The sequence below is a fragment of the Gracilinanus agilis genome, chromosome 1 (assembly GCF_016433145.1).
Source record: "Gracilinanus agilis isolate LMUSP501 chromosome 1, AgileGrace, whole genome shotgun sequence".
NCBI classification, from domain to species: Eukaryota; Metazoa; Chordata; class Mammalia; order Didelphimorphia; family Didelphidae; genus Gracilinanus; species Gracilinanus agilis.
In genome coordinates, this window is record NC_058130.1 from 192372911 (window position 1) to 192517089 (window position 144179).

Below are 144179 nucleotides of genomic sequence, written 5' to 3' on the forward strand. Positions count from 1 at the left end.
GGAGAAGGCAATGGCAAATCATTCTAATATCCTTGCCAAGAAAAACCCCAAGAGGAGTCATGAAGAGTTGGACACAAATGGAAATGACTGAACAACACCAAATATTCCTACAGCCCCTCAAACATTTGGGGGGGTCCTCTTTGCCAACTTTTAGGCCCACTCTAAGTAGTTTTAATTCACATTTCTATTATGAAAAATACCTTGGAGGCTGCCTTCATACTGTCAGAGATAGTCTTCAACTCTTAACCTGAAAATTATTGAACGGGACTTTCAAAGAAAGACCAGATTTCTTTGCCTTTGCCCTGCTATCTTGATTCACAGTTACTGGCCCAGCCTGTCAGATCATGCTATTGCATTGCCTGAGGTGCTTAGTAACCAACTCCCAAGACTATGGAAAGACAGACACACTGATGTCCTTTGGTAAAGCTATTTCAAGTGGCAGTCATTCAACTCTTCTTAAATGAGATTTGGAATTATGATAAGAAGGCACGTAAAATATATCCCTACCCTTTGACCCACATATTCCTCTTCTATGCATATATAACAAAGAAGTCAAAAAAGACAAAGGCAGGCCTAATATACAAAAAAAATTTACTTTTTGTAGCAATAATAATAAATGTTCATAGATTAAGGAATACTATGCCAGAAAAATGATAAATATGAAACATTTGGAGGAGAATTGGAAAGATAAATAAACTGTGCAAAGTGAAATGATCAAAACACAGAAAACAATATATACACAATAACTACAACAATGTAAATGGAAAGAATGTCAAAAATACAAAAATGAATACTGTGTAACTAAAATGAATATGTGTGGACCTTAAGGAGAAATGAGAAAAAGCACCACGCTTCCATCTTTGCAGAGGTGGTGAAACTAACATTTTCCTGCTTGATAAATTGGTTATTTTTGCTGACCTGCTTTTTTTTTCTCTTATTTTCTTAGTCTTTGTTACAAGGGATGACTTGATGAGTAAAAGAGGGAGTAAAGCATAGATATAAAAATAAGGGTGACCAAAAAGCAAAAACTATAAAAAAATGTGTATATTTTAAACATTCCTTCAAGCCCCAATGTTGGCATTGTGGCATTTAGAAGCTATAGAGTAGAAGACAACTCACTAAATTCACATGATAGCTTGGTGAGGCAGTGAACCTAGACAGACACAGCTGAGTTGCATCACTTGCCATTATTGGTCCTGGTATGTAGTTGAGAGCTTTAAGGAGAAGTGGTGGTGGTTGATGTTGATGGGTAATTAAATTGATGGAAACTATTGATCTTTTTTGGTGAATTTGATTGTGAAGAGAGAGAAAGATCTAGGCAACTGTCTAGATCAAGGGAAGGGCACAATTTCACTATTTGAAACCCTTTAGAAATTTCTTTAATGGTTCTCTTTTGCTTTCTGGATGTCTCTTGTCCTGGTGTCCTGGCCTGTGGGATTGAGAGAGGGAGTTTGAATGTTTTGTCTGTACTTCCCTTCTCCTGACCTCTTGTGTGACTTGCCCATACTTAGAACATTTCTCACTGTCTTGGGGGTAACCTTCCTAGATGAGTCAAATATGAGATAATACCATTCTGAAACACCTGGGCTGTATCTCCAATAAGGCAATTGTCTCCATCACCCTCAGGGCATATTGGCAGCACCAGATTAAGATTGTAAAATTTGTAAATACCATTGCACTGTTCTAATTGCATTATTTCCCTAAAAATAGATGTGTAAACTCCAGGTTTAGCTGAAAAGGAAAAAAAAGTAATTTGTCTAAATAATTAATTGTAATAATAATATTTTTACAGCCGATTCTAAGTGATCCTTGCTCTGGTGCCTTTACATAAATATGGTAGTAGTTTAATTGACACTTTCAAAGGTCCCAAATTAGAACAAAATAAAATAAAAACAAATTTGTTTTCTACTAAATGCAAAATAATAATAATAATAATGTCATCTCTTCATTCCTCTCATACATATGCAGAAATTTGCTTTCTCCCAATATTCACTCAGTGATCTTATAACTAGAAATCTAGGGTACCTGAGAAAGCAACTTTGAAATTGCTAGTATACATGCTGCCACTCTGAATCCATTATTTTTCCTCAGAGTAACTTGTGCTGAGTACATACTTTTCAGCATACAGTGGACACTTACTTTGACTTTCAGTATAACTAAATCCTCGTGAAAGCTGGATCATAGCAGGATTTTTAACTACATGGTCTTTTCCCAAAAATATATTTATGTTTCAATATATTTTTCTTTACTTTTCTAGACCAACTAAGTTAGATATACTTTTAGAATGACTACATCTTTATGATAAAGCTGAGTTACATCAGAGTTTTAAACTCTTAAAGTTATTTCCAAGGAATGCATCTACATCTCTGCATATTTTTCTGTAGTTTTCTAGACCACCTAAGTTAGATATACTTTTAGAATAACTAAGTCTTTGTGATAAAGCTGTGTTATAACAGAGTTTTAAACACTAAAGTAATTTCCTAGGAATACATTTACATTTCTGCATATTTTTCTTTAGTTTTCTAAATTAGGAACAGTGGAATAAATGTCAACAGAGACAAGATAGTACATTAAATATCTAAAATACATGTGGTTCAATTGTTTTGAAATGTAAAACAGAATAAAGATCTATTATTAACAAATGTCTCATTACCCAAGAAGAGACAAACTTGTATACAATTGGTAAAACAACCCAGTGCTTCAAGATGTTCATTGTAAATCAGTGTTTGTTTATAATAGCAAACAAGTTATTCTAACACTTGGACTTATTACTTAGTGCATTCACTTTTTCTGAGTGTTAGCCCTGTAGAAGTTATCCATAGTATATGGTACCTTGCTTATAATTCTTACTCAATAAATGTTTGTTAATTAGTTGCCACATCGTGTGCATATGGGATAATGAAACATTTCATGGCCAAAGAATACAGAGTAAAATTGACATCATTCTGGGAAACTGGTTTAGACTGGAGTGGGTAGTGGGGCTGAAATGAGAAATCCTTTTCTAACCAGGGTCTATTCTGGGTAACTAGGCAATTCCTAAGGGAACTTGCTTGGAGATTACCTAACTAGTCCACGGTGTTCAAAGAGGTGACATAAGATTCCTTAGAATTGTAAGAAATGAAATTTTTCTCAAACAAAAATTTAAATTTTGGATTTTTATAAAAATACAATCCCCCCTGAAGAGGGTGTTGACCAAAGCCCAGATCAGCTCGGGATACATGGTTGAGTTATGGGGGTGTATGAGTCAATTATCAAAAGAAGAACAAAAACATACTTCCTGTGTCCACCTCCAGTACTACGTGGACAAATGGCAGCTTCAACCTTGTTTTGGAATGCCCAGGGGGCAGTCGCTTGTTTTTGATTTGTCACTAGCGCATGTGGGTCATAGACCTCCCCTCTCCCCACTTAATTCTAAGTTGGGTGGGGTGACATATTCCTGGTGGCTAAAGTCTAAAGAATGACTAAAGGTGAGCTAATTCCATTTTCACAGTCCCCCCTGATGATCATTGGGGGACTAGTCTCCCCCAGTGATCACTTTACATAATCAACTTGTACCCACAAAAGTCTTCTAACTACAATAGTTAGAGAGAAGAGGGAAATGAGAATGCATCACTATAAATTTGCCTAAGTCAACTCTACAATGAGTATTTTCTACAATCTTATCTGTTTCTGATCCATAGCACTGTGGCAGACCTGGGACTTCCAAAAGCTTCCCTGGAATTCAAGGTCACAGGATGACATTATGATATAGCTCTGCTTACAACTAAGTGGTCATTAGCCTGTTACCACTTTGAACCATATTTCAGGAAGATGTCTCCTGGGAGACTCCAAATTGTCTGAGCATGCATCCATTATAGTAAATTATCACAAGAACTAAAAATTAGGTAACACAACTCCCTAAATTCCAAACTTATTAACCAAATAGTGATGCTAACACTACAGAGATGCTGACTCTCAGTGGATTAGTAACTGAAAAGTCATTCTTTTCCTTTTGATTTTCCCCAGAGTTACATCTGCCTTCTTCTAAGGGGTTTTCTTTCTCCTCTTCTCTTTAATGTTATTCTTTAGGGACTGTAAATAAATTCTAAGCTCATAGAAACTTTAATTTCCTCATTTGTTATCCATTTTGCATTACCATGATCACAGATGCCTGATCCTTCAGGCCTAATCACAGATTCCCTAAGCTGTAACTTTGTCTTGTAACTTAGCTAATTTTTTCTGCCAAAAGTTTTATAGATCAAAAGTCCTCTTCATTGTTTTCCAAGGAAAACCCTTACTTCCTCTCTTCTCCCATTATTATCTTATCTCCTTGATTTACCAATACCTTTACTCCCTTCTTTCTCTATTTCCTTTGGTCCCCATATCAGTAGAATATTTTCAGAGTTTTTGTTTGTTTTATTTTGGTTTTTTTGTTTTTCACTGTGGCTATTCTACATGGATCTATCATTAAAACTTTTTTGACATTAATTTCAAAACAATTTCAAAGGTTTTATTAATTGCCCAATTTATATTCCTTTTGAAATGCTTGATTCAAATCATAAACAAATCCAAATGGGAGATAGTTGCTCATTACTGTGTAGACTTCATATCTTCAGTGAGAAGGATTTGCTAACCATCAGCCTCTCTGAGGTATTAATTGGCTCACTAGCCATTGTCTTAGAAGCCTTATTGATGCCAAAATAACTCAGTCCTTTATATCTTCCATTTTTAGAACCTGGGTATCAGATCAATTTTGTTCTCAAAATCTTTAGAGTAGTGAAACTGATTCTCCTTACTTCTGGCGACTCCAGTTCTATTGTCATAGTGTTCAGCATGACAAATATACTTTTGGCTACCTAATCAATTAATTTAATTCTACTTGGTTTGTCCATTTGCATATGTTCTCTTTAATGTATTCTCTTTAACACTCCCTTGGATGTTATCTCTTTGATAAAGATATCCATAACTGTCTATCCTTTGTGACCATAGACCATGTCCTCCCATAAATCTACCATCAGCAATCTTATCAACCCCTGCTTACCTGCCTCTAGATCTCTTGACATTGTATAGATATCAATGAAACATGCATGTTATCTATCTAATGTTACACTGAAAGTATATCAGCAACCATATTAAATATGTTCTATCAAGTCCTAATGAGTTTTCTCTTTACAAAACGCCACACTATTTTAAAATTCAATATGAACTGTTTTTCAGATTGTTTTTGAAGCTATTCGGGGTGTGTCAATAAGAAGTGATATTGCTATTGATGATATTAAATTTCAGGCAGGACCCTGTACAGGTAAAAAAACTTGTTTATTTTTCCTAATTACACAAGCTTGCTTAAAATGTATTTTACTAATTGATCTTAGACTGGGTTGTTAGGTGTTTCTCTTTTTAAATAGAAGAAATAATTATCATTCACTTTCGCTTTTCTTTCATAGAAATAGAAGATATGACTCAGCAGTCATCAGGATTTTCTGAAGATTTGAATGAAATTGAATATTAAGAAGCATTTTCTAAATTGGATGACATGCCATAGTAACTAAATAACTGAAAAACTGCACAACCTCTCTCCCATCTTGAAAAAAAAAAGCAACTGAATGCTGAACAGTTTAAAATATTTCACTGGTGTGTAGAAAGAATTTGGAGCACCTTCCCTCCTCACTTTTGCAAGTTTACTGACTCAGGGCTTATAGACCTTTCTTATTTTTTGTCCCTTTGGCATATGACAACTGTTACTATATGTACAGGCTTTTCTATTTTGCACAGATCTTGTATTTTAATATTTTTATTGATTGTAAGTCATTTTTAAAGTATACAGATCAAGATAAGAAAAGAGGTACAACAGGACTATATGTAAGAATTCCAAGCTGATGGACCCTCAGAAATAGTAATAGGTATACTAAAATATGCCAGTTGGCAAGGCAGTGGGGACTTCCAGGTAGTATCAGGGTATTCCCAAATGGGACCAGGTCCCCAGATAAACCAGTGTGAATATGGCCTTGGAGTATAATCCAAGACAACCTACAATCACTTAAATCTGCATTCAATGAATGTTTGTATTGTGTGGAACATTGGTCTTATGGGGTTTTGATTTGGTTTTACTTTCAAGAATAATAAATGTTTAAAGTAAATAGTATTGGATATTGATAATATTTTACAGATTGAATGCAGTTTTTTATGGTAACAAGTTTGTTTGGAAAAAAGCCTTTTACACATTATTCATTGTATTCCATAAAAATGAAAATTGTTACCTCAGAAATTACTATAATGAATCTATTTGTCATTCTTGTGTATGATAAATGGGCCTCCATAAATGTTCAAGCACCAATCAGTTAATGCTACATTATGATGAAATGCTGTCTTCCCCTTTTCCCCTTAAAATAGTACTTTAGAAAAGTCACCAGTCTTCAGTGAGCATGTGGATAGAAATTACAAATTTTTATAATGCAGGTCTGAAACTATTTATGCACACACTTACCACTTTTTATAAATCTATTAAATAATTTTTTGAGATCAGATTTTTTGATATTTTAGTTTTGCGAAAGCTGGATTCAAGCAATTAAATAGAACTACTGGCTATTATTGAACTTTTAAGATAGTCTATACATATGTACGCTATCATGTTGTTTTGAATGACAAAAATATCTAATAAATGAAATTTTAAATAATTTCCTTTTTTGTTTCCTTCTGTAAAATAAATTTGCTTATTAGCACACAAAGCATTGTGTGGAAAAGAATAGACTTGGGTGTTTTATTTTGTTTTGTTTTGTTTTTAAAGCTAAAGATTCTAAGAGGTATAAGTGAAGAGAGGTTATATTTAAAGAATAGAGGTGAGCCTACAAAAAAAGAAAGAGGAGATGGATTGTCATGGAAGAACAACTAGTAGTCATGTTAGACTGCCATGGAGACTGTGGCAGGGTAAGATGAAATAAGTCTAAAAAAAATAGGTGAGAATTAAATTGTGCCTACCTGAGAATTTTGTATTTGATCATATAAACAATAAGGAACTAATAAATAATTTTGAGCAGGGAAGTGACCTCATCATATTTAGGAAGATTATTTTGGCAGTTGTCGATTAAAGAGGGGGGAAACTGCAAACAAAGAGACCAATTAGAGGACTACTGCATTTAAAATCATGAAAAGTATTGCTCTAAATCAAAAATTAAGCATCATACACTAGGGGAATATACTAGAAGCTTTCTCACTAACTGCAGAAGTAAAGCAAGGATGATCACTTTCCTAACAATTATTTGATATAGTTCTAGAAATGATAGAAATAGAAACAAGATGAGAGAAAAAGGTTAAATGTATAAAGACAGGCAAACAGGAGATAATTGTTCCTATTTCCTGATCACATAATGGTCTACTTAGAAAATCCTAAGGAATCAGTAAAAATATTAACTGAAACCTTTTAATAGCTTCAGCAAAAATATCAGGCTACAAAGAAAACCCACAAAAATCAGAAACATTTCTAGATAATAATAACAAAGTCCAAGAGACAATAATAAAAAGGAAGTTCACTTTCAAAATAACTATAAAATTCATAAAATATTTGGGAATAAATCTATAAAAGCACATAAAATTTTGGGAGAGATTAAATTACAAAATATTACTTAATAAAATAAAGAACAACTTAAATAGATGAAATAATATTCAGTGCTAGTAGCTGTGTTACACCAATGTAATAAACATTAAAATACTGCAGAAATTAATTAATAGATTTTTTTAAACCCTTACCTTCTATCTTGGAATCAATATTGTGTATTGGTTCCAAAGCAGAAGAGTGGAAAGGGTTAGCCAATGGGGGTGACTTGCCCAAGGTTACAAGTCTCTGAAGCCAGATTTGAACCTAGGACCTCCTATCTTTAGGTCTGGCTTTCCTAGCTAGCTGCCCCCAATTTACAGTTTTAATTCTATACCAATCAAACTATCATATATCACACAGAACTTCATAAAATAATGGTGAATTTCATTTGGAAAAACAAAGATCTAGTATATCAAGATAAATATGAGGGAAGGGGAGAAAGAATAAAACTGAAGAGGAAAGCAAATCCTTCAGATCTTGAAATATACAGCAACACCAATCAAAACCATTTGGTGTTGGTTGAAAGATAGAGAAGTAGATCAATGATACAGACTAGGCAGGGGTGAATCAGATCCAGTGGACTATAATGCCCAGTGTTTGTTAAAGCAGAAAATATAAATTTCTTAGGAAAACTATATTTGATATAACTGCTGGCAAAATTGGAAATCTAAAGCAAACTTTGGTCAACATATTACATAATGTTCCATAATAAATTCAAAATGCATACATATCCTTTTATTAAAGATGATGCCTTTTTTAACAAATTAGAAGCAAAGCAAATCACATACCTTTCCCAACTCTGGGTAAGAAATGTATTTTTTAACCAAAGGATAGAAGCAGATATAAGAAATAAAAAGGGTAACTGATTACATGAAACTGAAAAACTTCTCCCAAAAAAGAAAGTTAATACATTTATGATAAGACTAGAAATGGGCTGATGGAAAAAAAATCTTTATATCAAATTTCTAAAATAAATGCTTGATATCCAAGATATATAGATGAGTAACATATGTATATATATACACACATACACATATCTATATGTACCTCTCTATATGGGTGCACATGTGGCTATGTGTACCTATATATGTATAAAACCAAAATATATTTCATAATAGATGTGCTCAAAGGATATAAATAAATAATTCTCAAAAGAGGATTTATAAAATATTGACAATAATATGAATATTCTTAATAAAGTAATAAATACATTATAATAATATAATAATAAAAATAATAAGAGGAATACTGATCAAAACAACCATTAAGTTTCACTTCATACTTAGAAAATTGGCAAAGATGAAGGAAAGATGGAAATAGTTCAAATTAAAAGGGTTTGGAGCAGATAGGAACAAAGTGCATTGTTGATGGAGAAACGAATCAGTACAACCATTTTAGAAAGCAATTTGGAATTATTCAAATAAAGTAACAAAAATGCCCATATCATTTGACCCAGATATTCTATTACTAGATTTATATCCCAGGGAAGTCATTGTTTGAGAAGTTCCCATATACACCAGAATATTTATAGAAGTGCTTTTTATGGTAAAAGACTGGAAGTAAAGTAAATGTCCATTGATTGAACAATACCTTAAAAAATTGCGGTACATGAATGTAATTGAATATTGCTATGATGTAAGAAATGAATATAACAAATAGAAAAGGTTTACATGATCTGGTGAAGAATAAAGTAATCAGAGCCAAAAATAATAATATACACAATGAATACAAGAATGTAAATGGAAAGAACAACAGCAAAACAAGTAAAAGTAAATTTTGCAAAAGTATAAGCATGGTCGCAGAGAGATATGAAAAGATATACCTACTCCAGTCCTTTGCAAAGGTGGGAGATAGGTGAGTATGGAACATTTTATATGTATCTATGAACATACATATACATATACATACACACATTATATATTCATACTTTTTAATGTCTTAATTGATTTTACTCCACACACACACACACTTTGTACTCTTTTTTTCTTAAAAATATAATTTGTTACGTGATGATTCTGGGAAGGAGTAAGAGAAAGGAAATTGAGAGAAATTCCGGTACTGTGAAAAAAGATGTCAATAAAATTTTATTTAATTGGAGATACTGAGATGTAAATAGAGAGAAGAGTGTAGATATGACAGAAGTTGTGAAGGTAAAATCAACAAGAAAATGATCAGATATGGAGATGAAAGAAGGGGGAGAGTAAATATGGTGTAGTGGAGAGGGCCCTGGATTGAGTCAGGAAGACTGGAGTTCAAATCCTGCCTCAGACAAATGGTGCATAGCAAATCATTTAACTTCTCTGTGCCTCAGTTTTTCAATATCTAAACTGGGAGGACAGAAGAGTTTGATCTCCAGGATCTCATTTCCTTCCAATTATTCATCTAGGAACCTCTGATTTCAAGGTTGTGAACCTGAGTGACTGGAAGAAGGGCAATGTTTTCAACTAAGAAATAGTTTTGAGGAGGGATACATTTAAAAATAATAAGATGATTTCCATTTTACATATGCTGAGTTTGAGACACCCAGGTAGAGATATCCAGAAGGCAGCTGGGGATATAGAACTAAAATTTAGGAGATAGATGTGGAAGTCATTTGGTCACAAGTTGTAATTGTATCCATAGAAGCTAAAGTTTACCAAGAAAGGGAATAGAGAAAGAAATTTTAAAAGGGCCCAGGACTTTTTAGGAAATATCCCTGATTAGATGAAATAATCAAGTAAAAATGAGTATTCATAAAGGTAGGAGGATCATAGAAGCATAGGGTTAGAATCAGAAAAAAAATTAGAGATCATCTAGTCTCATTCTCTCAATTTACAGATGATGAAACTAAGATCCAGGGATATGAAATGACTTGCCCAATGTTGTGGAAGAAATAATATTCAAGCCTAGGCTTTCTGACTCCAAATATGACATCCTTTCCACTACAGTAGTTTGCCTCCCAGGCAAGAGCCATATCATGGAATCCAAAGAAGGAGAGAGTATCCAGAAGAAATTGATTAACAGAGTCAAAAGTTACAGAGAAGTAAATTAGATCAAAGACTGAGGAAAAATAATTTGATTTAACAGTTGAACTCTTTGGTAACGCTGGATACCACGGCAGTTTCTGTTGAATAGTAAGCCTGGAAGTCATTTTATAAGACATTAAGATGTGAGTGGGTGGCAAAAATCATAACTTTTTTAGAGTTTGGCTGTGGAAGGAAAAAGAGATAAAGAATATGGGCAAGATCAAGTGAAGGCTTTTTTAAGAAAGAGAAGAACATATGTACATGTATGTATATATATCATATGTATATATATATATATGGAGAGAGAGAGAGAGAGAGAGAGAACAACATTGAAGGAGTTAGTAAATAACAAGAAATTAAATATGAGAGAAATAGCAGGAATGTTAGAAGAATAATGCTCCCAGAGAAGAATATTATGCACTCTATATTTTAGCCAGACTAGGCTTTTAGTTAGGTTCTACCATTGTGCCAGGCACTGTACTAAAGTCTAGAGATACAGAAAATTATCTCTTAATCTCCTCAAAAAATTAGTCCCTATTCTTAAGGAACTCACAGTCTAATGGGAGAGATTTCCCCAATCTTATGCTCTTTCTTTCCTCCATTCACTTACATACCCTTTCCCCCATCCTTAAAATGGATTCCTTTTATATCTTGACTTGCTGAACTCTCTTTCAGTGCCCATTTAGGGTATCATCATACCCCTGAAACCTTCCTGGATCATTCCCCCAAATAATTTAGAGCCACTCCAATCTATCATGCCCCTGTACTGGACCTCTCCCATGTACTTTTCTCATTCTAATTTTGTTATGTTTGTATGAACATGTTTATCCCTCTCTCTCTAAATAATAAGCTTCTCGACAGCAGAGATCCATTTTTCATCTTTGTATCCCAGTACCTACCACAGTGTTTTTGCACATAGTAGCTGCTTAATAAACATCTACAGAATTAAATTGAATCTTAGCAAATGAAAGAAAGAGACAAAGCAATTTGCAAAAATCTCTTAGTGTGAATCAAAAGCAGTATTAAGAATGGCATCTCTTATTTTCTTCTTTGCATTTTTAATTTGTATTGATATATTTTGTTGAGCCAAATTTCTCTGGGTGCTTCTAGATTCCAGCTTCAGGAAAGGAGTTTAGAAGAGGCCAGCCCCATTTCAGGTTGCTGAAGAAGATTCTGGGATGGCAAAAAGAATAGCTGGCAAACTTCATTAAGTCCTTCTCTCTTGCTCTCTTCTCTAGAGACTTTGGGGGCTTTCCCTGTTGTGATATCAAGGACTGTCTCCTGGTTATGCTGGAGTTACTTCACTCCCAATGAGAGAGTTCCCTTACTCTGTATTGCCTAGTGTAAGGATGGGATTTATGCAAGGGGGAAGGGCCTAAAGGAGCCAGAGAAGGCAGTTGCTGCTGGTCTTTGTATTGTTACACTAGTATATACCCTTTTATGTATATTTTCTTCAATTTCTGTTTTTCTACCTATATGGATATGTATTTGCAATTCACTACATGTGTTCATTGTGGGATTAGCTTTAAGTGGGGGAAAAGTCAAGCCTTGGTTATAGAGTTTGGAGTTCCCATTCCCCCACCCCCAAAATGACAAAGCAATCAGAAGTTGAACCACTATACATGTTAAACATTCAGAAAAAGAGTGACACTCTCCAAATCCCAACCATTCTTTTCAAATAGTCAAAACAGGACAATCAGAACAGAAGGTAGAAAGATTTTGACCAATACAAAGGCAGCAGAATTTTCCCTAGAATGCAAAAAGAGGGTAAAGAAGAAGAGGAAGAGCAAGCACATTACAATCTCTCCTCCTAGCTATCTTTGGGTCAGCATCCCATATAGGTCAATCATACCTCCCCCATTGGTTCTCTTTAAGTAGTCCTATATGGAAACCTGCTCCATTTCACTGCAAGTCTAAAATGATATCTCAGGTACTACCCACAAGGATGACATCCTCCTCATGATGGTTTCCTCTACTTTCTCCTCAAAAGCCTTTTAATGGGCCTTTAATGTAGACTCCAGAATTTGGTAGCCTATGTGAAGAGTCTATTTAGCTGTTAGTCTCTATCTATTGCCTCTTCATCCCCACAAACAACCCAGTCTCTTGATTTAGTGTCCCCAAGGGGCAGAACAAAAAGCAGGTTACATATATGAGTGTGGACAATTCACTTAAGCACCGTAGCCTTGGTTTCTTCATCTGTAAATGAGAATAACATTGCACGAAGTGGAGAAAAGTGCCTTGTCTGCCTTAAAATGCTAGATAGATGACAATAACTGTTTTCTAGATTTCTGGTGGAGGTTATTTCACTTTGAAAGCATCAAAAACGTCAGTATCACTTCATGCAAATCTCCATATGGCAGTTTTTTAAATCCCCAATCACATGAAATAAATACAAGTACACCATGCTTTATTGGGTGGGAGAACCAAATTGGCTATAAAATAAATTCTCCTTAAAGCAAATATTATTTGTTCCTCACAAAACACAAGATGTTATAATTATTGGGAAAGGTCATCAAATAGATTTGAGAGCTTTCAGTGGGGAAAAAAAAGTAAGATATTGGTTAATCTCATACCATAATGGAGATTGTAGCACTCCCAAAGTACTAATATATCTTCAGAAAACTAAGTCATGTTTGCCATAGACTATCTTCCCAGCTTAGCACTCCCTCTTATGGCAAAACCAGGGAAAAATTCAATCAGATACTTTTCAGTCCTTATTAGTTAGCAGAGCATAGAGTCATTCATTCCCTGTCATACAAGATAGTTTTAATCGTGACCTGAGAAACTTGGCCCATGTTCCAGCTTGTTCCCACAAACTGTGGAAAGTTGAGACAGAACCACGCATTAGCCCTAGAATCCCTGCTCATCTGGACACAAATGCACAGGACAAAATGTACAACCACTCATATAGGGACAAAGCAAGATAGAATCCCAAGAACATCACTTATACAGGAATTCCTTGATACCTGCAACACTATTCCAATATTCTGAACTACTGTACATTTATTATATCTAGATATTTATCTAGATATAACTATACAATCATATATCATAGTTTTTATATATTATATACCTCTATCATATAGCATGTCTATATGATATATATATAGCTTGTCATAGGATACATATATATCAGAGAGATATATAACTATATATATTTACTTATAAATATCTCTGATGTCTAGATAAGCCTACAAATCTATAGATATATCATAGTATATCTACATATGTAGTTACATCTAGATATAATTATATAATCTAGATTATAGCATATCTACATATAATATAGTTTTTAATATATGATATAACTAGAATATAAAACTAAATCGCCATATATTGCTACAGTTATATCAAGTTAGAACTACATAGGTCAATACATAGATATATTGTAGTTCAGAATATTAGGATCTGGTTGCAGATCTAGATAGATACATACAAGCACACACACTTATTTAGCTAGATATAACTATGTATATATACAAAACTATAAATATGTGTTGTTATATATAGGAATATATATATATAATTGTTCTGACTTTTTCAGAACTAATTTGACCAGTTAATCATCAGTTTCATTAATTTTGGCTCTGACAATACTTTAAATAGTCCTATTTCTAATGAATATGCTGGAGAGTAAAAAAATAAAACCCCAGTGGCTATCTGAAAGCCACCATGCATGCAGCCTGACAATTGCTTCTCATTGGCTCCTTTCTTCAATATCTTACATCAGATATTTCATTATAATCATCATAGGATTTAGAGCTGGAGGGGATTTTAAAGATTTTCTAATCCTGTCCTCATATTTTTCAAATGAAGAAATTCAGATCCATAGAGGTTAATTCGTTTGCTCAAGGTCACAAAGGTTACTACTTAAAACAGAGCTGAGACAATAATTCCGGTTCTTTGACTATAAACCTGGTATTCTTCCTATTACACTTTGCCAATGGTGATCTCGCCTAGGAAGACTTTCCTGACTACAAGCACTGACCACTTCCATTGGCTGCTTCCTATTAGACCATTGTCATCTCTCCAGTGCCTAGGGATCCCTACTTCATGTCATATGACAGTCATGGAACTCTTCTTTTGTTTTGCTTATATATGGTACATGTGGTGCTGTATGTACTGTTTGGTCCATTTAGATTCTATGTGTCCACATAGGTCTGTCCAAACTAGGCTCAAAGGAAGACAGGAATAGATATCTAGAGAGTCCCTTCATTCCACCCTTCTCCAAGAAGTTTGATCCTTGGCAGAAGGAGAAGTAGAAGGTTGCAGCCAAAGACTAGTCACTCTGTTTTCCCTGTAGAGGCTAGAACATTTAACTGTTCTCTTAATTATTGTTAGTGTAGGGGAAATAACATTTAGGTTCAAGCTATGTTCCTTGACTGCTATCCCTTAACAAGAAAGAACAGCTCCAAGATATATATACTGCTTAACCTCCTTCCCACCAAAGGCCAGTTTTACAAAGAATACGTGTAGGAAATAGACAATAAATTCATTCATCCAAATCAATAGCAAAACAGAAATCAGAGGAAGTATACATAGGAGAATATAGAGCAGACAGCAGACAGAGTAAATGAGCTCTCACATTGGGAGGAAATAATCAACTCAACCAAGAGAAAGAGAATATCAGATCTCCCCTCAAGGGGAAATTTCCCCAAGTCTCTAAAGTAGTCAGCTATGTAGAGGACTATGATTGAGGTGGACGTTCCTCTATCTATCATTTTTTCCCCAGACTCTTTCTCTCCCTTCAGGGTCCTAAGAAGAGTCAACTGTGTACCTTCTTTCTCAAAACTGGAAACCAGAAGATCAGTCTCCTTCTCTCAAACTCTCACCAATTTCCCCCCTTACAAGAGGCAAGAAACACTAAATAATCAATCTCCACCACTGACGACAGAATTATGCAATTGGTTTTTGAGTTTTCTGTTACATTCAGGCTGTAGCAGTGAGTCATAGAACTAAGTGATAATATCACAATGCCTCAAGGAAAACAGTATCAATCAATCAATTAACAAGCATTTAAGTGCCTACTATGCACCAAGCTAGGTGAGAAAAAAAAATGAAAGTCCTTACCTTCAAGAAGTTGGAATTCTATCATGCTACACTGCTTTAAAAACTCCTTAGGTTTGAGATGTCTTCTAATGCAAAATGAAAAGTTATTGTTTTATTATTGATATATTTGTTTTGGGCATGTTTGGTTGACTTGAAATGAGAGATATCTCTAAAGCAAGATATTTAATTGGGGTTTCAGTGTTGGTTCATTCATTTCTTCAGCCAATAAGCACTGACTGAGCTTCAAGTACATGCAAGGCATATGGACTAGGCACTGAGTGTATAAATACAAAATAATCTTAGTTCCTGCCTTCAAGGAACTTACATTCTTCAGGATATTTTGTATTTCATGTTTGAGCAGCATTCTTACATTGTTATAGATTTGGAAATGCAAAACCAACATATTATCTTAACATATTCATAAATCACTTTAAGATTTGCAGAATACTTTCTTCAGTCCAATCTGATCATTTTAAAAAATGAGAAAACTAAGGTGGAGGTGCTGTGCTTGTCTAAATTCACATACATAAGTTAAAGGAAGGGCCAGGACTAGAATGCCAGTCCCCTAGTATCCCAATGCAATGTCCTTTTTAGGATACTTTTTTACCTCACTTTTGAAGGATCACGTCCATCTCTAGTCTAAAATTCATTACATTAATATCACTTTCATTTTTAGCAAATAGCAATGAGGGCCTATGATCTTATCCAGTACCAAGAAGCAAGACTTTTAAAAGTAATTCAAGTTAATATGTCCCTGAAAATATAGAAAGCAGTCACTGAGGAATGGACATCTAAGGTTACACATCATTTTATAGAAAAGCAAGAGACTTCTAATTGACCTGAATGCAAATGTATCCATTTATTTTAATGCTAGCTAGGAAAATATCATGGATATCTTTTGCCTAGATTTTAGCAAAACACTTGAAAAAGGTTCTCTTGCCATTCTGATGGAAAAGCTGAAGAGATGTGGGCTAGGTAACAGTAAAATTAAATGGATTCTGACTCAATGATGGTTGAATTGACAGATCCAAAGAATAGTATTAATGCTTCCCTGTCCGTTCAGAAGGCAGTCTCCAATAGAAAGCCATCAGGAACTGAGCTTGGCTCTGTATTATTTAATGTTTTAAAAAATCAATTTGTCTGATAAATACAGAGATTGAATTCTTACCAAATTGAAAATGACACAAAATTGAAAAGAATAGTGATAATCACAGTAAAAAATAATTCTTGAAGGGGGCAGCTGGGTGGCTCAGTGGATTGAGAGTCAGGCCTAGAGACTGGAGGTCCTAGGTTCAAATCTGACCTCAGACACTTCCCAGTGGGGTGACCCTGGGCAAGTCACTTGACCCCCATTGCCCACCCTTACCACTCTTCCACCTAGGAGCCAATACACAGAAGTTAAGGGTTTAAAAAAAATAAAAATAAAAATAAATAATTCTTGATAGGTTAGATTATTGAGATGGCTCTAATAAAATTAAATTTAAGAGATAAATGTCTGTGACATAAAAATGATAGCTCACATCATGTAAGGTCATTTGAAGAGTTGCTAAAACATTGATAGGAGAAATAGTACCAGAAGGTAGTAACATAATTGAAATGATGGTTGGCAAATTGTATACAAAGTCACTTCAAAAGGTTGTGGTTGCAGGGGGCAGCTGGGTAGCTCAGTGGATTGAGAGTCAGGCCTAGAGACGGGAGGTCCTAGGTTCAAATCTGGCCTCAGACACTTCCCAGTTGTGTGACCCTGGGCAAGTCACTTGACTCCCATTGCCTACCCTTACCACTCTTCCACCTATGAACACAGAAGTAAAGGGTTTAAAAGAAAAAAAAAAAAAAAAAAAAAAAAAAAAAAAAAAAAAGGTTGTAGTTGCAGAAAATACAGTGTGAAGAAATGATCATTTGTTTAAATACTTTTTTTGATTAACTAATTGAGAAACTAAATCTTCCCATTTTGCATTGCAGATAATGTAGTAAAAGATACTCATTTAATTACACAATAAAAATATGCTGTTGCAAAATGTTTAGGAAAATTTGTGACTTTGCAAACCAATTACTATAATGCCATGTCAAGAGAAATTTCCAGGAAAACAGGTATATTATTAATAAAAATTATGTAAAAAGGAAAATATAATGACAACAACTTTTATATTGAAATTTAAGGGTTGCTTTTTAATCATTTGACATATATACAGAAGCAACTCTCATTTTATTCTACATGTCTGGCTAGGAGGCACAGTGGGTAGAGAGTTGGAGTCAGAAAAACTTGAGTTCAGATTCTGCCTAATGAACCCAAACAAGTCACTGAACCTCTTTCAGCCTCAGTTTCCTCAAACCCAACTTCACAAAGTATTTTTGCCTCCTTCTTTTAGAACGTAAGAGCCTTGAGGACAAGGTGTATCTCATTTTTTTTATCACCAAGACTTAGTATAGCATCTGGCACATTATAAGCATTTAATAGATTCATTTTAAAATTTATTCATTCATTCAAATGGGGTTTCTGCTCTAGCTGATAACAAGAAAAATTGCTGATCTTCACTGGTAGGTAAAAAAATAAGGAACATTCTCATTATTATTCTATATTTTTAGAAACTTCGCACCAACAAAAATAGTTCACTCATCACATTAATGTCATCATTGTTATTTTATTTTAGACATATGTTATCATATCTTACCAATTAGTGTATGTTAGTTAAGGCTTGTGTGGTTATAAAATTTTAATCAATTCTTAATTTATTTACATAAAAATGAGCTAAGAAAATTATATACATAAATAGTTTTATGAAAAGTATGGGGGACACAATTTTTTGTATGAAAAGGAGGGCATCATTACTAAAACAACCCTTAAAGCTCAATATAAATGTTGTGGTTATTATAATTTTCCTATATTACATAATTTTTATTAATAATACATGTTATGCTGGAAGTTTCCCTTGATGTGTCATTACAATTGGTTTGCAAAGTAACAAAATTTCCCCATCATTTTGCAGCAGCATATTTCTAATATGTAATCTAGTAATCAGGGACCAGATTAGATCTCTAAAGTTCCTTCTCACTCTAAATACTGATCAAAGAAGCAAATCAAACATATGTCTAGGTCAGTAATTCCCAAAGTGGGCGCCACCGCCCCCTGGTGGGTGCTGCAGCGATCCAGGGTAGCAGTGATGGCCACAGGTGCATTTATCTTTCCTATTAATTGCTATTAAAATGAAAAAAATTAATTTCCAGGGGCGCTAAGTAATATTTTTTTTCTGGAAGGGGACGGTAGTCCAAAAAAGTTTGGGAACCACTGGTCTAGGTAATGAAAGTTTGATTGCATATTTGACCTCTGATCGGTTTTATTGTCCAGTCACATGCTGGCTCCATTAATGACTAGAGAAGAATGAAAAAGTTGAAATTAAAGAAAAGAAAGAGAAAAGGTTTTGGTTAGAGTCAAGCTTATGGAGGGAGAAAGATGGGCTGATAAGGAAAAGAAGGGAAGGGGTGAATAGGACACAGCTATAAGCAATTCTGGAAGACAAGGATTAGAACTATGGGAGAAAACTGTTCCTATGGTATCAGTGATATCGCAGAGATATGCTGATATATCAGAACAGACTGGGTATTGATAACCTACCATGAGGATAAGGATTCTACTATAGCTTAGCCAAAATTCTTGTAAATCAAACTGTGCTCTAATTGGTGGTGTGTATTTTACTGCCTTTTCAGTATGTTGCATTATTTAAAAGTCTGAGGAGAAATTCCAAGCAAACTCCACTAATTCACAGGTTACTTGTTCATTCCTTCTCACAAGAATTTTTAGTTTATACTGCCATCTTAAGGTTAAAGTAGTAAAACATATCATTCATCATTTTAGATCTCGTTGCTACTAAATGTTTTAATAAAGTAGTGTTTAAATTGGAATAACTCTGCATGATTTTTTTCATGAATCACAATTCATTTAAAAATTATATTTGTGCTACAAAACATTCATTAGCTTTTCCTGTATTTATGGATGCTATCCTTTCACTAAGCATTCCTCTCATTTCCTAATATTCAATTCATCATTAGGCCAAATGATCTTGAGTCTCTGACTCAGTGAAAACTATGTATAATCAATCACCCAAATTCTGAAAAATAACAACAACAAAATTAATAGAAAGGAGAAATATGTGCCATTTTTGACAAAATTACTATCTGAATTTTTTTTTAACCTAAATTGCTTTGTCTTCGACCATCTTCTTATAACAGGGGTCAGCAACGTATGGCTCTCGAGCCATATCTGGTTCTTTTGAGGGCCAGATATGGCTCTTTCTGCAGGAGCCATAAAGTCAATTTTTTTTCAGGCACTGTTACAGAAGCGCACACTGTGAGCACTGTACGGCTCTCATGAAATTACATTTTTAAAAATGTGGTGTTTATGGCTCTCACGGCCAAAAAGGTTGCCAACCCCTGTCTTATAACAACCAATTTCAGCCTTAACAGTACTAGCTCGTTATCAGGCTTCTTGCCTTATTGATGTATCATAATATATAGTAAAACCTTTTTGATCTTCTTATTATACCATTCTGATATTTGGATTTCTTGTTTGCTCTGTCAGTCTCTTACCCCTACCTCCACCCCAGACAACATTCTAAGAATTTAAATTGCAGAGTTATAAATTAAGGATATCAGTCTGCATTGTGAGAGGAAGTTTCCTACACCAATAAAATCACAAGTCCAGTTCAAAAGGAAAAAAAAAGGCATTCCCTTCAAATCCTAAGGTTTTCCCACAGGGGGCTTAGAACTCTCATGGATCTGAATCCTTTCTATTTGTACAAATAAGGCTAAGGGATATGTTAAGCCATTATTATCATTGTTATTGTCATTGTCTCTGTTGACTGTAAGCGTAGCCCCTATTCTGAGATTCCTTTCTGAAGTAGAATACTTGTATCATGTTTACTTTTTTGTAATCCTTTTTGCTTACATGTTGAGCTCATAATTTCTTTGAAACATAGACACTTGTATTCTCATACATTTGCAATGGTTTTTGCTTTTTTTTTTACCTTCTGCAAAAGACTTTCTATCCTCTAGCTCTCCCTCTTTTCCTTCCAAGAAAAAGTAGCTTGTGTCTAGATCAGAGGTATCAAACATGGGGTTTCAGCAATAATGCAACAGACAATACTCCCAAGCATGACCTGAACCAAATTTAAATGTGATCAGAAAATATTTAATGAAATGAAAACAATAAAACATTATTATATTACATTTTTAAAAATTTAGCCAATATGGCTACTCTCAGTCATAATCCTAAAAGACTTATGATGGGGAAATGCTATCCACCTCCAGAGAAAAAACTGTTGGAGTCATCTTTCACATCAGTGTATCTTTGGTTTTATTTGGAGGATTTGGTTATGTATGAGTGTGCTCTTCCAACAATGACTAAAATGGAAGTGTGTTTTGCATGGCAATACAAAAATGAAAAAAAAATTAGCCAATATGTCACCTGAAATGATCCTTACATGTGGTTCAGTGGTCCCTTTTTCTTTTTGAGTGTCTACCACTAGTCTAGATTATTCTTGTGATATTTATTAATAATCAAAACTGAGCAGACTACTTATCTTGAGAAAACTGCTATTTCCCATTATCAATGAACATATACTATTCTAGGGGTAACAATGAAAATCAGTCCATCATGGGTTCCCCACCCCTCAACCCCAGACAATATGTTCCTTGATCTGAGGGGCAAAGAACAATCAAACATCGTCCATGTTCTAGACACAAGCTCTGGCCATTTAATACTCAGAAGAGATTGTCCATAAGCTCGGGGATATGACTTCTGGCCAAGTAGTGCTTCAAGAACAAATGAGGAATGTGGACTTTACTTAACAAGACTGATAAAAGAAATGGAGTTTTTCCAATATATAAGCAAGAACTAGAATGTTCAATGCCTCAAATCACTTTGCTGCCAAAGACTGACTCTTTGTACCTCATGCAGATACTGGCTCTTGTTTTACCATGGAGAAGGCAATCAGAGAAAGGATGCAAAGGTGGAGTTAAGATAACAGAGGAGAGGAAGAATTATATCCCAGTTCTCCCAACATTCCCCTTCAAAACTTTGAAATAACACTTCAGATCAAAATCTGGAAGCAACATAGCCAATAGAAAGTTAAGATGATATGGAATTAGGTCTTGATCAATGATACATGTAAAACCCAGTGGAATTGTGCATCAGCTAAGGAGGGTTAGGGGAGTTTGGGGAAGAGGGAAAGAACATGAAATATGTAATTATGGGAAAATATTCAAAATAAAAACTTAAAAATAAATAAAAATAAAAAATAAAAAATTTAAGGTGAGATATTTTTCCAGGTCAAGAAAACTTAGGTCAAAAGGAAAGGTCTATGACATGGAGTTTGAGTTTTGCTCTGAGCATGTAGGAGCAGAACACCAGCTATAAGAACTGAAGTTGGTAGCAGTGGTGGTAGTGGCAAGTGCTCATACCCTAGAGAGAAAATACAAAACCTTAATCAAAGAATGGTCTATAAAATGAACAAGGACCTGTGGAAGCCTAAAAGACAAACCAAAATTTAAAAAAAAATCTGACAACTGATCAGAAAGAGATTATAAGGGATCCTTTTGCCATCATCACTGGGTATAGGACCCAGCAAAATGTGGGAACTCCATTCCCAATTCTTAGTTCTAGGTTCCAATTTTAAGGTAGAGAAGAATGTCTGCAGTTGCAAAATATTAGGGGCTCTAGTCACAATTCTAGGGTGGAAAGGTATGCTATAGCTTGCAGCTTCAAGGGAGCAGTGCTCTTCCTGGGAAGGACCAGAAAAGCAGGGACCACACCTCTCCCTAGATCATACCACCTTGAAAATACTGAAAACTTCCAAACCCCCTGAACTAGCTCTGAAAATAATAGCATAAGAAAGACCTTCAAAGCTTAAAATAATTCTTCCTCTCCACATGAAATTCAAAGTCAAAAAATAAACCCAAAAAGTGAGCAAACAACAAAAAAAGAACCTGACCATAAAAATGTACTGTGGTGACAGGGAAGATCAATACACAAACTCAAAAGCAAACAACTACATAGAAAACAACTACAAGCAAAGTGTCATAGAAAATATGTAGTTGCACATAAGCCCCCCAAAAAAGAATTCCTAGAATACCTAAAGAAAGAGCAAAAAATTCTTTCAAAAATCAAATAAGAATGATAAAAGGAAATTGGGAAAAGAAATGAAAGCAACATAAACACTATTATGACAAGAGAATTAATAGTTTGGTAAAAGGTGGGGGGATAACAAAGAAAATACCTTTAAAAATTCAAATGGTAAAAAGATATAGGAAACCTCACTCAAAAAAAGAACTTAAAAAGTATAATTGACCAAATGTGAAAGAGGTACAAAACATTACTAATGAAAATAACTTCTTTTTTTTTAATTCTTTAATTGTCATGCAAAACATACTTTCATATTGGTCATTGTTGTAAGAGCAAAGTCACATATAACCAAAACCCCAAAATAAAACCAAAATACACTGATGTGAAAGACAACTCCAATAGTTCTTTCTCTGGAAGTGGATCTCATTCCCCATCTTTCAAGTCTCACAATTATCCCAGATCATTGCATTGCTGAGAATAGCCAGGTTTTCACAAATAATCATTATCCAGTATTGCTATTATTGTGTACAATGTTCTCCCAGTTCTTTTTATTTAGCTCTGCATCAATTTCCAAAGATAGTTTTTCTGAAATCATCTTGTTTATCATTTTTGTAGCACAATAGTATTCTATTACCAACATGTACCACAATTTGTTCAGCCATTCCCCTTTTTATAGACATCCCCTCAATTTCTAATTCTTCGCCACTACAAAAATAGATGCTGTAAATATTTTTGTTCAAGTAGGTATTACTAGATCAAAGGGTATGCACAGTTTTATAGCCCTTTGGGCATAGTCTCAAGCTCTCCAGAATTGTTGGATCACTTCACAATTCCACCAATAATGCATTAGTGTCCCAATTTTGCCACATTCCTTCAACATTTATCATTTTCCTTTACTGTTATATTGGCCAATCTGGTAGGTGTAAGGTGGTACCTCAGCATTCTTTTAATTTGCATTTCTCTAATCAAAAGTGATTTAGTACATTTTTTCACAGGATTATTGATGTCTTTGATTTCTTTATCTGTTTGCTTGTTCATATCTTTTGACCATTTGTCAACTGAGTAATAGGTGGTATTCTTATAAATTCAACTTAGTTTTCTATAAATTTGAGAAATTAGACCTTTATCAGAGACATGTGTTATAAGAAATTTTCCCAGTTGGTTGTTTCTCTTCTAATCTTAATTACATTAGTTTTGTTCGTACAAAAGCTTTTTAATGTAATCAAAATTATTTATTTTATATCTTATAATACTCTCTATCACTTGTTTAGTCACAAATTCTCCCATTCTCCAAAGATCTGCTAGGTAAACTATTCAGTGTTCCCCTAATTTAATTATGGTATCATTCTTTATATCTAGATCACATATCCATTTCAACGTTATTATGGTATAGGGTGTGAGATATTGGTCTACTCTATACCTAGCTTTTACCATACAATTTTCTGATTTTCCCAGCAGTTTTTGTTAAACAGAGAGTTCTTATTGCAAAAACTGTGATCTTTGAGTTTATCAAACACTAGGTTGCTATAGTTCTTTACCCCTTGTAAGCTTAAAAATTAATATACAATATATCCAAGTGTTATATTTAATAAGATTTATTAATAATTATAATCAAGTTATTAATAATAACTTGAAGTAAAAGAAAATAAAAAACTAGAGTAAAGAGGGAGTCTTTAACCCAGTCATGGTAGTGAGAGAAGAGAGTGAGAGGGAGGGGTAACAGCAATATGTAAGAATGCTACATGGATGAAGGGAAAAGGATTCTGGGAGATGAAGTCCAAGGGTTCAAGATTTTCTAATTACACACCCTGTATGTTGTATATCTAATCTACTCCATTTATCTACCATTCAATTCTTTAGCCAGTACCAGATTATTTTGATGATTGCTGCTTTAAAGTACAGTTTGAGATCTGTAATGCTAGGTCTCCTTCCTTCACATTTTTTTCATTAGTCCCTTGGTATTCTTGATCTTTTGTTCTTCCAGAAGAATTTTGTTATTATTTTTTCTAGTTGTATAAAATAATTATTTGGTGGTTCAATTGGTATGGCACTGAATAAATAAATTAATTTATGTAGAATTGTCATTTTTATTCTATTAGTTCAATGTACCCATGAGCAATTAATATTTTTCCAGTTTTTTAGATCTGACTTTATTTGGGTGAAAAGTGTTTTGTAATTGTGTTCATATAATTCCTGTGTTTGCCTTGGCAAGTAGATTCCCAGGTATTTTATGTAGTCTAGAGTAATTTTAAATGGAATTTCTCTTTTTCACATCTGCTGCTGGACTTTGTTGGTAATATTTATTTTGTATCTTGCAACTTTACTAAAGTTATTAATTATTTCAACTAGTTTTTTAGTTGATTCTCTAGGAATTTCTAAGTAGACCATCATATCATCTGCAAAGAGTGATAGTTTAGTTTTCTCATTGCCTACTTTAATTCCTTCAATTTCTTTGTGTTTCCTTATTGCTAAAATTGGCATTTCTAATGCAATATTAAATAATAGTGGCAATAATGGACATCCTTGCTTCATCCCTGATCTTATTGGGAAGGCTTCTAACTTATTCCTATTGCAGATACTTGCTGAAGATGTTAGGTATATACTACTTATATTTTAAGAAATGACCCATTTATTCCTATGCTTTCTACTGTTTTTAATGGGAAAGGGTATTGTATTTTGTCTAAGACTTTTTCTGTAACTATAATTTTCTTTCTCTGTTTTTGTTCTTTCTGGCATAGGTATCCATACCATATTAGTTTCATAAAAAGAATTAGTTAGGATTCCTTCTCTGCCTATTTTCCCAAATAGTTTTTGTAGTATTGGGACTAATTATTCTTTAAATGTTTGATAGAATTCACTTGTGAATCCATCTGGTTCTAGGGATATTTTCTTAAGGAGTTCATAGATGGCTTGTTCAATGTTTTTTTGTTGTTTTTTTTCCTTTCATGGGATTATTTAAGGATTCTATTTCTTCTTTTGCTAATCTGGGCAACTTGTATTTTTGTAAATATTCATCCATTTCACTTAGATTGTCAGATTTATTAGCATATAATTGGGCAAAATAGTTCCTAATGATTGCTTTAATTTCCTCTTCATTGGTGGTGAATTAATTATTTTTGTTTTTTATACTGATTATTTAATTTTCTTCTTTCTTTTTTTAATCAAATTAACCAGCACTGTCAATTTTATTTGTTTTTTCATAAAAACCAACACCTAGTCTTATTTATTAGTTCAATGGTTCTCTTACTTTCAATTTTATTAATTTCTCATTTAGTTTTTAGGAGTTCCAGTTTACTTTTTAAATGAGGATTTTTAATTTGTTTTTTCTAGTTTTTTTTAGTTGCATGCCACTTCATTGATCTTCATTTTCTCTATTTTATTGGTAAGCATTTAGAGATATAAAATTTTCCCTAAGTACTGCTTTGGATATATATATATATATATGTATATATATGCCAAAAGTTTTGATACGTTATCTCATTGTCATTCTCATTAATAAAATTATTAATTTTTTCTATAATTTGTTCTTTGACCCACTGGTTTTCTTTAGCATTTGATTATTTAGTCTCCAATTGATTTTTAATTTATCTTTCCATGGAGCTTTATTGATTATAATGTTTATTGTAGTATGATCTGAAAAGGATACATTTATTATTTCTGCTTTTCTGCATTTGGTTGTAAAGTATTTATGCTCTAATATCTGGTCAGTTTTTGTGTAGGAGTGATATACTGCTGAAAAGAAGGTATATTCCTTTCTATTGACATTCAATTCTCTCCAGAGATCTATTAATTCTAACTTTTCTAAGATTTCATTAATTTCCTTTATTGCTTTCTTATTTATTTTTTGGTTTGATTTGTCTAGATCTGAAATGGGGAAGTTGAGGTCCCCCACTACTATAGTTTTACAATCTATTTCTTCCTGAAGTTCATTTAATTCCTCCTTAAAAATTTAAAGGCTATACCATTTGGTGCATATATGTTTAATACTGATATTACTTTAGTGTTTATAGAACCTTTTAGAAAGATGTAATTTCCTTCTTTAGCTTTGTATGAGATCACAATTGCTGCTCCTGCTTTTTTTACTTTAGATAATGCACAATAAATTTTGCTCCAGCCCCTTACCTTTACTCTGTGTGTGTTGTCCTACTTCAAATGTGTTTCTTGTAAACAACATATAGAAGGATTCTGGCTTTTAAAAAACTGTACTATCTGCTTCTGTTTTATGGGTGAGTTCATCCCATTCACATTCATAGTTATGATTACCAACTGTGTATTCCCCTCCATCTTATTTTTTCCTTTTGATCCTGCTCTTTTTCCTTTCACTCTATTCCTCCTCACCAGTGTTTTGCTTATCACTCCCATATACACACACTTCTCTCCTATTACCTCCCTACTTTCTTTGTTTTATTTCCCTCTTATTTCTCTATAGCAATAATTCCCAAAGTGGGCACTACTGCCCCCTGGTGGGTGATGCAGCGATCCAGGAAGGCGGTGATGGCCACAGGCGCATTTATTTTTCCTATTAATTGCTATTAAAATTTTTAAAAAATTAATTTCCAGGGAGCTAAGTAATATTTTTTTTCTGGAAAGGGGGCAGTAGGCCAAAAAAGTTTGGGAACCACTGCTCTATAGGGTAAGATAGGATTCTTTACCCCAGTGAGAGTGGTTGTTATTCCCTCTCTAAGCCAGTTTATGATGAGAGTAAAGTTTAAACATTGCCGATCAACACCCTCATTTTCCCTCCCACTGTAATAGTTTTTCATGCCTCTTTAAGTAAGTGCAGTTAGAAGAAATATACTTAGACAGAGGGTAGGGGAGTAAGCTGATTAGGATCATATGATACACAAAGAAAATCAAAGGGTGAAAAAGAGGATTGCACTCAGAGAAAAGGGAAGGGAGAGGTAGAATGGGGTAAATTATCTCACCTAAAGAGGCATGAAAAATTATTAACTATTACAATTTTTAAAATTACAAGTATCATTTTTCCATGTAGGAATACATATAGTTTGACCTTATTGAGCTCCTTAAATTTTTTCTTTCTTATTTACCTTTTTATAATTTATTCGTTTATTTAGAATATTTTTCCATGGTTATATGATTCATGATTTTTCCCACCCTTCTTCCTTCCCCTCTCCTGGAGCTGACAAGCAGTTCCACTGGATTAAACATATATCTTTGTTCAAAACTTATTTATATTATATATTATTCATATTTGCAATAGAGTGATCTTTTAACATCAAAACCCCAATTACATCCCCATTGAACCACGTGATCAATCATATGTTTTTCTTATGCATTTCTACTCCCACAGTTCTTTCTCTAGATGTGAATAGCATTCTTTCTCATAAGTTCCTCTGGATTGTCCTAGATCATTGAATTGCTGCTAGTAGAAAAGTCTATGGCACTCAATTGTTCCACAATGTATCATTCTTTATGTACAATGCTCTCCTGGGTTCTGTTCATTTCACTCTGTATCAATTCCTGGAAGTCTTTCCAGTTCACATGGAATTCCTCCAGTTCATTTTTCCTTTCAACACAATAGTATTTCATCTCCATTAGATACCACAATTTGTTCAACCATTCCCCAATTAATGGACACTCCATCATTTTCCAATTTTTTGTCACCACAAAGAGCACAGCTTCAAATATTTTTGTACATGTGTTTTTCCCTATTATGTCTTTGGGGTACAAACCCAGCAGTAGTATGGCTGGATCAAAGGACAGGCATTCTTTTAAAGCCCTTTGTGCATAGTTCCAAATTGCCCTCCAGAATGGTAGGATTAATTCATAAATCCACCAGTAGTGCATTAGTGTCCCAATTTTGCCACATCTCCTCCAACATTTATCACTTTCCTTTGCTGCCATATTGGCCAATCTGCTAGATGTGAAGTGGTATCTCAGAGTGGTTTTTATTTGCATTTCTCTAAACAGGAGGGATTCAGAGCACTTTTTCATGTGATTATTCATAGTTTTGATTTCTTCATCTGAGAACTTCATATCCTTTCATCCATATCCCTTGATCATTTGTCAATTGGGGAATGGCTTGATTTTTTTGTAAATTTGACTTAATTCCTCATATATTTGGGAAATTAAACCTTTATCAGAGAATTTTGTCATAAAGATTTTTTCCTAGCTTGTTACTTTTCTTCTAATTTTAGTTACATTGGTTTTGTTTGTATAAAAATTTTTAATTTAATGTAAGCAAAATCATACATTTTACATTTTGTAATGTTCTCTATCTCTTACTTGGTCTTAAATTTCTTCCTTTCCCACAGATCTGCCAGGTATACTATTCTGTGTTTACCTAATTTATTCATGATTTCATTCCCTATATTTAAGTCATTTACCCATTTTAAATTTATCTTGGTATAGGGTGTGAAATGTTGATCTAGACCTGATTTTTCCCATACTGTTTTTTCAATTTTCCCAGCAATTTTTGTCAAATAATGAGTTCTTGTTCCAAAAGCTTGGTTCTTATTTACTTTTTTAGACTTCTCTTGGGTATTGTGTTTGGATTTCAATTTTTCCTCAGGAATACTTGGAAATTCTCTATTTTGTTAAGTGGTCATTTTTCCCCCTGAAAGAATATACTCAGTTTTGCTGGATAGGTAACTCTGGGTTGTAAACTTAGATCTTTTACCTTCAAGAATACCATGTTTGATGCTTTATAATCCTTTACTGTGGGAGATGATAAGTCCTGTGTGGTCCTGATGGAAGCTCCCTGGTATTTCCAGCTTCTTGCAGCATTTTTCCTTGACTTGGGAGCTTTTGAATTTAGCTATTATATCCCTGGAAGTTGTTTGAGGATTTCTTTCTAGGGTTATGCTGAGAATTACTTAAAATTTCTATTTTATTCTTTTTCAAGAATATCTGGGCTGTTTTCTTTGATAATTTCTTGTATTATGGTGTCCAAGCTTTTTTTTTTATCATGGCTTTCAGCTAGTCCAATAATTCTTAAATCATCTCTCCTGAATCCATTTGCCAGGTCAATTATTTTTTCAATGAGATATTTCATATTTTCTTCTTTATTTGTTCTTTTGATTTTTAAAATTATTTCTTGATGTCTTATGAAGTCATTAGCTTCTAGTTGCCAAATTCTAATTTTTAAAGAACTATTTTCTTCTATCAGCTTTTGAATCTCCTTTTTCATTTGGCCCATTTCTTCTTGCATTGCTTTCATTTCTCTTTCCCATTTTTCCTCTGCCTCTCTTAGTTGATTTTTAAAATCCTATTTTGAATTCTTCAAGAATCTGAGTCCAATTCTTCGGGACTTTGCATATAGTGTTTGTTTTGCTTTAACTGTTCCCTTGTGTGTCTGGGCCTTGCTCCTTGTCTAGATAAAAAGTTTCCATGATTAGATTTTTTAAAAAATGTTTGCTCATTTTCCAGTCTTTTTCTTGACGTTCACTATTATTTTAAAGGTAGGCTTAGTTCTCCTGGAGGATATGGAACCCTCTTAAACTTCAATTCTTCCTTGATGCTACCCTTAGCATTATTTCTGGGTTTCTGCATTTTTTCAGTTCTTTCAAGATGGTATGATGACCTGTGGGAGCCCTGAGAGACACCTCTCATTATTGGTTCAATTGCCCCTTCAGACTGCTGATGGCTCAAATTGCCCCTTCAGACTGCTGAGGCTCAGGCATAGGCTTTTGGCCTCATTCTGGGCTTGATCAGTTTAGGCACACAGCACACAGCACACAGCACACAGCCGACTGCCCTGCTCTGGGGCTCCACCTTGAGCTTTAGCAAGGATCATCCAGGCTCCCTCAAGCCAGCACCCCAGGGACTGCCCCTTCCAGGGGTTCCTAGGTCTACTGACTGCCCCAAACTGGGATCTAAACTCACCACAAGCCCAGGCTAGGACTCTTAGTCTCACTCTGGGCACATATAGATCAGGCTACTCAGCACAGACTTCCAGGGGCTGGAATTTCACACCTAATTATGGGTTTGCTGGGAACTTTTTTTTTCAAACCCTTACCTTCTTAGAATCAATACTGTGTATTGGTTCTAAGGCAGAAGAGTGGTAAGGCTATGGGGTTAAGGTGACTTGCCCAGGATTGCACAGCTAGGAAGTATCTCAGGCCAGATTTGAACCCAGGACCTCCAATTTCCAGTCCTCACTCTCAATTTACTGAGTCACCCAGCTGCCCCCTTGCTTGGAACTTTAAGGGATATGCATTGGTTTGCACTGCTACTGGCCCAGGCAGGGCCTCAGGGTGTGGATGATGGCTTGGTCCCAGGTTTAGTACCCTGAACAGTAGATGGGGGGAAGGGTTGCTGTTGGCTTGCTCTTTACTCCTTGCTATAACTTCTGCAGGCTGTGCTCCCCTCTCATTCCAATGCACCAAATGTTCTCTGTATATCTTTCAGTTTGTTCTCTTCATGAAAGTTGCTTCACTCTGTGTACTTGTTGGTTCTTATATTCCTGTATTCATTTTGAGGCATTATTTTAAGATTGGTTGGAGAAGATTCTCATGGTGGTTTCAAACTTCCCTGCTTCTACTCCACCATCTTGACTCCACTCCTAGACTCGAAAATAACTTCTTAAAAAGCAGAATTAGCCAAATGGAAAAAGATATTCAAAAGCTCACTAAAAAATGAATGCTTAAAACAATTAGAATTGAAAAGATGAAAAAATGAGACATCAAGAAATAAAGCAAAGTCAAGGGCAGCTGGGTAGCTCAGTAAATTGAGAGCCAGGCCTAGAGACAGGAGATGCTAGGTTCGAATTTGGGCTCAGACACTTCCTAGCTCTGTGGCCCTGGGCAAGTCACTTAACCCCCATTGCCTAGTCCCTACCACTCTTCTGCCTTAGAACCAATACATAGTATTGATTCTAAGGTGGAAGGTAAAGTTTAAAAAAAAAGAAAACAAAGAAAACAAAGTCAAAAGAATAAAAAAATAAAAGAAAATGTGAAATGTCACCGGAAAAAGATCTAACCTGAAAATTTTGATTGAGTTGAAAAAAATTAAGAATTATTGGACTACTTGAAAGCTATAATTTTTTTAAAGCATCTAGACATTGTATTTCAAAAATATATAAGTGAAACTTTCCCAGAGCTCATCAAACCATACCTCCCAAATTGAGGAAAAAATACTGAAAGCAGCTAAAAAAATCTTTCAAATATTATGGAGTCACAGTCAGGGTCATACAAGATTTAGCAGCTACCATGTTAAAAGAGCAGAGAGTTTGGAATATAATATTCTAGAAAGACAAGGCAAAAAATAATCTAAACAGAAAAACTGAATATAATCCTTTAGGGGGTGGGGATTAATAGTTAATAAAATAGATTTCAAGAATTCCTAATGAAAAGACCAGAGCTGAGGAGGGACAAAAAGTGGGGAGAGAGACAGAGCCAGAAGGATAAATAGAAGAAAATAGGATAAGAGGGAAATACACTGTCAGTAATCATTACTGTGAATGTAAATGGGATGAACTCACCATAAAACAGAAGCAGACAGAATGAATTAGATCTAAGAATCCAATACTATGTTGTTTATAAGGAACACACTTGAAACAGAAAGTCATACACAGAGTTAAAATAAGAGGTTGGAGCAGAATCTATTATTCTATAGCTAAAGTAAAAAAGGAGATGAATAGAATCTTAGGAAAATTAGATATAATAGACCTCCAGAGAAAAATGAATGGGAATAGAAGAGCATATCTTTTTGTCAGCTACACATGACAACTTCACAAAAACTGACATAAAAACCTCACATACAAATCCAGAAAAGTTGAAATATTAAATGCATCCCTTTTGGACTATAATGCAACAAAAATTACATTCAATAAAAGGTCTCAGATGCATAGATCAAAAAATAATCAGAAACTAAATAATCTAATCCCAAAGACTGAGTTGGTCCAAGAAAAAATTATATAAATAATCAATAATTTCACTAGGGATAATAACAACAATGAGACTACAATACTAAAATTTGTGGAAAGCAGCCAAAGCAGTACTTAGGGGAATTTTTAAATCTAATAAAAAAGAGAAAGAGTAGATCAATGAATTGGGCATGTAACAACAACCAAAAAAAAAAAAAAGCTAGAAAAAAAAAAGAAAAGAGAAAAATTAAAGATCTGAAGAGCATGTCCCTTAATGTGAAAGTGCCAAGAAAGGAGGTCTTAGAAGCATTCATGCATTCTGCACTCATTCATTCAAGAATACTAACCCATATCCTTCATATAAATAAATGGCACATTGGGTTTTCCTTTCAACTTTTAGTGGTATAAGAGTGAAGTTTACCACACAGCTATTCATTTAAAAAGCACGTGTTGCTAAATTCAGGGGAATAGATGGGAGAGCCTGGCTAACTAACCAAACCCTTAGAATGAACCCCATCAACCAAAGACACTCATACCCTAAAATTCTTTTGGGAAACTTTTGGGCCCAAGGGGAATCAAAACCTTTTTAAAATCTGTGTTAGTATATTAATAATAATATGGAAAAAGGTCTCAATCAATAATACCTGTAAAACCCAGTTGAATTGCGCTTTGGCTATAAGAGAGGGGAGGGAGGAGAAAAGGAAAAGAACATGAATCATGTAACCATGGAAAAATATTCTAAATTAATTAATTGATTTGTTAATTAGAAAATTTTAAAATTTGTATTAGTATATTTTGTTTTTAATATAACTTTTATATAACTTTCATTTCCAAATATACTACCTCTCTCCATCCCCAACCCTTCCCCCAGAAAGTTAGCTCTTAGAAGGAAAGTAGAAGTGGAGAGAGGAGAAACAGATAGAGAGAGCAGAATCAGAGACGGAGCCAGAGAAAGAGCTCAACAAAACTAATAAACATACTAATCAAGTGAAATAGTATTTGTAGGGCTCCCCTATCCATCTTCCAACAAAGTACCCAATTTCTTTGTATCTTTATTGAAAATGAAAGAGGAACAATATCTTTTGGCAAGGTTGAGGGTAACTTAACAATGCAAAGAAGGAAATAAGGTATTTTTTTTCTCATTTGAGGGGATGAGATTGGTCATTTTAATTATATGGTGTTCAATTTTGTGTTTCTGTTCTTCCCATGTAAATTCTTATGGTCATTGTATATATTATTTTCCCGTTTCTGCTTTCTTCATTCCGCTTCGACCAACAACCATTTATTAAAATCTATACAAGCAATGGGCTAAGATCTGGCCATACAAAGAAAGGTAAAAGCAGAATCTCAGCCTCAGGGAGTTTACATCCTAATGAGGGAGACTACACGTAAACTCATTCATATTAGGTACTGTGTGTAGCAAAGGGATCTTGTCACATAGCTCAAAAGGAAGTAGAAGAGACATCTTTTAGCCTCTTCTCCAACAGAAATTTTCAATCCTGCCAGAGAGGGAAGTCTCTTTTCTCCTCATATAGAGAGGGTACCAGGCTAAAATTATAGCCATTTGCTCCCTTAAGGATTATAAATCTAGGGGGTGTGATTTTTCAGGTTCAATCTAACTTCTGATTTGTCTTATTAATAGGGCATGTAGGACCCCCAAGTTTTTTAACCACAGTTGGACTCCTTTCCACAGAGTACTAGTTCCACAATGAATATACCTAACATTTAGACAAGAAACTCGTTTATCCAAATTGACAGCAAAATAGAAGTAAAGATAATATTCATAGGAGAATATATACTAGGTGTATGAATCTTAGAAGAAAATGTATGTTTTGTAATCTGTAATGTAAAGTTTAAATTCTTTTGAGAATAATTTCAGGATAAGGATCTTGCCATCTCCCCAGAATCCAGACGACGAACTTGTTTTGGTGGAGACACCATGAAGATGTCTGAAAAGCCTTCACTGTACCATGAAGACCAAACTTTGAACTTTGGGGTGCAGTTGATTGAACTATGGGGAGTTGAAATTGAGTTGTATGTATTGTTTTAATTGTACACTGTTATGCCAGTGGGGGACAGCCCCCAAATTGGTTTTTTGTCAATGCGTCTAATTTTAACCATTTGTTCATCTATTTCTTTATCCCCAATTCCTGAAAAATTTAGAAGTTGTTTATTTTTACAGGTCCAGCGAAGAAAAAAGGACTAACCTTTTTTTTTGCCGGACCTTACGGGGAATTGTAAAAGTGAAATTTGGGGAATGCCATTCTAAAAATATATATATTTCTATGGACAAGGGAAATGTATCAAAACTACATTTCCCGTGATCCAACATGGTCCAACTGATTTCCGTTTCCGATGTCTTGACACAGGGGAGAGCTTAAATCTCCTGGGTTAGGAGGGAGTGGCTCTTTGGCGAGTAGGCGCTTCTGGAGGCGGCGGCAGTTTTGAATGCTTACAAGCGCGTGGTCTAATGATTTTATCTATCAGCATGGCTTTAATTAAAATACTAATATATATTATTATACCAGCCTTTATTATTTTTAATACTTATATAGGCAACACAGAGTAAAGGCACTCTCTCACTGAGAGCAAGGCAACTCAGCTCATCCAAGAGAAAGAGTTCTAGGCAAGGGCAAGTCTCACAAAAGTTTCTAGTGTAGCCAGCTGAGATTAAAGATGATAAAGACTGCTCCTCATATCTTCCCAGGACCTTTTCCTTCAGCAAACTGAAGTGAGGTCAGCCTCATCCATCTTCTCTCTCAAAGGTGGAAGCCAAAGCAACTGTTTGGGAATTGACCTGACTTAAAGCTTGAAAAGAACTGAAGAAACTCTCTTCTCTCCCATTTTCACCAACTCTACCCTACCTCTCATCCAGGACAGGTTATTCATTTCCACTAATGATAAGAGTCCCATACTGATGGATTTGGGGAATGGGATTATATGTATAAATGTGAGGTAATCCTAGATAGAAGGCACTAGCTAGGAAGGAATGAGTAAGAACTCTTGCAGAAAGGATTTAAGTTAAGTCTTAAAAGAAACCAGGAAAGTTAAAGAAGCTAGGAAGAATTGAAGAAAGAGGCTATTTATTAGATCATGGAGTATATGAAGGGGAGTAAGGTCTGGGAACACTGGAGAGATAGGAAAGAGTCAGATAGCAAAGGGATTTAAAATGCATACAAAGAATTTAATAATTAATCCTAGAGATATAGGTAGTTACTTGAGCTTATAGAGGAGAAAGGAGTGGTCTGACAGCTAAGATGAAAACCAGGAGTGAATAGTGTCATAAAAATCTAGAGGAGAGAACATATAGGAGAAGAAAGTGACCAACAGAATTGTAAACTGCAGAGAGATCAAGAAAGGTGAAGACTGGGAAGACGTCTTTAGCTTTGGCAACTAGATCATTAGCACACCAGTTCATATATCTTCATAACCTTCCTTAAATTCTTTATTGTGTTTTATGAAACAATAATACTCCATTATGTTCATGTACCATCATTTGTTTGGTCATTCTCCAATCAATGGGCATCTACCTTGTTCTTTGCTACCACAAAAAGTACTGATATGATGAATGTTAGTGTCCTTTTTTTCTGTCTTTGACCTTCTTGCAGTACATTATTAGTAATGAGATCTTTTGGTGAAAGGGTATAGCCTTTTAAGTCACTTTTTTAAATCTTAGTTCCAGATCATTTTCTTTTTTTTTAAACCCTTACCTTCTGTTTTAGAATCAATACTAAGTATTGGCTCCAAGGCAGAACAGTAAGAGTTAGGCAATAACAGTAAGGGTTAGGCAAGTGGGGTTAAAGTGACTTGTCTAGGGACATACAGCTAGGAAGTTTCTGAGGCCATATTTGAACCTATGACCTATTATCTCCAAGATCTGGTTTTCTATCTATTGGATCATCAAGCTGCCCCCCAAATCATTTTCAAGAACAGTGTAACCAATTCAAATGGCATAGCAATGTTCCTATGGATGGGAAGTTCTTAAGAAATAAAATTTGATAACACAAACCAAAATTACTCTGATGATGAAGAAAAGGAGACCTATCTGACAAAATCCATTTGAATACACAGAATTCATTGGCCAACTTGGGTTTATAAAAGATAGAAGCAAGGACAAATACTGATTAAGAATACAGAATAGTCATTGAATCCTCTAAGAACAGTAATAGGAGCATTAATGCTCAGAATGAGCTAGGGCTAGATGGGACCTAGAGAGAGGGTGGAGGAAGTATATAGAGTTTCCCTCACTAAACTCCTACAAACAGATCTAAAAAATATATCAGATGGAATCCTGATAGGGAAATCCTAGATAAAATCAGTTGTTTTTCCAGCCTAGGTTGGCATAAGGAGAGACACAGAGAGGCATATGGACACTGGGGAATGAGGTCAGCCAGGAGAACTTCTCAAGGAGCATTCCAGCATGCAGGAAAAGGTGAGTGCACTGGATCAAGAGGTTCTAGACCTTTGCAGGGTACCTGCAGACCTCAGTGAGGACAAGTAACATCTAGCAGTTTTGTCACCCATATCCAGTTCCCAGTCTAAGAGATAAGGCAAGCAAAAAAAGGGCACTTGTTCCAATAGATTGGGATTTTTTAATGAGCTACAAACTAAATATGAAACAGAAAAATTATAACTAAAAATGTTATAGTGTTAGGCTGCATTAATCAAGGCAATGTTCAGGATTAGGGATACAACAGTGCTATTGTACTCTGTCACGGTCACATCTTATCTGGAACATTTTGTTAATTTTGTGATACATTTTTAAAGCAGCAATGCAATGACCCAGGACAATTCTGAGGGATTTATGGAAAAGAACACTACCCACATTCAGAGGAAGAACTACAGGAGTGGAAACCCAGAAGAAAAAAAACTGCTTGAACACATGGGTTGATGCAGACATGATTTGGGATGTAGACTCTAAACAACAACCCTAGTACAATTATTAATAATATGGAAATGGGTCTTGATAGATGACACATGAAGAAACCAGTGGAAAAGCGCGTCAGCTGGGGGGTGGGGTGTTGATGGGGGAGAGAGTAAGAACATGAATCATGGAACCATGGAAAAAATTTTTTTCTAAAAAATAAAATTAAATAGAACAACTAATTATTAAAAAAAAAAAGATATTGACAACCTAGAGAGAGTACAGATAAGGGAGGCCAGATTGGGGTGGGAACCAGAGATCGTGTCCTAAGGGAATTGTTTATAAGGATTTGAAATATTTAGCCTGAAAAAAAAAATAAAATGTAAGGGGAATATACAAGAGTATACTGGTAAACTTTAACAAATCATACAAAATGTATGTATGACCCACTAAATTTAGTCTATACTAACACTTCTATCACTTTCTTGAGTCAAGATAATCAGAACAATAAATCAAGTCATGATTGGTAACATTTGCCAATTTCTAAAATGTAAATGCTCACACAGAAAATTTAACAATTGGCATTCTCAAGCATGTAGGATGTGGCTCTGGCATCCTGACCCTGAGGGCCATCATAAAATCAGGGACCTATAATCTTTTGCCTCCTTACTTGTTAAGCTTCTGGACACCTCAAGATCTAACATCCAAGCAGACCTTATTCACATCAATCCCTATCTTCTAGCTAGGCTTCTTGACTCCTCAAAGTCTATTTATGCTTGCCCAGTTGGGTGAGACAGACCAACTCCTACTATCTGAAAAGAAATACATCAATTCTTGTTCATACCTGCCATGTAAGAGAGATTTCCACATGCCTTTTTGGACATATCAACACGGTAGGCTGGGCAGCTGAGAATTCTGCCAAAACCTCAAGAATCAACCTTGAACTTCTAGTCATCTTTCTTCATCTAGAGATAAAATCTAAGTATTACAGATACTTAGTCTGGATCCATTCCCAAATAGTTGGCATTCTCCTACTCCATTCCAATGATACTGAATCTCCAATCACCAAGGAACAAACTGCCCTGTCCAATCCTAACTATCCAGTCTCTCATTCCTGTCCACCTTAACATTATCCCACTAAAGATCGTATTCCAGATCTCCCAATTCTGCTCTAGAACTCCTGCTCTATAATTAATGAGCTTCCTTTCATTTTATGCCACTTCTTCTCTTGCTTCTTCCAGCCTCCTGCATTCACTGAGGCCTGGCTCCCTCCAGATGACACTGTATCTGTCCCTCACTGTCCTTTCTAGTACTGGTGATACTTTCACTCCTGTTCCCACTTTCTACTCATTGATCCTGGTAGGAAAGTTGAAATACTACTTATTCCCTCTTGCCACTTCAGACACTCCAGCCTCTACCTCTACTGCAATCACTCAGTAAATTCTCCTTTGAGATTCTTGCACTTCAAATTATCAATAGTCTTCCTCTCCATTTCAACTCCTGCCCTAATTCTAAGGGACTTCACTGTGCATGTTGATGACCTTCCAAATACCATAACCTCCTTGTTCTTCAAGTTTATAATCTCCACTCTACCTCAGCTACATATACAACTTCCACTAATAAGGACACATGGGCAACCATCCAGGAACTACTAGTTATACTGCCTTCCAATATGGGGCCCAAGCATATGGTCTTTTTAGGGGCTAGGGCACATATTTAGCCTAAATACTCAAATACATTTAGTATGTTTCTGCTTCTATATTCATATCAGATGTTCATATCAGAAACACAATGAAAACTGATAAGAAATTTTTAATCCTATAATTTATTCTAAAGAGAAAAAAGGAACAGTATAAAGTTATTTGTTTGTATTGAGAGGAAAAGATTACAACAGGGAAAGATTAATCCTAAAAGAGTAAGGGTCCACTGGAAGGGTAGAATGTTAAGCAAATGGCCTGTGGAGGATGAAGGAGTACTCATTTTCAGTGCCCACCAAAGTCTCTGTCCTTCCCCCCAAAGGGGAAGGGAGCACAAGCTTTTGGTACCCACCCTAACCCCAGCAGGACACCTGGCCCTATGCTTTATTCTCTAAGTCCTAGGAACATGGGGTTGCCCCAGTCTTGTGGGACAACTAAAAGGCGAGCAGACAAGGACTGAAAGCAAAGGAGCATGCCATCAGGGGAGAAGGTCAAGTGGCAACCACTATCTGAATAGCTACAAGTCTTAGTGCCCCCACACAGCTCCCTCTCCCCTCCACCCTATCTCACATCCTTCCAAAATCATTTCCCTACTATTTTCTTCTCCACTGCAGTCTAATGAAGAGGTAGAACTTTTCTATATGAAGATCAATTCTTTCCAGGCCCCCATGATATTATCCCTTTCCATGTTCTTTAGCAAATTTCCTCCACTTGCATTTCACTTTCAATCTATTATTGCTGTTCAGTTATGTCCAATGCTACATGACCCTATGGATTTTGTCCATTGAGTTTTCTTGGCAAATCTTCCAGGAGCAGTTTGCCATTTCCTTCTCTAGTGTATTCCCATTTTACAAATGAGGAATCGGGTAAATAGGAGTTAAGTGACTTGCCCAGCTACTAAGTGTCTGAGGCTGCATTAATTTCCCCCTAATTATTAGTTCCTTCTCTACTGCATGAAATCATTCCCATTTCCCCTCATTAAAAAACAATCCTTGGGGCAGCTGGGTAGCTCAGTGGATTGAGAGCCAGGCCTAGAGATGGGAGGTCCTAGGTTCAAATCCGGCCTCAGATACTTCCCAGCTGAGTGACCCTGGGCAAGTCACTTGACCCCCATTGCCTACCCTTACCATTCTTCCACCTATAAGTCAATACACAGAAGTTAAGGGTTTAAAATAAAAAAAATTTTAAAAAAAATCCTTACAAGTATCCTCAGTAGCTATCTTATATATTCTCCTTCCCTTTTCATGTAATCTTCTATCTTAGTACTTAGTATACTTAGTTTTCCTTTCTCTCTCTCCTAAACACTAGATACTCTAGCTTCTGACTTCATTATTTAACTAAAACTGCTCTTGACAAAGTCACCAATAATCTCTGAAAAATATTATGGGTTTTTTCAATCCTCATTCTTCTGGACCTCTCTGTAGCATTTAAATACTACTGACCATCTCCTCTTGGTGAATCTCTCTTTTTTTGAATAATTATGACTGTTCTCTCATGATTCTTCAACCTGTTTCTTCTCAGTCTCTTGATGGATCTTCATTCATACTTCTCCCACTAACTGCAGGTGTCCCCAAGGCTCTGTTCTAGATCTTCCTTTTTTTCTCAACATTTAAGCTAGGTGATTTTACCAGTTCTGAGGAGTTCAATTATCATTTCTATGCAGGTAATTTCCTAGATCAGTGATGGCAAACCTTTTAGAGACCACGTGCCACTCCCCCAAGTGCCATAGTCACCCTGCCACTCCCCTTTACCCTACACTAGGGAGGGAGAAAGTGCTCCCATTGGGCTGCTGGACAGAGGGGTGGATGAAGTGAGAAATGTCCTCAGTGAGTGTAGAGGGGAGTGGGGAGTGGACTAAGGGCTCTGCTCCCCTTCAGCTCTGCTGCCTGTGAAGTGCCCACCTTACCCCCTGTGCTATTGGGAGGCTATTGGGCTTCTGGACAGAGGGGCAGGGGATGTAAAAAAAACATCATCAGGCGGGGGGGGGGGGCACGGGGTGGAGTAACTACCACGTTCCTCTGCCTTTCTAGTAACCAACCTGGTTGGGGGGAGGTATGTGCCCACAAGAGCATTCTCTGTGCCATCTTTGGCATGCATTCCATAGGTTCACCACCACTATCCTAGCTTGATATATCTAGCCCTAGTCTCTCTCTTGAGGTCTAATTGCTCTAACTCTATGGCGTCACTGACTATTAAACATTTTGAACTGGATGTCCTGTAGGGTGCTCAAACTTAACATTTCCAGGACTCATTATCTTTCTCCATTAATTAATATTTCTTTGAAATCTTCCTATTATTGTTGAAGACACTATGTTCTTTTCAGTTACCAGATCTGCAACCTCAATATAAGCACTTTTAATGAATATTTGCTTTTATTTTATTAACTTAAGCTATTTTTAGAAATTGTGATGATTTTTTAACCTGATATGATTTCTGTAGAATAGGTAATTCCTAGTGAAGAAGCTTCTTCTTCTAAGTTAGATCTATACCAACTAAGCAATTTTTTGTGTCTAGGACTTAGTGGCACTGAAAGGTTCTGTGACTAGTTTGGGGTCCCAGTCAACCATTCTTGTGGATCTTAAACACAGTTTTGTGAATCTGAGGCCACCTGTTTAACTACTATACCACTGTATCCAGCTATTTCACTGACTTTTTTTTTACTAGTGTTAGCCTGTGGGGCTAAGTGGGGGCAGCGCATAAAGCACTGGGCGTAGAGTCAGGAATACTCAAGTTCAAATCCAAATTCATTTATTAAGCTGTGTGATCCTAGACAAGTCACAACCCTGTTTGCCTTAGTTTCCTCACCTGAAGATGATCTGGGGAAGGAAATGGCAAAACCACTCCAGAGTTTGCCAAGAAAATGCCAAACGGAGTCACAATCAGACACAACTGAACAATAATAGCAAAAATCTTGCTTAATTTCTTTAAATATGTCTCTTTATCTTGCATTGTTTCTTTTTCCATCTGTTGCTTCTGGTAATTTAGCTGTGATCATTGCCTCATAGAAAAAATGAAGTCTTTGATTTGCTCATTTTCCATTTTGCTTGATTCTTATTTCTATGTTGTTTAGCTGTTTCCCTTTTTCTGGGTATTTCTGAGAAGCCTCTGATGGCCCTGGCTCGACTTGAACCTGAGGTCCTGAGGTTAATACCTTACTTATTATTGTTGTTGTTAAGGAATGACACCTGTACATTTAGAACCAGTGAGAGGGGAATAAATTGAAGTTGTGTAAGACAAAGCAACTGACGAGGCTTTTTATTTCATAAAATTAAGATTCTGATTTAACTTCATCTTAACTCCTTCAAAAAACCTCTCCTTCAACCAGCCTAATACAAGAAAAGAGGCGGAAAGAAACATCTTAAAGCCCTCCTTTTTCCTTCACTCTCCCCAGGCAGGGCTTTCCTTTCTGCTTCCTCTTCTCGTTCTTTCCGTCCCCGTTTTTTTATTCGTCCGCTGAGTGTGACGTAAGGCGCCAAGCGAATCCATTTCCGTTGAAACTGAAAGTTATCCACCAGAAGGCGGGGTCAGTAGCCTGATGTGGGGTTCGAGGCGGCGGAGGGAGAAAAGGCTGGCGCTTCCGAGCTGCGCAGGCGCAGACGCAAGAGCCCTAAGCCTGGCGCGCGCTTTTTCTGCGCGGGAGTCGCGGCCGAAAGGTTTCTTCTTCCTCTTTTTTTCTTCTACTCCTCTTCCTCCTTCTTTTAGTCCTGGAGGGGACTGAAGCCGGGGCCGGGGCAGTGGAGCCGGCGGCGATGGCGACTACGGGCAAAAGAAAGGCGGACGCGGACGTGAGTCGCTCCAAGAAGACAGCTCTGGATCACGAAGAGGCTAGATGGGGAAGAAGGGGGAGCCTGCTGCCTCCGCCTTCGCGGGCGATGCTGTCGGGATTCGTGGAGGGCTCCATAGTCCGTATCACCATGGAGAACTTCCTGTAAGTGAGGCCGAGGCAGGAGCTCGGGTGTACCTTTAGGCCGCCTCTGGGGCCTGTTGCGCTGGGAGATCACAGCCCCAGCATCCCACCCCCCAACCTATCCCCCTTTCCCGCTCCTATTTTCCCATCTTCGCCTCCTTCCAAACCTCCCTTCCCCCAACCCATTCTCTCCCTCCCCATTCCTGCTCTTCCCAACCCATCCTCCACTATTCCGTCTTTCCTCTACACTATCCCCTTCCCGAGCCTGACCGATCAGTAAAAATTCCTTTATACGGGGCTTACTTTGTGCAACACCCGAAGATTGTTAGACTTGGGAGGGATTCCAGAGCTTATAGAGTGCAAGAGTTCTCTTACCCTTTTTTGTATCATGGACCATCCCTTTGACAATCTGGTTGAAGCTGATAGATCCCTTCCCAGAATAATATTTTTAAGTAATGGGAGGAAAATGCAAAAATTTTAGTTAGTGAAAATAAAGAGATATTTTTCCCCATGCTATTTTCACAGAATCTCTAAAGTATCTCCAAAGACTGTCCCTCCACACCCATTCAGGTTAAGAACCTTTAATTTAGTGCAATGCCTTCTTTTTACAGGGAAGAAATTTTTGAAAGCCCTGTGTAGTCAAGCCAGTTATTAAATTCCAGACTTTTTATTTTGAATCTAGTATTTTTTTTTCATGTATATACTTTTTGTAACTTGATTTTTAATTCTGAATATGTCCTTTTCCTTTCAGCTCCAAAGCTGAAAATTCCACTCTTTAAACTTACTGTTGCTTCCAGGCTTTCTCTGATTCTCCTTTTGAGAAAGACTTCATGAACTGCAGTCTAAGAGTTGCAATACCCATATTTATTTTGAATTGGAAAAGGTAATTATTTTTATTCGTTTGCCTCCTGCCTGATGCTGCAGAATTTAGAGGTTATTTTTGCCTTTGGTAGTCCTCTTTGATAGTTCCCTATGATACTGAATTTGTCTTGTGATGAGAGGGACAGGGTTCCACATTCTGGATTTGTCTCATATGCCTCCACATGGAACTGAGTTTTGTGAAAGAGATAAGTTGCCTATGTTTACACAACTGCTTTTAGCCTCTCTGGTTTTATAAAACCCAATTAGATGTTTCCTTTAAATTCAAAAGAAGTCACTTCACAATTTTACTGGTCTAGAAGGTTTCTATGTGTGATATAATTAGTACTAGTCTCTGACATTTATATAGAACTTTTGCAAAGTATATATTTCATATATATATATATCATTTGGTCCAAGGTTATTGTGATGATACACCTCCTAACAAAAAATACAGTAACAGAAATTTTTCCTCCTTGTTAAATGTGTATTTTTGCACATTGATTGGGTTAGGCCCTGCCCTTTGCTTTTGGACTGAGTTTGTGTGGTAGCAATGACTTTTCTTCTCTTTTTCATAGATCGTTTGTATTGAAAGGTGAAACTTGTTGTATGGATGAGAAAACTGATTGAGATTGAGAAAAGGTGACTTGTGTAGGATCACACAGGCTAAGGAGCTCAGGTTTTCTCATCCCAGTTCAATTAGATAGTTAATAAACATTTTTTGAGCACCAGCTGTATGCCAGGCACTGTGCTAAGTGCTAGAGATACAAAGAAAGGTAAAATACAGCCCCTGATTTTAAGCCCCCAGTCAGTCTAATGAGAGAAAGAGCATGCAAACAACTGTACAAACAAGCTATAATTAACTGGAAATATTTTAAAGGGATCAGGAAAGGCTTCCTGTAAAAGATGGAATTTTAACTGGGATTTGAAAATAGCCAGGAAGAAAAAATATGGAGAAAAAATATCCAGGTATTAGAAAACAGCCAAAGAAAATGCCTGGAATAAGCAAATTGCCATGTTCTAGGAATAGTAAAGAGACTAATGTGGCTAGATTTCAGAGAATGTGGGAGCTGAAAAAAGTATTAAGGTATAAGAAAACAGGAAAGGGAGGTGGGGCAGGTTTTGAAGGGCAGGTTTTTGAGGTTTTTATTTTTGATCGTGGGTGTGATACAGAGCCACTGAAGTTTACTGAATAGGGGGCGAAATGTACCAACCTGCACTGGAGGAAGATCATTTTGAAAGCTGAGTTGAGAATGGACTAGAGTGAAAAGAGGCTTGTGGAAATGCTTTTGCATTAATACAGATTGAAAGTAATGAAGGCCAGTGTTGTATAATGTAGCATTGTGTTAGAGGAAAGAAGGGAGTGTATAAATAGACAAGAGTAAAATCAACAGACATTGGCAACAGATTGGCTGTGAGAAGGTGAGAGAGTGAGGAGTCTAGGATGACACCTAGTTTTTGAGCAGTTGAATGGGTAGGAGGAAGGCCAGGAGAAAATCTTGTAATAAATCAAAAAAAGAGAATATGAAGAAAATGAAAGTGCAGTGCTGAGAAGTAAAATGAGAATTGAGAAAAGACTATTAGTTTTGTCAGTTAACAGATCATTAGTAACTTTGACTTTGGTTGAATGATGAAGTGGAGAGCCAAATTGTACATAGTTTAATGGAATGCAATGAGAAGCAGTAAATAATGGAAATTCAAAGATTTTTATGAACTGATACAAAGTGAAATAAGCAGAATAACCATTTTCATAATGACAACAATGTAGATTTTTAAAATTATGAAAAGGAAGCTGAATTCTGAGCAATTACACTGTTAGTTGTCCAGAAGACAGATAATGAAAGATACCTGTTTTCCATCTAGAAAACTGGGACACTAGAATTCTTATTATCTTTGCTTAATATATTTTTTCTTTTCTACAAGGGAGATTTCTAAAATACTGGTGTAAATAACACTCTTTAAAAAATAAAATGTTTCTCAGAGCAGGCATATTTTAAACAGTTATCTGATTAGGAATTAGTTTTCTGATAGATGAGAGATAAGTAAAGAACACTGAACAGCAGAGCCACAGAAAGGGTTTAAACACTTAACAGTTTTATGGTTTATGGAGAGCTGCATCTGACAGCTACTAAAAAGTTGGGTGCAAAGACTTATAGTTGGCCAGGATATGAGTAGATTTTTTTGCTTGCTTTCTTGTTTTAGAATGATGAAAAGGAGGGGGCAGCTAGGTAGCTGAGTGGATTGAGAGCCAGGCCAAGAGATGGGAGGTCCTAGATTCAAATCTGGCCTCAGACCACCTGTGTGACCCTGGGCAAGTCACTTGACCCCCATTGCCTACCCTTACCACTCTTCTACTTTGGAGCCAATACATAGTATTGACTCCAAGACAGAAGGCAAGGGTTCTTAAAAAAAAAAAAAAGAAGAAGAAGAATGATGAAAAGGAGATGCTGATGATCTATTTCTCTGATTCATCATATTGTTCAATTCAAGAACATTCATAATGTTGAAACATTATATTAGTTGATGATGGGATGTGGAGATAAATGTTATGATCCTTAACCTTAAGGAGCTTACAGTCATGGAAGGAACATAACAATACATATACACATAACTATAATACAAAGTAACATTTGAGAATGAATGAGAGTTACAAAAATATTTGTGAATTCCAAAGATTGAGGGATCATTTCTTCACAAAGAACCAGAGAAGATTGTATAGAGGAGATAGCATTTTTGAGGTAATCAAAAGCAGGATTTGAGAAGGTTTGATAGTATTTTAATTACTGGAATGGAGAAATCTAGCATTAGGATTGGTTCAGATAAAGGTATGGAAGGAAGAAAATGGGATATGTTGGGAAATATCAAATATTCGAGTTTAGCTGGAGTAAAAGATTTAAGAAAAGGTATATTTTAAGGGTAAATCAGGAAAGGTTGACCAGGGCCAAATGTAGGGTACCTTGAATGACCACTTAAGTAGGTCTGGATTTTATTCAGTTTGGAGTTTGTTCAGGGAAAAGGATCATATAAGATTTGTTTTTAAACAGGCGATTGGCATAGCCATTTGAGAAAACTAATTTGTTGGTGATATTCAGAATAAATTATAACAGATATCTAATGCCTAGGCAGGAATTGTTTCTACATCAATGGCAAATAGTCATCCAACCTGTGCTTGAAAATCTCTTGATTAGGAGCTATTTTACCCAATTCTCTACCAACTAAGCCAGCAATCAAAATGAAATAGATGATATTTACAAAGATATAAATTGTCCAGATTAACAGAAAAGTAATTCCAATATTTAGTAACTCTGTTTTAGAAAAGTACATTGAATAGGTCATGAGCGCTCTAAAAAAAATCTCCAGGACCAAATGCATATATAGCAAATTAAACCAAAAACTTAAAGAACAATTGCAATACTATATAAACTGTTTGAAAAAAATAGGTTGAGAGTTCTACCAAATTCCTTCTATGACTCAAATATGGTTTTGATACCTAAACCAGGGAAAGCAGAAATGGAAAAAACAACAGTTATGTAATAATTTCCCTTATGAATATTGATTTTAAAATTTCAAATAAAATACTAGCAAGGAGATTATAGCAATATGTCACAAGGATTATCCACTATCGCAGGAAAGCAGGAGTTGTTCAATATTGGGAAAATTATAAGCATAATTGAACATGCCAGTAACAAAAATTATATGGCTAGATCAATAGATGAAGAAAAAACTTTTGACTAAATACAATTCCCCTTCCGGTTAGAAAACTAGGAAACCCAAGAATACTTGGAACTTTTCTTAAAATGAAAGTAGTATCTTTCTAAAACCAAGAGCAAGCATTATTAGTATTAGGGATAAACTTTCTGATAAGAAGTGAAGCAAGGCTGTCCATTATCACCACCAATATTTAGTGTCATACTAGAATTGCTAGCTATAACAATAAGAGAAGAAAAAAATGAACAAATTAGAATAGTCAGTGAGGGAACAAAACTATTACTGTTGGCAGATGATATACTTAGATAAAGAGCTCTAGAGAATCACCTAAAAAATTATTTGAAATAATGAATAACTTTAGCAAAGTTGCAAGGTATAAAATATACCCAAATAAATTGTCAGCATTTCTAAATCTACCAATAAAACCCAGCAGGAAGAGATAAAAAAAGTTCTATTCAAATAACTGCAGATATAAAAATTATTTAGGTATCTACCTGCTAAGACACATAAGAACTATATGAACACGGTTACAAAGCATTTCACACAAATGTAGATTAAATAATTGAAGAAATATTAATTGTTCATGAGTTGACTAAGGCAATATAATAAAATGACAATACTACTTAAATTAATTGACTTATTCCATGCCATACTATTCAGACTACCAAAGAATGAACGTATAGAGCTAGAAAAAAATAATAAAATTCATTTGGGAGAACAAAAAAAGATCAAGAATATCAAGGAAATCAATAAAAAAATGTGAAGGAAAGGAATCTAGCAATACCAGATCTCAAACTGTGTTACAAAGTAGTAGCAATCATCAACACAATTTGGAATTGGAAAAGAAAGTGGTTGATCAATAGAAATAAATTAATACACAGAAGCAAATGAGCACAGTAACCTGGTGTTTGATAAGCTCACAGATCTCAATTTGGGGGCAAAAACTCACTTTTTGACAAACTGCTGTGAAAACTGAAAAGTAGTCTAGCAGAAACTAAGCATAGACCATTTTATACCATATGCCAAGACAGGCTGAAAATGAGTCCATGACTTACCCATAAAAGATATCCTAAGCATTTAAAGAAGCATGAAAAAAATGGCCTGTCAAATCTATGGGTAGAGGAAAGATTCTTAACCAGTTAAGAGAGGTTCACAAGAGGTAAAATGGATCATTTTAATTACATGAAATTTTAAATTTTTGCACAAACAAAACCAGTGCATCCAAAATTAGGAAAAAGCTGGAAATTTGGGGGAGAGGGTTTACATTAAATTTCTGTAATAAAGGTCTCATTTCTCATATATAAGATGCATTCTGTGGTTGTTAAATGAGCAAAGGATATAAATAGGCTGTTTTTGTTGGAAGAAACCAGCTATCAATCATGAAAAAAGTTCTAAATCACTAATAATTAAGAAACGTACAAATTAAAGCAGCACTTAAATACCACCTCATTCATCAGATTGGCTAAGATGAAAGAAAAGGAAAATGACATGCTGGAGGGGATGTAAAAAAATAAGTATACTAATGTATCTTTGCTAGAACTGCAAACTTATCCAACCCTTCCAGAGAGTAGTTTTGACATAATTTAGAACTGTATCTAAAGGGCTATAAAACTGCACATACCTTTGGAACTAGTGGTACCACTAATTTTCTGAATCTATCCCCTTCATTATTTTTTACAACACAGCTATATTCAGGCTACTATAAATATTTTTTGTCCATAAGGATCCTTTTCCTTTTTTCTTTGATCTCCTTGGGTTATAGACCTAGTAGCATTGCTGTTTCAAAAGGTATGTACTTGTTAATTTTTTTTTAAATTTAGAATATTTTTCCATGGTTACATGAGTCATGATTTTCCCCTCCCCCTCCTGAAGCTGAAAAGCTTTTCCACTGGGTTATACATGTGTCATTGTTCAAAGGCATAGGTACTTGTTGATGAATTAAAAGTGCAGATTGAAACACATTTTCCCTCTTCATTTTCCTGCCTTTTTTAAATTCCTCTGGAACATGAGTAACAAAGAAATATATTTTGCAAGGAAAGAGGCAAGAAATCTCCAATGCAAGGGGAAACACACTGCCTCCAGAAGAAATCCATTCCATTTTTGAACAACCCTTTTTAGGAAGTTTTTTCCCTACAATCAGCCATAATTTATCTATCTGTAACTTTACCTTTTACTTCTTAATTTGCCTTCTGAGGGCTAAGCACACCAAATCTTTATTCTGCATGACAGACTTTTGAGATATTTGAAGATAGCTGTCATGTTCCCTCTGCATCTTTGTGTTATATGGTCGTAGATCTGCTTACCATTGTGTTCACTGTTCTTTGGTTTGCCTAAGGTCATCATCCTTCCAGGGCTGAGCACAATGTTCTAATCTGACCACAATAAAGTAGAACAGGAGTATGAATTAATGAATGAATTTATTAAACTTTTTTTATGTGTGTGACAGGCATATGCAAAGAGCTGAGGTTGAAAATATTAAAAAAGCAAGAGAGTCCCTGCCTTCCAGATAGCTTGTATGTGTAAGTTAGTAACTATAGCCATGAAATTAAAAGCTTGCTCCTTGGAAGGAAAGCTATGGCAAATCTAGACAGCTAAAAAGCAGAGACATCACCTTGCTAAAAAAGGTCTGTATAGTCAAAGCTGTGATTTTTCCAGTGGTAACAATATGGCTGTGAGGGTTGAACTATAAGGAAAGCTGAGTGCCATAGAATCAACACTTTTGAATTGTGGTACTGGAGAAGACTTGAGAGTCCCTTGGACAACAAGGGGATCAAATCAATAAATATTTAAAGAAGTTAATTCAGGCTATTCATTGGCAAGACAAATATTGAAGCTGAAGCTTAAATATTTTAGCTACATAGTGAGAACACAAAACTCATTGGAAAAGACCATAATGTCGGGAAGTATTGGAGACAAAAGGAGAAGGGGCAGCAGAGAATGAGATGGATAGTGTCGTGGAAGCAACAAACATGAACTTGGACAGACTTTAGGAATAGGAGAGGATAGAAGGGCCTGTCACGTTGTAGTCCATGGGTTCTTGATAAGTCAGACAAGACTGAACAATAAAAATCCTGGAGACTGAGGATATAGATTCTGGAGATCTGGTACCAAGAGCAGCAGAGCAGGGAAGGCAGGCAAAGAACAAGATAATTTGGGTAAATGGCTGGGTTAGTTGTGATGGGGGAAGTATGGTCTAGAATAAGTTAGATATAGTATGAACTGTCCCTTAATGAAATTTAAATTGCCATTAATCATATTATTAACTTTTGTTGACTTTGTAATCCATTAAAGGTGCATCTTCCCTATCCCCATTTTTTCAAGTTAAATTTTTAAACATGCTACCTGCCGTGAACAGGCAAGATCTGTACAATGTTAATGGAAGGCAATCTCAGAAGGAAAAAACTAGCAGTAAAAGAGAACCAAGAAAGGCCTCTTATAGAAATGGGATTTATGGGACAGCTAGCTAGGTGGCTCAGTGGATAGAGTGCCAGGCCTAGAGTCAGGAGAGACTTGGGTTCAAGTATGGCCTGCCACAATTCCTGGCTGTATGACTCTGGAAACCTTGTTTGCCTAGCTCTTGCCCTTCTATTGCAGAGTTGTTATTAAGAAAAGATAAAAAGGAAATGGGATTTAAATTGGGGTTTGAAGGAAGCCAAGAAGCTGAGGTGATGAGGGAAAAGCATTTCAGGAATAAGGAAGAACCTGTGAAAGACACACAGTTGGGAAATGGGGTCTATAAGCTTGCACCAGCAAGTATACCACTGTCACTGATTGGAAAGTACTGAAAGCAGAAGTGGAGATGAGATTCATTGAGTGACTGGTAAGTCTGTATGAGTGAGAGTGGTGATGGTGGGAGTGGAATGGAAGAGATTATCTAGACACTAAAGTCAAAATAGTAGGATTTGTCAGCTTGTTGAATATGCATGTTAAAGAGAGATTGTAATTTGAATATTTGGGAGAACAATGTATTCAGTGAATGGCAGCATAGTGAAGAGGGAGTGACAGGACCAGGAATGGCCTCCTGCAGGTGTGCCACTTGAACTTAGCCTTAAAGGAAACCAGAAATTCCAAGAGGTGGAGGTGAGAAAGGGAATAGGCACTGGAGAGACACTGGAATGAAGGGAAAACTTTTGAGGGCTAATTAATCTCTTCTTGCAGGCTCTATAGTGCAACCCAGATGATGTCAACTTCTAAATGGGGAGGGGAGGTTGAACTAGATTAATGAACCCTTAGGTCCCTTTTAGTGCCTCTGTGCTCCTATTAATCTCCAAATATGAGCATCTTGAAATACCTCAACACCCTCAAAAAAATCCATCTTCAGCTTAGACTTATATGCCTAGGTTTCCTTCAAAATGAGAGATTTCTTTGGCATGCATAGCATTCTCTCTTTTATGCCTTGCCTGGTATTTATGATCATCAACAAGATTATCTCTGGGGTTGTATCTTTATCTTTTTAGGAATCTCGCATCATTTTGGTATTTGCTTGGGAGATACCTAATGGGAAGAGTCTTTAAAATGATATTTTTGCTCTATCAAACCATCTACTTTATAAAAAAATTAATCGACAAACATGTGGAATCTTGTATCCTCTACATCAGTAGTGTTAAATTCAAATAAAAGGGGATCTTTGCTGGCTACATATTGTATTAACTTAGAATACCACATATTAATGTTATGTTGTATTGTCGTTTCATATATTTTGTTGGACATTTCCTAATTACATATTAATCTTGTCCTAGGACACACTTGGGGTTTTGTAGCAGTGAGTTTGACACCTATTTTAATCAATAGTGGGATTTAAAAAAAACTGTAGTATACCATGGGAAATAGATATGAAAGCTATTCATTGCCTGCTAATAATCTCATCAAGAATTGCTGCAATGTGTAAGAGAAAAATTTTGTCTATTGTTTTGTTAAAATCTAAATAATTAAATTCCTGCTGTGTGTGTGTGTGTGTGTGTGTGTGTGTGTGTGTGTGTGTGTACACACACACGCACACCCACAGCATTCTCCTGATCTAGCAGTCTAGTAATTGTCAAAAAAAGATGAAATGTGGTTCATTTGACATGACTTGTTTCTGATGGAGCTATGATGACTCTTTGAAATCACTGCTTCTTTGGCTAAGTGTTTACTAATCATTTCTTTCTTTATTTTAAACATTCTTTTTTTTTTTAAACTTTGGAGTTCCAAATTTTTTTCCTCCCTTCAGTCCCTCCCCTACCCATTAAGGAGGCAAATTATAAAATATCTTCTTTAATTTGACTTTTAAAGATTAACATAAAATCTTCTTTTCCTCCCATTCTCTCTCCAGGTGAAAAAGATAAAAAGGCAAAACCTTTTTAACAAATATATATAACCAAGCCTGTCTCTTCCCTCCTTCCCCCAAAGCCCCTTTATGTAAATATATATATATATATATATCACAGTCTCAACCTTACTCCATCACTTCTCTGTCACTATCTCTTGAATGTCTGGAATTTTCCTAAGAATTGAAGTTAAATGTTTAGTTTGTTATTTACCACGTATGTTTTGAAAATCAAGACATTTGCCCTTTTCCAGTCATCTTTCTTACACTGACTTCATAATCACATAAGCCAATTTTTTTTCATTACTTTTAGTACGTAGTGTCCTTTTAGAATATTTTTTCTGTATCTGGGGGATTGAATTCAAGAGCAGCTAGATGTTGTTATCAGCTCCCTATTACTCATTTTTGTTCTATCCTTTCCAGTTCAAGGATAAATCTTTTTGGCATAGAAAACAAGAGCACAAAAAGCTTTTGAGTTATTTCTGTATTTGCTATCTTCACTTATCATCTCGTCCGCCCTGAGTAAGCTAGTCTTTCTTTACTTTGGTTTTCTTTTCCCCAATATATCCAAAGAAACCCTTTTTTCCTTAAGTTTAACTTTCTTTGCAAGCCTCATTTCCTTCTGTGCTTCAATACTCCTGACACTTCCTTGCAGAAGCATGGCATGCTTTTTTTGGTTTATCCTTCAATACTGAACTTATTAAATAAGATTAAATGACTTGCCCAGGGTCACAAAGCTAGGAAGTATCTGAGGCCAAATTTGAACCTAGGACCTCTCATCCCCAGGCCTGGCTCTCTATCCATTGAGCTACCTAGCTCCCTGCAGATACTATCTTAACCAACCTTTCACATTTCAAATCTGCTTTTGTCTTCTTAACCACTTGTCTTTAATCAGCAGAATTGATTTAAAAAAAAAAAACAAAAAACCATTGCTGCTGGTGCTCCTGAGGTTTCCAGTTGTTGGCTAAGGCTTGTAATCTAATAATGTTTTATCAGTTCCTTCCAGCAATATCATTTGTGACTGTGTCAATCAACAGTATTGGATACTAGTCATCAGTGTAGAATAGTTCACTTTGGGAAAGCCTCTTGAAAAGTTGGGTGATGGATAGAGGACCCTTTTCTTTGGGAAAGGGATGAGGGTGATAAATAGTACTGCTATCTTAAGATCATGTCACTGCCTTCCTCATCCACCTGTGGCGACTGGAACTAGGAGCAATCTTCTTTATTCAGAAAGGATTAAGATATCAGTGGAATTGGAAGAATTCCTTTTGTTTTTCTCTTGGAGTAAAAGGAATAGGCCAAGAAAAATTGAATTATGGCTTGGTTTAATGCATATATTAAGTTATTATCTCCTACTTTTTATCTATTTTTAAAATTTACCTGCATTTGCTTTCAGAACCTATGATACCTGTGAAGTAATTCCAGGACCCAACCTGAATATGATAGTTGGAGCTAATGGAACAGGGAAATCCAGCATAGTTTGTGCCATTTGTCTTGGATTGGCAGGTAAACCCTCTTTCATAGGCCGAGTAGATAAGGTAAGTAAAAATAACATTTCTTGTTCAAGGTTATCATTTTCTTATTGCTGAGTAAATTCTGAATTATTTGATAATGAGTGGGGAGGGTATGCACACAAAGAGATGTAGAGAAATTTTTTGCTTCCATAAGCCCATTTTATTTTATTATAATTGTCAGGAGACTTCTTTTTGGTAGCCCTGATTTAAAAACTTATTTAATCATCATACTTCATTTTTCTATAGGTGATTTAGGGGAAATTTTCAATTCCTGCTTATAAAATGACCATCAGTTCATAGTGGATTGAAATGTTTTGCATGTAATTATAAAAGACTAACATTTCTAAAATTATAATATCAACATTTTCAAAGCCATGTTACATGGCATTTGTTGAGATTTAGCATCTTGGAAGGATTTGTATGGTTTAAAAGCAGTGTCTGATGTGTCTGTGACATTTTTCATAATGCATGCTGTAAGTTTTTTTGTTTAGCCTCTGTCCCTGCTGCTACACTACAGGAAGCTTAGAAACTTGTTTGTTAAACTTTGTATTTGTTAAAAGCTAGAAAGGCTATCTAGGGATATATGTGTTAAAGTTATCTCTTAATTGCCAAATGTGATGACATTATCTTTCCACATTCCTTTTTTTCCTCAACCTTTCTTTTGCATTTAACATTATTAACCACTCTTCCCTCTTAGAAATTCCCTTTTTCTCTATTGGGTTTTCATGAGACTCTCCTCCCTTGGTTTTCTTTCTTGTCTTACTACTTGGTCTCTTTTGTGAATCATCATCCAGATCACACCTCCAAACTTTGAAAGTATACCACAGTTCTGTCCTAGGTCCTTTTTCCTTCTTGCTACACTTTCTCTAAGAGTTTATCAGATGCAATGAGTTTAATTATCTTTCTGAGGTTGGCTCTCGGATCAGCATATACTAGTCTTTTTTGTAAGTTCCAGTTTTGTCATCAACTGGCTGTTGGACACTTCCAACTTTATGCCTCAAAGCATCTCAAATTCAAAATCTCCAAAACAACTCATGATCTTTTCCCCCCAAACCCACCCACCTTCTGAGTATCCCTAGAGAATCTCTATCCTCAGACATTTACTAGCTGTGTGACCCTGGACAAGTCATTTAACCCTGTTTGCTTCAGTTTTCTTCATCAGTAAAATGAGCTGGAGAAGGAAATGATAAACCATTCCAAAATCTTTGCCAAGGAAATTACAAATGGGTTTGCAAAGTTGATCACAACTGAACAACAAACCAAAGTCTTTAAGCATGAATCTATATATGACATTCCTCTACTCAGTAAATGTTGGTGACTCCCTATTATCTTTGGAGAGAAATTTAAGTTCCTCTCTGTGGCATTTAAAGCCCTTCACAACCTGAACTTATACTTTATCTCCCTTCAGGCATTTTGTTTCTGATTCAACACTCATTTCCCATTCCCTTGCTTTTGTTTGACTGGGCCTTCTATGCCTAGGGATACATTCTCTCCTTGCTACTGTCACTTAAATCTGTAGTTCCTTCAAGATTCACCTGAGGTGCTATATTCTCCATGAACCTTTTCCTGATTCCCCTTAACTGTCAAGGCCTTCCTGTTAAAATTATTTTGTATTTGGGGGCAGCTGGGTAGCTCAGTGGATTGAGAGCCAGGCCTAGAGACGGGAGGTCCTAGGTTCAAATCCGGCCTCAGACACTTCCCAGCTGTGTGACCCTGGGCAAGTCACTTGACCCCCATTGCCTACTCTTACCACTCTTCTACCTTGGAGCCAATACACAGTATTGACTCTAAGACAGATGGTAAGGGTTTTTAAAAAAAATTACTTTGTATTTATTTTGTTAAGTATGCATAAATATACAGGTCTCTCCTGAGAAAATGTAAGTTCCTTGAAAATAGGAACTATTTAATTTTTATCTCTGTCTTAGCACAATGATAAGCACATAAGGACTCTTAATAAATGTTTGTTGACTGATTTGTTCATTGAATGTAGAGCCCTGATGGGATTATACAAGATTCAAAAGTATATTTGAGAGAAACAGTTTCACAGGATCAGAAATCACATGTGTATGTAGTGCATGAATTTTATATAAATTGTACCACTTATTCCATTTGAAAACCCATTTTGGTCGATATCAGCCCTACCCTTCAGGCACCTTGTGGCTCCCTTGGCTGCTAAAGAGGCTGGCTTTACTCCCACTGGACTCTCGGAGTTTAGAAGATGGGACTTTGATCCAGACTGAGGTTGTGTGTCCAACCAGTGAGACCCAGAAGTTGTGACATGAAGGGCTTTATGAGAAAGGAGACTGAGAAAGCGAGTTCTTTTTTGGTTGTTGGGCTCTTGGTATGCAGGGCCTGGAAATTCTTGCTGGCGTAGCCACTTTTGGCTGGCAAACGGAGACAGCATGGCAAACTCAGATTAATTAGACACAACCAAGTGATCATGTGATTTCCTTTTTTCTCTCCTCTAACATTTACTAATAAATAATTATAAATTAATATGTAGTCTCCAGAGAATTTTAATCATAACAAGATATAAATATGTATTCAAGTTTCTATATCTTATTATAGCTTCTGTTTACTAAGTGTTTTTCTGCTCAACATCTGTGAAAAGGACTACACAAACATAATTTTTGCCTTCTTGAAAATTTCCATCAATAGAAATTCATGGTCAGATTCGATTCTTACCAGCTTTTTCAACCCTTACTAGTAGAATAGAATTAGAATTCTGTATCTGTTTACATTAAGCTTTAGGTTCTTGAAAGACATATGTCTCCAGTTTACTGGGCTTTATTTTTCCATTTTATTAATTTTTTTATTTAACCAACAACTGTTCTTATTAAAATGCAATTTAATTTCTTTTATCGAAAAGGTTTTTTTTTTAATGTTAATATGCAAACATAGCTAACTAACTAAAATTTTTGTACTTTACCGTATTGGGATATAAAATTAGCATTCATTTATTTAAAGGATAAAAGTCTGCATGTTTATCCCAGGACAGCTAAGCTGCCTAATGCTAGACAATAATGATTTGTAGAGATAGTTTACAAATAATTCATGGAAGGAGGAGAACATAGTAATAGTTTATTATAACTTTTGTTGGTCATAACTTAATATTTTTTCAGTAGGTTCCTTTTCCCATATGTTGACTGTCCCTCTATAATATGCTTCATCCATCTTCTCTATTTCAATTATAACTACCCCCTTGGATTATTGCCATAGCTTCCTGGCAAGGCAACCAGATTCTACTCATCTTTTGCCTCAGTCAGTCTACGCTTTATTCTACTACCAGTAGAAAATCTTAGCATTCAGATCCTTCCACAATCTGGTGTTAATTCTGTCTTTCTTTTTTTATCTTTCAATAATCCTCTTCATGTAGTCTCTAATCCAACTAATTTGATTATTTGAGAAAATTAATTGCTTTCCCATCTCCCTGCCTTTGCTTTTGCTGTTCTCTACCTGCATTGCTTTCTCAGTTCTTTTTCTTTCTGTCAAATTCTTACCTATCCTTTAAAGCTCCAATCAAATACCACATCCCTTAGGAAACTTTCCCTGACCCAAGTCAATAATGATCTCCTCCTCCCCATTGGACCTTACTTTTCACTTGTTTATATATCTCTTAGTCATTTATTTTATATTATTTTGTACTACAGTTATTAATGTACATGTGATAGATCCCTTTTTTAGGCAGTAAGCATCATAATATTGTCTTATCTAAACTCTTTCTCCTGGTATCTGTGTGCTACCATTAGAATGAATTAAAGGTAGCATGTGAGGAAGTAGTGGTAGTGCCTAGAATTTAGGTATTGCAACCTTACATAGTTGAAGAAATGTGTATATGTGTGTGTATTAAAGGATCAAATAATTGCCACCTGATGAAAATGTAGATATTTAGTAATGTCCATGCTGAATGTCTGCTACTTGGCAAGTTGAATAATTTTCCTAATAATTAACTCATTTTGCCTTTCCTTTTTGGTTTCTAGGTTTGCTCTTACGTGAAGCGAGGGTGTGCCAAAGGCTCAGTTGAAATTGAATTGTGAGTGTTGAAAATTCTGAAGCCACATTTCAATATTTGGCCTTTTGTATCCATTTAATATATATTATTTTGCCATGTGTTGACTGTAGGAAATGGTAAAAATACCATAATATTGGTTATATCTTGTCTATTTAAAGTATTTTATTCAAGCAACTTATTCTGTTTAACTTTGCTTTTTTTATTTTTCTTATAAAAATGGGTTTTTTTAAAAATAATTTTCTATTGGAAATTAATTTAGGTAATAGATTGTGATATCAAATGTAGAAGAATTTAACAGTATGCAGTGTTGAAGAATTGTATATAGTATAGAATGTGACATATTACTCAATGGCATAAATGGAAGCCCAAAGCAAAGTTACATGTTAGTGAACAATTACAGAGTCTAAATAAATTATTTTGATTTTGTTAGTAGTCCTCTTTGGAATTTGTCATGGTGGCCAGAGAGAGAAAGAAGTTTAAGTGAGATGAAGTTAAGAAAGCCCTGAGGGGAGCTAAAATTATAAAGTATAATAATTAAATTAAACTTTAAAGACAATGTTTAACTTTCCTTGATCCAGCCTCCGTATTCTTTTTCTTATTTGTTCTCTACCCTGGAATAAGATTGGAATGAATGTATCTTGTTTCAGACTGATTAAAAAACTACTTATTAGGAGATTAGATCATTGTATTTAGCTTCTCACATTTGATAATTCACACCTTTATTCATGCTGGGTTGTAAATAGTTTTATCTTCAAGGTGTTTTTTTTTTTTTTTTTTTAATTATAAACCCTTACCTTCCATCTTGGAGTCAATACTGTGTGTTGGCTCCAAGGCAGAAGAGTAGTAAGGGTAGGCAATGGGGGTCAAGTGACTTGCCCAGGGTCTCACAGCTGGGAAATGGCTGAGGCCAGGTTTGAACCTAGGACCTCCCGTCTCTAGGCCTGACTCTCAATCCACTGAGCTACCCAGCTGCCCCCTTCAAGGTATTTTTTGAGTTAATTTGAATGAAGAAACTTGCTCTTCCTTCCTTATTTCTGTAAACATCACAATTCTTTTTCCCAGTTACTCACAATTCAAAAATTTTAGATCATCCTTGATATTTCTCTTCCTTAACCACCATATTACATAAGTTGACAAGCTCCATCTACTAAATGTTTGCAGATTCAATAAGCGAATTCTGTTAGAGGTAGTTTGTGTTTCAGTGTTTATAGTATTTTGCCCTTTAAATAATTTAGACTTGAAAATAAGTATCTTAACATTTATAGAAGCCTATATACTATTACTTGTTAAATTCTATCAACTGCGAAGTTCTTTCTACTTTTAAGATTTTATGGGTTAAATACTAAGGGAAGAGATGCCCTATAGGACTTCAGATGGGGTAAAAATTGAACTATATGGTGGGGGTTTTGGTTATGATCCTGACAATTGTGACAAATTAATTTTGATGCTAGTGAATTGATGCAACTTTCAAACTATGTATTTTGAAAATAAAATATTTAAAAATATGTTTGTTAAACAGGTTCAGGGCATCTGGAAATGTCATAATTACTCGAGAGATTGATGTGCTTAAAAATCAATCATCTTGGCTCATTGATAAAAGATCTGCAACTCAGAAAGCAGTAGAAGAGCAGATAGCAGCTTTGAATATCCAAGTAGGCAATCCATGTCAATTTCTTCCACAGGTATGAAAAAATTATAAACTGGAAAAGTTTTGTTTGCATGATTTAAAGAGCTTTTGGTTCCTGGGGAAGAAAATAATTGAAATGTTTTGGGATACATTTAGTGAAATTGGGTAAGCTATAATTTTAATGTATAGCAAATTAATATGTTTAAGAAATAATACTTAATGACTTACAGAATAATCTTACTTTCCAGTTTAAGTTGCAAAATTTAAATAATCTGTTATATCAGTTCTTCTTTATTGGATCTGTACTCTTGTGGTTTTTCTTTTTAAAGTTACAGATTGTAAGCAACCCAAACTTTCCTGTTCCTGTGTAGTTCTTATCTTATGTCCTAGTGTAAATCTTCCCCCAGGGCTCTCTTCAGTGTACTAGGAGCCTTTCCTTTAGATCTCCTGACTTTGTGTCAAGACCAGTGGAGTACACAAGCTATTCGCTGTTTATTTTTCATTTTTGCTATGTGAATGGACCTCCTCTTTCTGATAATAAATATTAATAATACCCTTTATTTTATTTCTTCTAGTCAGTTAATCATTAGTGATAGGCTGCACACTACTTGTACTTATCATGTACTTGTCCATTACCCTTTGGGTGACTAACATTTAATTTTCAGAGACATTACTCTTTCTAAGGTTCATTGCTGTATAGAGTTATTAGAAGAATATTAGTGTTTAAAAGATAGGTCTTTGTTTCAGGAAAAATTTGGGGATATAAAAGTTCAATGTAAATTTTCCCAAATCCAACTTACTCTTTTCCTTTTCTTCAATGTTCAACAAAGTTTATTTGCATTCCAAAATGTCTGTACAGAATGTTTGTTCTGCTGGATCAACTTTATAGAATGACCATTCATTATCATAGTCTGAACAGTTTGTTCAGTTATTTAAGTTGTGACCAACTCTGTGGCAGAGATACTGGAATGGTTCATCATTTCCTTCTCCAACTCATTTTATAGATGAAGAACTGAGGCAAACAGGGTTAAATGCCTTGTCCAGGGTCACACAGCTAGTAAAGTAGCATCTGAGGCTGGATTTGAATTCAGAAGAGTAAGTCTTCCTTACTCCAGGACCAACATTCTATCCACTGTGTCATCTACATGTCTTAATCTGAACAGTAGACATTCCTTAACCACGGTTTTTTTTCTTCTGTGAATAATAAGGCTTAGCTCTTTTGAGAAATTATAAGTCTCATTTAGGATATCAGATAGATAAGATACAGATAATTCTCAAAAAGGTATTATAAAAATGGGAAAGTAGGCATATTGGTTAGAGTTACAAATATTTTTTGTTCTTTTGGGGGGGCAGTGCAATAAAAGGATCTGTGATTCTTTTTTCTCCGGGCATATGGGGAAAATTCCTTGGTAATATACCCTTTTCCAGATATCTAAAGAACTTGTCCTTTAACATCCAAAAAAATGTGACACTTTCAGGAGATCTGAGTCTAGCTAGTCCAAATGATTTTTCATTCTCTTTTTTTTCCTTTTGATGCCATTTCTACTTCTTCCACAAGCCCATTTTTATTAGAATCTCCAAATATGGTCTCTCTACTGTCAATGATGGGGGGAAATTTTGATATGGAAATCTTTAAATACATGAAACATTTTTTATCTCTTAATCTCTCCTTCAAATTTCATGCCTAAGTGTTCCAAGGATGATGTGGCTTAATTAAATTTCTCATCAAACTTGCTCTATAAGTTGTTTTTCCACCTATTCTTGCAGTTTATGAGAAATATTTCTCATAATATTCAACCTATGTGTTTAACATTTTTTTTAATGAATTTGATACATATTCTAAACTAGTGTTGTAATTCTTAATTGATGTCGCCTTTGACTGATATAACCAATTGGTGAACAAATCAAGCATTTTCTGACTGAGGCAGTTTCTAGATACTTGGTTTTCCTTATTGGGATAGTTAATTCACATCAGCTAAATGTTCTTAGGAAATTGTGAAGATTCATATTAGTGTCTTGTTCTATTTCAGTGTTTTTATCAGTAACTTACCGAAATGGATCAGTTTGGACTTGCTTTGAACGCTTGCTATACAGACTCATTTTTATTCTAATTTGGCAATGATTTCAGCCTTCACTTCTGCTTCTTTAGATACTATTTTTTTAAGATACATAAATAAATACATTCTCATGTACACCAATTTTTGTACTTTAAAGTACTGATGTAATTGGATTTTTTTCCTATGAAATTTTCAGAAAATATAACAACTACATTCATGTTAGTTTATCATGGTCAAAAGTTTTGTTTGTTTTTTTGTTTTGTCTAGAGTGCAGAGGTTCTTAGCCTTTTTTTGTGTTGTGAACTCCTTCACCAGTCTAGTTCCATGATGGTGAGCCTATGGCACATGTACCAAAGATGGCAAGCGGTGACCTCTCTGAGAGCACACATGCTGTTGCCTGCTAGAGTTAGTTACCAGAAAGGCAGAGGGACTCTAGCGGAGCGCTGCTCCCTTCCCCTTTCCATGGTGCCTCCCCCTCCTCTGCCCAGAAATCCAATGGAAGTGCCTCTCTCTTCCCCTTAGCAGAATGCTGGGGCCACTTCCCTCTCTTTCTCCCTCCCCTATCTGGGATGAGGCAATGGCAGGGGGGAGTGATGGAAAGCAGGGCACCTCGTCTCTGAAAGGTTTGCCATCACTGGTCTAGTTAAATCTATAGAGCTCTTAGAATAAATGATGTTTTTAGGTTTTGGTGGTTTTTTTGTTTTGTTTTTGAGAAAAAAAAATTATTTTAAGAAATAAGTACAGAAGTTTATAAAGGAAATCAATTATATTGAAATACAGCTACCAAAATATTTTTTAAAACAAGTTCATGGATCCCAAGTTAAGTACTCCTGCATGTTCTAGACCAGTGGTTCCCAAACTTTTTTGGCCTACTGTCCCCTTTCCAGAAAAAATATTACTTAGCCCCCTGGAAATTAATTTTTTTTTTTTAAATTTTAATAGCAATTAATAGGAAAGATAAGTGCACCTGTGGCCATCACCGCCCTCCTGGATTGCTGCAACACCCACCGGGGGCGGTAACGCCCACTTTGGGAATCACTGTTTTAGACAATTGTCCTTTGACTGACTTTGATTATAACCCTGACAGACAACTACCCGTGGCATTTGTTATACCAGTGCTTCACTTTAAAAAAGCTTTGTGGTGCTTAGATAGAAAATGTCCAAAAATTACAAATGACTATTATGTTTCATGTAATGTCAGTTTCATTTACTAAATACTGATGTTTCTGATACTCTAGGACAAAGTTGGGGAATTTGCAAAACTCAGCAAAGTTGAACTTCTTGAAGCTACTGAGAAGTCAATTGGTCCTCCAGAAATGCACAAGTTTCATTGTGAACTCAAAAACTTCAGAGAGAAAGAAAAACTTCTCCAGGTATTTAATAGTATAGCGAACCAAATTAAAAGCATCTTTCTTAGACTGAAGTTGTGATATGCATTAATAATATAAAAGATAACTTGTAGATTACCATTATCTTATCTCTAACTTGTTCGTATTGGACATTTATGATCATGCTTAAAGATGATGTTTAAGTAATGAATTCTAATTTTTTTTTTTGCTATCCCAGGTTGATAAAATTATCCTAGAATGTACATGTGTATTGATTTGTGTGTGAATATGTGATAATACTAGCTTTAAAAATGATAATATAGCCAAGATGTCAGAGAAGGTACATAGACCCACCTGATCTCTATGAAATTATCCTCTAAAAAATATACTATAGTGCCTCAAAGAATTTTGGAGCAGCATAACCCATAAAAAGACAGGGTAAATTAATTTTTCAGCCCAAAACAACTTAGAGGGCTGTCATGGAATGTCTAGTGCAACAGGATGGAAGTGGAGCTCAAAGCAACATGGCAAGGCAGGCCCCACCATGGTAACAGGCCTTGGGGGCAGCTGAATCAGCAGCTAAGGCTTTCAGAGCTCTTAGCCACAGATCGTAAAAGGTGGAATGGGGTTGGACAACTGCTCAAAAGGAGATTACAGGGGTCTCTGCTGGTTCTGGATGCAAGGCCCATACCCAGATCCAGGTAGCAGTGCTGAGATGCAGTCTCTCAGAGTAAGGAAGAGCACTAGCAAACACCAGTGCTTGTGGCTATGGAAAAGAGTGCTTATGGTGATTCATAGACCAGAACACAGGCCATAAGAGTATTAAAATACATATCTCCTTATATCATATCACCTTCGAAGAACTGAAAGCTAATAGATCCCCAGAGCCAGCTCTGAAGGCAGGTGCACAAAGAACCTGAAGCTTGGAACAGTGTTCCCTTCATCAAAGTTAGAGTCCAACTTTATCAGGTTTTGTTTTTTTTTTAATTAAACAAAAAAAAAAAGCTGGAAAAACAAATAACAAAAAAAGAAACTTAGTATAGAAAGTTGTTTTGGTGACAGGGAAGACCAAAACACAAACTCAAAACAAGACAACAAAATCAATACTGCTGCATCCAAAGTCTCCAAGAAAAATAGGAATTGCTCTCGAGCCCAAAAAGAATTAATGGAGGAGCTCAAAATGGGTTTAAAAAATCAAAAGACATTCAATAAAATTAAACTATTTACATACCTACGTGGAAAGATGACTCTTGTAACTCCTAAGAACTTTATCTTTATTAGGGCAGATGGAAGGAGTATACACAGACAGAAGGCAAGGGTATGAGTAGAATTAAGGCTTGAGAAAGAGGATGCAATGGGAGGAAGGGAAGGGGAAAACAGATTAGGGTAAATTACTGCGCATAATAGAGACATGATTGAGCATTCAAAGTTGAGGGGAAGATGGGTGAGGTGGAGAGGAGAGCACCTGAACCTTACTCTCATCAGAATTGACTCACTGAGGGAAGAACAGACACAATTGGATATAAAAATCTTATCTTATTCTAATTCTATAGAAAAGTAGGAAGAGAAGGGGATAAGAGAAGTGGGGGGAGAGCAGGAGCTAATAGAAAAGAGAACAAATTGGGGCAGGTAGTGATCAAAAAGTAAACAGTGGGAAATAAGATGGAAAGTAACACATAATTATAATAGTGCAAAAAGTTTTTATAAGTCTCTAATAAAGGCCTCATTTCTCAAATGTACAAAGAAATGGGTCTAATGTAAAAGAATACAGGTCATTCTTCAGTTGATAAGTGGTCAAAAGATATGAACAGGCAATTCTCATACAAAGTAATTAAAGCTCTCTATAGTCATGAAAAAAATCACTATTAATTAGGGAAAAGCAAATTTAAAACTAAGGTACCACCCCACACCTTTCAGATTGGCTACTATGACGAAACTTAGAGGAGATATGGGAAAATTGAGAAACATAATGCACTATTGGAGTTGTGAACTGATTCAATCATGCTGGAAAGCAGTTTGGATGTATGCCCAAAGGATTATAAAACAGTACATACCCTTTGACCCAGCAAGACCATTACTAGGTTTGTATCCCAAAAAGATTAAAAAAAGGAGGTGGGGGAGGACCTATGTGTACAAAAATATTTAAAGCCATTCTTTTTGTGGGAGCAAAGAATTGGAAAGTGAAGAGGTACCCATCAATTGGAGAATGACTAAGTAAGTTATAGTATATGATTGTCATGGAATACTATTATGCTATAAGAAATGACAAGCAGGAGGAACTCAGAAAAAAAATGGAAAGTCTTACACAAACAGAAGCAAAGTGAAATAAGCAGAACCAGGAGAACATTGAACACAGTGACAGGAATACTACTATATAAGGAACCAGTATAAATAACTTAGCTATTCTCAATAATACAATATCAAAAATAATTCCAAAGGACTTGTGATAAAAAGTGCCATCTGTTTCCAGAGAAAGAACTGATGGGATCTGAATCCAGACCAAAGCAAACTTTTTTCACTTTTTCTTAATTTTTTGTTCATTTCCTTCCACAAAAGGACTAATATGGAGAAATGTTTTATATGATTGCACATGCAAAATCTATATGAGATTGCTTACCATCTCACCAGGGGTGGAAGTGGGGTTGGGGGATAGGAGGAAGGGAGAGAATTCAAGACTTAATGTTCTTTGAAAAAATGTTGGAACTGTTTTTACATGTAATTTGGGGGGAAATTAAATTAAAAAGAAAAAAATGATTGTTATTTTTTAAATGTCCTTCCTAAAGCCTTTTTTAGGTAATAGAACTGGATAAAAGTGACTGATATTAGATGAGAAAATATTCCAATTTTTTCAGTTTGATTTTTACTGTAAATTCAGTAAAGTTTTTGTCATAACATTTCAAAAAAAACAACCCCAAAACCAGTACTTAATGGAGTTTGAGTAAGACAGGTTATTCTCTCTAACTTAATGAAATATATGTGCTTCTCCCCCATGCTCCCCACTAAGTTTTTTTTATTGTTTAAAAACTTCCCTTTGTCACTCTTAACTTCAATTCAGTAAACATTAAGTACCTACTATGTGCCAGGCACTATGCTAAGTACTGGGTATATAAAAAGAGGCAAAAAATAGTGCCCTCAAGAAGCTTGTAATTTTCAATACTTTTTTACCTCCCATTCCTGGATAAAATGCCATTTTCTAAAGTTGGCAATTAAACCCCTTCTCAATATAGTCCTGCCTTCCTCATATCCTGTTGCTCCTCTTCACACACAACACATTTGAACCAAATTTTCTACTGGCTTTTCCCCAGACGAGGCCTTTTTATTTTTTTATTTTTTTTATTTTTTTCAATCTGGGTTATACATGCACTATCCTGCAAAACATTTTCACATTATTCATTTTTGGAAGCAAATAATCTTATAGAACCAATATCCCAAAACATTTACCTAAATAAACAAGTAATAAATCATATGTTTTCATTTGCATTCCTACTCCAACAGTTCTTTCTCTGGAGATGGATAGCATTCTTTTTCTTAAGTCCCTCAGAACTGTCCTAGATCATTGTATTGCTGAGAATAGCAAAGTCTATCACATTTGATTGTTCCACAATATTACAGTTACTGCGTATAATGTTCTCCTGGTTCTGCTTATTTCACTCTGCATCAGTTCATGAAAGTCTTTCCGGCTCTTTCTGAAATCATCTGGTTCATCATTCCTTATAGCACAATAGTATTCTGTCACCATCATATATCACATTTTGTTCAGCCCTTCCCCAGTTGAGGGACATCCCTTTAGTTTCCAATTCTTTGCCACCACAAAAAGAGAAGCTATAAATATTTTTGTGTAAACAGGTCCATTCCCATTTTTTAATCTCTTTGGGATACAGACCCAGTAGTGGTATGGCTGGATCAAAGGGTATGCATTCTTTTAATGCCCTTTGGGTATAGTTCCAAATTATCCTCCAGAATGGTTGGATCAATTCACAATTCCACTAACAATGCATTAGTGTCCCGATTTTGCCACATCCCCTCCAACATTTATTATTTTCCTTTCCTATCATATTGACCAATCTTCTAGGTATAAGGTGATACCTCAGAGTTGTTTTTATTTGCATTTATCTAATCACGAGGGACATTTTTTCATTTGATTATTGATAGCTTTGATTTCTTCATCTGAAAACTGCCTATTCATCCAAACAAGGCCTTTCATTCCTCCTTCTTTTGTATGCCCAGAATTAACTCTTTACTCTTAAAATTGTTGACTTCCTTCAAGGCTCAGGAGAGGGGCCACTTTTGGGGGGAAAACCTTTGTTCATCTCCCTAGTTGTTAATCTCTCCTTGAAATTATCTGTGGGAGCATATTACCACAGTTAGAATGCTCTAAGGATATAAACAAAAAAAAAGTTAAGAGTCCATCTCTCTCATTTTATGAGGAAACTGAGGCTCACAGGGTTTAAGGGAAGTTGTATAAGGTTACACAAGTAATAAGTAGCAAAATGGATATTTTAATTCAGTTCCTTTAACTCTTAAATCTAATGCTATCTCCACTACCATAGTATTTCATCCATCAGCTCTTATGTTCTAGGCACTATGGTAATAGCTCTGGGAGCACAAGAAAAACTCAAGGACGGGGCAGCTGGGTAGCTCAGTGGATTGAGAGCCAGGCCTAAAGACGGGAGGTCCTGGGTTCAAATCTGGCCTCAGACACTTCCTAGCATTGTGACCCTGGGCAAGTCACTCGACTCCCATTGCCTACCCTTACCACTCTTCTGCCTTGGAGCCAATACACAGTATTGACTCCAAGGTGTATATATATATGAGAGAGAGAGAGGGAGGGGGAGAGGGAGGGAGGGAGGGGGAGAGGAACGGGGAAGGGGAGGGAGGGATATCAGTCAAGGAGGAACAAAATAACCCATTATAAATTTTAGACTTAGCTTTAATGACATACAGACTAATATAATCCTATTATGATGATTGCTATTCATAAATGTAACAATTTCAATCCATTTCTTAGTAGTTGGCTGAAAGATTTTTTTTAATTGATATATAAGAACCCCAAAGTTTTCACATGCTGATCCTTACATACAGCTTGGAAGCTCATTCAGCCCCTTCCTTTGAACATCCCAAGACATTCCTAATAGGTGAATAGCCAGTGAGGTGGTGATCTATCAAAATTCTCAACTTTCCCCAATCCTTGGATCACAGCAGTCAGTCATATAAATTGGTCCTGTGTCCTCCAGCAACCAGAGGAGAAACTGAATTCTGCCTGCTTAAGATTGTCTTTAGGAAACTTATTTCTAGTTGCTAATTCACTGTATTGAAATTATACAGAAGCTTAGTAAATTTTCATTTGAATTAAATTGAGTTTTCATTTCAAGAACCTAAACAACTACAATAATATTCTTTATAATTAAAATACTATAGTAATATTATTTAGGAGACCTATGGAACTCATTGTAATGGAATTTTTGTGTATGCCAGATTTTTTATCTTAATAAGTTTTACCTACAAGTATTTTTAGTCTGATTTGTGTAACATATGCCTATATAGATTGCATGCAAAGAGAAAAGTGACTATTTGGAGAAATTGAAACAGAGTAACGAAAGACACAAACAAGACGTGGAGAGATATTATGAATGCAAACGTCATTTGGATTTAATTGAGATGCTTGAAGCAAAAAGACCATGGGTGGTAAGTCTTAATTTTTGAAGATTATTTCCTCTTTGAATAAAAAAGGATAATTTAAATGGATAAGCAGTAATAAAGAGTGCACATTACTGTACTACATGTATTTTACAGTCTTTTGCTTCATTTATTACATACATTATAGTATGCTTTTTGTTCCATTTTATGAACTTATGATTTGTTCTTTGTTATTAATTACTCTTTTATTACAGAGTAGTTAATCAAGGGATGTTTTGAGTTTTTCAGATTCTGTCTATACACTTCAATTAAAGATTTCCATTCTTTAATAATTATATATCACTTTCCACTTTATATATTTTATCTTCCAATAGAAAAGTAAACTCCTTGAGGGCAGGGAGCTATATCTCATTTCATCTTTGCAACCTAAGCCTATACATGCTTTTGCATATACTGGATGCTAATTGGAATGGATTTGAATCAGGTGTTTTTGAAGTTTATTCATTTAGTTTCTAATTAAGTTTTATTCTGTTACCTCATTTTTTGTGAAAAGGATCTTATTAAACCAGAATGAATGTCAGATTGGCAATGAATTCTTTTTTGTCTAGGCATGTCAGCCTAGCTAGCTAAGGGGAGAAGAACTCATCACCAGAAGATGATGAAGCAAAATAATTTTGGCCATGACAGCTCTTAAAATGAAAATTGTTTGACTTGGGTTTGTATATTTTCAAGTATTCTGAGAAAAAGAGAATGGGTGGGGGAGAGAATAGGTAAAAGAGAAAGAGACAGAATTTAGTCTCAATGTCATGGTGGTCAGGTCATTGAGAAATCACTTGGAAGATACAATCAGGGTAGAACTTACCTTCTCACTCATTTAAAATATTTGCTAAAATCTCATATTCTCTGTTCTGTGGTTCTGCTGCAAATTAGCATTCTTAGATAATTTAGTCATTTGTTTTCTGTGAAGTAACATCTCTTATTTCAGTAAGAGCACTTTAAATTATTGGGCCACAGTTTGAGTTTCTTGCTCTTGAATTCATTATTGAAGCCACTGTTAATCAGAATGCATTATGGAATTTGTTTTTCAATGTTTTTACTTAAATGGAATGGGAATGGTTGGTTTGGGGTACTAGACCTCTGGACACATTGTATGTTTTTCCCTTCTTTTTTTTTTTTAATTTTTTTCATTTTTCCTTGACCTTTTTGCAAATTTTTTTTGTTTTTTCCCCCCTAATTCACATCTTTTTTATATTTCCATCTCTTATTATTCTTATTGTCATTTTCTAACCTATATACTTTAATATCATTTATATGCCAACCTAGAATAGCAGATTAAATTCTGTCTTACTTTTCTGCAAGGAATATGAAAATGTTCGCCAGCAATATGAAGAAATAAAACAAAATCGTGACCAATTAAAGGAAGAGCTCAAAAAACTCAAAGAGGCACAAGGCCCTCTAACACAAAAAATTCAAGAGTATGAAAAGCGGCGTCGACAATTGGATAACCAGGTCAAAGTGAAGGTACTATATCTATGTTGAATTTCAGATTATTTCTCATAGAGAAAAGCTGAGCAAAAATGTGTAAGATAGAGCCTAAGTTGGTGCTACCAAACCTGTCCTAGTAGGAAGTGAGGAATTGAGAAAAAATTCCACCCATTGAGCAGTTTGCTTTCTAATAGTTTTAGCAATAATATCTACATAATACTTTAAAGTTTGCAAGGTACTATATATATAATCTTAAAGACATTAGACTTTAGATTTGGATGGGACCTTTTAAAGATTAAAAATCTAGCAGATGAGGTTCAGAACATTTAAGGAAGGGACCTTGGCTCTCCCTAATCTTAGTCATTTGTACTTTTTACTCATTACACAGTTTAAATAACCAAAGATGGGAATCATAAAACCAACATCATAGGAAGGATTCCTGTACTGAATGTTAAGCTTCACAGAATGGGAAAAAATTGCTCACTAAACCACTATCCTGATCCCAGTCAGCCTTCTCAGACCTGTTTGGACAGTAGTGTATCTCAGCACAGCAATATAGACCTAATGTTGAAAAAACTTTGTAAATGCATGTTCTTCTTGATAAGTTGTGTCAAAATGAGCATTTGAAACATAGTGCTTTGTAATTATAGTACAATTTCTACTATTCAGATCTCAGGTAACTGTAGAAAAATAATATTTCTGTTGAAAAATATACTCAGTATTAATATGAAATCTGTGATCTCATCAGTATGGGTGCTCCCTCCTACACTAATTCATCCCTGCCCATCCTTTGAGAGCCTTCTTATGAACTTGTTAAAAGGGATCCACCCAATGAAATTCTTTACTTTCTGTTGATGAGAATATTGGTGAGACCATTTGGGCTACCTACCTGTTGTCTCTTGCCTTCGCCATGGCACCAGCCCATCTCCTCTTCCTAATTTCCTAACGAATTTTGCTCCTATTCTTTGCAAGTCTTCATCAGTTATATATTGCAGTCAGCTTACACCCACCATGTACCTCTTTACTGATGTGTAAGCAAGGCCTTTGTTCCTCGGAGAAATTGAGAATTATTCAAGGAATAGCAATTTCCTAAAGGAAATTCAGCCTGCTCTCATTCTCCTGATAAATTCTGTGTTATAAAAATGATATTCTGATGTAGTTTATCATTTCTACTCTAGACTTTTAAAAACAATTTATTTTTTTTCTTTTTAAAGGAAAAGATTTTTATTAATAATCCGAGTGGTAGCTCCTAGAAGCCACCCATAAAAAATTAGGTTTTATTTTACCAGAAATTATGTTTTCAAAAGGCCAAATGCTAAAAGACAAAAAGTCAGATGGAAAATAATTTTCTTACTTGTAAAAATTTACTTAAATTTTAATATATGCATTTTTATTTCCTTACAGAGTAATGAAATTAGAAATACATCTTATAAATGCAAAGAAAAACAGGATGCATTAGAAAAGAGAGAGAAACAAGTAAGATTGCATAATGAGATATTAACTACATATATTAGTGGTGCATGTACTGATCTTGCCTTAGAACAGGGGTTCTTTCTGTGGGGTCTGTGAACTTATTTTTACAATTATTTTGCTAACCATATTTCCATGTGATTGGTTTACTTTGTAATGCTATATTTTTTTATTTTTAGCATTTAAAAACATCATTCTGAGAAGAGGTCCATGGGCTTCACCAGATTGCCAAATGTGGGTCCATGATACAAAAAAGATTAATAACTCCTGTCTTAAGAGCTTAAAAACCTGGTACAGTTGTAGGAGCGAAATGGAAAATTCCTGGAGAAATACAACTTTGTTCAAACTCCCTACACTACCATGTGGTAGAAAAGCTTGTTCAAAATTGCATGGGTTGAGTAGGGAATCCTGTGAGGGTTAACATTTCTCACTTATAGGAATCTTGAATCTACATGATTGGGATCCCTATATGATAAAGACATATCCAATAAACTCACTGGAATTTGGTCCACTAGAGTTTTCTCATGCTTAGTAGAATGAATTTGCTTTTACATGCAAGTTAACCATTACCGTTTTCTCTTTAAAAATTTAGGTAGAGATATAATATAGGTTAGTAGTTAAAGAGCTTTATATCTTTGAAGGAAATAGTTTATTTGCATATTTAATCAGGGTTGAACGTTTATTATAAAATTGCTTTGTCCTCTTCCAAGAAGTGTAAATTGATCTGGGAAATTTTTGTTTGCGGAAAGAATTATATAGAATTCATTCTGGAACTTATGTCATTTCTTCCCTTTTCTACCTCATAGTTGGAAAAGACAGAAAAGCAAAAGTAGGGTAATCCACCTTCTCTCCCCCTTCTGGCAATTCTTTTCCAGAGTTCTAGAAGTTTTTTCCCCAGTAGTTGATGAAGAGTGTAGCTATAGGGGCAGCTGGGTAGCTCAGTGGAGTGAGAGTCAGGCCTAGAGACAGGAGGTCCTAGGTTCAAACCCGGCCTCAGCCACTTCCCAGCTTTGTGACCCTGGGCAAGTCACTTGACCCCCATTGCCCACCCTTACCAATCTTCCACCTATGAGACAATACACCGAAGTACAAGGGTTTAAAAAAAAAAAAAAAAAGAGTGTAGCTATGAAAATTTTGTATCCAAGAAAAGCAGCAAAGTTAGAATATTTTGCATATTGCAATTTCAGCACCCAGAAATGCAAAGAAGCCAAGAGTTCCTTTCTTTCAAGTTGTAATAGAAAAGTAAGAAAATTTTTAAGCCTAAAATTAAGAAATAGTAAAAAAAAAAAAAAAAAAAAAAAAAAAAAAAAAGCCTTAAATTGTGTTTGAATAGATTTTTTTTAGAAACTTTTCACGTTGAGTTTTACAAACCTAAACATATAAAGTAGTTGTAAATTAATAGCTTTAATATGAGATGCCTATGTGGTGGGGAAAGCATGGAATTTGGAATCAGAGGACCTGAGTTCAAATCTCTTCTCATCCCTTATGACCAGTTCCTTTCTAATCTTCACTTTCCTCATGCATTGAACTATGACTTCTAAGGATTTTACCATCTCTACCACCAATGCTAGTAAAATGGAGTTTTGCAAAAGTAATAAAAATTGGAGTATTTACTAGTTTCATTCATCACTATTGTTCTTTTATTATTGTCACATATTTCTGTTATGCTCCATGACAGATTTTTTTAAATGTTTTTATTGATATAATTTTATTGTTGTTCATTCATTTCTGTTGAATCTGATTCTTCATAATCCCATTTGGGATTTTCTTGGAAAAAGATACTGGAGTGGTTTTCCATTTCCTTCTTCCAGCTCATTGGACAGATGAGGAAACTAAGGCAGAGTGAAGTGACTTTCCCAGAATCACACAGCTAGTAAGTGTCTGAGGCCAGACTTGAACTTAGGATGATGAGTCTTCCAGGCTCTAGGTCTGGCACTCTATCCACTGTGCCACTTAGCTGCCCCTGTTATTTTTTTATATCACCAAGGCAGCCTCTATTCCCTTTACCCCCTCCCGGAAAGCTGCCTCATATAACAGTTCTTTTTTAAGAGAAAAGAAAAATATCATCTTAAGTAATCAATAAATACATAGAAAAAGCCTGAAAATATGTTTAATATTTCATACTTGTGGACCTCATCTGTAGACCTGTCTGGTAGAAGTATCTTATTAAATTTCTTGTCTTGAACCATATTTGTTCTTTGTAATTTTGCAACATTTCACTTTTGGGAAGTTTTTTTGGAATGGTGGTTCTCTCTACTTATATTTGCTGTGCTAATTTTGCCCATTGTTTTCTTGGCCTCGTTTTCTTCACATCAATTCTTCTAGATCTTTCCAAGCTTTCTATATTCATCATAGTTGTCATTTCTTACCACACAGTAATAATATTCCATTACATCTGTGTACCACAGTTTATTTAGTTATTCCCCAAATGATGAATAACTATTTTATTTCCTAATTCTTTGCTATTACAAAAACAATTGAATATGACAATTAGCCACTTTTTTGGCATATTTTATTTCTAACTGCTTTCCAAGATTATTGCTAGATAAAGGAGTCCTACCTGTAGGCCCCAGTAGTGAGAGTGGACCCCAGTAAAATCAGAATCAGTCACACAGCCCATGACTTCACCTGAGATTTCTAATCCCTCCCTGCTATATTTTGTAAAAACTGCATGTTCTTCCAAGAAATTACTAATACAGGAATTCTATGAGAAACTAGGTCACACATTGACATATTGAATTATTACCTATAGAAAACTCTGTTCAGAACCACCTCGGTAGTTTAATCTATTGTTTCCATCCTGTTAATCATTGACTTCCATTGTGAGTGATCTAATACCTCTGCCTGGTCCAACCCTCCATAAATATCTAGCTGTGACCAATAAACTTGCCATCAGCCCTCCTGAGACTGTCTGCATTCTTACCCCTTGGGACCCCCACCCAGGTGGTCCCCGGTGGTCCTGACACCTACCCAATTCCTTCTATAACACAGTGTGGTCTTGATACTAAAACCAAAGAGAATCAAAACAGATAGGAACCTATGAGCAATTTTCCTAATAAAGATTGATTAGTAATTAAAAAATAATTAGTAAAGAGATTACAGCAATATATCACAAAGAATGTATACCATAATCAGGCCAGATTTATTCCAGGAATTCAGGACTGGTTCAATATTAGAAATATATAATTGGTCATGTTAATAACAAAACTGACAAAAATCATATGGTTATTTTAATATATGCAGAAAAAGCTTTTGACAAAATAGTTCTCCAATTCCAATTAGAAAGGAAGAAATGGAACTTTCTTTATAATGAGAAGTAGTATTTATTAGTAACCAAGTAACAGAGTTATCTGTAATGAGGACAAGCTAGAATCCTTGATCTTTCAGTAAGATCAGTAGTGGAGCAGGGATGTCCATTGTTTCCATTACTATTTAATATTGTACTAGAGTTGATAGCTATAGCAATACACTTAAAAGAATAAGCATAGGTAAAGAGAGAAAAAAATGATTGTTTTTTGCATATATGGTATGATGGCTTACCTTGAGAACCCTAGAGAGTCAACTTAAAAACTAAGAGAAAAAGTTAACAACTTGAGTTGCTTATAAAATAAAACCACATAAATCATCCACATTTCTGTATTTTACCAATAAAATCCATCAGCAAAAGAGAAATTTTATTTAAAACAACTACAGACAATTTATAAAATATTGGGAGTGTACCTGCCAAGACACAGGAAATATGGGAACACAATTATAAAACATCTTTATACAAATAAAGACAGATCTAAATAATTGGAGAAATATTAATTGCCTGTAGGCAAGCTAAGTCATTATAATAAAAATGACAGTACTACCTAAATTAATTTATATATCTAATTCCATGCAAACTACCAAAAAATTAATTTATAGAGCTGGAAAATTTTATTACAAAATTCATCCAGAAGAACAAAAGGTCAGGAATTTCAAGGTAGTCAATGTAAAACAATAGGAAGAGAACCTAGCAGTACATGATCTCAAACTATACTACAAAGACATAATTGTCAAAAACAATTTGGTCAGGGATAAGAAATAAAGATTGACAATGCATCCAACATTAAAAGAAAAGAAAGAAGCTGGGGGTAGGGTGGAGTAGAATTTTACAGCATGTATTTGATATAGGCCTTATTTCTCAAATATATGAAGAACTAAGTCAGATTTATAAGAATACAAATCATTTCCCAATTGATAAATTTTCAAAGGATATAAATAGGCAGTTTTCAAATGAAGAAATCAAGGCAACATATAATCAAGTGAAAAAATGCTCTAAATCATTCTTGATTGGAGAAATGCAAATTAAAACACCTCTGAGGTACCACCTCAGACCTATCAGATTGGCTAATATTACAGAAAAGAATTGCTGAAGAGGATGTGGGAAAATTGCACTACTGGTGGAGTTGTCAAATGACCTAACTATTCTGGAGAATGAATTGGATCCTGCAGAGGACTTTAAAACTGTACATACCCTTTGATCCAGCAATACCATTACTAGATCTATATTCCAAAGAGATTTTTAAAAAGGATAAAGGGCCTGTGTACAAAAATACTTATAACCTCTCTTTTTTGTGGAAGCAAAAAATTGGAAACTGAGTTGTTAATCAGTTGGGGACTGAATAAGTTGTGGTATATGTTTGTAATGGAATACTACTGTGCTATAAGAAATGATGAGAAATGTGATTTAAGAAAAACCTGGAAAGACTTACATGAACTAATGCAAAGTGAAATGAGTAGAAACAGGAGAACATTGTACACAGCAACAACAATATTATGTGATGAACATTTATGAATAACTTAGCTATTCCTTGTAATACAGTGATAAGAGAATCTTCTAGAATTCATGATGAAAAATGCCATCTACCTCCAAAGAAAGAACTGTTAGAATTTGAATACAGTCTGAGACATTCTGTATTTCACTTTATTTTGCTTGTTCAAGTTCTCTTTCACAAAATGATTAATCTGGAAAGATGTTTTATACTGTTGCACATATAAAAATTTGTTGAATAATAACAATACTAAAGGGGCAATCAACTGGGCAGACCTGAAGCCCCATGTCATTTTCCTTCTTTGGGGAGTTGAGAGTAGTATGGAGGGACACAGCTAATGCAGGAATTTGTTTTGCATGACTATATATTTTTGTAGGGATCTTTTTCTTAACCTCAATAAATGAGGTGGGAAAGGAGAAAGATTTGAAATGAAAATAAATTGAAAGAAAACATTTTAGGTGGCTCAGTGGATTGAGAGCCAGGCCCAGAGATGGGAGATCCTGGGTTCAAATGTGGCCTCAGACACTTCCTAGCTGTGTAACCCTGGGCAAGTCACTTAACCCCCATTGTCTAGCCCTTACTGCTATCCTGCCTTAGAACAATATTCAGTATTGATTCTAAGACAGAAGGTAAGAGTTTAAAAAAAAAAAAAAAAGACAAAAATCAACAAAGGACCGGTGTACCTATCTTCTCACAGTCTCCCGAACTTTTAACTATTCTTTTCTCATCACCTTTGCCGATTTGTTGGATTTTAAGTGAAATCTTAGGCATAGCTGTTCTGATTTACATTTCTATTATTATTAACTTAGAACCTTCTTTTATATGGTTGTTAATATAATTTGTATTTCTTTTGCAAATTGTTCATATTCTTTGACCACTTATTATTAGGGATGCCTTTTGGTCTTAAATGTATATTAATTATCTATACATCTTAGTTATTAAACCCTTATCAAATTGAGACAACGTTTTTTTCACATTCAACTACTTATTATATCCTGAGTTTATTCATTTTGTTTATATAGAAGCATTTCAGAGTTTCATTTGGTCAAAACTATCCATTTTCTCCTTTGTAATTGCTTTTGCCCATTGTTTGGACAAGAGTACATCTCATAATAAAATTATAATAGTCAGGTTTTCAAAGCATATAATATGTGTTAATTCATTTGATACTCACAGCAACTCCATTAGGTAGGTGCTTTTAGATGAGGAGACTGAAGCACAAAGAGGTTAAGTGACTTACCAGAGTCACACAGTATGTATCCAAGGCAAGATTTGAACTCGGGTCTTTTTGACTCCAAGTCCAGCAATTTCCAACCCATAGCTTTGAAAGATGGATGATCTACCTCTCTACCTCTCTCTCTCTCTCTCTCTCTCTCTCTCTCTCTCTCTCTCTCTCTCTCTCTCTCTCTCTCTCTCTCTACCTCTCTCTGTTTTTTTCTTCTTTTTGGCAATATAATCTTAAATGTTTATGTTACATATATTCACTTAGAATATATTGTGGAATATGATCAAGTTGCATTCATTTCTACAAATTTGTTATTGTTAACCACATTATATTTCTGTTGTGCTTTGTTACTAATTTTTATTTGAATTTACATGATGTAGAAGACTGACTCTTGTTTATTTGAAATATCTATTTGGACCTAAAATGGAATTTTGTTACCTTTAGTAAGGCATAAATAAAATATTTACATATTCAAATTGTTTATTTTTGTCGTTATCAACCAATAGAAAAAGTCTCATAATAACTTACTCTTGTATGCTATTAGATTGAAGAAGCAAAGCAAGCTTTCAGAATGAAGCGAGATGATGAAGATAATCGATTGCAGAAAATAAGTAACACTCGTAAGATGATCGATGATTTGAGAAATGAAATTGAGTCCATAGGAAGTTGTGAGAATCTGCAGCCTCAAATTGATTCCCTTAACCGGGATCTAAAACAATTACATGAGGAAAAGTCAGCAATTGATGTAGAGATAAATGAGAGGCTGAAAGAGGTGGAAAATCTAAAAAAAGATCAAGAAAGTAAGTTTTACTAAAACTGTAAAAGTATTGATGAAATACTATATTGGTTAAAGTAAAGTCTTTTGTTATGAAACCTGATACTGTCCTGTAATCCACTGTTATTTTCATGTGCTGTATATTTATTTCCTATCAATTTCCTAACAAGTATTTTTAAAGACCTACTGTGAGTCAGGCTCTGGATTGAGCCTTGGGGATTCAAAAAAGAAAAAAAGACAGTTCCAACTTTCAAGAACTTCACAATCTAATGGGGAAAACAATATATAGACGACTCTAAACAAAAAAAAAATATGCACAGAATAAATTCAATGTAGTTTCAGGGGGAAAGCACCAGCATTAATTGGGATTAGAAAAGGCTTCTTGGAAGGAGATAATTCCAAGCCTGGGGAAAAGTCAGTAAAAATGCCTTCAGTCTGAAGATGTGTCATATGTGAGAAATGGCAAGGAGACCAGTGTTACTGGATCACAGACTATGTTGAGGATTGTGAGAAGACCAAAAAAGTTAAGAAGGGATCAGGTTATGAAGGGCAAAAAAAAGCCAAACAAGTTTTTATATTTTATTCTTGAGGTGACAGGGAGCCACTGGAGTTTGTTGGGGCCGGGGGGGATTGGTCATACCTCTGCTTTAACAAGTAACTGACAGTTGAGCGCAAGATGAACTAGTATCTGGAGAGACTTGTGACAGAGAAACCAACCAAAAGACTATTGCAGTAGTCTTCAGAATGATATATTGTGGGCTTGCACCAGGGTGGTGGCAGTGTCAGGAAACAAGAGGGGTATATATGAAAAATGTTACAAAGGTAGGACTTGGCAAATAGATATGATATAAGTTGAGAGTGAGGAATTAAAGATGATTCCTAGGTTAAGAGTATGGTGATTATTTTCTGTTTCTTAAAATTATCTATGGAATGATTACAGTGATAGACTGTATTTAATAAGTGTTTAATAAATGACTGGATTAACTCACTATACTTTTCAGAATCTTAATGCTTTTATTTTTGTTTTTCAAAAATAGCTATAACTACTCGTATTAGATGCCTTGATAATTTATTGAAACAAAGAGAAGAGAAATTGAGAACAAGATACCGTGATACACATGATGCCGTTATGTGGCTAAGAAAAAATAAAAACAGATTTAAGAAAACAGTTTTTGAACCTATAGTGCTCATGGTAAGAGAATCTGTTCATTTTGAGAACATCTTATTTTGTCACTATTGTAATTGATATTGTAATAAGAATTCATAGAAAAGTAACACCTCATTTGTTTCATGATCATACTTCTGACTACTTATAACAGATTTTAACCTTGAATTAACCTTAAATGCATTCTTTACACACCTTGGTAATCTGTAAGGTCTTCATTTTACCATATAACACAGTGTAATAACTGATACTCATTACAATGACCTTGAATTGTTGAGATTAATTTTGTTTGCACTGGTTTTAAAACAAGAAGCATATAATATGTTCACCTTCTTTAAAAGTAACTTAAATGGAAATCTAGCAAAGTATAAGTTTATTCATATATGAAATTCACTTGAATAACTCATTCATTCTGTGACAGTCCTAGATAAATAGGATATTAGTATTTGTGGATAATAAAACAAAATAGATTAAAGAATGATGATCTGCATAGCAGAAATATATGTTACTTACCAAAGAATTTACTAGACTCTTCCTTTAAATCAGAAGTTCTTAACCTGGGGACCAAGAACTTTTAAAAAATATAGTAACTATGCATTATAATTGATTTGTATTTTATTTTGTATATTTAAAAACATTATTCTGAAAAGGGAGTCATTGATTTTACAAGACAGTCAAAAGGAATCCATGACATAAAAAAAAAGATAAGAAGTCCTGGTTTAAATAGACCTAGTTTTCCTTCAGTATTAGATTTGTGAAACATTATTACATTTTATATTGATCACATTTTTCTTTACATTGGATATTCAAAACAATTTGTCCTTCTTGCATCAATTTTATTTATATTAATAATAGTGTGCATAAAATGTTCTTATGATTCTATATGTGTGTGTACATAACAAATATACTTTAAACAATTCAAGAGACATTTGCCTTAAAGTTAAATATTACTGGAAAGAAAATGTTATTTGGAAGGCTTCGAGACATTTTACAAGTACTCTGCATATTAAATAAGTCTTAGAAAGTGATTATTAGTAAGTCTCTAGTAACACAGAATCAGGCAGAAATATTAGCTGTAAAAATGATTCACAACTTTCTTTGGAGTTCTGACATCCTATTTTCATAAACTTTCCTGACAATCTTCTCGTCAGCTTACTGTGACACATTTACCATTTAAATGAAATTTAAATTAATTTTAGGGGGAATTTCATGCTATAACATTTTTTTTAAACCCACTAGATTGATTATAAATTCCTTACTTACTGCCCTTATAATTCCCCTGTCCTACTGTCTAACATAGGACTTGACCATGCAGCTGGCATTCAGTAAATATTAAATAAATACTTGGTTATTAAATGCCAAGTTTAAGAATTTCTCTTCTGAGTTTTAAAGAGATTTTATTTCATTTTTTGTATTTGGTTTGCCAGTTATCCATTCAGTGAACTTATCTCACATATTGTAGACATGCGAAATTTGGAACCTTCTGGGAAATTTTTCAGTAGCCGGATACATTTATTAAAAATTACTATTACAGGGGGCAGCTGGGTAGCTCAGTGGATTGAGAGTCAGGCCTAGAGACGGGAGGTCCTAGGTTCAAATCCGGCCTCAGACACTTCCCAGCTGTGTGACCCTGGGCAAGTCACTTGACCCCCATTGCCTACCCTTACCACTCTTCTGCCTTGGAGCCAATACATAGTATTGACTTCAAGACGGAAGGTAAGGGTTTCAAAAAAAATTACTATTACACTTTTTGAGGTATATTGCATGCATTTGCATTTTTTAACTGATCAAGAACTTAGATACCATAAACGTAAAACATTGGTCAGAAACTAAGCCTATTAATTGCTAATAGAACCTTAGATTTGTCTTTTTCATGAATATATGTAACTCTTTGCAAGACTAGGCTGGATGAATTACTAAGAATTATTTTTAAAATGTTGAGCCTTAAAACATCAATATCTCTTCTAAGTCTTTTGACCTTTGATGTTTCATTTATAGAGACACATTTTAAATGGTTTTAATAGTCATAAAAATATTGTCTTTTCTTGACTTAGATTCATGTAAAAGACTATAAAAATGCCAAATATATTGAAAATCATATTCCATCAAATGATTTGAGATCTTTTGTATTTGAAAGTCAAGAAGATATGGAATATTTTCTCAAAGAGGCAAGTACTTAATGATATAATACTTTAACATCTGGGTGGATATTTTCTAATTCAGTGCTGAAAGAATGCCTAATAAATTTTATTTTTTCTTACTTCCAAAGTAGCATAATGTAATCAACTCTGTTAACAGGTAACAGTTTATAGATTTTCTTGGTTTTGTTTGTCTTCTCCTTGTATTGATCATTAATTGAATTCTTTAAGGACCTATAATACTATTATAGAGTATTGTTTATGGAAATTTCAGTTAACAAACATTTATTAAGTACCTATTATATGCTAGGCACTCTGCCAGGGATCCAAAGAAAGGTGAAAGGCAGTCCCTGTTCTCATGGAGCTCATAATCTAATTGTCTACAGTTATTTTAAATGGAATTTCTCTTTTTATGTTTTGTTGTTTGACTTTATTAGTGGTAAATAGAAGTGCTAATGATTTATATAGGTTTTTTAATCTACAACTTTGCTAACGTGGTTATTCTTTCAATTAGTATTTTGATTAATTCTTGGGTTCTCTCTATAGACATGTCTGCAAAAGATGATACCTTTGTTTCCTCATTGCCTACTTTCATTCCTTCAATTTCTTTTTCTTATCTTATTGCTATAGCTAGCATTTCTGGTACAATATTGAACAGCAGTGGTATAAATGGGATTCCTTTCTTCCCCCCTGATCTTAATGGAAAGACTTCTAGCTTAGCCCCATTACAGATAATGCTTGTTAATGGTTTTAGATAGATGCCATTTTTCATTTTAAGGCAAGTCTCATAGGCTAATTGGGGAGACAACATGCAAACAACTATACATGGATCCGCTTCTACTCCCCTCCCTCTCTTTTCTTCCCCTTACTCTGCCTTTGATTACAGACTTTTACTTTTTTTTTTTAATATCCACCCTTCTCATTTAGCCCTCTGTTGGAGTTTGGTTTGCTTCTAACTAGCTCATCACCAACCCACCCTCTCTCCTATTTAGCATTTTGTATTATTTGCTCATCTCTAGCCAATGTCTGGTTTGGAGCTTTACACTTAGATCAGATTTTGCTCTCTTGTATTCTTTTTTTTTTTTTTTTTTCTTTTTAATTTTTTTAAACCCTTACCTTCCATCTTGGAATCAATACTGTGTATTGACTTCAAGGCAGAAGAGTGGTAAGGGTAGGCAATGGGTGTCAAGTGACTTGCCCACGTCACACAGCTGGGAAGTGTCTGAGGCCAGTCCCATCTCTAGGCCTGGCTCTTAATCCACTGAGCTACCTAGCTGCCCCCTCTCTCTTGTACTCTTGAATGGTCTAGATAGGCCCTTTTTGGTCTTGGCTTATAGAGGCTACTCTTCACCCTCTGCAGAAATTCCTGATTTTTTTTTTTTTAACCTCCTTATGGCTAGACTTAGATTTTGGCCTCAGTTGTTTCTCTGTCACTCCTAGGACAGTCCCAAACCCAGACTTGGATACATCCTGCATCATTTGCTGTTACCCCAACAGGAAAGCCAGCTATTGTGCTGGTTGTAGCAGACCTACAAAACCCCAGGTGCTGTCCAGGCTCTTTTTTTCTACTGTGCTTTGGATTTGAGTTCCCTGTGCCATTCTGGCCTTTCTCCTGAAGTGGTTCAGATGTGGGCTTTGGGAGCTATCTGGGCTTCACATGGGCTAGCGAGCTACTTAGTCTGGCCATATCTCCCTCTGTGACTCAAGCTTAGACTGATTCAGTCCTGGTCTGGGCCCAGACTACCGCTGTGCTAAGCTATTTCTGTCTCTTACAATGGTTCATGCAGGAGCTGCTTAGCAAAGCTACTGCCCAGGTACTGGTCTGACCTTGTGTGCTCCTATGACTCAGACATTGCAGCCTGAGCATTATGCTTCCTGTTCACTGGATGGACTCTGTTTCTCTCTTTATAATTTGGGTGAGGCTCCTTGGACACTAGTATGATCCATCTTCATATGTGGTTCCAGCCTGCTTGCACACTGTACCAAAGCTACCCTGGATTCTCTCTGCTCAAATCTAATGCTTGTTTTTGACAACTTTTTCTTGCAATCCTAGGGACCGGACAATTTCTCTTTGGTCTTTTTAAATAGCATTCCTTCTGGTATATTTTTAGACTCTTTGGAGGCAGCTGGGTAGCTCAGTGTATTGAGAGCCAGGCCTAGAGACGGGAAGTCCTAGGTTCAAATCTGGCCTCAGACACTTGCTAGCTGTGTGACCCTGGGCAAGTCACTTAACCCCACCACCACCACCACCCCCCACCCGCCTAGCTCTTACCATTCTTCTGCCTTAGAACAGTACCCAGTAGTAGTGATTTAGAGGATACAGACTCTTCAACATCCTAACATTGCTATCTTGGTTAAATGCTTCCTTTGTATCTTATATAGCAATGCTTCTGGTTTACCTGCTTGAACATAGCTGTCATATCTTCCCCTTTCCACTTCCCCCCCATTTGTTTCTTCTTTAGGCTCAACATCCTTCAACCAGTATTCATATATTATGAACTCCAGACCTGTCACCATGTTGATTCTATTCCCTGAATCTGTTCCAGATTATTTTTCTTCCTAAAATGCAATGTTCAGAACTGATTGTATCAATCCAAATTTGGCCTGCCCAAAGCAGAATAAAATGAGACCTCCTGATTCATACAAACAAGGCCTCTTGAAGCTAAGATTGTATCCATTTTCTTGTTCCTTTATAGAATTCCTGACAAATAGGAGAGAGGAGGCTGACTATCTGAACTTGTTGTTTTTAGTTCTTTTCCTCCCACTTCTCCATTCTTTCTAATTTAAGACCTTATCCAGTCAACTAAAACTCTCCACAATTAAAAATGATCTCTTACTAAATCTTTCTTGATTTCTCTTTAGGAATTGATATTGTTAATCACCCTCTTTTAGATACTGTCACTCTCCATTTTCATAACACTGCTTTCTTAGTTTTCTTCCTACCTTTTTGACCATTCCACCATTTCCTATGCAAGTTCTTCTGTTATATGCCCCATGGCAGTGCACACCATATGGCTCTATCTTGAACCCTTTTCTGTTTTTTGTCTTTACTTTTACTTGATGACTTCATTAGCTTCCGTGAGCTTAATTATTTCCATGAATGAACTAGTGAAAAGCACATAAAAACTGCTAAGCTCTGGGAATACAAATAGAAAAAGAAGACAGTCACTGCTCTTTAGAAGCTCTTTCTGATAAGAAGATATTACATAACTGGAGTAGTAGTGCCCGATGGGTGTTAAAGTACACTAGCAAGGGAGGTGGTTGTGTCATTTCCATTAATAAAGCCATATCTATTTCTGATATTAAACCATTTGACCATGCCAAAGACTTTGTTGTCAAGATATTTCTTTTATGAATAAATGAGTAGAGAACTTTATTTTCTAAGTATTTTTGGCTGCCAAGAGGAGGTAACTTTTGCATCAACTGCAGTCTGTTGACCTGCCCATTTCACCTCTGCTAAATCTTTTATTTGGCCCTTTCTCTATTTTGACTTTGCTATCACTCAGATATAGACCCTCATCACACCCAGGCTATTTCAGTAGCCCACCAGTAGATCTGCCTGCCCCAAATCTTTAACCCCTCCAATCTGTCCTTCAATCAGCTACCAACATAATTTCCTAAAATGAGGTCCAGCCGTGTCACACCCACTCATTAAACTCCAGTAGCTCTATAGCCTCCAGGATCAAATAAAATCCTGTTTGCCATTCCAAGAAGCTTCCTCCTATCTTTCTTGCACCAGTGATGTCAAACTCAAATAGAAGTGAATCCCTGCAAGATACATATTGATTCCAAGAACCACAATTTAACTTTGTGTTGTATTTTTATTTATTTTGTTAAACATTTACAGTCTACCTAGTTCAGGATTTTTGCCAGCAATGAGTTTGATGTTACTATCCTATACCTTACTCTCCCCGGCCACATAATCTAGATCTAGTGACTGTGACTTCCTTGCTGTTCCATAAACAAGACACTATCTCTGAGCACTTAGCATTTTCTCCAGCTACCTCCATGTCTGGAATTCTCACATTTCTCATCTCTACCTATTGGCTTCCCTGAATTCCTTGAAGTACTAATTTAAATCTCATCTACAGGAAGCCTTTCACTGATCCCCTTAATTCTTCTAGTGACTCCACTTGTCAATTATTTCCAATTTATTCTGTTTATAGGTTGTTTGTACATATACATGTGCTTGTTGTCTTTCCCATTGGATTATGAATTCTATGAGAGCAGAGACTATGTTCTTTCTCTTTGTATGCTCATCATTTGACATAGTTCCTGGCACACAGTGGCAGCTTATATGCCTCATTTCTTCAATGGAGCCATGATATCATGGATAAGGATGCCTGTTTTAGCAGTTCATATAACAACTCAACCATCAGTCACATTCTGTGGGATTCTTGTGCTTGTCTTCCACAAGACATCATATACAATCCTAAGTGTACCCTAGAGCCATATTGGCAAACCTATGGCACATGTGCTAGAGGGGGCTTCTCCCCTCCCCCTCTCCATGGCTCCTAAAGGCATTTCTCACACGACCCACCCCTCTGCCCAGCAGCCCAATGGAAGCACTTCCTCCCTCCGTCTGGGGTGAGTGGGGTGGCTCACAGGCAACAGGAGGGTTGCAGTTGGGGCATTTGGCCTCTGAAATGTTTGCCATCACTGCCCTAGAGCTTTCCCAAAAGATATGAGTGAAACAAGGATGGCCTACACTCCCCATCAGTGTTTGATAAAGTTCTAGAAGTGCTATCAATAGCAATAAAACAAGGGAAAGAAATTAAAGACAGAAAGAGAGAGGACAGTCAGGTGTCTCAGTAGATTGAAAGCCAGGCCTAGAGACAGGAGGTCCTGGGTTGATCTGGCTGCAGACCCTTCCTGGCTGGTGACCCTGGACAAGTCACTTAACTCCCATTGTCTAGCCCTGACTGTTCTTCTGTGTTGGAACTGTTATGAGTAAGATGAGATTAGCTAGTTATTAGGAATTAAATTGTACCTAGCAGGAAGGAGCTGGAGCTGGGAATTCCAGGTTGGAATGAAGGAGGAGGAAGTCTGTCTGTGCCCTGTGTGTGGACTCCATTAGTGGTGGGCAAAACTGTTGCCAGCCTAGGAGACCTCAGAGCAAAGGACGCCCTGCTTCCTGATTTCCCCTGGGATCCTGTGTGGTGTAACATCTAAGAAAAGGACAAATCTCCAGAGCCAAGAGAGGAGAAGTTTGAAAACTGGATAACAGTGCTTCAAGCAGAACCCTCTCTACTTGGTACCTGAGATCATCTTGACTCCTGGCAACAGTTTTGCCCACCATTAATGGAGTCCACACACAGGGCACAGACAGACTTCCTCCTCCTTCATTCCAACCTGGAATTCTCAGCTCCAGCTCCTTCTTGCTAGGTACAATTTAATTCCTAATAACTAGCTAATCTCATCTTACTCATAACAGAACTAATACACAGTAGTGATTCTAAGATGGAAGGTAAGGGTTTAAGGGGAAAAGACATAAAGGTAGCCAAAGAGGAAATAAAACCACTGATGACAAGATAGGTTATTTAAAAAATAAGAAGCAATCTATAAATATATTATTGAGAACTAATAATTTCAACAAAGTTGCAGTCTACAAAATAAACCCACAAAAATCAGCAACATTTCCATATAATAATAATACCCAAAAAACAATGGAAAGAGAAATATCATTCAAAATAAATGTATAAAATATTTGGAGAATACTTGTAGAAATTCACTTACAAATTTACATGTGTATGATACTAAAAGCTGTTCCCCCCCCAAATGGATAAATGGTCAAGGGATATGAACAAATGATTCTGAAGAAACTTAAAAATTATTAACAACCATATGAAAGAATGTTCAATAAAGAAATGTACATCAAAACAGCCTAAGGTTTCTTTCACCTTATATCCAGCAATTTGGTGAATATAACAAAGGATGGGACTAGTCAATATCAGAAAAGTTATGGAAAAACAGGTACTCTGGTCTTGTTGTTGATAAAGCTGTGAATTGGTACAACCATCTTGGAAAGCAATTTAGAATTGCAAGTAAAGCAACTGAAATGTTCATATCCTTTAACCTAGAGAACTCATTAGTAAGTATATACCTTAAGAAGGTTAATTAGAAGAAAAAAGTCCCATATGCCTCAAAATATTTATAGCAGTACTTTTTTGTGATGACAAAGAATTGGAAATAATTAACCAATTGCAGTATGTGGATGTAATGCAATATTACTATTCAGTAATATATGATAAATATGAAGACTACAGAACAGCATAGAAAGATCTACATAAATTGATGTAAAGTGAATTTAATAAGTAAATATGGAGGGCAGTTGTGTGGCTCAGTAGATTGAGAGCAGGCCTAGAGACTGGAGGTCCTAAGTTTGACTCTGGCCTCAGACACTTCCCAGCTGTGTGACCCTGGGCAAGTCACTTAATCCCCATTGCCTAGCCCTTACCACTCTTCAGCCTGGGAACCAATATATAGTATTGATCCTAAGGTGGAAGGTAAGGGTTTAAAAAAAACAACTAAATATGCAATGACTACAATAATGTAAGTAGAAAGAACAATAGCCATAAAAAATTAAAAAGTGAATGTTGCAGAATTACAAAGATAAACACGAAGAAATGTGGAAGACACTTCCCACTCCTTTGCAGAGTGGTGAAGTCCATAAGTATGGAACATTGCATATATTTTCAGACTTTTTATTATATTGATTAGTTTTAATGAGTTTTTATTTTCTTTTTGTTTTTAAAGGTGCCATTTTTTACATAAGATGACTTTTTACTTTGGTGATGAAATTCATTTATTACCAAAAAAAGGTTTTTTGCAAATCTTCCCCATCTGTCTGTGGTCCCTCTAATGTCATCATCCCTAAATTCTCTGGAAAAGACTTTGCTTAATTGGGTCTCTCACCAGACTTTGCTTAAACTTGTTTTACCTGTACCTACTTTTGTCTTTTATGAGATGGAACTGCTCATAATATTCTAAAATCCTTCTCTAAGAATTATAAATAAATTTATATTCCAACCCTTTTTTCATAAAATGTTTTTATCATAAAGTTTAACAATTGTTTTGAATTGCCTTTTAAGAATGCTTTTGCTTTCCTACAATCTAGATGCGTGATCATCTTAAATTAAGAGTGAATGCTGTTTGTATCCCCAGTATTACATATGCAAACAGAGTACCCACAAGGGCCCTAAATGATCTAAAGTAAGTATTTGAAGTTATTTGTAATTTTGATCCACAGTAACTTCTTTAAAGTTTTTAAAGTATTATTTATAATGTTTTTAAACTTAGAGAATATTTCATGATATACCTAAAAAACCAAGAATAATCTGTTGGTAATCTTTGTATTTATTCGTTAGGAAATATGGACTTTTTTCTTATCTAAGAGAGTTATTTGATGCACCTCAATTTGTGATGAGTTACCTTTGCTACCAGCATCATGTTCATGATGTCCCTGTAGGAACAGAAAAGACCAGAGCAATAATTGAGCAGGTGAGGAGATCATAGCTAACATTGTAATTATATTGTGGCATTTGTAAAATTCTTGAAAAAAATTGCAGAAGTACTAGAAATACCATTTCGAACAAACAATAATAATTGACTTGTGTTTTTGTCTTTAAGCAACCATAAATTACTGTACCTTTTTTTTTTTTTAATTTTTACTACATATTAATCAAGAACTTTGAGCTAAAACTTGATGACAAGATGAAACAGGGTGATTTGATTTATCTGGATTAAATAATAATTAGTGGTTTTAGTTTAATAAATTGAATAGAACACTTCTGTTTTTATGTTTTCTTAGTGAGTGACTATTTTTAGATTACAGTGATGGAACAGTGGGAAAGCATAAATTAATGAATTGTCAAAGTCTAAATTATCTTCTTGGAAATATGTCTTTGAAATGATGATATAAAATCATACAGTCAGTATCATCCTTTTACATGTGAAAGTCCACCACCCGTATAGAAACCTGTCCCTAGTTAGAACAGCTATTCAAATTGCCTTCTTCACTGCCACCAATGCCGTGACTCTTAAACAGACACCCACACTCAGACACACATATTCCCCACCGTACATATACACGAAATCACTGACCTTATCTCTCCAGTGCCTTCCTCCATCTTTTACTGATTTATAGTGGTATAATAAATATTTCTCTCTTGCCCACATAACCAACTCTTCTGTAACTTTCACAGAAATCATTACAAAATTACAGAGGAACAACCACTAAATTGTACCCCTAAAACAGGAATCATTAACATTTTTTATGTCGTGGACCATTTTGGCAATTTAGTGATGCTCCGAACCCTTTTTTCAGATGGATGTTTTTACATGCATAAAATTGATAGGATTACAAAAGAAACTAATTATTTGTAAGTAAAATATTTTAAAAATCAAAAAAAATTTTCCCCCCCATCCAACATCATGGATTCCAGATTAAGAATGTCTCCCATAGAAGAATCACTGCAAAGTTCTTACTTTAGCAGGCCTTACCTTTAGGAATCCTTTCCTCAACTTCATTACTTTAAGCCCTTATGAAGCCTGCCACCGTCTGTTTTGTTAATAAGGCCTTTCAGTGAACTTTCTTTCAACTTAAAGGAAGATATTTCAGGAATTATTGTCCTCAGATTTTAAATGAGGAAATGGAGGCTCAAGGAGGTTAAGTGATTTGTACGCAGTCACATTACTTGGAAACATCAGAGGCAGGATTTAAATGTGTATTTACCTGACTGTACTACATCCGTCATTCCATGCTAGCTCCTGACCCATTTTCCTATAAAAATAGTATAAAACCTGGAGTTCTATTAATAGTACTGTTTCAAATTTAGCCTCAGATACCTTCCTAGCTGGGTGACCGTGGACAAGTCACTTAACCCCCATTGCTTCACCCTTACCACTCTTCTGCTTTAGAGCCAATACACAGGATTGATTCTAAGACAGAAGGTAAGGGTTTTTAAAAACAAACAAATAAGTAAATGGGTGGGTGGATGAATGAATGAATGAACAAATGATTGCATGAATGAAAAGTTTGGCAAGATATGAATAGAGATCCCTACTAGCATTCTGCACTTAAATTGTTAGCTCACATTTATATGATGCCACTTTGTGCAAGGCACAAAGCTTAGTACTTTACAGATACTATCTCTTGATCTTTACAACAACTCTGGGAAGTAGGTACTATTATTATCCTCATTTTACAGATGAGGAAACTGAGGTAAACAGGACAAATGACTTGCCTAAGGTCACATAAGAGTGAGCTGTATTTGAACTAAGATGTTCCTAACTCTAGGCCTAGCTCATTATCCCTGCTCCATCTAGCTGCCCCAACTCCTGACAATCCCGTAACTCCTAAAATTTCTTTCCAGTTTGTTTGTTTCTTTGTTTCTTTGTTTGTTCGTTTGTTTAGACAATTAAGCTTATAGGAGTTGTTTAACTGCAGGTTTAAAGATGAAGTACTGGTATAAAAGTAGGATTTTAGAGAATCATCAGGTGAAATTTTAAAGGGTCTGTTGTAGCTGTAGAAAAAGAATCCTCAGTAAGGAGTCATTGTAGACATGAAACTTAGAGTACCATAAAACACTTCATTTCTCAGCTGTAAAGTGGCCATACTGAAAGACATGGGAAGCCAAAGGTCCCTTTAAAAGATTAAGGAAATCACAGAACCTTTTTGATTGTTCTATTATTTCTACTACTAAAAAAGTTAACAAAGTATTACATCTAAGACCCCACAAAACATAGCATTTGTTTCTAGTTTTATACTCTGTAGGTACATATGGTGCTTGGTCAATAATTGGTTTGGATAAACCTGAATTTGCCATGTCGGGACATTTATACAGGGCTGTATGGTTTATGCTTAACTTTTTCAAAATGGGAAAATGGAAGGAAATAAGGTCTGATTTGCTTATGGTGACTACAGTTAGTCTTTGAAAACATTGAAGATAGAAAATACTTATCATTTTGTATTTATACTTTGAGGTAAAGGAAATATGCAGTAATTCTTTGATTTGCCCAGGCTATTTGAAATAAGCTAATGGTAAGGCAGTTTCTAGGTCTTTTAATCTGAGTTCTTTCAGTAATTAGTATTTATTCAAAATTAGCAAAAATTTATCAACCATTTTTCTAGATTTGGTTGTCTCACTTTAAACCCTTCAGAAAACAAATGTATTTATTTGTGTTTTGATCCTTTTAAAAAAAGTGGGAATAAGCATGGTGATATAGGTGATCTTATTTTTCATTTTAGGTTATACATGAAACCAAACTGAAACAACTTTACACGGCTCATGAAAAGTATGTAGTAAAAACTTCTGTTTATTCAAATGACACTATTTCCAGCAACACACACCTAAAAACAGCCCAGTTTCTCACATTTACTGTGAATGTACAAGAAAGAAGACAATTGGAAGAGCAAGATAAGGTGGGTTATCTGACCAAAGAAGGTAGCACTGCCCTTTCCTCTTCTTCTCGCCTCCCCACCCCCATCAAAAAAAAAGTCTGACCTATATAAAACCAGACTCTTAATATTAATTACCCCAGGGCTTCTACTCACTGCCACACAAAAAGTTTCATGGAGTTGCATGATACAAAATGGGAAGTAAGCAGAAGGGAAATAGGGGCTGGGTGGATCCCATGGTGTAGTGATGTTTTTAATATTTATAACTGACAAGCAGTTGTCCTAGTAGAAAACAGAGGAAAAAAATTAAGGAACAAGAGAGAACAAGTAACCCATCCATGTCAGCCTCCTTCCCAGTCTTAAAAAGCTAGAGTTTAGAAGTTACTATTGTCTCCAAAATGGATGACAGTCAAGAGCTTTACATTTATTAAGAACAAAATTGACATCCATAACTTAGAGTGTTATGAATGCTGGCAAGACAGGAACAGAGAAGTTTAAACTTGTCAAAAAGGGGGCAGCTGGGTAGCTCAGTGGATTGAGAGCCAGGCCTAGAGACGGGAGGTCCTAGGTTCAAATCTGGCCTCAGACACTTCCCAGCTGTGTGACCGTGGGCAAGTCACTTGACCCCCATTGCCTACCCATACCACTCTTCTGCCTTGGAGCCAATATAACAGAGTTTTTATATTCCTTTTGAATGGGACGTTTCTGGCTCAGAGGCATCCTGATTTTATGGACAAGGCTAGGAAATAGGAATTTGAGAGTAATGATCAATAAAGGTTCTCATCTCTATAAACATGGGACAGGTTTCTCCCAAGTGGGTAGTTTTATGTGAATCTTTTTATATACATTTTTCCTTTGAATTATTATTTTATGGGTTAAAGGCTATATTTGGGGGTGGCCGTTATTTAAACACCTATTGGAATTGAAATGAGATTTGTTAAAATGTGTATTTACAACTTAAATCTCTATCTTCCATAGGAAATAAAGGAAAGATTTCAGACACTAGATATAGAATTAACAACTTTTCATGAAAAAATCAAACATCTTGAACACAGAGACAATGAATTCAGAAACAAAAAGAAGGACCTTCAAGACAGGAAAACCAAAAAGAATCACCTGGAACAGAAAATCGGTTCCAAATTAGATAGGTATTATATTTTCACCCTAAGCTGTTATGATAATTAATTTAATAATAAATAAATTAATAATCATTTTTTCTTCTCTCTTTAATAATAATGCTAATGGCTCGAATGAATCCATATTGCACTTTAAAGTTTACAAGCCAAAACAGTTATGTAAGGTAGCTAATACAATGTATTTTTACCATTTTGCAGATCAGGAAATAGGCTTGGAAATTGTAATGTCCCACGGGGTTGCTCAGCTAATAGTGTTGAAGGCCGGATTTGAACCCAGGTTGTCTGGCTCTAAAGTCTTGCACTTTTTCTAGTATATCACATTATAGTAAGTGACAGATTTTTATGCAAGTACAATTTTCACTTTACACATGAGTTCCTAAAAAATTATTTAAGTTCAGTCATATCCAATTGATTTGAACTCACGTTTACAAAAGAATCCTATTTTTAATTCTTTTAAGAGAAAGGCTGCCCTCTTACCTGCAGTTAATATAAACTTCTTGGCTTTCAGAACTTTATATGATCTAATTCCATTAATTAATGGAGTTGGCAATCAAGTGAATTTTCTAACCATTTCCTACATTTGTCATGGGTTTTTTTTTTTTTTACCTTTATGCCTTTAACTTGCTCCTTCCAATCCTTCAAGATACAATTCAAGTTGGTTCATTTGTTTTAAAAGTTATGGTGTTTGTGCTTAGCACACTGTGTACTAGCTCTTGATGCCTTATCTCCCAATTTTTTGAGGACAAAAACCATGCCATGCTTTGTTTTTCTTTTGAATTTGCCACAATGTTAGCAGTCATGGTAGGTGCACAAAATTGTTCATTAAACACCTTTAAGGTCATCTACCCCAGGTAGCTCTTATTTTATAGTTTAGGAACCTGAGGACCCTTTAAAGTTAAGTGTCTAGCTAATTCCAAGATTGGATGGCTATTAAGTGGCAGAATTAGAATTTGAAAGTAAGAATATGTCTCTTCTCAGGATTTTGGAATATCTATATATCTAAGTATCATTTCATTTCTTGTATAGCTTAAAGTCATTAGAAGAGACTACTTACAATCTTGAAGCAGAGGAGAAGGAGACAAATGCCAAAATCAAAGAAATTAATGTCCAAAAAGCAATGCTGGTGTCTGAATTATTGAGCTTAATTAAGGTAAGGTTTGAAACCTGGAGTAGGTATGCCAAGAAAAGATATTAAAGCCTGTTAAAAGCCATGATTTTGCCATTATGAGGTAAGAAGTTATTCAAAATTTTTACATACCCAAAAGCACATTTTATTAGTGAACATAATTTCTTGAACTTGACTTCTACCATTGCAAGTCAAGTTACACAAATAGAAAGTTCCTATTGAACTAAGCTTTTGGAAACAACTTATACTTATTTCTATTATTTAACGTGAAATAGACATTTATATTACAATATATGCCAAATAATCACATTTAACTTAAATTGTTTTGCAGGAAACTTACAAATAGAATTGACACAAATTATTCAAGAGATCAATTAAATTGATTTTTTAAAATTATATCTTGTTCTTTTGTTTGCTGTTCAATCTTGAATAAAGTTTTCTTAAATTTAAGTTATGAAACTTAAGAGAGCTTATAAAATCTAAACAAGCTTTTTTGGGTTTTCTTACCAGGATTGCACAACGTTGAATGTACAAAAGGTAGATTTAGTTCTTGAGCTAGCCACTGAGGGCTATGAGAAGAACAAATTAGAAAGGGAATATAAAGCTACAACATTAAACCTCCGGCAACTAGAGGTAAGGTTTTACCTTTTGCTGATCTTAGCCAAGTTAGGATCTGAATCCCTGTCTTTCGAATTGATATACCCCATAAACTTCATTGTCTTCATGAAGCCTTCTGATTAAAAAACTATTTTATTCAAAACAAGAGTTGGGGGGGGGGGGCGGTGAAATAGGTATATATATATTTTTTATTCTTTAAATTTATTTAGAATATTTTTCCAAGGTTAACATAATTCATGATTTTTCCCACCCCTGTTTTCTCCCCCCTCCTGGAGCTGACAAGCAGTTCCACTGGGTTATACATGTATCATTGTTCAAATCCTGGAATAGGCATGTTTTTAAAAGTACATTATCTAATTTGGTTATTTTGTACCATTGACTTTTGTTTTCCTGATAGTTTCTGGACATTGAGTTTCATCTTTATAATCAGTAAATAATAGCTGGCATCTTTGATTGCTTTTTTTTACATTCTGTCATATTTCAAGGTGGATTCAAAATAAAATATGATGGTACTGTCTATTAGTACTATATCTGAACATTTTTGTTAGATTATTGAAGAAAGCCTTCAGTTTATTCAAACAATAGTCTAATCTTTTTGAATTATATTTTTATATTCTTTAAAATAATGTTTTAAATGATGAGAACTGAAGATAGATGTGCTATGTTCATGTTAAGTTAAAAGCCAACAAAAATTGGAGATAATCATGAGGTTATCTTCAGAGAGTAAAAGAATCAAAACCAGGATTGTATTCTATACTTTTGTTAAAATTTTCCTTATTATGTTATAAAATGTTTAATTCAGAATCTTAGACTAACAATAGACTGGTTCTCTAGAGGCAAGGCAGGGCACAGAGCACCTATTGGTCTTGGGGTCAGGACAATATGCACGTCCCTTTTCCTCTCCCAGACTCTGTTTTCTTATCTATAAAATACAGATAATAATACCTATAGTACCAAACTCATGAAGTAATCTGTATAAAAGACTTTGTAAACATTTGAAAGGCTTATGCAAGTGCCAATAATTATTATTAGACTATAGAATAGGCCAGTGATGGGCAAACTTTTTAAAGAGGGGGCCAAAGGAAAGGAAATGCTTATCTGTCAGTTTGTTTCTAAAGCAACTCTTTCGAAGTTTCATTGTATTGTATCCTACTCGTCGTATTCATCAGATTAGGAATAATGTCGCATAGCCCCAATAGAACATTTCAGGGCATGCTCCCTCCTTCCCCTCCCTCCCCCATCTGGCCCACAGGCTGTAGTTTGCCCATCACTGGAATAGGCAATTACAAAGTCTAGATTTTTTTCTTGACCTTGCTCTTGGTTCTAGACCAAAAGGAATATGTTCATTTCTTTGTGTTTATTCTTAGTATTTTTGTAAAGTCCATAAAAGAAAGAGAACACTAGATTTAGAATCACAAAATCTGGTTTCAAGTACCTGCACTGCCACTAATTAGCCACATGACCTCAGACAAGTCACATAAGTTTTAGTATCCTCATCTGTAAATTGAGAATAATAATACTTTCAAGTTCCTGTTTGGGTGAATTGATTCCCAAAATTAGAATGATGATTTGAATCCAATATTCCTAATATCAGTGTTCCATGCTGAAGGCTTCTCAACCATAAGAGAACTATTTGTTGTTAGTTCATCTTCACTTGCCAGAGTGAGTTAATATGTGCATAGTGGTTTCCTTTCCCCTACTCCTGCTTTCTGTATGTATTCCTCATACTTGTCATCCTTTATTTCCACATGCTACTATTATTTCTCTTCCTGTCCCCTCTTCAACCAAACCAATAGAAAATTGCCTTAATAGTTCAAAAATCAGTAAACCATTTACATAAATAATACTAATTTTTCAAATTATTCTCGCTGTCAGTATTTGCCAGTTTTCAAGAGATGACCAAATTTTCATTTTCTGAAATCCTTTTTGTCTTGTGCTATAAATATGCCAGTAATCTGATTGAAATGAGAGAGATGTTTATTATAGTTGTGGTTATGTATGACAGAAAGAAGAAAGAATAGAACAGCACTGATTAAAAAGAAAGTAATAGAAAATGTGGTAAAAGTTCAAGCTATTTAGTATTATTTAAATTCTTTCATATAAAATCTTTTCTAACATTTTAACATTTTTTGACTCTTATATTTCAGTGTTAGTAATATATTTTGATACATCTAATATTATTAGTGTAGGCATTCTTTATACTTAAGCAAATTGTAATGAAGTTATGCCTTTTTACTTAAACTTTTATTTTTTGACACATCCCTCCATATATATTTCAAGAAGATTTTTACCCAGTATAATGAATATATGCATGTTTGTATTACACATAGTCCTGGATTTAAAATAATGAATAGTTTTTCTCTGGTAACCTCTAGTAAAAGATATTAGAATAGTTTTTCAGAGAATTTATTCTTTAAATATATTTTTGTGTGCATATATGTGTGGAGTCCAGCTCATCAAGTTATTTGTGGGTCACAGACTTACAAACCTCTTGCTGATCAGTGACAAAGTTTATTGATTTCAGGTAGCTATTTACAGATGGTTAGATCAGGCAGAGGAATTAGATCACTCACAATGGAAGTCAGTGATTAACAGGATGGAAATAATGGATTTAAACTACCTAGGTGGATCTGAACAGAGTTTTCTATAGGTGATAATTCAACATGGCAATGTGTGACCCAGCTTTTTACAGAATACTATATGTTCTTCTCACAGAATTCCTGTATCAGTAATTTCTTGGAAGAACATTCATTATTTTTGGGGTTGAGTTCTTATGTTCAGGACATGCTACATGTCTAGCTATTTCTAGTCTATGGCTACCCAGAGACCTTGCAAACTGGGGTAGATCAGGCATTCCAAAGCCTTGGTTGGTGGAAGCCCCTGTCCTTATCACGCTGTTCCCACATATATGCATATGCGTGTGTAGCTTATAATGATTCTAATATATAATGTAGAGTTTATCTATGCATATAATACATATATTCATAATGGATGTGTGTTCTTCTGAAGAGCTATTCTGAACTCTTCCACTAGAGGTCCCCCAGCAAAAAGCTGTTACCTATTTTAAACTGAGAATTTGTTCTTACAAAAAGTTTGTGTGTATACATGTACATAAATACACAAAATACATATGCATATGTCTTATATGTATACATATATGTTTATATGTAAATTTTTAAGACAGATTTTTCTGAAGAACTAGTCTAATATCTTCCACTAGAGGTCACCCATAGAAAAATTGTTCCCTTTTTTAAACCCAGATCTTCCTACCTATAAACAAACTTTTTCAAAAAATAATTGGAGCAAATGTATCAGATACTTATTTCTTAAGAATTTTGTTTATAAATTTGTTGTGATGATTTAAAGAAGTAGATCTTTATTTGAAATAACTTAATGCGCAAATCTTTAAAAACCCTCTTTTTTTATAATAGCAACAATTCAATGATTTTGGTGAAACAAAACGTAGACTTCTAGAGAAGTGCAAAGAACTTATGAAGAAAGCTAGGAATGTATGTAACCTTGGCCCAGACCAAAGCATTCCTCAAGAGTACCAGACAGTAAGTATGAGAATACATAATGGTAGAGATGTTACTTTTACTCTTGTTAGCATTTAACTCTAATGCATACTCCTATGGTATAAAAGGAATGAAGAATGGATTGAGAGTCAGATGACTTGGATTCTAGTCTTGGTTGTGCCTTTTATGAACTGTTTGATGTTCAGGAAGTCATTCAATTTCTCTGTGCTCATTTTCTTTTCCTTACAGTGGATGTAACAAGACTTGTACAAACTACTTGCAAGGAAATTGCTCTTTAAATTGTTACGTGCTGGGGGCAGCTGGGTAGCTCAGTGGATTGAGAGCCAGGCCTAGAGATAGGAAGTCCTGGGTTCAAATCTGACCCCAGACACTTCCCAGCTGTGTGACCCTGGGCAAGTCACTTGACTCCCATTGCCTAGCCCTTACCACTCTTCTGCCTTGGAGCCAATACACAGTATTCACTCCAAGACAGAAGATAAGGGTTTAAAAAAAAAAATTGTCAAGTGCTGCCTTAGAATGATAAGCTACTGCCATTACTGATAATTCAAAAAGGGATCATTTTTGTAGCCCTTAGTACCAAAATCCTAAAATGCCAAGAAGTCATTCTCCTCTGATGACTTACGTTGCTCCTTTCTTTATACCTATTTCTACCTTAAAATATATGTATATTGGGACCATCATAGAAACTGAAGGACAGGAGTTAGATTGCAAGGATAGCCAAAAAAAAAAATGTCAGAGAAGAACTAGCCAGTAATAATATTTAGTGGAACAAAAAAGAAGGAAGAATGAGAAAAGATATCCTGGAGGTTAGAGTATTGAATGGAATGTTATCAAAGGATCCATATATGTTAGTAAGAAAAGAAGAAAATCCTTTAAGTTCTCCATTTAAATGTTAAATGTCTACAAAACACTGATATACTAGAGAACATAAAAGACTTAGTTCAGTCCAGTTTCTCCTACTGATTATATAGTTCTATGACTGCTAATTTTTTGTGTACTCTTCTTTTTTCTCTCCCTCTCTCTCTCCCTTCTCCTTCTTTTTTTCACCCTCTCCCTCCTTCATGTCTCCCCCTCCCCCTGTTCCACCCATCTTCCCTCCCTCCTCTATCGCCTTCTCTCTTCCCCCCACCCCCAATACTCTTTTGCTTCACCTTCCTTAGAAGAGAGAAAAGAGACTATGGTAATGTAGAGTTTGGGATTTAGAGTTGGAAGATCTGGGTTCAAACCTTGACTTTGCTCTTTTTTACAGCATATTCTTAGACAAACGACATAATGTGTTGGGCCTCTTGTTGTTCTTCAGCTATAATATGAGAGAATTTTATTATATGACTTGTAATACCCCTTCTAGGTCTAAATCTACTGCTTTATAGACACTAAGGCTTGGAACACACAAGTTTTGGCTATTTCTTCATTTCATATTAGCCATATGATTTTTTTTTAACCCTACTTTCTGTCTTAGCATTACTACTGTTTATAGGTTCCAAGGCTGAAGAGTAGTAAGGGCTAGGCAATGGGGGATTAAGTGACTTGTCCAGGTTTACACAGCTAGGAAGTGTCTGTGGTTAGATTTGAACCCAGGACCTCCCATCTCCAGGCCTGGCTATATTTACTGAGCTACCCAGCTGCCTCCTGCCATATGACTTTTAGCAGATAACTTAAAAGTCCTAGTTTTCTTTGGGAGACAGTATAGTAGTAATACATTGGAAAGGCCACTGAATTTGGAAGATTCAAATCCTAGCTTTGCCACTTAATACCTGTATGATATCAGATAAGTCATTTAACCTCACTGGCTTTCCATCTCTTTACACATAAAGGAGTTGGTCTAGATGGCCTATGAAATCTTTTCTAGCTCTCAATATGTATCACTTCTGTGAGATGAAGTTGAACTAGATCAGTGATGGCGAACCAATGGCATGGGTGCCAAAGCCAAAGATGGCATGCAGAGCACTCTGTGGGAGCACATGCACACACACACACAGGCACGCACACACATACTGCCTTACTAGGAAGGCAGAGGGACTTGGGTGGAGCTGCACCCCGCCCCTCTGCCCAGCAGCCAATGGGAGCGCACAGGGGGTAAGGTGGGTCACTCACAGGTGGCAGGGCTGGAGGGGAGTGCAGAGCTCAGGCCACTCCCTTCTCCCTCTCTATACTCGCTAAGGATATTCTTCACTTCACCCACCCAGCAGCCCAATGGAAACCCTTCCTCTCTCCTATGTGGGCTAAGGAGGGAACAGGGTGTACCCAGCATGTGGTGGTGGGGAGAGGAAGGGGATGGCATTCCATCTCTAAAAGGTTAGCCATCACTGAACGAGATGATCTCTAAGGCTTTCCTTGCAGCACTTTCTAACATTCTAGAATTAACATAGGGACTGAGTAAATAGGTGGCAAATTCTTTAAAAAATAATACCTAGTATTTACATGGGATTTTCATTTTTATATTTTGTACTTTGATATTTTGACATATCAATGACTTGTTCAGTGTAAGTAATACTTTACTTAGGATTCACCCAGAATTTGCAATCCCTTCTCATTCTAATTGATTCTTGCCCATTTTCCCCCATAATTTATTGCTAGTTATTTAAAATGTTAACTGCTTCATACAGATAATTAAAGGGGCAATTAAGTGTAAACAACTTGAAAATGCCTCTAGTTGGTATTAAAGTTGTCCTCCTTAAATATGATAATGTTACTCACAAAGTTGACAGATGAATGGTTAGGATCATAAAAATTACACCAAATCTCAGCTTGAATATAACTTTGGCATGGTTGTACTAAATGACTTCTGAAATATAATTTCCTCACAAGGTTCATTGACCTGTCTACTTGAAGACTTCCAGGTTAGGGAACACAGGACCTTAGACCATCTTTAAAGAACTCTGATTGTTAGGCACATTTCTCTTAAGTTGAATTTCACCCCTTGCTCCTGGTTCTGCCCTTTGGATCTTTTTTATCCTGTATTTTTTTTCAATAGACTTCTTTTAGCCTAAGTGTAAAACTTTATATTTATCACAATTAAATTTTGTTAAACACCTCTTTAGTATATGTAGCCCATCAAGATCCTATTGGAGTCAGCCATACAACATTTGTTCTCCCTCTCAGATTTGTGTTAATATGCAGATTTCAGAAGCAAGTGACCAGTTACTTTATTGAAGTTCTGACTATGAATATAGAATATACAGTGCCAGAGACAGATCCTTGAGGTCTTCCTCTGGAATTCTTCCAGAGTCGAAAGGGCCTTTAAATATTTTCTAGTCCAGTTCTTTCACTTTATGTATGAAGAAACTCAATCCCTTAAAAGATTCAACAACTTTCCTAACAGATAATAAAGGTGAGAGCCCGGAAACAAATTCAGGTGTTTTGATTCCATATCCTTCCATTACACAGAAATTTAAAAGGGTGGAGTGAAATCAGTAGGTTTTGAAAGGCAGACTAAAGAGTTTGTGTTTCATCTTATAGATCATTTAGTTTTAAAATGCTATTAAGTCCTTCCTTCCTTTTCACCTACCCAAATCTCAACTCTGGACCCCATGTCAGTCAACACACATTTATTAAACACTTAAAATATGCCAAGCACTGTGCTAAGCAATGAAAATAGAAATATAAGCCAAAAGACAACCCTGCCCTTAAAGAGCTTACATTCTAACGGAGCATGTAACACACATAAGGAAGCTAAGAAGAGGACCTAATGGAAAAGTCTGTAGGAACAGGACCCAATGGGGCTTAAGAAAGGACTCTCTTGGCTTCTCACTTTAAATGGAGCCCTCCACACTTCAATCAGAGGAAGAAGGGAATCCAGGGTCAGAAGGTACTTATGAGGGGTTTATGTGATCTTCCAGGATAAAGAATTTTCTGGGGCATAATGGAAAGACCCAGTGGAATACACTCTGGTGGAAAATGAAGAATAAAAAGTTTCCTGACCAATCTAGCCTGCCTGACTTCTCATTCTAATTTTAAATCCCAATAACACTTTATACTATTCTTTTTCATACTTGATGTCAAATTACATTATATTCCTTACCTTAATAATATTGATTATGCAACCTGTTTTCCCATGAAGAAAAAACTGTAAGCTTTTTTTTTTTTTAAACCCTTAGCATCTGCCTTAGAACCAATATTGTATTGGTTCTAAGGCAGACAAGTGGTAAGGGCTAGGCAATGTGGGTTAAGTGATTTGCCCAGGATCACACAGCTGGGAAGTGTCTGAGCCCAGATTTGAACCCAGAACCTCCCAGCTCTAGGCCTGGCTCTCCATCCACTCAGCTACCCAACTGCCCCCTGTAAGCTTTTTGAAAGCAAATCTTGTGTAATTCTTTTTTATACCTACATGGTACCAACCTAAGTAAATACTTATTGAGCTATGTTATTTGTTTCTTAGTTTCTAACTATCTGGTACTAATGGACATTTTTTTTTCTCCTTTAGGCTTTCCAAGATCTCCCAAACACAGTGGAAGAAATTGATTCTTTACTAGCTGAAGAGAAGACTAGAGCTTCTTGCTTCACAGGCCTGAATGCTTCAGTACGCTTTCCACCCCCAATCTCCTTAGTACTTGCCTCCCACTCTGTACTAGAGCTCTTGGTAATAATAAGCTAGACAGCAGGAACAATGTGCTGTAAATGCCAGATTCTGAATCTATTAGAATTTTAAATAGATTCTTCCTAAGGAACAGGGTGTTCTTGCCTTTTCTTTATAAAAAGAATAGTAGGGCTAACCTATAATACTGCAATGTCTAACATTTTTCAAAAGAGAGAAATGTCATATTTTCAGTACATAAGGAGTGTATAAGTTAATTGCATGCAAACAAATCAACACAATTGGCATTTTTAAGTTAAGGCTTTAATTGATGCACATTTTAAGTTATTTTATCTTCTGAAAGATTTCTCCTAAAGTAAGGTGCTTTTTACTGCCAGGTTGTTGAAGACTACAAAGAAAGGGCACAAGAAATACAACAGTTAACTGAAGAACTAGAGCAAAAGACAAATGAGCTGGATAACTATAGACAGACCATTTCAAAGGTGATAATTTAAATTCTGTTTTGTTTTGTTTTTTTTGCCATTTGCCACTAAGGATAACATGAGGAGAGGCAAGATTTTAAAAGGATAGATAATATACTTACTACTAAAAGTTGGAGTTGTTTTGTTTTTTCAAGAATTTTTTTTTTTAGGGAAAATTTAATATCAAAGTTTATTCAGTATGTAGTAAGATAAAATAAAAAAATATTCAAATAGTGATAAAGACTAATTTGATATTATGTTGTATTCTTTTTATAATATAATAGTTCTAGTTATTTTTATGTTACTGTACATTTGTATCTTTATTTTTAGGTTAAAGAAAGGTGGCTCAATCCTTTGAAACATCTGGTAGAACAAATCAATGAAAAATTTGGCAGCTTTTTTAGTTCCATGCAATGTGCTGGTGAAGTGGATCTCCATACAGAAAATGAGGTATAACTGTCTTTTCTAAGCAAATTTTAAAGACCACAAAGAAATTAAAGAACATAATTATTATAATTTGCTTTTCTCCTATTGAAATCCTCCTTAAGCTTACTCAGTCTGATACCTTAGAATTTTTCTGTTAAAAACTGTTGATCACTAAAAAAAAAAATTTTTTTTGAAGGAAAGAAAAATGTCAGTTCAAACAGGCTGTTTCCTTGGTGACTTTTAATGATTAGTGAATTAATGATTTCATTATCAGCCCTCTCTTACAGTCTAATAAAAGTCTGAGTCATAGTAATTCAGAAATGATGGATATTCTTTCTGACACTTCCAACTTGGTGAACAATAATTAAAAATTTCCTTTTTTCCTTCTGATTTAGAATTTAATTGTAGAATTTCATTAGTGTGAAAACTGCTAAAAAGGAATTAGTAATATTGTAATAGCTGGAGGTTCAAAGATTTTAATATTAAAAAGTAAAATAATAAAATATACCATAAGAAGTAAAGCAGAATGTTAATGCCATAAAATATTGAAAGGAAATTTTTTAATATGTAAGTATTGCTTAACAATTTGGAATGGAAGTACAACCATTCCAACCATAAGGTTTATCAGTTTATTTTCTCCATAGAAAAATTTCCTCTCCCATATTGACTGACTCCAAGAGTCCCTTTCTTCTTCACCTGTTTATTATGAGAACTGTTGATGTGCAACTTTAGGCAAGCCATTTCCTTGAATTTAATCATGTCATATTTATGAATCCTGGTGAACTGATAGACCTTTCTCCAATAATGTTCAATTATAGAGGGCCAGATGAGAACCCAGGGCATCACTTTAATATTTTTATCATCCAATAATATGTTCAAAGGTCATTTATAAAGTTTTTAGTTTGGTTGATTTGCTTCTTAGATGATTGTATGCAGGTTTAATTTCAGCTTTTATCATCTAGTTGCATGTGAGTCACGAATGACTGAAAAAAAAGCACTTATTATTTATTAATTAATTAATATTGTTAAGTATTAAGTAGTAAGAATTCAAACCAAAAAGCAAGGCAATCCTTGCCCTCAAGAAGTTCACATTCCCATGAGAGAAGGCAGGTATAAGAGGTTTTAGGTGAATGTCGCATGAAAAAGCCTGGTAGTCTTTTAGGATATGGAGACAAAATGAATGGTAGTGTTGACACTGATAAAACCACATATATCAACACTTTTGTGATGTCAAGACATTTCGGAGTAAGAACTTCTTTCTGGTCTCTAGTAGCTGCAGCTGCCTTGGAGGTAGATGCCGCAACAGCTTCAGAAGTATCTGCAGGGCCTCTTTCCCCAAGGGTTGCTCCCTTGAATGATGAGACTGAGCTAGAAGGAAGGCTAGCAAAATAGGGTGTGGGAGCAGGATTACTCTTCCTGGGAATCTTGCACTTAGCTTCCCATTAGAGGCAGTTAGTAAGATGTTCATATTAATGGTGGCAGGCATGCTGTGTGGGCTGTCCTAGAAGTAGGGCTATGGCAGAGAGGGATACTTTTATTTGGGGAGTTCTTGGACCCAGGGTATACTATACCATTCTATCCAAAGGGTTCCAGGGAAGTGGTGGCAGTGGTTTGACTATCCTTCTACATGCCACCTTCTGCATCTCCCTTGGCTCCTTGTTAATTTAACTATATTGGCTTGCCAGCCCATTGGTGGAAGTTGTTTGGACGTTGATGATGGTAGCATTGGTGGTGGTGGTGCAGCGGTAGCAGCAGTGGCAGCTTCTTGAAATGATTGTTATATGGGCTGGCTAGAGGTAGGACCAGTGGTCAAGGAATGGCAATTAATAAGTAGTTAGCAATGATGGTGATAGGCATGGTTTTCCCTCAACAAGGAATACTTCCCTTTGATGATGCCTGTAGGGACTGGTAATGGACAGGGACCTGAACTATCTCCTTGGAGTTTGGTAGCATTTATTTGATTCACTGTCTTTCTCTCCTAGTACCTTGCTGTACTAACCCACCCAGAAACATTCTAAGTATGCATTAGAGCCTAGTCATTCATTTTAACAATTTCATTTCAAACAGCTAGTAGTTCCACTAAAATTTTGTCACTTTATCTTCTAATTGACATTTTTATTTTGAGAACTTATTTTACTCTTTTGTCAAAGTATTATATGAAATACTAAAGAAACAGGCTGATATTTTTCATGAAGTTTATCTGGTTTACAGGAAGACTATGATAAATATGGAATTAGAATTAGAGTCAAATTTCGCAGTAGCACAACACTGCACGAACTAACTTCCAGTCATCAGAGTGGAGGTGAAAGAAGTGTTTCTACAATGTTATACCTAATGGCGCTCCAAGAACTTAACAGATGTCCATTCAGAGTGGTAGATGAAATCAATCAGGTATGATCATTACTTTGTGAAATTAGATTTTCTTCATCTTCTAATCAATATGAATTTAATTTTTATTATTCTTATCAAGGGAATGGACCCAGTCAATGAAAGAAGAGTATTTGAGATGGTTGTAAAGACTGCCTGTAAAGAAACTACATCTCAGTATTTCTTAATTACACCAAAGGTAGGTAATCTATAACCTGAGAGCATTAACATACTTAAAAGTACCCAGATGATTCCCATTTAAGTAGCTTGATTACTTAAAATGATTTTGCCTGAGAGTAAAAGTAAATATGCACTTTGTGGTAATATAAATGGCAAAGAAAGAACGAAAAGGATTAAAATATGCTTCTTTTATTGAAGAGGATCATAAACTCATAGCTCTAGAACTGGAGGAACAGTAGGGCCCAGGGAAGTAAAGTCATTTGCTTGAGGTCATGCCAGATAGGCAGCATCCAGCAGGATTTGAAGGAAGGTCTTCTTCACTCCTGAACCAGTACTCTGTCCTAGAAACAAGTACCTTCTGCATCATTTAAGATTAAATTTTGTTCCCTGTGGCTTGTGTTCTTTGTTTACATTCTCCAAAATTAATAATACATTTGTTATTTACCATTCCTCATGGACAGAATATACTACAGAATATGTTTCTTAAAACTGTGAAATATTGAAAAACTTGAAGAATCTGTGAAGTCTTTCCACATGTACACACTAGTTTGTTTCCTATTTATATTACTTAACACTTCAATTTGCAAATATATAAATGATGGTAGACTTTTATAAGGTAGTTTCATTGAATGAAGTTGCATCTTCAGTCTCTGTAAATTGAAACATTCTGTTCCAGTGACAGACACCCTTTGTGATATGAAACTTCATTATTACAGGTAGAAATAGTGTAGGAGATAGAGCAACGTGTTCTGGAATGTTGGGCTCCTTTTCTATCATTTCTTAGTGGGTCATTTCCTCCCACTTCTCCCATCTAAGCAAGGTGAATTTCATCTTCCCAGAGCTCTCATGCTACAAATGACCTCAGTCTAAAATATGTGAATATGGACTTGTGATCCCCAGGGTGGTGGTTCCCCCTTCACCCCAGTGACCTAGCACTAAAGAGCCTGAAACTTCCACTAATTTTTACTTGTCAAAAGGCTTGTTCTTAAAGGATTTGAATTTTTAAGTGTCACTGTTTGTTCAACTACTGTATTTAGTGGTTTGACTAAATCCTAAAAGTAACATTCAGACAAGTAGAGAGGTTTATTTATTAAGAAAAATCCAAACAAACTGGCTTTACTCTAAAGTTAACCTTTTACCATGGCACTATTCTCTTGCCATAATTATTTTGCCTTTTCTGCTTTAACTTTTAACTTCCTGCTAATCCCTAGCTCTGGGTGGCATCCACTTGTTTCATCTACAAAATAAAAGTATCCTCATATATTATACCTGCTTTGTTGTTCCTTTGAGGACCAAATGAAAAAAAACATAAAAAAACACTTTGTAAATTTAAATTCTATTTAAATGGCAACTATTATTATTTTCTACTATTATTTCCACTAGAAATTAATGCTCTGATCTAATTTGAGACTTCACTACTGCAAACACAGACAGCCTTTTTACTCATTTCTTAATGATCACCCATTCCACTTTTTATGTTTATTCCAAGGCATCTATCAAGACTTCAGCTCTAATCCCACATCTCTCTCAGCAGATGACTTCATCCCCGTCTTTAATAATTATATTGAGGCCATCCCATCTCCTTTTCACTATACTTCAAAATTTCCATAAGTCATGACTCATCCTCTCCTCTTTTGCCCTAGTCTCAGAGAATGAGATGGTCTATTTTTCCAAATTATATTCTACCATTTGGATCCAACACCACCTGTTTTCCTCATTTCCTCATTCTCTCACTACTCCTTCCTACTCCTGCACCTTAAATTTTTCCATGTCTCCTGACTCTTTCCCTACCTACAAACATACTCAGTTTTCCTCATATGGAAGGAAAGAACGGGGAGGGGAAGCATGTCTGTATATAACTCCCAAGGCTGAAAAAACAGTTTCTCTTGATTCTGCCGTCCCCTCAACTATTGTCCTATATTTCAGTGTTTCAGTTCCCTTCTCTGACCGTGCCATTTGACCTTCTGGAGGCAGTATGATGTAGTTGAAAGGGTAGAGGGAAACGCCTAAATTTGAATCCCAGCTCTCTGTTTATAAGCTATGTGACCTTGGGCAAATCACTTAATCCCTCTTATATAAAGTTTCAGCTTCCTCATTTGTAAAATAGAGGTACTAGCCACTTCCTAAGATTGTTATGGACAGAAAGTATTGCAAGCTTTTAAGTACCATATAAATTATGTCGATTTTTCTCCTTTGCTATCCATCCCTCCTACTGTTTCTCTCCTGACTCCCAATTTGTCTAGTCACTCCTTAGCCCTAAGAGTGTCCATTACCAGGGGCTTCAACTATCATCTTTGCATATAATTCCCAAATCTATGTATTTTTGCTGGGTTCTAGTCTCTCTCTTAACTGCCTGCTAGATCTCCATATCTTGACCTGGATATCCTGGCAACATCACAAACCCTTAGGAATTATCTCCCATTTTCTTCTTTATTCCAGTCTCTTATAGAAGTGGTCCTTCTCCACAAAGTCATCTCCTCCCTCCCCATGGGGCTTTAATCCCCTTTTCTCCTATATTCCCCAGCAGATTACCCCTGCAGTCATCCTCTTTAATCTTTAGGCTCTTCTTCTTTTTCTTTCCCCATTGTCTACAGACATGCCAAAGTCTCTCCATTTCTTAAAAAAAGTCTTCATTAGACCCTCCTGTTCCTAACCGTCATACCATATCTCTTCTCCCTTTTTCAGGTCAACTTTTAGAAATGCACTCATTGTCTCTACTTCCTCTCCTACTATAGTCTGACTTCTAAACTCATCACTTAACTGAAACTGTTCTATCCAAAGTTACTGATGATCATCAGTATTAGCATTGTTTATACTTTAAAAGATCATCATTGGAGTCATTCTATTCTTTGTCATAAAAGTTCTCTAGGAGGGAGAGAGATACATTACAAAATGTAAGAGATGTGAAAAACAGAGACATCAATAAAAATTCATTTTCAAAAACACTTTATAAAAAGGGAATCCCACACCTGGACAACATTTCTGTTTATCAGTGATTATCCAGCCTTTACTTGAAGACCTCCAGTGATAGGGACCTCATTACCTATCATATATTCTTGTCATTCGTAGTAAGAGTTGTCTTAAAAGAAAGTCTGTCTACCTCTTCCATTTCTACCCTTTGATCCTACTTCTACCCTCCGGGGGCCAAGCAGAAAAAGGCCAGTAGTTGCTTTTCCACATGACAGCCCTGTGTGACAATTTCCATTGTCACAGATCTCTTTCATGCCATAGTAGACTGTTTCATGAGTTGCAATGACCAAAATAAAAATACACCCCTTAGTGACAAACTTTCTGTTGGATGAGCCTCCCAAGTTTAGCTAGGCTAGTCCTTGAGTGACAAACAATCCATCACTTGACCCATCCCTAAACCCTTCTACCTACACAGGACTTCTCAGAACTTTCAGTATGTTGGCATAGTCTTTAAGAAACCCACCTCCATGACAGAATCTGGCACAGGAGGAATTGGATGAAGGAAGCATTTCTTAAAATCCTTCATGTGTCATGGTATTTTTTTATCTAGGAAATGAGAAAAAGAGAAGCAGAAATTAGGAAACCCAAGTTCTCATCCTGCTTTATTCCTAACCCACTGCTAGCCTTGGTACATATTTCTCTCCTCTGTAAAATGGGCATAATTTCATCCTTTCCCTATCTAAAAGTTGTTTACATAAAATAAATGAAACAATGCATTATGTTATAAGCTCTAAGAAGACAGAGTAATTTCCGATCTTGATAACCTTACTACCTACTAGAAAGAGAAAGAATATTTATAAAGCACTTAATATGTGCCATGCAGAAGGATTAGAAATCAAGCAAACAAGCTAATTCCTGCTCTTGAGAAGTGTAACATCCTTTTTTCTTTTTTTTTTTTAGATTTATTGATGTGTTTTGTTTTTACTTTACATTTACAGATTACTCTCACTTTATAAGGTCTATATAATATATAGCAAAGTAAAACAATTAAGTATATAATAGGACAGAGGCCTCATCAGAAATGACCTGCAACATTTTATATCTGTAGTAACCTACCCCATTTTTTTTTATTGAACAGAAATAAATTTTTCTTTCCCACCCTAATGTGGGGAAGAGGATTTTCTTGTAACAAATATGCATAGTCCAGCAAAACAAATTCCTTCAATGTCTATATGTTAAAATATATTTTTCTCATCTTGCATCCTAAATCCATCACATCTCTATAATGAAGAGATAAAATGTTTTACCACCAATTTTCTGGAATGATGAGTGATTCTTGTATTGATCATAGTTCTAAGTTGTTTGTTTTTATCATGTTGTTACTATAAAAATTATTCTCCTGTTTCTGTTCATTTCATTCCTTATCCACTGCAAACGGTCATCAGAATTACTCATTTTTATAATGTTGATGCTATGGTATAAATCATCTTCTAGTTCTACTTATTTCACTCTGTATTAGTTCACATAAATTTTTCTGTGTCTTTTCAAAATCATCCATTTCCTTGTTTCTTACAGTTCATTAGTACTCCATTACATTCATATACCACAGTTTATTCAACCATTCCTTAATTGATAGGCATTTCTTTAGAATTTGGAGTTTTTTTCATCACAAAAAGAGTTGCAATATGTATATAGATACATAGACACAAAATACCTTTTCCTCTTTTTTTAATCCCTTTTGGGAAAAGGCTTTAGCAGTGTTAAAATTGAGTCAAAAGTAATGGCAGACTTGAAACCAAGATTTAAAAAATAATAAAAACTACACACTAACGTCAGAAAAAAAATAAACACCTCCATGTAGATAGGAGAAAGCCTCTGCTCAAGGTAGCAGTAGATTTTTTTTTTAAGATTATGGAAGAAAAAGACCATAACTTCTCTACCTCCCCCTCAAAGAAAAGACTTCCACTAGGTCTCTTTCAATTGAGATGGGGATCCTCAATTTTAACTAAGAAAAGACTTTTCCTACTCATTCTCATCAAAAGGATAAAGCTTTAACTAAGGTTAATCACAGGAGAGAAGAACTTTGGTGCCAGTGGTGAAGGAAAAGGCCTAAAGAAAGATCACTGGGTTAAAGTAAAGGTGTTTAACTTGTCTTAAAACTTTATAGTGAGGGGCAGCTGGGTAGCTCAGTGGATTGAGAGCCAGGCCTAGAGACAGGAGGTCCTAGGTTCAAATAACTTCCTAACTGGCCTGCTGCTTCTAGTCAGACTTTTTCTACTCCAATTAATTCATCATTATAGCCATCAAAATAATAATCTTCCTTATTCTGGTCCAATCATGCCTGGCTCCCTTTTGATTGTAGGGTAAAATAGACTTCTTAACCTGACATTTAATTATAAAATGAAAGTTCCCTGAGGTCAGTGACTATTTTTGTCTTTACATTTCCAGTGCTTAGACTTTGTGATATTAGTTCTGCTAAGCACTGATGATGGTTATTGGAACGAAATGTTAAAATTTAAGATCCTCCACAATTTGTTAGCAACTTATCCTTTTAGGCCTTAATTTATATTGTTCCCTTTCAACCACCCTATTCCAGCAACCTGAACCATTAATTTCGTTTTTCCTCTCATCTCTGCATTCATGCAAGTTGTCCCTCATTTTTGCACCCTTTTCTCACCTCTGCCTTTTAGAATGCTTTTCTTCCACTAATTCCCAGTTCAGTTTTGCTTTTTCCATTAATCCTAGCCTTCAGATTTCCCTAGAGCACTTTGATTTTCTCTTTTGTTCCTGTCACGTTTTATCCTGCATAATTTTGCTCTACTTGGCATCTTTCCTCTATTAGACTGTAAACTCTGTAAGGACAGAAATGATGTCCTTTTTTATTATTGTATCTCCAGTGCCTGGCACAAAACTTTTTACATAAGTGATAATAAACTTGTGTTAAGTTAAATTAAGTAAAAAAAGAGTATGACAAAGTTCAAATGACTTATTATCTTTTGTGTATATGTAACTTTACATAGTGTACAGGTTAGATGATACAACAACTTGAATGTTTTCAGTTAAAATACTAATAAAATATTGACTATATTCAGAGCACTGTGATTGGCATTAAAGTAGTTCACCTATGGAGCTTTTGGCATATGCAGAGAATTAATAGGCATACATTCCCAAAATAATGACTGACATGTGGATGAGAGAATTGTAGAACAAGTATTTCATCAAGTTCATCTTTAAATAATGCCATAAAAGTAGGGTAGTGCCAGAATATCTAGTGTCTAGAGTGCCATATTTTGCCATTATCATTTAAATGAATATGAATGGTATTAATTTTTGTTTTTAGCATTTAGATTGCTGTGTAAAAGTATATCCTGGCATCATTAAAACCTCTTGATAAAATGGCAGACTTCCAAAATGGGAAATGTGTACCACAGCACCCATGTATAAGTGCTCTGGTAGTTGCTCAGATACACTTTAATAGAAGATGCCTGCCATTTTGCCACGTATAAGAAAAAACAAAGAATCTGTTCTTTATGCTGTTGTTTTTTCTTAATTGGTTACTATGCATCCTGGGCACTGGCTGACTCTGGGGAAACATGAGGTTCAGGTTTAAACTAGAGAGGCGTAGAGAGTCCACACTAGCCCACAATCTCCATAGAAATTTTTTCTTTTTTTGTGTTAACCTGGCCTTGCTCATCTGGAGGGCTCCCCAGAACATAATAGTTGATTCTTGAACCCTTTTCAAGGACATTCAAATTGGTGAGGATCTCAGACTGAACTGGGCAGATACTCTGAGAAATTTTTTTCCATGCAAACTCAGCATTACACACTTAAAATCATTCAGTGATTACTGGTCTCTATGAGTATTTTGGAATTGCTAGGATGCTGTTGTATTATTATGATAGAATAATAGTAGAAAAAGAATATTCCTTAACATATATTTTATGTGTTTTAATATTTACAGCTTCTTCAAAATCTCACTTACTCTGAAAAGATGACAGTATTATTTGTCTACAATGGCCCTTACATGCTAGAGCCAAAGAAATACAATTTAAAGGCTTTCCTTAGGAGACGACGACGTATTGGAGTTAGCCGAATGGATCAGTAATGAAAGAAAAAAGGGTCTTTGGAATTTTGCCTTAAAACTATGTTTATAATTACAGAGCTGTTGAGTGAAAATGAAGAAGTTTGCTGAACCTACAAAGAGCAAGACTTATTTTTGGAAGCCCACTTTCAAATATAAGTAAGGTGATAAGGTTGAAACCATGTAGTTAATTTTTCTTCTTGCTCCTTTTGAAAACTTATTGGTAGTTGGAGTTACCCTTTTTAGCCTTTGTCTATCTTGGGACCTTAGCACCCCAGTGTTAATTCATTGAGGTTCTATGTAAAACTTTTAGTGTGTAATCAAAACTGTGTCATATATGTGGAAATACAAGTTACAGAGTTAGGTGGTTTGTACTCACAGCTATTGACAGAACAACCATAAGTTAAATGTAGAGACCTAAAGATGGTTCTGGAAGCTTAGGTCATAATTTTTCTTCTAAGGTCCTTATATTTTAAAAAATGATTTGAAAATTTTTGGTCCAAAGTGTTCATCAGTGCTAGTTTCTTTCTACTATGAAATATACCTTTGTTCTTTTGGAATTTTAAAAAAAAAAAAAACACCTTTTATGGAATTTGAAGTTTTTGTCCTATTTGTATTTCACCCTCTTCCAGTCTTCCCCCTCCAATTAAGGATATAGGTTTAAGAAGTGGTAATAGGACTTCTTTGAAGTGCCACAAAGTGGACTTTGGAAGCAGCACAAATAAAACCAGAAAACTTCCAAAGAAAAAAATCAGGTGTCAAGGTTATTGAGGGAAAAAAATGACTCTTTAAGGTTTTTGTATTAAAATTAAATTTTATTTTCCATTTTAAATCTTGAGAAATTTTATAATTTGGGAAGAATTAGTATGGGATTCATATGTGCTGGGATTTGTTTATATCTAAAATTCTTAAATATTTTACATCGAGGAAAAGTGCATTCATTGATTCAGATCATAAAGAGTTCTTAAAACTTCATTTTTATTGCACTTCTGTAATTAAATTGGTTATCTCTATTGTCTCAAATCTAATTAAAAAAATTTTTTTTAGTCAGTGAAAAACCAGTTAGATACTTTTTTAATTGAAGATATCCCCCCCCCCCTCAGCAGTGCAAAAGCAAATTCTGTACCTTTTTGAAATAATATATTTTGAGAACAAAGGCTTGCTCTAAGAACATGTCCATTTGTTTAAATGGACAAATTGTCCATTTGTTTAAACATGTATTGTTGATTATAATGTCTATTCACTATGTCTGCTCACGCTAAGTGAGGAGTTGAACTCAGTGCAATTTATATATGTATATATTTTAAATAGCCTTCAAAATTGATATTTTTCTTAGGTCAAGAATTAATGGTGTCATAGCTTATACTCTTTCAGCCTAGAGATTCTCTCAGTGGGAAAGAGTCAGATTAGAATTTCCTGTATAAAAAGTTTAAATGGAAACCTTTGTTTATTAAGTCTAATGAATGAACCATGTAAATATTTCTACTTGTGAGTTTATCAAATCACTTTATTATTTTGTTCCTCATAGAAATTCTGAAACTTGGTAATACTTTGGTTTTATTCTTAAGTATATTAATTTTTGCTAGTTAAATCTCCGTCTGTTATTTATGTAGCTAATGTAATAATAGATTTAATTTTTTTATTCTGGGTTCAGTCATGGTATTACTTTTTGACAGGATAAAGATTTATGGAAACAAGCTCAAAGATGCCATATATAGTTAAAAATAAGATGGTTAGTGACATTTCAATTTATATATAATAATCATTTCTTTATAAGCATTCAGATTTTTGTACTGAAAAAAAGTGAATTGTGGTCCCCCTTTGAAATATACTGACTGCAAAGATAAATTATGTAGCATTCTAATACAAAAGTAAAAAAAGTACAAAGAATGAAAAGTCTACCAAAGTCAGTTGCACAATGCATATTCTCAACCACTTGTAATTTCAACTGTCACTTTAAAAGGGAAGAAGCAAATTCTGTTTGCACACAATTCATAAAAACATCAAGTGAGAGGAAGATTTAACTAATGTGATATTAAAAAATTTAATGGCATTGATTTTAAAGGGTAAAGATTTTCAGTATTCAAAGTAAGAGGAAAATATTTTGATATTTTCTAATTAATTTTAATAATTATTTTTCTTTTGTATATTTCCTTCAAGATTATACCATTTCATAAAGTCCATTCTTCTGACATATTTTTATCCAGAAATATGACTAAATAAAGAAACAATGAACAAAAGCCTTATCTTACAGGAATTAATGGAGGGGTAGGGAGGGATTGAGACTAAGGAGAAAGGACAGCCTACCACCTTGTTGTTGGGAAATTTGGAAATAAATCTATATTTTCATATATTTTGGGTGAAAATTATTTTAAACTGAAACAAAGTCATACTCGAGACATTAACAAATCATATTTGGAGTTCAGTGTGGGAGCTGATATAAACTGTTTAGGAAAAAAGCTATTAAGATTTATAGTTTTAGCCATCTTTAATTTTAGTCCAACTGCATTTTTAAAAATTTAAGTATTAAAAAATATTTAAAACATGTGGAACATTTTGCTGTCACAATGTCCAAGTACTCATTTCTGTATAAATATATGTGACTTAGTGAAAAGATAGTGAATAGATTTTCTTTCTTTACTGTCCAGTGAATTTAGTTTCATTTGTTGTTGAGAAGATGGAAGTCATTCATCTTAAGGCAGTTGACTCTAGCCTCGAGAAATTCCACTTTTAATTTTAAATCTTGACTTACATGTATAAGACTGGTTTCTACTGGCCATATAATGAAATTCTTTTTTATAGTTCCACCTACCTTATATTATGACATTTTCTAATTATAGAATATGTGAATTCTGTAGATGAGCACATGTCCCCCACTAAGTCTTCTGTATTGGTTATTGATGTAGGTTGCCTTGTTGTTCAAGAGTAAGGGTTGTGGGGTGGGAGGCTGAGCACACGTGCGTGCGCGTGTGTGCGTGTGTGTGTATGTGTGTGTGTGTGTGTGTTGGTGCCAGGGTGGCTAACTCTGATTGGAAAAACAGCTATTCATGCAACTCTGAGGCACTTGAAGCTGAGAAATGCATTCTCAGGTATTTCCCTGAGCCCTGCCTAAAAATAGTCTGATCTTGCTCCTCTCTAACACTGGCTTCATCTGAGCCACTGCTGTAAGAAGAGGTTAGTTATTTTTAGGCAGGCCACAGAGTAACACCTGAAAGGTGCTCTGATTCAGCAAATGCCACAACTCTGCCTGTCTGACCTCCCTCAAGCGAATGAACTTATTTGAAATCTTAACAAACTATTTCTCTAGCTTTATATTGGGGTTATGTGCTGTTATCACTCTAACTTGTCCTTCAGGCAAGAAATAGCTCATAAGGAAAATGCAAGGAAGGATGTATCAGGAAGGAGAATGGCTGCTGAGCTTTGCTGCCATTTTTAAGAACTCCATTCTGGTTTTTAGATCTATCTCTTCATCTTTTGTCACACTTAAAATTTCCACAGAATCAGTAGAATGACAGTTACCTTTAATTTCTTTAGATACCATTTAAAATATGAACCTTTGTAGACATGAGGATGCTTCAGAAATTTTCCACAATCCTGTATCAAATCTACAGGCCTTACTACATCTTGCACGCTAGGAACTATTCATGGCTTTAGACCTGGCAGCAGTGTGGAAAATGAAATGGAAAGAGTAGCTACTAAAAGTAGAAAGACCAGTTAATAAGTACAGGCAGAGAAAGGATGTTAAAGAAGAAAAAAGGTCTCTACAGGAGAGAGGCTGGATGTGAAAAAAGGAGAATTAAAGATTTGGTGACTGAAGGTAGTAAGAAAGATCAACTCTGATTTGGATACGGTGAGTTCAAGAAGCTAATGGAATGTCTCCATAGAAATGCCCAGCAGATAGGGGTGTTGCGAGAACACAAGTAAATTTGGTAGCCATTTGCATAGAAAACTAAACTCATGACACCTGAAGAGGTCACCACGGGAGAGAACAGAGGATTCAATTTGGAACCTTAAAGGACAAGTACACAGTGAATAAGTTCACAAGCTAGTAAAGGAATAAGAGAGTAGCCATGAAAAATGACAACCAGAAGAGAGCAATATCACAGATGAGGACAAGAGAATATGTAAGAGGAGGAAGCAGTCAACAGTCAAAAAAAAACTTTAGAGATTAGGATCATAAACACAAAGAAAAGACAAATGAGATTTAGCAACTCCGGAATCTTTAGGAATGGAGAGAACAGGAAGCAAGTGGGTAAAGAATGTAGGCTATTCTTTCTCATACCTGTGTGTACTTGTAAAGACGTACATAAGATGGCAAAGAAAAGAGATATAAGGTGATTGAGAATATTTTAGAGACCTAATGGAGGTTTCTTAAGGATTAAGGAGATGGCCGTGTGTATAGTTAGTAGGAGTGGACAACGGAAAACAATCAAAGATGAGAACAGAAGATTGAGACACCACCTGAAAGGGATGGAAAGTACAAGTAGATGCATCTTGACAAGGAGGACCACCACTCAAACAATGGAAGCCCTATGCCCCAGTAGAATATAGGTTTTTTAAAGCAAGATTTTTTGTCATCTTCAATACTTGCATATAGTAAGTATATGTTTGTTGAACTTGGTGTGTTATAGGAATATATTTATTGAATTGAGAGGGATAGTTTAGTGATTTCCTCTAACCAGATTTGCCCTCCAAAAAATGATTGACTACCCTGGAAAAGCTCTATTTGTGGCCTATTCCATTGTTCTTAATAGGTTTCTTTTTTAATACTCAGTTAACCCAATCTTGCCATTTAAGTTCATTTCCTCCCATTCTTTCAGCAGTGAAGGTGGAAAAACCTGTTCAACATCATTGGCTTCAAGGTGAGAAGCAATATTAGTACATATTTCACAAGGAACTTTGACTTTTTGAATTAAGGAATGCTCCAGGTTAATTTTAAAGTAACATTTTAGAGGGCCAATATCTTTTTATTAGATTGTGTGTTCTTGAAATCAACAAAATATGGTAATAGGCAAAACAAGTAAAATCCAGGTCTGAAAGAGTTTTAGAAAATACATTCTTCCCAAGAATTCAAGAGATTATACTTCTGAGGAAGATCTCAGGTGATCCGAATATCAGAAGTAGCATTTTATTATGTCAAATTTTTAAATATTAGTTAAATGTACCTTTTGAGAAAGCAAAGACTTTGCTTCTGAGTGGAGTTATTACTTAGAAAGCTTGGTTGCAATATTCAAAATGAAGGGGAATTTATTATACTTTACAGATCTCAGATGAAACATTACCTTCCTGGAGAAGAGTGTGCCAGGAGAGGAGCTTCTGGGGACCAATCATTTACTGAGCTTTTTACAAAGAGAATTTGGCTTTCCTAACAAAGGAAGAGTGAGAACTTGTAGAAGAGTTGTCAGGTTCCTCGTATATAAAGAATAGTAATGATTGAAACATCCAAAGGCAGAGTGACCCTCTTCCTCACTCAGATTTTCTCTAGAAAGAAAACTAGTTAAGTAAAAAGAGCTCCTGTACAGTTTTCTAAAATATTAGAAGCGATGCAAACAATGATCTTTAAAATCTAAGCAAAAATTAATATAGGTAAGTAAATCACAAGAAGAGATAATAAAGCTTTGAGGAACTTGTAGAAAAAAATTTCAGACATGGCAGAGATCCAAATCTAGTTTAAAATTGCTTTTAAAAAAAGTGAGTTATAAAAAAATGCCAAGATGAATGATACAGAAAACCTTTAAAAAGTCACTATTGAAGCAACCTACAACAAGCTTATTACAGTGGGAAAGCAAGCTCAGAAAATAGCTATTGAATTGGGGTTGGGGGTGGAGAACAGGAGTATAAAAATGAAAGAAACATCAACTCCCAGATGACTGACATTCAGTAAAATTCAAGGGGAGAAAATTTGCAAGTTTAAATAGAATGGATAAAAATAATTTTTCATTGGACCCAAAGATAAGTTTTACAAACATGTCAGAACAAAAGAATGGGCCCTTGATAACAGCATTGTCCTTGGGACTACTGAATGATGGAGGAGCCATCTGTTTCTTGAGACCTGAATCTTCATTTTGGACTTAATACTAATTTCACCAAAAAAAATTTTAAGGATCATGTTAATGGTCTTTATCTTCTACTTTGTCATCTTTTTTTATTTTTTTCATAGTTTGCCTTTCTTATTGAAGATCTTTTCAATAAAGCCCTACCTTCTCACTACTCAGAAAGGGAAGGTAGGTTTTTAAACAAGTGTATATTCTATATCAAAATAGAAACTAATATTGACTACTAAAAATTATTAGTTAAACAAATATAAAATCTCATGAAGTTACCTACTAAATTTTCAAGGTAATATTTGTAAAAAGCACTTAGCAGGGTGCCTGGCATATAGTAGGTACTTAATGCTTATTCTCTTCTATTTCAAGTGCTCATCAAACAGAGAAGGAGCCTGTACTTTTTGTTTTTAGTAAAACTACACATTTCTTTCCCACAAAAATTGATGCAAATGAATTCCATTGGAGGGAAGGAATTATGTAAATATACCCTTTGAGATATTTGATATTTCCTTAGTAGTTCTTAGCCCTACATGAAAGGATTTCATGAACAAAATTCTGAACTGTTAAAAGAGTAGATCAACTGTTCTTTTCATTGAGCCTAAATTTGCCCCTTTAAAATTTCTACCAGATGTGACTGCTTGTGAAGACAAACAGAACCAATCTAAGCAGATAAAAGTTTTTCAAGTGCTTTTGTTTTGTTTTTTAAGATAATGTGATCTCTAAGCTTACTCCCATATAGAGCATTGATTTGAGCTTCTCACCTTTCTTGTTCCTTTCTGGATCTTCTCCAACTTAACAGTCACAGTACTCTAGATGTGGCAAAGTGTATGATAGAACTCTCAAACTCCTTATTCCTGGAAGCTATACCGTCGATAACATTTGCTGTTTGGAATCCATTGACTCATTTTGAATTTATTATTCAGGAAACACCCAGTTCTTTTTTCCTATATAATGCTAATTGTACCTTCCCCATCTTATAAAGTTTATTTGGTTTTTTTTTTTTTTAACACATGTGGATTGCTTCAAATTAACAGAAATTGATGAAGTCTTGTTAAATTCAGCCCAATGTTAAGTGTGGAAATCTTTTTGTAATACCAACTCTGCCATCTAGTTTGTTATTCCTACTAGCCCTTGTGAAGTCTATAAATTTAACAATGATATTCACTTTGGTTTATGTATGCTTGGGATCAAGTACTCGTCACTGGAGCACTACATTCTTTGTATTCAGTTATTCAAACAGCTGCTAATGACCCGTTGAAGGGTAATATTTTTCAATTTAATTATAAAATGCCAGTATTCACTTTGAACTACTATTTTTTTATGTATTCTACCATATATACACACTTGATTATATTAGACTACAAAAATATTTGCTTTATTATATGAATATCATAATTCATCCCTTTTTCTAAACTGATGGGAGTTTTGAAGTTAATTTTAATACTTATTAGTGCTAAAATGGGCACCATTTTCCATTTCTATGGTTCCCTTCTGTTATGATGCTGTCAGGTATCTTCTAATAATATTTTTCTCATTTGGATATAAAATATAAAAATTTTAGCATTTAAAAAATTTTTGAGTTCCAATTTCCCTCCCTTCCTCTCTTCCTCCTTCTGTTCTTCCCCCCTCCCTGAAGTGGTAAGCAATTTTGATATAGGTTATACTTGTGCAGTCATGCAAAATGTATTTCCATATTACATTGTGAAAGAAAACAAACCAAAAAAAATAAAGTGAAAAAAATAGTATTTCTTGAACAACATTCAGACTTTACCCATTCTTCCTCTGAAGATGAATAGCATTTTTTTTTTGTCATGAATTCTTTGGAATTTCACTGTTTTGCTGAGAATGGCCAAGTCATTCACAATTATATAATATTGCTGTTAATGTGTATAATGCTTTGAATCTACTCACTTCACTGTGCATCATAAAAGTCTTTTCCAGGTGTTTCTGAAAGTATCCTGCTCTTTGTTTCTTATAGCACAATAGTATTCAATCACAATCATACACCATGTCTTGTTCAGCCATTCAGCCATCCATCAATTGGGGAATGGTTGAACAAGATGTGGAATAGGATTGTGATTGAATATTTCTGTGCCATACAAAATGAAGAGCAGGTAAATTTATTTATTTTTTTAAACTCTTACTTTCTGTCCCAATAACAACTCTGGGACAGAAGGGCAAGAGCAAGGCAAATAGAGGTTGTGACTTGCCCAGGGTCACACAGGAAGTGCAAGGCTAGATTCGAATCTAAGTCCTCCCAAGTTCAGGCCCAGTTCTCTATGTAGCATAGGTTAATTTAAAAACAAAAACATGGAAAGACCTACATGAAATTATGAAGAGTATAAAAATGAACAGAACCAAAAGAACATGTCCTGCAACAGAAATTTTGTTTTAAGTTGTTTCCTTAAAAGCTGCTATAAATATTTTTGTGCAAATAGGTCCTTTTCCTTTTTTTGTTTTGCTTTAATCTCTGGGATACTGACCTGGTAGTGATATTTCTGCATTTAAAGGATATGAATAGTTTTAATCGCCCTTTGGGCATAGTTCTGAATTGCTCTCCAGAATGGTTGGATCAGTTCACAACTACACCAACATTGTATTAGTGTCCCATTTTTCCCTCATCCGCTCCAATATTTATCATTTTTATTTTCTGTCATATTAACCAATCTGCTCGGTGTGAGGTATTACCTCAGAATAACTGTAGATAGCTTTGATTTCTTTGTCTGAAAACTGTTCGTATCCTTTGACCATTTATCAATTGGGAAAGGCTTGTATTCATATACATTTAGCTCAGTTCTCTAAATATTTGAGAAATGAAACTTTATCAGAGACATTTGCTGTGAAAAGCTTTTTTTCTCTGCTTTCCTTCTAGTCTTTGCTGCATTGGTTTTGTTTATAAAAAAACTTAATTTAGTAGTGTCAAAATTATCCATTTTACATCTCATAAATGTTCTGTCTATTACTTAGTTATAACTTCTTCCCTTATCCATAGATATGATGTGTAAACTATTCTATGCTAATGCTCCCCTAATTTGCTTCTGTTATCCTCCTTTTCTATTGGCTTTGCTATTGATAATGGCCAACTATGCTGATAGTTTTCTTAATATTGAATAGCACAACATTCCTATTATAAATCCCAACTGGTCACAGTCTGTGATCTTTGTAATGTATTGCTATAATCTCCATGCTAGTATTTTTTTTTTTAAATTTTTTGCATCAGTATGCTTTAGGAAAATCCATCTATGGCTTTCTGTCTGTTTTCACTCTTTCCAGTTTAGGTATCAGCACCATATTTGTGCTGCAAAAGGTAAGATTCATTCTTTGCCTATTTTTACAACTAATTTATATACTGTTGAAATTAGTTGTTATTTAAATGTTAGGTTGAATTCATGTGGAAATTTCTTTTACCCTGGGATTTTTTTTCTTAAGGAGTTCATAGATGGCTTGTTATTTTTTTTCTAAGATAGAATTATTTATTCTGTTTCTTTTAAGCAATTTATATTTTTGTTTATATTCATTCATTTCACTTAGATTGTCAAATTTATTGGCATAATTTCCTTTTCATTGGTGAATTCACCCTTTTCAGTTTTGAATCTGGGAATTTGATTTTCTTCCTTTTTTCTATCAACTTTTACCCTACTTATCTTAAATCTTTTTTTAATAAAACAGCTCCCCTTCTTAATTAGCTAGATTTTCTTTCAGTCTTGTTAATCTCATTTAATTAAGGATTACCAGTTTGTTTTTTTATTGAGAATTTGTAAGTTGACCTTTTTCTAGTTTTTTTTTAGATATATACCCAATTCATTAGTCTTCTTTCATTGATGAAAGCATTTGGTTTCCTCTAAGTACAACAATAGCTGCATCCCACAAATTTTGGTATATTGTCTTATTGTTATTCTCTTTAATGAAATTATTGATTGTTTCTATGATTTGTTCTTTGATCCACTCTTTTTTTTTAACCCTTACCTTCTATTTTAAATTCAATTCTAAGACAGGAGAGCAGCAAGGGGTGGGCAACCAGGGTTTAGTGACTTGCCCAGGGTCACACAGCTAGAAAGTGTCTGAAAGTGGGTCCTCTCCAACTCCAGACCTGACACTGTATTCACTGTACTACCCAGCTGCCCCTGACCCACTCATTCTTTAGGATTCAAATATTTAGTTTCCAGTTAATTTCTAATCAGTGCTTTTGAGGCCCTTTATTGAATGTAATTATTTTGCATTATGATCTGAAAAGGATTCATTTTATTTTTCTGCATTTGGTATGAGGTTTTTATAACCTACCTGTGGTCAATTTTTGTGAAAGAGCCTTGTACCAATAAGAAAAAGATTCTTTCCTTTCTGTTTACAATCAGTTTTCTCCAGAGGGTTATCAGATCTAACTTTTCTAAAATTCTAGTCACCTTGTTAACTTCTTTGTTTATTTTTTTGTTATCTAATTTGTACCTAATTCTGTGAGAAAAGTTGGTCACACAACTGGCATAACTTTATTGTTTCCTCTTTTAATTCATTTGACTTCTTCAAAAATTTGGTTCATATTTGTTTTAAGTTTTTTATTATTTCATTGTGGTACCATTTGTTTATTTATTTGTTTGTTTGTTTTTATTAGAGCCATTACCTTCCATCCTAGAATCATTACTCTGTATTGATTCCAAGGCAAAAGAGTGGTAACAGTTAGGCAGTGGGGGTTAAGTGACTTGCCCAGGGTCACACAATTGGGAAGTGTCTGGGGCCAGATTTGAACCTTCCATCTCTAGGCCTGGCTCTCAATCCACTGAACTACCCAGCTGTCCCTGTGGTACCTTTTATCAAGGTGAAATTTTTTTACTTATCTCTGTTAATTAGATCTAGTTTTGCTTTAACTTTGTCTGAGCTCATGATTATTAATGCTGCCTTTTTTTTTTTTTTACTTCAGCTGAAGCTTAATAGATTCTGCACCAGCCCCTTGCCTTTACTCTGTGTGTCTCTCTGCCTTAGATGACTTTCTTATAAATGTAGGATTATGGGGTTTTATCCACTGTGTTCTCCCCTTCCATTTTATGGGTGAGTTCATCCTATTGACATTTATAGTTATCATTAAACTGTGTTTTTCACACACACACACACACACACACACACACACACACACACACACACATCATTTTTTTTCCCATTTGCCCTTTTCTCCTTTCACATTTTTCCTCCACAAGTCTTTTCCTTTTGACCACCACTTCTCCCAATCTGCCCTCCTTTCTATGAGTCCCTCCCTTTTTACCTTTATGGGATAAGATAGCTTCCTATACCCAACCGAATGTGTATGTTATTCCCTCTTTGAGGTGATTTCTGTGAGAGTAAGTTTCCAGAATTGCCCACCCCACCCACCCCATCTTCCCTCCACTGTAATAGCTTCTTTAATGTGAGGTAATTGGCCCCATTCTAGCTCTCCTTTCCCAGGGCATCTCTCTCACCTCTTAATCAATTTTTTGAATATCACACCCACACCTCTGACTATGTATATGTCCTCTAACTACCCTAATAGTGATAAAGTTCTTAAGAGTTACAAGTATCATCTTCCCATGTAGAATATAAATAGTTTAATGAATGCCTTAATGTTTTCTCTTTCCTAATTACTTCTCTTGAGGCTTATATTTGAACATCAGCTCTGGGTTTTGCATCATGAATGCTTGAAAGTCCTCTTTTGTTGAGTATCCATTTTTTCCCCTTGAAGGATTATATTCCATTTCACTGGGTAAGGACTTATTGGTGGTAATCCTAGCTCCTTTACCTTCTAGAATATAATTCCTAGCCTTCCAGTCCTTTATGTTAGGAGCTGCAAAATCCTATATAATCCTGACTGTGGCTCAATGATATTTGAAATGTTTCTTTCTGGTTGCTTAGAGAATTTTCTGCTTGGCCTGGGAGCTCTGGGTTTTGCTTATAATATTCCTGAGAGTTTACATTTGGGGATTTCTTCCAAGAAGTAATTATTGGATTCTCTCAGTTTTTATTTTACCTTCTAGTTCTAGGATATCAGGGCAGTTTCTTGAATAATTTCTTGAAAGATGATGTAGGCCCTTTTTTTGATCATGACTTTCAGGTTGTCCAAAAATTCTTAAATTATCTCTTCTTGATCTATGTTCTAAATCTGTTGTTTTTCTAATGAGATATTTCACACTTTTTTTCATTCTTTTGATTTGTTTCATTTTTTCTTGATGTCATATTCTAATTTTTAAGTGGTTATTTTCTTCTTTGAACTTTTATATTTCCTTTTCCATTTGGCCATGTCTACTTTTTTAAGGAGTTGTTTTCTTCAATGAGTTCTTGTACATCTGTTTTCCAATTTTTTTGTGCTTCCTTCACCAACCTGTTGACTTTGGTATCGCTCATTTCCTTTCCCAGTTTTACTTAAAACTTCTCTTACTTGATTTTTAAAATCTTTTTTTGAGCTCTTCCAGGAATTCTTTTAAGACCTGAGATCAATTCACTTTTTTCTTTGAGGTTTTGCATGTACCTATTTTGACATTGTTGTCCTCTTGAGTTTGTGTTTTGATTTTCCATGTCATCATAGTAACCCTCTATGTCAGGTTCTTTTTTAGATTTTTGCTCATTTTCTAGTCTTATTTCCTGAGTTTTAACTTTATGTTAACATTAGCTTCTGTTTCTGGGGAAAAGGGGGTCACTATCTCAAACTTTAGTTTTTTCTTGTTGATGTTTTCAGAATAACTGTAGATCTGTAAGTTTTAAGTTCTTCCAGAGTTGTATGATCTAAGGAGAGATATGGTCACTGCTTTCCTGGCCTTTGCTCTGGTCTGTGAGCAATGATATTCACTCTTTTCTGCGTTGGACCTACATCCAGGATTTCAGCTCCCATGTTGGCCACTTGCTATAGTGTGTTAGTGCTCTGCAACCTGGTTCTGTGACCTGGATCCTCCATTTGGAAAATGCAAGAGTCCTGCACGAAGAGGCAACAAAGTGTGTCTAATAATCTCTTTCTGATCAGTTATCTGTCTCCCTTGTCCTCTGGGCTGAGAACTCTGGAAGTCAATCCTGCTGATTCATTTTCCCCGAAGACCTACACTGGCTTGTTCTGGCATAACCTGCTGCTGGCTTGCCTGGACTGCCTTGCTTGAATTGCACTAAACTCTCACCTCAGTGAGACAGACATTTCCTATCAACTTTCTAAATTGTTTTGGGCTGGAAAATTGTTTCACTATCTTTTGGTTGGTTCTGCTGCTCCAGAATTTGTTTTGAGGTATGATTTAAAGTTATTTAGAGTTTGCCACCCTGGCTCTACCCTCTTCTAAAGATCTTATCTTCATTGAATCAACATGTGTTTCCTTCATAATAATAGTTGATCCACGATCTCAACAACACTATTTCTACCTATAATGCGTCTTTGATTTGGCAGTTCTTTGTTTTTCAGTGAAACTGACTCTACTGGAAGCTTAAAGTTTAATTAAAGGAGTAACTGTTCTGCCCTGATGTGATAAAACCAGACTGACCCAAGTGAGGTTAATTCAAACTTACTACTAAATGGTCCCTTCTGCTATCTCTCTACAGGCTTGTCCTTAAGAATTATCTGGATAAGAGATTTTCATATCACATATGAAGAAGTATATCCAGATGCCACATTGTCTATATACCTTTCATACTTGGCTAGAGGTTTTAGTTAGACTGGTATTCTAGATAGACTTGCATTCCCCAAGTTGTTTCGTGAATGCAAATAAACTGACTTCCTATGAGATAGGATGACTTCCAGTCAACTGAATTTTGATTTGCTTTCACAAATGTCTTCATTCCTTTAAGTCTGAGGTTCTTCGCTTTTTTAGTATCATGGAGCCCTCAGTCTGGTGAATCCTAGGGACCCTTTGGGAAATGCTAAATTTCAGTTAGAGATTAGTGGTGTGGTTTTTTTTCCCATCCAAGCTCATATACCTCAAATTAAGAACCCCTGTTGTAAGCAAATTTATTCCATAGAGGATAGATTCTTTATGTTTGAAATTCATAAATGTTAACTGATTTGGTTTATCATCTTTATCCCTTAGGATTTTTACTTTCATTACAGGACCTATCTGGTGGATAAGTTTGAAGAGGAACTCCTCCATCACTTTTATTGTCAACAGCTGCCAAAAAAGAGGGTCTGATCTGCCTTAGCCATGGGCAACCTCCATCTCTGGCCACAAGCCTCACAGTGGTAGTAGTGCCTCCATTACCAGGTCAACTGCCTGGGTTTTTTTTTTTTGTTTTTTAATTTAAAGTCTCTTTAATTTTATAGTTTTTATTTTTATATCACCTTCATTTTCCACAATATTTTCCCCCTTTCTCCATCCAGACAACCAACCCTTATAATGAAGAATAACAGAGAAAGGGAGGACCAAAGCTATTCAGGAAAATTAACCAATATATCAGTCAAGTCTGTGATCAATCAAGTGTTCCATGTGCATAGTCTTCCACCTCAGCAAAGAAGGGAGAGAAATGCATTCTCATCTCCAGGACCAAGCATGGTCATTTTAATAACACAGTGTTCAGTTTCAGTTGTTTTTTGTTGTTGGGTTCTTTGTTGTTTGTTCAACATTTTCATTGTGTGTGTTTTTTCTTGGTTCTGATTACTTCACCTTGCATCAATTCATATGTTTTCTCATGCCTCCCTGTATTATTCATGTTTATTTCTTTTAGTGTATGGTATATACCATAATTTGGTGAACCATTTACCCAATTAATAGTTATCTATTTTATTCTCAGTACTTTTCTACTGTAAAAAGTGGTGCTATCAATATTTCAGTGTGTATAAAGACCTTTATTTTTTAGCTTTGACTTTCTTAAGAGTATATACTTATCACCAGAATCTCTGGATCAAAAGCAGACATTTTCGTCACTTAGCAAAATTCCAAGTTGATTTCCAGAATGATTAGACCATTTCACAACTCCAGGAGTGTATTAGTAATCGAGTCTTTCCACAGCGTTGGCCATTCCTCTCTTTTATCTTTACCAGTTTGCTGAGTATGAGGTAAAACTTCAGAGTTGTTTTGATTTGCATTTTTCATCAGTGATTTTAAGCAATCATCAGTGTGGTTAAATTTGCAGTTCTTTTGAGAATTGCTTGTTCATATCTTTAGACTGATTATCCATTGATTAGTGGCTTTTGGTGTTTTATTAGACTCTTATCAGAGATATTTGATAGAAAATTTTTTGTTTTCCTCCCAACTGACTTCCTGGAATTTAGAATTGATTTATGTTACAATCACATATGTTACGGTAACAAATTATTTATTCCTTAAGTTGGTGAATGTACTCCATAGAAACACAGAAATGAGGTTGTGAGCTATGCAAAGTAGCAAGGAATCTTGAGGGAAATTCTGAGATATGGGTGGCGTGTGTCAACCAAACAACTGCCACTCTCTCCTCTCAGAGCCCCATGGAAACAGCTTAGAATCTTGTGCACAAGAACTCCAGGAATTACATCCCCAACCCAAACCACCAACCCATCTTCCAAACTCATTTTCATCCTCAAGAGGACAGTCCCCAGAGAAGGGTCCCACCTTCACCAATAGCCAATAAATGCTGGTGATAGACAAGCAAGTCCCCAAACCCCTTGAATGACAGCTCCCCTGGCTCACTAAGCCTGCTTCCAGTCCAGCCCTTCTATCATTTCAAGATGTAACCCCTATGGAAATGTAACCTGGTTAACTTTCTACATTTTCTTGAGTCTTCACTTCAGCTACCATAGTGAATAAAAATTCCCCAAAAGAGTTTTCAGCATTAAATTCCTTGAACTGTCAAAATGGTTCAAAATGAGCAGCAGATTTGACCTCATCAGTGGAAGGACATTACAGAAGATGCATTACCATCTGCTTCATTCTGACTTCTAAGGTCCATTGGGCTGGTCCATTTGACTCACAGCTAAAACATATATATCCCTAAGTAAAGTGTGTGAGAAGAACAACTATTTATATCCCCAGCATTTAACATATGAGAATTGAATCAATGTGTTTTTCATTCAAACAGTCATAGATTTAAGGCTGGAAAGGACCTCTGAGGATGTGGAGTCTAGCCGCTTCATTCCACAGATGAGGAAATAGCCACAGAAAGGTTAATTGACTTACTCAGAGTCACACTGTATTCATCTAAGGCAAAATTCAGACCTTGGTCTCCTTGACTCCAAACCCACCATTCTGTCTACCACACCTATCCTGAAACGTAGGAGGCTCTAAATAAATGCCTGTTTACTGGCAGTGAGAGCCATGTATATGACATGGAAGAAAATTAGCACCAGAAATTGCTCGAATAGTCTTACCCTGTTAACTAATTCTTTCCAAGTTTCCAAAATGTTTGCCTTTCTTTTACCAAATTCTTTGTTTTAAATTGCCTTTCCTTCTGACTGGCATAACAAGAATGTTCACCATGACTCTATTTAGACTTTTAAATCTTGTGATAGTATCAATTTTCCTTTGCCTTTAATTTTTGTGACTTGGAAAATTGTCTTGTTCTGTTAGCTGCCTCGCCTCACACTGTATTGGTGCCAGCCAACCTAATACTCAGCTGGCTAGCCCCATCTACTGGTTTTCACTGCCACCACTTTCAAATATTTCTAGGACCTCTGAAAAGAGGTTTCTTCCCTGCAGCCCTTAATAAGGGCATAACTTCGTCTTTGGTGTGCTACAAATAAGATAGTACAAGGGGCAACTAGGTGGCTCAGCAAATTGAGAGCCAGGCCTAGAGATGGGAAGCCTATGTAGGCTGTGAGCCTTGCGACTGCTCCGTGCTTATGTTCTAGCTTTGAACTCGTGCTCCCACGTGGGCTTTCTCTTAACTCCCTCCTGGCCTCGGGTGGAGGGATGCTCGGAGAGCCTGCACATTTTGTCCTCCGGTAAAGATCCAACAGCTCCTTCACATTGCGTATCCTTGGGTCCAGATTCCTGCTGCCACAGCACACTGCCTTAGCAGGGGATCCAGACAGGCGGTGTGCAACAATTAAAAGTAAAACGAGTATGTACTAGTATAAGTATTTCTCAATCCGGTGACCTAGAACTGATCGATTTTCAGTGTTAATACATATTAGTGATCAGGTAAATACAAGACTCAATGATTTTTTGCTGATTGTCTATACTTAAAATGATGGATAAAGTGTTGATGCAGGTTTAAACTTTTTTAAAACCCTCATGGGTTTAAGAGCAGTAAAAACTAGGTAGTTGGAGTTAAGTGACTAATCCAGGGTCACAGCTAGAAAGTCCCTGAAGCCAGATTTAAACCCAGGACCTCCTATGTCTAGGCCTGGCTTCTTTACCCAGCTGCTCCCAATACCTTCCATTATAATAGAGAGAGAAAAGAGGCACAAAGAACTCAGAATCATTTTCTATTTTTTTTTTGTTTCATAGGTTGCTATAGCTAATATATGTATAGTGTAATTATATATATAATAAACCTATCAATAAATTTAATACCTAGTAGTAAATCTTTTGCTGGAGACCCACCTCTCCATACTTGGCCTTATTATCAGAGTAGTCTATTATCAGAACCCTATCTAAAGCCATGATCACTTCTACCCACTGCTGGCCATCAGAGTAACTGGTCAGAATGGCCATGAATGAAAGAAATTTTCTTTGGTTTCATTTTATGTGGTTGTTCTGACCTTGGTTTTGAATTTCACCCCAAGAAACCAAGCTTTGGTAACTTCCTTGTAATCAAGGCATAAGGAATTACCTAGAATTGAAGCGTGATGTTGGGCACAGTTTTGATTTGATGATGGTGCTTCTCCACTGGATTGCGGGCCTGTCTGAGCCCTAATAACAGCTTGCTTTTTTTTTTTTTTTTTTGAGCCCTTACCTACTGAGTAAAATAGATAAAAATGTCAGTTCCAAGGCAGAAAAGCAGTAAGGGCCAGGCATTGGGGATTAAGTGACTTGCCCAGGGTGACAGGTAAGACACAGCTAAGTCTGAGGTCAGATTTGAACCCAGGATGATCTAGCCCCAGGTGTGACTATCCATCCAGCTGCCTCCAGATTAAACTTGAAATATCCCATGCCTATATGTTCCCACCATCACCATAAGAGACCCAGTTGTTAAACATTTATTAGCATATTCCTCAGCCTTTAGAATCAAGCAGAATCATTTCACCACAATTTTTATGCCATTTAGGGCAGATGTGTATTCATAACAACAGGTCTAGAGGCCATACTAATTTTCCTCATAACAGGCCTGGGAGGGGTAGGCTCAGTCGGAGGTTATAAGACAGAATTGGAAGGGCCTAGGGAATATTCACATGGGTAGAAAAATAATAGAACTAGGATGTGAATCCAAGTCCTCTGAGTCCAGATCCAGTTCTATACTGGGCAAGAAAGAAATAAGGAAATTGCCCCATGCAATATGGAGAAATAATAACCTAATCAAAATCTTAGGCCAAGTTCATTTCCAGTAAGCCCCTTTGATTGGTACTGCCTAAAGTGACTAAATACTTTCTACAGCCTTCCAGCAGATTTTCTTGCAACCCATTATACATAACTTTTTTTTTTCCAGTGTTTAAAAAAAAAAAATCTCTTGGTGGTGAATCCGCAGTGGTTTCCAGACTCCTGCCTTGCTTTTTATTTGCTTCACTAAGTTCTTCCATCTCATCAACCTCATCAAATAAATCTGTTATCTATGACATTCAATTTCTTCCTATCTCTATTCCTTTTTGCCTGTAATCCCCTTGGAATACTCTTTCTTTTATGAAAGTATATTTTACTTAGGACATAAAACTTTAATGTTCATAATGTGTCCTTGGCTTAAATTGATTTTGACACGTGTACTCATGTAATGTGGTGGGAGTGTTTTGTACCCTAAAAAATGGCAGAACTAGCCTGAGACATATTAAAGATCTCATCTCAAGTATATCACGTTTCCTAATATAACAATTTCATGATTATACTACTTTCTGAACTAGTATAATTACCCTCATTTTCTATAGATATTTCAAAAAAACAGCAAAGCCAAGATGGTAGAATAGCTGAGAGAAGTATAATAAGCAGATTTCTCTCCATCACATTACATGTATACAGATGTCAAAACCAATTTAAGCCAAAGATATATTATGAACATTAAAGTTTTAAGTAAAATATACTTTCATAAAGTAAAATAGAGTATTCCAGGATTTAGACTAGCATCTTTTCTAGATCTGGAAAATGCCAGACTATAAATCTTGATCAAGAAATCGAAGGAAAGGGGCAACTGGTTAGCTCAGTGGATTGAGAGCCAGGCCTAGAGATGGAAGGTCCTAGGTTCAAATCTAGCCTCAGACACTTCCCAGCTGTGTGACTCTGGGCAAGTCGCTTAACCCCCATTGCCTAGCACTTTCCACTCTTCTGCCCTGGAACCAATGTGTAGTATTGATTCTAAGATGGAAAGAATGGGTGGTTGTTTTTTAACTGAAGGAAAAACCAGTCTTTTTTCCAAACCAAATCTTCATGCTTAAGGAAAAAATTAGAAATGAGAACCATGGAAAAAAGAAATAGAGAGGGAGTTAATAGCTTGACACAAAAGATACAAAACCTTGCCCAAGTGAAAACTGCCTAAAAATGGCACCAAATGGACCAAATAAAAGCTAATGATTCCATGAGGGAATTTTGAAGTCAAAAGGACTGACAAAATATAGAATATCTCGATATCAAAAACAACTGACCTGGAAAATATCAAGGAAAGGTAAATCAAGAATCATTGGATTATTTGAAACTTGTGACCAAAAAAAAGCCTACATATATTTCAAGAAATCATACGAAAAAACTGTCCAGATTTCTTAGATATAGAGAGAAATGTGAAAATGAATTCTACCCATCATCACCTGAAATTCTAAGAAGCATTATAGTCAAAATCCAGAGCTTCTACTTCGAGATACAATCAGAAAGAAAGAATTCAAGTACTAAAGAGCCAGTTCAGGATCCTACAAGTTTTAGCCACCAAAAAGAAGAGGAAAGATTAGAATAACATTTAAAAAGACAAATGATATAGATATAACCAAAAATAATTTACTCAACAAAAATGAGGGTGATCCTACAGGGGAAAACGAGCCTTTGGTGAAATTAAAGGTGTTCCTCATAGGAGGGAAAGGCCCAGGAATGGAAAAAGCATTTTGCAACTATTTCATTTGAACCTCACAACAACCCTGCAAGGTTGGTGCTATTATTTATTATAGTTGAGGAAATGGAAGCAAACAGGTTAAATAATTTTGCCCTAATTCACAGTGTCCAAGTTGAATTTGAACTCAGATCTTCTTGACTCCATGTCCCTGCCATCTATCCACTCTACCAGCTATTTGCCTTTGACGAAAGGCCTAGAGCTGCAAACAAGATAAATAAGAACAGTCCAGGAACTAAAAGATGAGCTGCTTCCCTTCTCATATGGGGAGATGATGCATGTGTCTCTGAATCCCGTCCTCAGGGGTCATAAAGAGAGTCTCAAGCAGGATGCCTCTGAGTGGTTCTGCTGTATCTTGATCTTGAAAGAAGGATGGAAGGGGAAAGGACAGGGAAGTTAGACAAAGCTAACTCATAATCAAGGCACACAAGTAAGGAGTCTTTAAAAAGAGGAAAGGATGGGAAATTGACAGTTGAGACTCATCTTGAACTGTACACTTCAAAGGGAAGACTATATACACAGTTTTATACAAAAATAGTTCCAATCATCAGGGAAACAAATGTAAAGAAGAGGGAATTCATGGGAGGGCACATTAAGGGATGGGCAAGACCTGAGCAAAACAAACCCGAAGAATGTACAGAACTATAACACTTTGAAGTGGCGAAGAATTGGAAACTGAAGGGGTGTCCAACTGGGACATGGCTGAACAAGTTACAATATATATGGTTAAAGGAGCACCATTGTGCTGTGAGAAATGATGAAAAGGGTGGTTTCAGAGAAACCTACCTAGTGGGATTTGTATGAACTGATGCAAAATGAAATGAGCAGAAGCAAGAGAACAATTTATGGAATGACAGTCACTTAAAATTTGGAAAAACAGGAATTCGAGTCAGCATCATAACAAACCATGGCTCAAGAGTACTAAAATGAAACTTTTCTCTCTAGCAAGAGAGACAATATGCAGACAAATATACATATATATATACATATATATATGATAAAAGAAAGGAAAGGCATGGGAATGAAGATGGGTTGGGGAAGACTTCTGGCAGAAGATCAGATTTTAGGGCTTAAAAGAAAGCAGAGAGCTCAGAGGGTTTGCTTTTCAGTTGAATGAGGGCAAGGGAAAATGTATTTTTGCTGATTAAAATAATGTGTAATTTTTAAAAATAAAGTCTAGTCCCAATTTGTGTCTGTTGCTGCTCTAGGCAGCCACCACTCCTATCTCTTAATTGGATCAGTTATAGTATTTTTATGCCTCTTGTGAATTTATTATATCCCATTTTGTCTTATAGTCATTTGTGTATCTCATCTCCCCTGCTAGACTTTTAAGATTCTAGAAGACGGACACCATATCTTACTCATTTTTTTATGCAACACATACACTCAGATCTATCACATTACTTTGCGTTTAGACACTTAATAAACATTCATTTTATTGGATTTTGCTATCAGAGGAGCCTTATGTGCTTGACAATCCTACAAGAATTGTCCCGGTGGGGGTTACTGTGACCTCCAGAGATGTCAGTCCCTTCAAAGAAGACCCTTTTGATTGACAAAGACAAGAAAAGAAGAAAATGAAAAATAGTGGAAGAACTAGAAGGAAAACTGGCACACTACTGTGGAACAATGAATTAATTCAGCCATATTGGAAAGTAATTTGAAACTTTGCCCAGAAATCACTAAAGTGTGCATATATACCTTTTGATCAGCAATATACTAAACAAGATAAAAGACTCACATAAACAGAAATGCTGTACCTCTCTATAGAAGAAAAAAATGGAATTTACATTTTGGGAAATGGCTAAACAAATCATTGTATGAGAAGGTAATGGAATTAGAATTACATAATGGTATGTAATTATGTCATAAGAAATGACAAAATGTACAGTCGAGGAATCTCGTAAGATCTGTATGAACTGATGCAAAGTGAACAGGATTCAATCTATTTGTACAGTGACAATAACAAAAATAAGTATAACTTTGAAAGACTTTTGATAAATGCAATAAAAAAAAAGATTCTAGAGGACCAAGGATGAAGCTTTCTACTCGCCTCCTACAGAGAAATGCACTGTTCTTAAATGACAAAATGGGATATATGTATTTTAGAGAAGGCCAATGAGGGAATTTGTTTTGCTTGACTATGAATATCTGTTCCAATGATTTTCTTTTCATTTTTTTATTCACTTAAAAGGGGGAAATGGGAAGGAAAGGAAATTGTTTATTGGGGGAAACGTTTTAAAATTTTAAAACAAAAGAGCCTCCAAAAGATTTGAAAAGAGTAATTGAAGGACATGTGGAATGGGTAAATGATTAACTTCCCCTTTTTTCTTAAAGGCTTCCCCTTCTCCCTCCTTCAGTTTATTTGCAGGGTTATTCTTCTCTGTGTGTATGTATATATATGTACATGTATATGTACATGTGTGTCTAGATAAATCGCTTATTCATATTACATTGAATTTATATTATTTAAAATCCAACAGGATTTTATTTGGGAGAAAAGATTCCAAAAAGTAAAATTGTTTCTAAATAATAATAAATTTTGTAAAGCACTTTAAAGTCTGCAAAATATTTTATGTACAATCTCATTTGTGGCCTTGCACAACCCTGAGGTAGATGCAGTTATTATCCCCATCTTCAAATAAACTGAGGGTCAGAAAGTGTAAAATGAATTACCCAGGGTCAGAGTATCTGGAATTGTATTTAGAGATCATCTTGATTCCATAAGATCCACCAGGCCACAATAATGGATGAAGAGGCAACCATTCTCCCCTAAAAAACAGCAAACAAAAAAACAAGACCCTATAATAATTTATAAACCTCTGGAGGTTTATGTAGCTGTGATCCAGAAGTTCCTTGTATTCAAAAGGTTAATCCTAAATCCTTAGGCAAACTTTCAAAAGTCTGCAAAAAAAAAGAAATCTCCCCAAAAACAGAATTTCAAGAGGAAACATTTTTATTTCCAATAGAAACTTGGAAGTTTGAAAATAAAAGTGTACATACCGGCAGAGTGCAAAAAGAAAAAAAGATTCTCCATAAAAGTAAACTTTGGAGGGAGAGCTAATTAGCATTTCAAAGGGCAGTGATAATAGTTGGCAATTTACTCTGCTGGCCCAGGGGCCCTGGGTGACAGGCACAGTTTCCTTTCTACTTGCAGACACTCCTTAATGGCTATTGTAAGGTGTTTTTATTTTATTTTATTTTTTAAGGAAAGTTATTTTCAGGTATTCACCTGGGAACACTGAGCTGAGTTGCCATGCTGATGTAGTCTCCCAAAGGAACAAAAGAATCACCTTTTGTTTCTGCTCTTTTGCTTGTTGCTGCTGACAACCAGCCACCTCTTTAAATTTGGAGGAGGGAGGGTGGTAAGTGGAAGGAGGAAAGGCAGGCATGTGTGAAGAAGAAGATACTCCAATAAATACCATGTGAGGGAATAAATGAGTGAAGTCTTGCTGGAAAGAAATAAAGCCTTGGAAAGGTTAAAAAATCTCGCACTTCCAGTTTATAGTATTCCTCCGATCCTAACCCCAATGTGTTCCTAGACCCATGCCACTCCTTGATGCCCCAATACCTCCAATGACTTCCATCTAAAATCTGACATTCAATGCTTCCACATTCTGCCTCCAGCCAACCTGTCCAACCATCTTATATCTTTGGCTTTCCACTCAAAGTGGGGTACAGGTATGCCTCGTTTTATTGCCTTCTTTATTTGAGCATTATTGAATTTTTTGAGTTTCTGCTTTATTGAGTTTCACACATAATGTATTTTTGACAAATTGAAGTTTGGGGGCAACTGCGTGTGCTCACATGGTGTCTCTGGGTCACGTTTTGGTAATTCTCGCAATATTTCCAACTTTCTCATTGTTATTATACCTGTGATCTTGGATGTTACCGTTGTAATTGCTTTGGGGGGGGGTCACAAATCATGTTCCTAGGAGAGGGTGAGCTTCATAAATGTGAGCGTTCCAACTGCTCCACTGACCAGCCATTCCCCCTTCTCCCTCACTCTCCTTGGGGTCCCCCATTCCTTGAGACATAACTATCAGAATAAGGCCAACTAATCGCCCTATGATGGCCTCTAAGGGTTCAAGGGAAGGAAGGAGGCCATCCATGTGGCAAACCTCATTGTTGACTTATTTTAAGGCATTATCACAGCCATGAACCCTGAGGCAAGACCCTCCACCAGGAAAAAGATGATGGATGACTCCACGAAGGCTCAGGTGATGATTAGCGGTTTGTTTTTTGTTTTGTTTTGTTTTTAGCCTTAACAGTATTTTTTTATTTAAGGTAGATATATTTTTTAGACATAATACTATTACACACTTAGTAAACTACTAATATAGTTTAATAATACTAGTATAGAGTAAACATTTATATATGTACCAAGAAACAAAAAAAAAAAATCCATGTTACTCAATTTATTGCAATGTTGACTTTATTGGGGTGGTCCAGAACTACCCTGCAGAATCTGCAAGATAGACCTATTCTCTCCCATTGTCCTGCCTGTCTGTGGCAGTATCAGGAAATAAACAAAGGATTTGAAGTCAAGACAACCCAAGTTCAAATTCTCTCTAACCCTGTTATCTGTGGGACCCCAGCAAGACACTTAACTATTCTGGGCTTTGCTTTCTTTATCTATAAAATGAAAAGTTCAGACTACATGGCCTTATAAGAGCTTTCCAGCTCCAAATCCATGCTCTAGGAGCCTGCGATCCATCACTGTGTCCTTTACTCACTTCATTTTCCCATTTCTAGAATGGGAAAATAGTGCCAGAAGCAAGATATTTCCATTTGTTAAAGGCCATATTTAAATGCTGCCTCCTTCTCGAAGGCTTCCCTGATTTGTGTTCCCCAACCCCATTTAGTTGATTTTTATAATTTTTTTTATTTCTTAAAAATAACCCTTTATTAACCCAATGGAATTGCACTTTGGGCTACAAGAGGGAGGAAAGAAGGGGAGGGAAAGAACATGAATTGTAACATGAAATTTTTTCCAAATTAATCAATTAAATAAAATTTTTTTAAAAAAACCATTACTTTCTATCTTAGAGTTAATATTAAGTTTGGGTTCTGTAAGAGGCTTAAGTTTAAGAGTAGGTGTATAAGCAGGCTAGGAAAAGCCTTATCTGGAGGTCATGGACATTCTGAATGGAATGCAGGGGAAGGAGGAAGTGGCTTGTGCCTGAGAGAGACTCCATGGTGGTTGGCACAAACTGTTGCTGACCCTGGGAGATCTCAGAGCCAGGGGAGTTGTATCCAGATTCCCTGGGATCCTGAGAGTGGTGAAGGCTTACAGCAGAGGACATCAGACCTGCAGAGCAGCACCGAGTAGGGAGTGGTTTGTGATCTGGTGGACAGCATTGCAAACTTTCTCTCCCTACCTGGATACCTTGGATCATCTGTTCTGGTGGAGTTGACTCCTGGCATCCTGAAACCATCCCTGGATTAGTTGTGAGATCCCAAGTAAAGCCACCCTCAGGTCCTCAGCTAAACTGACCAAACCTGGCTGGAACCAGGTTGGGAGGAACTTTTCCCTTGTGACTCCAGTACAGCTTTCTTTGGGCCCTGTCTTGTTTAGATCATAGGAGAGTGTAGTCAAGTCCTTTCCCTACCCCTGTGGTTTGCCCTTAACTTTTAAGTGTAGTAAACCCTATTCCCATCCTTAATCTTAGTTTGTCCTTCATTGAATGTGTTACCTTAACTTATAAACTCCTGCCTTTACTTTGCTGATTACCACAGGCCTAGTCTTGGTGCTTCAGAGTGGCAGTTGGACCTAACAGCCAATTCAGTAACAGACACCCCTTTGCTGTTAAACTTTAGTCTCCCTACTTGTTGGGCCCCTTCCTGTCATTTCTGTCTCCCACACACCCACCTGGACCCATCTTTACTGTTCAAGGCACCTTTCCCTGGTTTCTCCCTTAACAGTTCCAAGGCAGAAGAGCTGTAAGGGCTAGACAATTGGGATTGAGTGACTTGCCCAGGGTCACACAGCAAGGAAGTGTCTGAGGTATTAAGTGTTTTCTATTACAGGCACCATGCTAAATTCTGAAGGTAGCAGAGAGAAGTCCCTTCGGTCAAGGAGCTTACATTTTAATAGAGGAAAATAACACATAAGACAAAGCTGAAAAGGAAGAAGAGTTATGAAGGCACATTTGGAGGAGAGGAAAGAAAGTCCCCAAGAAAGAAGTCAGTATTGCATACTGGGGAGGAAATGTCCCATCACTGTCCCAGTCAACTGTGCTCTAAACTTAAATATCATCCTTTCTTTTCCTCTCTCCCTCCCCATCTCCCCATGTCCAATCTGTTGCCAAGTCAGTTCTATTCTATTTCTGTAATATCTCTCCTAGATACCACCTCTCCACTAGCATTGCCATCACCTTGGTGCAGGCCCTCCAGCTCTTTGGGGAACTATTGCAATAGATTTCTGGCTGGTCTCCCGGCCTCGAATCCAGCCTTCATTCAGCTGCCAAAAAGTGGTCTTCCTAGAGCAGAGATTTGACTACACCACCATCTCCCTCTGTAAATTCTAGGGACTCCCAGTCACTTCCAAGATCAAATATAAAATCCTGTAGCTTTTAAAGCCTTTCAGAATCTAGCCCTTTCCTACTTCTCCAGGCTTTTTATACTTTATTCCCCCCACACACGCTCAGTTATCCAGTGACCCTGTCGTTATTCTTTATGTTTTTATTGATCAACCCCCACACCTGGAATGCTCTACTCTCATTCCTTGTGTTTTTCTAGCTTCTCTGGCTTCCTTCAAGCCTTTGGGACAAGCCTAACTCCTGCAAGGAGGCATTCCTTGTTCCATTAATACTAGTCTCTTTCCTCTGAGATGACTTTGTATGTGTCTCATATATACAGTCAGTTCCGCCCAGTTTGGGGTGGTTTGAAGAGGGGGTACAGGTAAGAAAAGAGCCATGGAGGTCTGGGGCAACCTACATATGTCATTGGCTTCCTGGATTAATCTCCCAAATATACTGCTGAAATTTTATCTGTCCCCAACTAAGAGCTTCATTTTAGCAATGACATGGATATGGTGGTGAGAATCACCAAGATGGCAAAAGCCTCCACACCTCAACACCACGTGAGGATCATTGGACAAAACTGGTCATATTTAGCATGAAGAAGAGAAGGCTTAGACTTCAAATATTGGGAGGCAGCCATAGGAGAGATCAAGCCTGTTCTGCTTGACCCTAGGGGGACAAAACTAGGAGCAGTTCATGAAAGTGGCAGAAAGACAGATTTACTAAATGTTACACTTAGTCCGACCTCACTTTCCTAAAGCAAGTCTGTCTCCATTTCTCCCTCAGGGTTCTAAGGGGCACCCCTGATGAGTTGGGAATGTCTACTGGTATTAAACTGAGCCCTTCCCTTCCCTACTCCAACCTATTAACCACCAGGAGTTAATGTCCCAATGCCATTTAACCAATTAATATCAACTCACTTTTTATGCAAGGATATTTACTTCAAAAAAATGGCAAGAAGAAGAATACATTTTCCTCAAATTATCATTTCTACCCAGTATAATTCTCTCTCTCTCTCTTTCTCTTTCTCTCTCTCTCTCATCCTCTCTTTTTCTCTTTCATCCTCTCTTTCATTTTCTCTCTTTTTCTCTCTCTCTTTCATTTTCTCTCTCTCATTTTCTCTCTTTCTCTTTCATCCTCTCTCTCTCATTGTCTCTCTCTCTTTCATCCTCTCTCTCATTCTCTCTCATTGTCTCTCTCATTAGCTCTCTCATTGTCTCTCTCTCATCCTCTCATTGTCTCTCATTGTCTCATTGTCTCTCTCATTATCTCTCTCTCTCTCTCTCTCACACACACACACACACACACACACACACACACACACACACACGGTCACATCCAATGTGCCTTTGTCTTAGCTACTTCTGGGACAGATTTGAAGATCCCTCTTTAAGGTATTGGTGTTATGCTAGCTGTAAAACCTGGCATGTACTCAACTCACAGACCTTGCTTGGCTCACTCTTCTGACCTTTTAAAACTCAGTATAGTAACTTCTAACTTCCTTTACCTGAAATGAAAGAACAAATCCCAGGGCAAAGAACCAAGTCCTGTTTTCATGGACTGCTTGTCAGCTGTGGAGAGAAAGGGTTCAAGGCCTCTCTCCTCACCACATTATCTATCATTGGATGCAGTCACTCTGGAGAAAATCCTACAAAGAGGAGTAAAGACAAAAAGTAAGGGTCAAGGTTTTCATTACCTTCTGTCTTTTGAATGGAACCTCCCAGGTCAGAACCAGTTGCAGAATTTCTAGGCATGCTCCAAAATCTCTCCAAGGCACCTCTATTTATACATCTTCTCATGGCTCCCAGAAGTAAGTTCTCTATCCTAATCCACATGGGGCATTTGTCATCAATTCATAAGGACCAGGCTTGGAGTTCAATCCTTTGTTTCATAAGGAAAAGCTTCCTAGCAATTGGAGGCATCTAAAAAGTGTAATGGGTTGCCGCAGTTCAAAGTGGGTTATGCCTTTCTGGAGACCTTCAAGAGAAAGCCAGAAGATCTCTTGTTGAGTATGTTTCGTGGAAGGAATTCTTATTTATGTATTTTTTGATTAAACTATCCTCTTTTCAGATCTCTTTCAACTATCAAATATTATGATTTTTTCATGAAAATTCTTCAACAGCAACTATCCACCAAGAAAATCTGAACCTTTCAGCTTGGTATTCAAGATTTTCTAAAATTTGGCACCTCTCTACATTTTCAGTCATGTTACAACCAAACATGTACTGATAATCTCATACATGTCCCATGCTCCTTAACTTCCCATTTCATTGTTTATTATGTGCACTACTCCCAGAATATTCTTCCCACTCCCTACACTAATTTCTTCCTATAAGAATAATTGGGAAAACTCCTAATTGGAAAAAAAAATCATCACTTCTTGAAAAAAAAAGTTTGTGTTGACATCTTCTCTTTCTTATATCATCATATCTTATCCCCAATATCACTTGTCCTCCTCCTCCTCCTCCAGAGCCATTCTATAGAACAAAAAGTATTTTAAAGAAAAAAAATCAGCACAATGTATAGATTCATTGGAAAAGTACCCAAAGATGTGTAATGTGTAACACCTGTAGCTCTCCTACTTCCACATACTTTACACAATGGTGGGTTGTCAGTGTCCTCATATCTCTTCATTTGAGTCATACTTGATCTTTATTTGTTACATTCACTTTTGATTTTTTGGTGTATAGTTGTTCTTTCCACACAAATAGCTGCTCTATTTTTTTTCTTGACTTTCTTCATTTTGCATCATTTCATATAGAACTTTCATGCTTCTCTGGATTCATTGCATATATCATTTGTTTTTTTTTTAAACCCTTACTTTCTATCTGTGTATTGGTTCCAAGGCAAAAGAATGGTTAGAGCTAGGCAATTTAGTTAAGTGACTTGCCCAGGACCACATAGCTAGGAAGAGTCTGAGGCCACATCTGAACTCAGGACCTCCAGGTCTCTATGCCTGGTTCTCAATCCACTGAGCCAGCAGCCCCCACATACATCATTTCTTAAATACAGCAATATTGCATTACATTCATGTACCACAATTTATTTAACCATTCCTCAATCAATGGATATCTACTTTGCTTCTAATTCTTTGCTATTACCCCCCAAAAAGTTGATATAAATATTTTGGTATAAATGGGTTTTTTTCTTATCAATGGCTTCCTTTGGGTATAAACCCATAATGGAGTATCTGGATCAAAGGTTATAGATATTATAAACAGCATAATTGATACCATAATTCCAAATTACTTTTCAGAATGATTATACCTTTTCACTGCTCCAGCAACAATAAGTTCATGTTCCTATCATTCCACAATTCTCCATTTTTTGTCATCTTTGTGCCTTTTTTTGTCACCTTTGCTAATTTTCAGGGTATAAAGTGAAACCTCAGGGTTGTATTGATTTGCATTTTTCTCATTCTTAGTGATTTGTGTATTCTTTCATATGGTTGTGAATGCTTTGCAATTCTTTTGAGGACTATTTATTTATATCCTTTGACGCTTATTTGTTGGGAAATGGTTACTAGTCATATATATATGTATATATACATATATAAATTGTTTATATATCTCAGATATCAATCCCTTATTAAAAAAATTTGATAACCAAGTTTC

The 144179-nt window shown here is 35.6% G+C and overlaps 2 protein-coding genes across 2 annotated transcripts in view; both read left to right on the forward strand.

Annotated features, from left to right (window-relative positions):
• MAMDC2 (MAM domain containing 2) overlaps positions 1 to 6653 on the forward strand; it is a 246321-nt gene extending 239668 nt beyond the window's left edge. Inside the window, exons 13-14 of the mRNA XM_044657367.1 lie at positions 5197 to 5281; positions 5424 to 6653. Of these exons, the coding sequence (XP_044513302.1) occupies positions 5197 to 5281; positions 5424 to 5488 (150 nt within the window). The 3' untranslated portion in view covers positions 5489 to 6653. The remainder of the gene's footprint in view (positions 1 to 5196; positions 5282 to 5423) is intronic.
• Positions 6654 to 42813: 36160 nt separating this feature from the next.
• On the forward strand, positions 42814 to 114687 carry SMC5 (structural maintenance of chromosomes 5). The gene is made up of 24 exons (XM_044659428.1): positions 42814 to 43056; positions 54303 to 54444; positions 58401 to 58453; positions 59952 to 60114; positions 63355 to 63489; positions 68989 to 69129; positions 70441 to 70602; positions 71971 to 72042; positions 78605 to 78860; positions 79873 to 80027; positions 82055 to 82168; positions 89256 to 89350; positions 89506 to 89638; positions 92388 to 92561; positions 93516 to 93685; positions 94700 to 94823; positions 95310 to 95432; positions 98849 to 98974; positions 103377 to 103472; positions 103865 to 103969; positions 104279 to 104398; positions 106586 to 106765; positions 106845 to 106940; positions 113793 to 114687. The coding sequence occupies exons 1-24, from the start codon at positions 42878 to 42880 to the stop codon at positions 113934 to 113936; spliced, it is 3258 nt and encodes a 1085-aa protein (XP_044515363.1). The 5' UTR covers positions 42814 to 42877; the 3' UTR covers positions 113937 to 114687.
• The last annotated feature ends 29492 nt before the right edge of the window (positions 114688 to 144179 follow it).

Coding starts and splice junctions, on each gene's coding strand:
- SMC5 (XM_044659428.1), top strand. CDS start 42,878: ATGGCGACTACGGGCAAAAGAAAGGCGGACGCGGACGTGAGTCGCTCC. Junction 98,975..103,376: donor TTCCTCAAGAGTACCAGACA/GTAAGTATGAGA, acceptor TTTCTCCTTTAG/GCTTTCCAAGATCTCCCAAA. Junction 106,941..113,792: donor ATTTCTTAATTACACCAAAG/GTAGGTAATCTA, acceptor TAATATTTACAG/CTTCTTCAAAATCTCACTTA.